This window comes from Lissotriton helveticus, chromosome 11 (genome assembly GCF_964261635.1).
Source record: "Lissotriton helveticus chromosome 11, aLisHel1.1, whole genome shotgun sequence".
In the NCBI taxonomy this organism is placed as follows: domain Eukaryota; kingdom Metazoa; phylum Chordata; class Amphibia; order Caudata; family Salamandridae; genus Lissotriton; species Lissotriton helveticus.
Genome location: NC_136072.1, coordinates 377414217 through 377558395, shown reverse-complemented (window position 1 = coordinate 377558395; position 144179 = coordinate 377414217).

The window sequence follows — 144179 nt, the reverse complement described above, 5'->3', positions numbered from 1 at the left end:
GGCACCATCCAGCGCCCAACGGTTTGCTTAGTTGCAGTTCCCCCCAAAACTCGAGCAACAGAGATCAACAAGACCAGCTTCCCTCAACTTCTAACAGCTCGATCCACAGTCCCAGCGAATCTGAGACCCGTGGAGGCGACGTGAAGCGTGGAGCCGGCCATCTTGGAAAAACTACAAAGTGCTGACCGTACAGCTCCCGAGGCTCCCTTGAAGCTGTGCATTGAGGTTTGAGAAGCCTCAGCCCCGAGCAGTTTTTGCACCAAAGATCTCCCCTCCACACTCATCGAGTGCTGCGTGGGGCCCTTTTGCATTTTCCTGCTTGACGCATTGGTCTGGCCACTTGCCCGTTAGCTAGTGGCCCCAATACCGACGATCCTTTCAATTTACACTGTTGGTCTGGTTGCTCCAGACTGGTCCTCGCTCCTCTGAAAAGGAGCAATCTATCTGACCTTGCTGGTCCGTACAAGAAGCAATCTTCCAATCCTGCGTGGGTTGCACTTGCCAAGGCTTGTTAACTCTGATCCGGAAGCCGACACCGCCGACAGCGAGAACCTTTGTGGGACAGCTCGTGATCTACTCCTGGACATCCTCGATGCCCCAGAGTTCACGTGGCAGTGGAGACAAGCTTCCCATCAAGCACCTGATTGCGCCCGACATTGCCTAGTTCCTTCCTGGTTCCTTCCTGGTCACTGGCTAGTGACCCAGACTCTGTCCCCTCTGCTTTCAGGTACTCTACATCTTCGATCCACCCTTGGATCCAACCGGACTCTTCTCTACTGGCCGCCTGCAGCATCTTCATCTCCAGGCTCCATAGATCTACACGACGAAACCTGACACACTTTGGCACCTATGCACCCGCTTCCTGTGGGTGAGGTAACGATCTAACACCGGTGCTCCTGTAGTGGTTTACACCTCTAGTGTCTATGTTTAAAGTGTGGTAATTCTATTCCAGTCGGAAGACTCTTAAAACTGTAACTCGATAACTTTTACGCACCATTGACTTTGCATTGGTGGATGCGTGTGCTTTTAGCGATGCACCCGATTCCCGCAGGCTACTCCGGTCCTAACTGCTGTTAGTCCAGTGTAGTCCCAGCGATTCCCAAGGCCCCAGGCCTTACCACAGTTCGAAAGGTGATACTTATACCACTTTTTTGATATATGGTTTGAGTGGCCACCGGCCTCATCCATAATTGTGCAACTTTCATATGTTATACTGTGCTTTTGTTTAAACGCTTGTGCTTCTATACTCATAAAGAGTACAGGGGATTATTCTAGTAATAAATACATATATTTTTATAATATATAACTTGAGTGGTGTCCTTTCATTTGATATTACAGGATTGCATATGGTAAAACAGCTGGCTTCACATGCCCTCTTGAGTTAAGCCTTTAGGCTGCTTAGTCCATGCTACCATTAGGATAGCTTGCCTTTTTAAGGTTGACTTACAACCATCACCATAAGGGATTGTTTGGACTGATACAAGGTGCCCCCAGAATTGGAGACATCATACATCAGGCCAACTTCTCACACACACTCATTACAAAGAGCCAATTATACCTTGCCTAGTGCTTCTCTCCTCTCCAATATGGCACTGACGTCACTGTAAGTTAGACAGATTACCCCGATAAACGGTAATCCTCACCTAAGATGGCACCCACGCATGCACACTGAGCAAACAAAGGTGCCCAGTCTATTCTAACTTAATGCATTCTGAAGCGCATGCCCGCGTGTCAGAGACTGCGATTTTCTGAATTAAACTGCCTACACACGGGGCAAAATCAGCAACCAGGACCACAGGAGACGGCAATATGTTACTGTGGGTTTTCTTCTTGACGAAAGTGTGACTACAAATGAGACTCCTCCGGGGCCCCAAATTTCTACCTAGCACTACAGTCTAGTGTAATTTTGCGCATTTTACCTGTTCATAGTTTCTTTGCACGCAACCTAATTTATACCTGTATCACACCCATAGTGGCCGCACTTAGTTATGCCACGAGTGGCCACCACCTTGTTGAATTATCTGTGTCACATTTCACCAAGGGAACACACAGGTTCATACACAATCCCTGTTCTATTACACATCTCGTTGGCATGCCACACGCCATACCATAATCATATGGTGTTAGAGACACACTCCGATTGGACTCGCTGCATGCCACATTGCAGTGTCAGGAATACATCCACTGTGAGCTATACGTGCACCATGTGAAGCTACAGCATCTATTCTCACCTGGCTATGACTATGTATCACTGTTGTGCCTACCTACCTGAGACTTGATGAGTGACACCATTGAAAGAATGCATTTTATGTTGCATTGTTATGTGTCTTGTCTTGTCTTAATTTCTTTACAGGTTTTTCAATTGAGAGTCCGTAAGTATACAGACACCATCAAGCACTACCACACACCTTAGCGCGTGTGTTGGATAATCCCATTCACGTGGCGTAATTTTTTGTCACTCACACTTTATTCACCAGGTCCTGACGAAAACCCATTTACATGCTTTTTCTGTGCTGAAATACGTACACCAATATGCAACAACTAGAAGCAAATCCCTCCATTGGTTGCGCCATTTCTTTTAACTATATCCTCGGCCGTCACTAATAAATATATCAGGCAAGGATTCCCAGAGATATTTTTAACTTACACTACTTCACACAAATAAGCTACACCCGCACAGCTATAATCAGGCTTTGTAGCACAACCGGGGGGCATTTGGCCACCCGGTTGGGACCCCAATGATGAAGCATGACACCAACTAGGTTGATGTGTGATGGGTCTTTTAGGAAAACCTAATGGTCCCCTGACATACCTTGTTAATGTAAGGTGGCATTCATACATTTCATTTACACATTTCCCTCATTTTTAGTGCTTGGTACTTACCCAGTAACCACATGTTGCCAAATTCTCTTGCAGCCATTCGCCGGGCAAGAGGTGACATGCGGATAACAAAGCTGTCATGGGTACTGCCTGGAAACTCTGCATGCACATCAATGAATCTTCCACTTGCATCACAGACAGCCTGCACATTGATGGAATGCTATTGGTGTCTGTTGCAGAAGATGTGTGCAATGCGGCGGGGTGGCTGAATGGCCATATGGGTGCAATCAATTGCACCCAGCACACGTTGGAAGCAAGAAATTAGATAGAAATCTCTAGCTGCGCTTTGTCTCATGTCCAGTGTATGGGGCATTCGTATGTGGTGGTGGGCTCTTGCATTGATGCAGCTCAGTACCTGATGCAAGCACTGCGACTGGCTTGCCTGAGAGATGCCCAAGGTCACTGGAGAGCCTTAGGAACAACCCTGCTGCAAAGAAATGGAGAGCAGAAAGGATCTTGAGATATGCTGGAATGGCATGGGAGCTGCAGGTCACAGAGTCAAGTTCCTGCTCCCACTCACATACCATCTCCAAGATGACTTCTGGAGGGAAACGGTACTTGGACCTGACATCTTGGCTGGACATCCCAAAAAGGTTGATCCTTTGTCTGAAGATCCTCTCTACTCTCCTCCTCAAGTCTTCTTGGCAAGGAGCAGAGCAACAAACACATTCAGCGACATGTTGAAAAGAATGTGCGTGTGTGTCTGCTCTGCTTTCATACATGCTGCAGGGATGGGAGTGGCTGTTGGCTGCATTGTGTCAGCTGATGCATGGTGGGGGATGGTTGGCACTTGGACAGGTGTTTAACATTGAGGAAAAAAATCAACTGGCCAGAATGCAGTTATTCTGGCCTGGACGCAGAGATTACGGCCCAGGAGCAGAAATTCCAGCCCAAGTGCAGGATTTCCGCTCCTGGTATGGAAATTCCGCTCCGGGTGGAGAAATTCCAGCCCAAGTGTGGAAATTCTGGCACAAGTGCGAACGTAAAGTTAGGAGTCTTAAGTGATTTCTGGGAATTCCAAAAATCGTAAGTGCCTTCTGTGAATATCAAAAGTAGTAAGTTTAGGATTTTGTCTCAGATTAGTTCTGTGAATCGGCCCCTTTGTGTTTTTTCCATTCCACCCCTGCTCTCCACTGTTGTGTCACCCCGCCTTCTTTCCCACTTTAAAAGAGTGATCTGATCAACTGGGCAGAAATAACGGTTCACACATACTCATCATAACATAATTTAGTGCACTTTTCTGGTAACTGGATACCACAGAAATTCAAAAAGAAGAAAACCTTCTCCTTCTCCGGTCTTGCCCCTACAATATGGAACGCATTTCTCCCTGAAACCAGATCTAACCCTTCTACCTCCTCATTAAAAAAAAAAGTAAAATAGTTGATCTTGAATTAAATACCTTCAACAATATACCTGAATCCACTCGAGTTGACTTTGATTCTGTGTACACAGCTGTGGAAGTCTATTCTTCTATGCAATTTTGTTACTTTATGCCAACTTTGCTTCTTTTTGTTCCTTTTCTCATTTTCTATACCTAACCGTTTGCTATATGTACAGTATTTACTATATGCATGTCCATTTGTTTAACATGTCTGCGTCTCTGTTCAGCGCTCTAATGCCCAGACAAATCACGTTTGCGATATATATAACTTCTCAAATAAATAAATAAATAAAATGTTGCAATGACGAGCAGCACTGGTTCCATCGAGGTTCGGTACCGGAACATGAAAGGATAGCCCAAAAGTAGGGGTGCACTGCAATCCAGTTGTCATACGACAGACACCAGAGTACTGAGTCTCTAGGATACAGCCAGAAGCTGAGATGGCACATCCATCATGGTAGTGGGTCTAAAGGGCCAACAGATGTGGAGATGATGCAACCCAAGAATAAAACTGTAGACTAGGTTCTCTCATTTGAGTGAGGTTATATCCCTTAGGTTGACAGTTAGGTTTTGCCTTTTTTGTTTGTAGCCTGTGAGCTAAAATGTTTTTACTGATGTGCCCCCAACACAAGAAAAAGAGAAACAAGAAATAGATTCTGCTTCAGTAAACCGGTTTTGACAATTGACTGTTATCCATACTGGGTCAGGCAGCTTCCTCCGGATTACAGGTACCTCACATCAAATATTTTGAAGCAGTCCCTAGTTCATAGGGCTTTTTCTGCAAATGTTTTTAATATCATTTGTTTTTAATTGAATTGAATTGAATTGAATTGAAGTATCATTTGTTCTTACATAACATGGGGCAACAGCAGTGGAAACATCCCTTCTTCATAGAATAGATAAACCTTTCACACAGTGCAAGTTTTCCCCTTCACAGGATACGTATGAATCTGGGAGCAGCATTTCAAGCTTTGCTTCCTCAAAGAACAGCCACAGCATGACAGTAGCAAAGCATGCGTCCCTTTCACACAAAAGGCATTAAGGGCACTCAACCATTCTCTTTAGAAAAGAACCATCAGGACAGAAATGTAGGTGACAGACACATCTCTGGAGAAGGTGCTTAAGCCACTGATAGTAATTTACAGGTGAATGAGTGGCTAAATATGCATGCCACAACACCATGTTCACGTGCTGATGGTCCACACATCCTGCAAGCCACGCTGTTGTCACTCAGAGACTGTGCTGATTCCTGAAGTAGCTGGAACCCTGTAGGTCATTGCTTTTTTGGAGTTCAGCCACAGCCTAAGTAGCTATTATAATGGTGCACAAGTGCAACCTCTTTGGGAAGGTTTTGAATGTGTGTACACCGGATGTAGTGCAATCTAATTCTCAGTCCTGCACCTGTTCAAAATGCTGACTCTAGCATTTTGCGGTTTATCCCACCTTTTGGTAGCCTGTCCAGCTGCCTACCCCATAGCTGGTATTACACACCAAATGTCCTGTTCTTTGCTGTTTTCTGGACCAACATCGGAAAGTCTTGTTAGGAGCAATTGAGAGTCCTACCAAGGTGACCATTCTTAAGTTCTCAACACTCTGTGGGCTATATAAGAGGTGTGGATACCAGTCAGCATTTGTTTTCTGCAAAGCTGGGAATAAGGTGCTTCAGTATAGGAGGAGTCAAGAACGATGCACCTGCAGGGATGTGGTCTTCTTTAGAGAAACTAAGGAGCATATTTACAATGTCTGGCGCATCTCTGCAAATCAACAGGAATGCACCACAACAGAAGCAACACGCTATTCCCCCCTTGCGCCACCACAGATGCGGCGCATTTACAATGCGGCGCACCATGGCGCAAAGATGGGCAGATGCGTGACGCATCTTGTAGCATAAGGGCAGCGCATTGCTGGAGTCGCAAGCGCGACGTAACTCCAGCAATGCACAGGGGGTCCCCCATACTTAACGTGGTGCGTCACTCCTTATGCCTGCTTTTGACGCAGCGTCGTCGTAAAACTGACTCAGTGAAATCTTGTACATTTAACTGCGTCAGTTTTACGGGCCTTTCCTGCAACAGTACGCCCACCCTGCAACAGAATGCCCACATAAAACCTGACGCAGGTTTCATGTGGCGCAGTGCTTTTCAACGTAACGCATCTGCCTAGATGCGTCACGTTGTAAATAAGTCGCAACGTGGCGCATGATTTACGCCGCCGCTGCATCAGAAAAGTAATGCAACGGCGGCGCAAATGTGTTGCAAGGGCCTTGTAAATCTGCCCCTAAATGTGTGCAACTTCATTTAAAGGCTCCAAAGAAATACGTTGCTGGGGCTTATCCTGGAAATAAGTCTTTGGTGTGTGTTTTATTAAAACTAATTCAGTATGCACGTGCGTAGTCAGATTAGGATATCGAGCGGAGGGAGAGGATGATTTCTCCAAGATCAAACACCTTGATTAAGTAGGAAACTTAGTATTGTGTACTCCAAAGGCTCTAACTTTACCACCGTACTACACTGTTGTGAATAGACAGTGAGTGGGTGCCGTCCAGCCTTTGGTGTTTCTAACTGTCTATATCAGCCAAGGAACCGGTGCTGACATCTGTGCCACCTGCTCTTCCGATATGTGCTTTCTGTTCCATGATGCAGCACTCGCAGATCACTCACCCAATCTATTCAATGTATTAATCCCCATGCCTGCTGAAAATCAAATGCCTCATGTTTGGGCCTCACAAGCATAAAAAGAGGGTTTCTGAGACCGCTGTTCAGCTCTTTAGTGAATCTCGGAATTATATGAGTTTTGAAAAGACCTATAAATAAGTTTTTCTATCGAGCATGAGCAAGATAATTACATTTCCACAGATGTTTTACTGATATCCACAATAGGTAAGTATCTTCTTCTTGTAAAATTGCTTAAACAATCCCAGAGAATGAATGACCAATTGGTGACACTTCCTGTGATGTCAATTCCTCTTATGTCACATCATATGTAAATTAGAGGAACCTTGCCTGTTCCTTTCCTGCCCAGGCCCAACACATACTAGAACCATCAGGTATGCTGGTTTGCAGTAGCGTCCGTGTTGATTCCTACTTTTGGGAAACCACTCACATAAAAAGGTGCATTAGGAAGAGAAAAATAAAAACGGATATTTTGAATTAGAGAAGCAATGATTAATTGATTGAAGAGAATTATCAAAACTGGTTGAAATTAATTGTATGCTGTACTTGAATGCCGTTTTGGTTGATCTACATTTTATTCACCCGTTTGTCCATAAGGATTGATCAATTAACATTCAATAAAATGTGTTAATGAAGTATAAAGGAGCAGATTTATTGTGCGCACATGACTAGTTCGCTGATTAGCAGTAACTCATTCCCCTCCCCATTCAAGAAGACGACAAAGCTGGCTCAAATAGGTAAAGATGCCACAAAATGATACCGTTGACCTCGCAGCCCAGGTTGGATGAGCTGAGAGGAGTAGTAGCCAGGATAAGGGAGGGGCGGGACCTTGATCAAAACATGGCTCCGATAAGGCAAAAATCGGGGAGGCTTGGGTCAAGTGAGGCCTGCTTTTGCAGCCCTCATTGACCCCCTACTCTGGTAGTCAGGAACTTGGAGAAACGAAAATAATGCTCTAGCAACACGAACACCCATATTCCAGGCAAAATAATCAGGTTGGGTCAGATAAAGAGATTGGGACACTCCTCTCATTGAATAACCAACCATTTTGAAGTGCTTAATCCCAGTAATGGCGGCGCAGGACAATCTAATTTAGCTCTGGGAACGTATGCATGATCCTCCATCGGTTTTTATCTACCGTTGCCAATTATCTTTCAGGCCGACTCACCTCTATTTATCAGTGTATGTCTCTCTTAAATCTTCTTCCTTCAACCGACCTTTATGTTTCTCCTTTTCTTCCTCTGTACCAGTATTTGATGAGGGTTATTTGCAAAGGCTTGCGTTGTACGGTCTTCATATGTGAAGTCCTGGAGTATTTTTCACATCCAGTAGTTGTAATTACATTTCATTCCTGAGGTGTACCATTGTTAGGTGACACCCCGTGGCAGCCAGGTTGCACTTCATATGGTAGGGTACATCTCCGTCTCTTCTAGTGTGTGTATATCTCTGTGTCCTCTAGACCCTTGGGCACTATGCTCTCCTTAAGTGAGTGGGTTCGAACTAAAGTGTTAACTGTGTTTTTATAATTGTGTTTGACAGACATCATCTGATGCCTCCTGCAGAGAGATAGCAGCAGACAAGCAGCATTGGACAGCAGAGAACGCAAAGGAAAATGACTCATAGGTTTCTGTTTCTGAGGATGCTGGGGATCAAGCCCAGCTCCAGGAATTTTCATCTGGGTGTATTTGGGTGGGCCACGGTGAGCCCAATGTTTGCCACTTCTGGAGGTAGCCTACAAGCCATAGATAACGTCATAACTACTCCCAAACAGGCACCACTATACAAATGGTTGATTCTGTGTGTATACAGAACATGTAAAGGGTAGGGGAGTGGTAAATTGAGACAAGGTTAATTTTATGATTTAGGGATGGATAGGGTTAAAGGAATGTAAGGGTGAATTTAGGGTTTAGGGATGGGTAGTGATAAATTGAACTACGGATAATTTTAGGGTGATGGGGTGGGTAGTGGAGAAGGGATGAATGAGAAATTTAGGATTATGGGGTGAATAATAGTAAAGGGATGTAAGAATTTGGTGTGTTGTAGTCTTAGTTTGTTTCTATCCAATTAATTAGACAAACACTGAATACCAATGATTTGTGAGTTTAAAGTGTTTGACTGGAAACAATGTCCGTGTTAACATGGAGGGAAGTTGTAATCCTACACACAGGTGAAAGCTTCTGGCACGTCCAGAAAGTGAGATTGAAATTAACAACTCTCCAGTCTGCTATCCTCCTGTCCTTTGCACAGAAGTTAAGGGACGCCATATTACTTGGAAGTGTTAAAATAGTGTTTCTACCATCTCAAACAACTGAGTAAAAGGAGCAAGGAAAATAAATAAGAGTAGGTTACCATAACAGAAATCTACAAGAACTGGTGGCAAAGTAGAGACTCAAAAAGTGAAGATGTGCAGAAAAAAATCTTTGAGATCAAACGTGAGGGTCCAAAAGAACTGAGGGAACCCAGAGTAATCACAGCCTACCTTCAAAACGCTCCTATCCCATAAGATTTAGGATGCCATTTAACCATAATTTCAAGATGAGTCCCCTCAACAAGATGCCACCTTTCACTCCAGACAGACTGGAAGCTGGTTGAGGGCAGCATAGCAGGCAGCCATCAGATTCATGGCAGCTCACTCTGTGTTAATCTATCCTTTAGTCTATAAGTGAAACTACACAAAAAACATTGCATTGATGCTGGCTGTGGAGTAGAGCCGACATCAACTCATCACAACAAGCTCCAGGCGTGCAAATGGGTCAGAGAACTGCCTACATCACCTATAGGGTTTTATCCCTTTCACAAGAGTTGGTTGCCTACTGCAGGAGATTAAACCCTACACCCCTAAGCAGGAGATATGCTCCTTCTTCCAGATTTGAGTGACTTCCCCAATATACAATTATATACAAATTGTGACCACTAAAACAGCATTAAATGATCTGTGCATTTCCACCAATCAGAGCCCAAAAAAGCTGAATACAATTAGTCAGTTATACTTATGATGGTGTGTCAAACTTTTCACTGCATATTTTTACAATGATTATCACTGAGAATAGAATGCTCAGGGGGTAATCAGGACTCTGCAGCCTTTTGGTGCAGGGTTGCTCCTAACCCTCTAGGGGACCCATAACCCTTCAGAGGGCCCCATTCATGCCAAGCCCAATGATTATCTGTGAGATATGGGTGGCTCAGGGGCCCCTCATCACATTCTGTAGGGGGGGGGCATCATTTAATGTTACACCACTGGGAATATTCTGGCTCCATCAGGGTCCAAGGGAACCCAACACACCAGCCTGCCGACTCCACCGCGGTCCTCAGAAGGTGCACTGTGTTCTCACGTCACACGACCTCCAATAGTTGAGGAAGAAGTTAAAGTGTTTTGCTATAATGTTAAACTCGAAACAAATGTAGAAAAGCCTCACTTCTAAGAGTCTTCATCTCTGGCGTGAGGTCTAGTGTAAGTAGGAAAGTGTGTCCCCTATTTGAACTGTGAAATACAGCAATAATCAGGGTTCAGTGCCCTCCTCTGGCCTCCACACCCTGGTGCTAATGGACCTGATGCACCCTGGTATCACTTGCCTTCTGCTTACCAGTGTACCTGTCCGATCCTCACCCGAACATCCCTAGCCTCCACCAAAATATCCAATCTCTCTAAAATAGATCATTGCCTTAGCCTATATCCTACAGCTCTATTTTCAAACATTTGGGGGGTGTTACATCCCACACATAGGGTTGCCGCATTGCCGGTTTATACAGGCCTGACGGAAACTTTAATGTCTCAGCCAGCGCAAAAATAACAAAATGATCTAAGGCCAGCATTGTTTTGCCTTTCATACTAAAAATAGTAAATATAAGACAAAAGCAATTTAAATGTGCTCATAGTTACACATATGACCAGACTGATAAATAAAGTAAAAAAATTCAGAAAGGGAATGTTTAAAATAAACAATGTTGCATTAAGTTCTTTCTTTTTTTTTAAAATTTTATTAGGACAAATGACATAAAGAATCATACAAAGGAAAAAAGAAAAAAAACTAACATTCCATCGCCATGCCATAGGTCCTCTTTTTCATACTAATAACCCCACCCACCCCCACCCCCCCCGAATGGATCCCCACAGGGTAAAGAGGACAATTATCGACAATATCAATCAATCATAGATGAAAACATAAATATAAATACAAAATTCAATCAATCAAGCCACCAAGGGCATCATTGTTCTAGATTTAACCAATTAGTAAGAGATCCCCAGATCGGTTCTCCCTCCCTCCGAGCCCTATATCCTCTTCTCTTGATATATCCCATTTATATACACTTAAGAATTTGCTAAACCATACATGTGGGGTCGGGGGGACCGGATCCAACCAAACTGTCGAAAGACATAGCCTCAACACAGCCATTGCAACAAAAAGCAGCTTCCGCTCTGGTTCGGCCATGTTTTGGTCAGCGACTCCCAGCATAATAACCTGAGGTGTCAATGATACAGTATAACCCAGAACTTGTCCCAAACGCTGTTCAATTTTATACAACAGTTGACACAAAGTAGGGCAAGTAGCGAACATATGTATGCTGTCAGCTGCAATTTCCCCACACCGTGAGCAATTAATCCCAACAGTCCCTCGCCATTTATGAATTCGGGAAGGAGTTATATACAAATTGAGCCAAGTCTTGAAACATTGCACCTGGAGGCTTGCAGAGATAGATGCAGATTGACTATACACCAGTGAATCTTCACAAACACCTTGTCCCGCTTGTAGCCCCACCTGCCACCGATCGAAATGCTTGGTTAAATCATCACTTCTCTTAGCATTTAGTAATTTATAGATAGAAGATATGGTCGATTGATTCCCATTAATTAATTCCAGTAATGGGATATGTACCCACGTGGCAGTCCTTTTGCAAAAAAAATCTCTAATTTGTAAAAATTTGAAAAATTGTCTGTTCCCTAACCCAAATTTCTGTTTTATAGATTTGAAGGTCATAAGCCCAGAATCAGAGATAATATCCCCTATTATAATAACCCCTTGAGCTGACCACTCTTTAAAATACGCATCCCGAAACATTTCTGGGAAGAGAGTATTCCTAGCTAAAGGAGAATATATGTGGAATCTTACAATATTAAGCATTTTACAAACCGCCGTCCAGACTTTAAAGGCACCAAGCAGGACCTTAAACCTCACCCTTTAAAAATATGCAAAATCTATGTGTCGAAACAAAAGTCCACGATCCTCACCCTAACATCCCTAGCCTCCACCAAAATATCCAATCTCTCTAAAATAGATCACTGCCTTAGTCTATATCCTACAGCTCTATTTTCAAACATTTGGGGGGTGTTACATCCCATACATATGGTTGCCGCATTGCCGATTTATACAGGCCTGACCGAAACTTTAATGTCTTGGCCAGCGCAAAAATGACAAAATCATCTAAGGCCAGCAATGTTTTGCCTTTCATACTAAAAATAGTAAATATAAGACAAAAGCAATTTAAATGTGTTCACAGTTACACATATGACCAGATTGATAATTAAAGTAAAGAAATTCAGAAAGGGAATGTTTAAAATAAACATTGTTGCATTAAGTTCTAAATATAGATCATGTCATAGCCTTTGCCGTATATGAAAAAAGTGAATAAATGATCAGCATGTTTGTGTGGGAACGGGGTCAGCCCACCCTACACACCCCCACACATCTATGTCCCGCAACATGTTCTTATCTGTGTTGAACTTCACAATCAAACTTTTCCTCCCAGCATGACCAGATATAACAGTAGCTGCAGGGCTCAGGAAAGAGTCAGGGCTTTAGCGAGCTTAATTTCTGTCCACAGAGTCTGGAGATGAAAGGTGAGGCCGACAGAATAGCAGGCAGGGCCGTCTTTGGCATGGGTGAGTTGCTCCCAGGCCTAGGGCGTCAATCTTCAGAGGGGCGAAAATAACTTTTTGCATAAAGGTCCTACAAACAGCAAAGCCACCTACCTTGGCTCCAGTAATTCTGTTTAAAGTGCTTTAAATCATTCTTAACTTGCTGCAAGTAATGTTTTTTAGCAACCTATCAGCCCCCAACCTTGCACTCCTGTCAACCTCTCCCCCCTTCCGCCAAACATCAACATCCCCAACAAACAAATTGGAATCAGTCTGAGGAAGCAAAGTTGTGGGTGATTAAGGTGTGCTGAGAGAGTTGCAAAAATGTGTGTTCTGAGGCAAATCGCTGCCTTTTAGGTAGTAAATTCTGTTCAGCTCACGGAATGTGTGGAATTTGGGGAATTTCATGTTCCGCAGACAACGCGAAATTGCCAAATAGTCTGCGATCCGCAGCTTTGCAGAATTATTTGCTTATTCGCACTTTCAAAATGCGTGGTCACAAGATATTTCTGCCCAAGCACGCACACAGCATTCGAGAACAGGAAAAAAGCATCTCGAACGGGCGGAACAAGCAATTCCGCGTGTTCGCAGAACTTTTGTGTGCTCACAGAGATTTATTACCGTTTCGCGGAGCTTTGCATGGCGCGACTATGCAAATTCCACCCACCCCTACTGCCTTTATGTATTTAGCCAGGGACTGACCCCTGATAAGCGGCTGCTGCCTTATTTTATTAATCCCAAGTAGTGCAGGTGACACATTTCTTTCTGCCTAGGGTGCTATTGGAGCAATGACCTACCCTAGTACGGCGCACGGCGGGATGGAGCCCCCAAACAGCAGTAAAAGTTGCTCTGGAATAGGATAAAAGCAGACCAGCTGGAAATCCAAATTACTGGGCGCGAAGAGAATAAAGGATTTAGTCCTCTTGCCATGCCCCTAATGTACCTGCACTAGTAAGTGGAGACAAAGCCCACTTCTCTAAAAGGAGATTGTGATTGGGTCTCATTAAAGATAGAGACTCTGTCCCAATCATGCATCTCAGGTACCAGTAAACAGGAACTTTAAAAACACCACAACCTTTGGCCGATAATACAGAGAAAGAGGAATTTAACAACTGTGTTTTTCCTTGGCTTTTATGTCTTCACTGAGAGGGCCATGTTTGGTTGGGCCTGGCCCATCGGCCCACCCACTAGAATCGGGCCTGCTGGGAATAGGGCAAAAGAATAGGGTGAAGAGGCAATACCTACAGTATCTGACAGGCTACTTGAAAGGAAGTAGCTTTGTATGATTACACCAGTGCTTACTTATTTAAAGGAGCGGCACATGCTCTATGATTCAGATAAGACAAGAATGTAGATTCACCTTAGACGGGGAGAAGAAAGACACCGGATTGTATCCGTATTACAAAACTAAGAGGGAAACTGGCAGACGGTGCTGTAGAAGCAAGAATGGGAAGCTGTTCAAGTCCCAAGAAGCTCTGAGGAGAAAGGTGTTACTGGGTTGAGAACCTCCCTCAAATAGAAGAAGTTGAAAGCTCTGACAAGCATGAACAAAGTACCATGATGCAGGGAATTAAGTTTCATTGTCTTTTGTTAAGTGCTTCCCTTGCCAGAATGAAGCAGACTATTGATTTTTATCTAATGATGGAGCGTAGGTATTTACTCCTTAATCTTTCAGTAAATTTGTTAAAGATTTTTCCTCATTGGTAGTATGGACCTTTATTGGTTGACTTAAAGTGATGTAAGAGAGAAGACATCATCAATAGACTTCTGACTTGTGAAGCCAATGCAACTCAACAATAAGGACCAGGATTCACCAATTAAGATTGAACAGATTTTATTTTAAAGAATTCTAATGAGTCCAGTATATAAACAGAATAAAAATACATTCAAGAGATACAGCAATACAGCTGGTAAGCTGAAATATCTCAGTAGATTGTCACAATAAAATGAGATGCGAAATTATTACCGACACAAGAATAATGAAACAAATTATTATAAATACGTTAAATAGGTGTTCCAGCAAAAAACTTCCCTTCTCTGTTCCAAACATATATTGACTACAGGAACTTCTAACTAGTGTTTAATTTGTAAGCAAGTAAGTGGGAGGGCCCTCGTCTGGAGGCCACAGCAGCTTGCAATACCCATTGCTTCTGCCAGCGCTGCCAACTACAGTACCTACACAACTACTAACCATCGCACTCCTACAAGTGTGACAATTCAGGCTATTTCAGGCCCCCAAAGCGAAAGGCTTGGATTGCAGGTATTAGTAGTTTTAATGTCTAGTGAATTAAGAACCAACTGTTGATCTGCTCATTTCTAAATTACACAAACAGCGACATCACTGTCATAAGTGTCAGTGTTGACAATCAAGTGCAGGTGCCGAGCACCCAAAACCACTAGCTCAAATTAAACACTGCATATAACACGAGTTTTGATTGAACGAGCCTTGAAGGTGTCAGCAGAGTATATACTTCTGTAGAATTCTTGGGGAAAAGGGAATAAGTGTTTAGCCTAAAACTACACATTTTCAGGGCAATTAAGCAGAGTGGACTGCCCCTCAAAGTCAAGAAAGAATCTGCCTAACTAACTGGGAACACTGATTAAAAAAAGCAAGCGCTTCAAAGACATCCTTATCTCCTCTTACACAACCAGGAACAGACCAACTTGATTACTGAGAGGAGCATCTCCATCCTCCCTTGAGTTTCCCTTCTCATCAAAATGGGACTGCGGACATTAACCTTGAGCGTGTCACAGTCCAGGTACTGATAAACAGAGGGCCTCCTTTGACCATCATTTCTCCGAGTTCACTGCTAGGCTCCTCCCAGCAGGCCTCACTATTGACAGTCTAATACAAACAAAAAGGCTTTCTCTAGCTAACAAGAATCATGATAACGCACCTGCAAGAAGAAAGAAATACCATACTGGCAAGGATAAGCACATATCAATTGAGGCATGTAGTCAGGCTATGTTAACTTATTAGTAAACATGAACTGAGAATACATGATTATACATAAAGATGTTTAATTTTTAAGGATAAATGCAAAACGTAAATAAGATAAAATATGATTACATGGTTTAATTGAACATATGTGCACTTGTATGTTAATCTATAGTCTCTACTATGATTACATTCTATCAATACATCTAAATACATCACACGAGTTAAAGAGATCATGTCACACAGTGAATGTAATGTCGCCTATGAAGATATCATTTCATGATAGTGACATACAAAGGATGGAGCCTAAATTACACTGCTGCACTAATATGGAGCAAACTCTTGCATTAAGTGAGCCAGGTCCCTCCATGTCTCAGACCTGACAATAATTATAACAGGACTTTGTAACAGATCTCTTTCAGGCCCTATATTCATGTCCTTAACTTTACAGACAGAACGCTGATCGATTTCTGAACAATTATTGTAAACATGTTAAGGTAGAGTATGTCATTCCTGTTTATATTTTACATGCTTTACTTAATCCTGCATGCTCTAAGTGTGATTGGATTTTTGGGATGTTTTGTTACAGTATTCTTTTTTTCAGGCAGCATGTTACTCTTGTATTGTGCATGCATACTTTAAAGATAGTTTATAATAGGCACGACTGAGTTGTGGCTGAAGGCAGTGCAAGTTCCTTTCAGTGGCTGTCAGTGGGTCAGAGCCAAAAAGGTGCTTACAACTCATGGTCATTCAATACTTGGCCTCTCGGCAGAGCACACAGAGCAACGGTCACATATGCCAGTTGCAGTTGTGATTCTATGCACACGTATGGGTTGGGTGGCACTCTGTAGAACTTTTAATTCACATGTGTATGCCACGCCCTCAATCATACAGGCCTGCCCCTTTTACAGAGCCCCCATACAATTTTTTTCATCCCACTTACCCAATGAGCAAAATTCAAATGAAACGGTTTCAGAGCACTGACAATGCCCTCCTGTGGACGCCATTTTGACTCCGATACAACAAGTAATAAGGCAGCATGTCTGAGAGAGACAAAGGCATAACACATGCCATCTGGCAGCCTTTGCCAATGTGAAGCAGCACAGGATCAGAGCACTGGTCTGTGCTCCTCCAGAAGCCGTCTCCCGGCGCGCGAGCTCTTTAACACCCTTTGCTGTATGATATAGTCAGGGGTGCTGGGTACAAATAGCTCCTCGCACACACCTCGCAGCCCTAAATGTGCACGCAGTGAATGCTCTCCTTCCTAATTAAACGCCAGAAGGCTCTGCAAAAAATATGTCGAATCCCAGAGGTAGATGCTGAGAGGCAATTAGTGAAGTAAGTTTATTTTCCTGTATTGATATGAAACCATCTCAGCATGGAAGTGTGAGGGGAGGAAATATCATATTTTTCTTTAATCAAGTCCAACTGAAAGCATGGGATGCAATCAAGCAAACTTAGAGGCCAGATGGGCTGGCGATACAGATAGTGAGCAATATCAGCAGCAAATGCTTACTTAGTATACATGCCTTACTGTAGCACACTGGTGTTAGGTGAATAGGTTAGTGGTTTAAAATATGTTTTATTATGATTAGATATGCTTGAATGTTAGCAAGCTAGAATATACATTTAAAAGGTACTAGAGCCATACAGGTGAGAATTATGAAAAAAGACAAGAGATCTTTCATCAGTTGTGAACTTACTTATTGGGTTTATGACCATCATACGAATTTTGTGTTTCTTTTTATAGCGGGCTCAAATCTTATCCATATTATCTTGTGGGAGGAAAAGCCAGGTCTGCACCAACTTTCAGAATTCTAGGGGCTCATTTATGAGCCCTTGCGTCACTTTTGCACCACTGGTGCGTCACTTTTTGTGACGCACCAGCAGTGTAAAAAATGCGCCTTGTTGGGCCATATTTACAAAGTGACGCATCTAGGTAGATGCGTCACTTTGTAAACCCCTGTGCTACATTATACCTGCGCCAGGTATAATGTATGCGGGGGGTGTTCCCACGCTAGAAAGGGTTGTAGAAGTGACGCAGTGAAATCTATCAGATTTCACTGTGCCACTTCTAGGACTCACATGCATCAAAATCTTATGCCTGCCTCACAGCAGGCGTAAGACTGACGCAAGCCCTTTCACAAGGGGCTTGCCCCGTGTGAAAGGACACATTGCTGGAGTTGCATCACTTTTGTGACACACTCCAGCAATGCGTCACTTTTGCGCCAGACAGATAAGTCAGAAATACTGACGTATCTGTAACTCCTTGCGCCATGATGCGACATACAGTAAATATGGCGCATCAATCATGTTGCAAGGAGGGTGCACTGAGAAGTGAAGCATCGCTGCTTTCACGCAGTGATGCGTCACTTCTCATAAATATGGCCCCTAGTGTTTAGCTATGGTTCTGATCTTTGCGTGTTCAGATCTTTAACTCCAGACAATAGGTAATACACTGCTGGATTCCTTCGCCACAAGATTGGAATCTGGCCCTAATGACACACAACAACCATTCTAGAGATGGGAAAAAGAAACCTCAGAGCCTATCTTGTCATACATCCACTAGAAATATATATTTTTGGATTAAACATTTAATAACTGCCAGAGACTCACGTTATTTTGCAAGGCAAGTAAATAGATGCACACACCAATAACGGTTTAATACATGTACAATGTCAGTATCTAATTGGGCACTGCTTGTAATATTCTATGATTCAAAATGACAAAAAAATCACCAGCCGCAATTCGAGATAATAAAATGAACAGGAATGAAGACATTGTATATATCCTCGATTAGACTTAAACCATTGAATTTTCGGTTTTACATAGAACACTAACTGCTAATCTAACAAGACTCTGTTCTACTTATGTTAGTAATATTACTAAACTAAGGCAAGAACTATGAGAGGCACTCACACCTTAGTAATATGCTTTGAAACAGTGGGATGTGGGAAGCCACAAATGGCTTGATTCTTTTATCTGGCTCTAGCTCAGCATTGAGTACTCTTAGGTACTCTGGAACCCCGGGCAAACCAAATCCCATTTTTTGTAGCTTTGACTCACACACTAAAGCTACTGTCCAAGCTGCCTAGGTGCAACTGATGACTAGTTACCCATGGTGCTTACATTTTGATTATTGGGCAAATCTAAATACAAAAGCCTTTAACTCTTGTGTGCCCCCCTCTGCTGTACCTAGGGGAACCTCCACCCATCCCTCTACCTTCTTGCTTTATTCATTGCTATCAGAGGCCTGTCCACCTCCTTCCTGATCTACAAGTAAGAAGAAAACATAAAAGCCCCTCCCCTCTCCATTCTTCCTGATGTTCGTGTTTGGCTACCAAACACCACGTCCTATAATGGAAAGAGGTCTTCATACCGGTCAGTGGGGCTCCGGCTGCAGCATGCAGGAACTAAGGGGAGGAGACTGGCCATACAGACTGGCACTCAGAGCTTATTAGCCTTGTTAGAGGTGGTAGGGAGTAGTGAGGCTAAGAACCTTCAAGCTAGTCCTTGAAAATGGGTTTAGCTGGCAAAACAAATCTTTCAGGGCTGGTCCTTCTTTAGTCCTAATGTTGTTATATTTAAATCTTGTCTTTGTAAAATGGCTGATTTGCCTTAACATTGAGGCAAGGAGCATTCTGACAGAAAGCATGTCTTTTCTTTCAGGGATGGTGATGATGGCCATCATTCTTCGCCTTCCAGAGACACAACCATGTCTGCTGCTGAGGGGCCTGGGATTATGAGCAGTTCAGAGAGTGACTGAGGCGGTGTAGGCCAAAGCCTCTGCATCAGGGAAACCTAATCACAGTCACAAGCAACGCAGCTCTAAGTTCAAGGATGTTCTTCAGTCTTCAGCTGGGAAATACATTACAAAGGAGGAGGGTGCACAAGTCATGGACCATATCAGAGATCCGGCAAAGAGAACAACTGGGGTTTCCGGATGACCTGTTGCACAGTGTGGCAAACCAAGTCATTGGCTCTTCCTCTTCATGCGGAAATAAAAGCCTGCTATGTGATAGAAAGACGTGGAATACTCTAATTTGCCTATATGTTGTCAAAGAAAGTATGTATTGGAGAACAAGGAAGAGATTTTTCCACATTCAAGTAAAATGGTCTTCATTTTGGCAACTTTTTATTGGCCGATTTACGCTAATCCTAAACACTCCCCCTTCTGACTAGGTGGATAAAAAAGGCTGGAGTATACCCTAAGGAAGTACTCCAAGCTGGTACTCACTCTGCTTATTCAGCGCAATATTTGGTCAAGGACTTTTTAAGTCTGACTGAAGCAATCCAAGAAGTACATTATAGACAAGGAACTGTCACATGGTTCCTACTAATTCAGTAAGACTGTGCACTAATATAAAATAAGAGCAAATTAAGGACTATCCTAGTGCACATCTTCTGTCGCCACATTTTTTTAAGTGGGTCATTAACTCCAAAAGCCCTTGCCTTCTGCGATAATCTCAGAGATTCTAAGAAACAAAATGTCTACTTACAGGCTCCTGTGCAGTGTAAAAATAAACTCTTGAGAGTCTACATCCTTAAATAAGTTTTTGTTGCAGTAAATCTGGTTTATTTGCCATATATTGCTATACCAAACAGATCAAACCTGTAGAATCTGACTTACTTTTTTTCAGTGAAGCAGTAAAGTTTAAAGCGTTTACCATTCGCTTGACACCATAACCAGCTCAAACCTAGTGAAGGGAACGTAAGCTGGAAACCATCATGCATACAGTTAAAAAGATTATACATATGTACAAAATTATTCCATAACAATGTACACTCCATCTTAAAAGGCCTAACAAAGATTATCACACATAAAATCCTCTACCCCCAGTGTCTGTCTTATCCCTCCGGTGTTTATTGTGGAAAACTGTGAGATTTAATGTAACAAAATACCTGTCTACAGACTGTAACACTATGATACCAATCCACTTCTAAACACCTATTGACTTTAATTAAGGCCTACTTGCAGCTTTAACAAATGCTTTTTACATTAAATGAGCTTTTCACACTAAATAACTAACCCCTAACTCTATGTAATAATAATCCACTGCCAAAGACCTATCAGCTTTAACAAATGTCCTTTACATTAATACGTTTGTCATAACCTTTAAGTAATAACCAGATTATATCCATGGCATCAGGCATAACTTTCCATCAGGCATACCGTCATAAAATTGTATATGTATTCAAAATTACATTAGGGCAAAGCAAAATATTATACATCCTAGGGGCTCTTTGCAAGAATTATCATACTAGGAATCATTTATTCCAATAGTTTCTCAGAGGGGGTAACCAACAACAAACTCTTGCCTACTATGGTAAGCTGTGAGATGCAACGTAGCAAACTGTCCCTCATGGCAGCCTTTAGTATTGAGTAATAACAATCCACACATAAATCTCTATTGAATTTAATGCTTTTCACAATACATTTTCTTAATAAAGAGGTAAGGCCGACAATGTTGGAACTCCATTTTGCATATGGAGCCAATTCTGATCCAGTACTTCTTCCAGGGTAGAAGCCTGTTTGTTGAGTTGGGCGAACACTGCTCTCTTTATTAGTAGTCTAAGGAAAGGAGCATTTGAGACTGTACTGTAGTTGTTTAGAACAGTTAATTCAAGGTTGTACTCCTTAATTAGTGATCATGTATACAATGCCTTGAATTCTTATGGAAATGTGCTGGTGGTTAGATATGTGTTTATTATGTACATGGCTGGAATGGTGTGTGAAATGAATAACTGTACTTATCTATCTCAGTATCGCTTATATCTCAATATCTCTATCTCAATATCTCAACCTCGCAATCTCTCTAGTGCTATCTCACTATTGCTGTCTCTCCCTCTTTTACAAAAAAAAAATATATATATACACACACATATATACAGATATGATTTTATATTATATTCTATCACAGAGTGGCAGTAGTCACTCTGTAGTTATAGTTAGGGTTACCAGAGATAGGGATTTCTTGGATGTATGACCCTTAATACTGCTCCTGTTTGACCAATCTCCGTGAACTTTTGCAGATTGTTGCGCCCATTACATTGTCAGAGGATTGACAATTTGCAGTGTTTGACCAAGGGTGTTCAAGGAAAAAAGGGGAGGGTATCAAAACACACTTGAAATCCTATGCATTTTACATAGAGTTTTTTATTTCACATAGCAGCCAAATATCAGAACGGAAAGTGATGAAATGTCACAGCAATGTAAATTAGATTATCTAGATGATTCTGTTTTTTATTGCAAGTAATGTTATGAAGTGGCTATGATGTTATAAGGGGCAACAAATTATTATCGTGTAGCACAATCCTACTAAAAGTAGCAAGAAAGCCCAAAAAATAAACTAGACAGTATATGTAAAGTTTCAGATTTGCTACAGGTGCAACTGAAGGACCCAGTTATGGCCGCATGCTAAAGGAAACCAATAAACAAATACATAATGAATAGAAAACATATTAATCAACATACGTTTTCTTTGAATGCTCTCTGGTTCACGAAATAAAACTGTCCCAACACGCCAAACAAAAAACAACTTTTTAACTTTCTTATGTAACCCTGTGCAACAATATAAAAATGTACCTAGCAGTGAGCCACACAAACTACTGTTTGGTAGGCATGATAATCAGCTACTTATCTCCATTTTTATAACAATAACAATGATCACCTTTCATTCACTTTAGCTGTCATATATAGCACAATCTGACCAAAACAAGAAAGGAAATCCAAATAAAAAGCTAGAATCATATGTAAAGTTTCAGAATTACTTTGTGTGAACTAGACTACCCAGGCATACACATGAGTTACTGGCGTAATTCAGTTAGCAAAACATAATGTCTTTAAAAATGGTATACAACTGCTTTAAGGTATAAAGTATATTTTAATAACTTGTAGTTTTTTTAAAAAAATCATTTGATAAAATCATTTGTTCAATACTGAAAATTGATAAGACTTCATTGTAATGTTGCATATGCATACATGATTAAAAATCAAAAGTTAATCAGAAACAATATAAAAAATATGTGGATGGTTTCCTGTCGACGCGTTTCGACACGTGGACTGTGTCTTCATCAGGACTGTACCATCAAGATGCTGTGGGCGACATTGTAAACATATTTTACTATTTGTTATTTTTACACAGTAGCAGTGTATATAAGTTAAATATTCTTTGCCTGAATTATAACGCCAGTAGATGATTCATTGGTTACGATGTACCGCTTATTACTTATTATTTGTGAACAAACAAGACATAACATATAAGTTTCCTATTTACACAGTTTAGTACATACAGAGCACATGTTTTAAAATACAGGCAGGAAAATAAAAGCCTAAAAGAATAAGCCCAAGGGAAAATTTTACATTAAACAAAATCCTGAAAGTTGAGAAATAATATAATAAAACATTCAAGTGACCTATAGCATAGAGTTTTCAGTAAGAATGTTAAAGGTAACAGCTTAACGAAAACCACACACGTATCTAGGCTCAACACTGGTATCTGGGGGTGCATATTAATCATTATTATCAGAGGATATTTCATTTTTTCTAATATTTAAGGTTGCGAGTTATTGGACTTATATCTTTGGTTTCATACTATACTGTTCTAAAGTGTCCCACCTGTCTATGGAGGTTAAGATATTATGGACATACGGGTAGGTAACAGGTTGTAGTTAAGTCTTCATTATACATAGGTTACTGTTGGTTTGAGTAAACACATTGTTTTCATCACTTGAATGTTTTATTATATTATTTGAAAATTCATGTCTGTTTAAAGCCTCGTTATTTGATAAGAATGAATGCAATACACTTTAAGTATCATGTTGTTTGATAAGAATATATATTATATTCAAGCCTCATATTGTCTGATAAGAATGTTTGTGAAATGATAAAAATAGGAAATGTACATATATTGTAAAAGTAGATACTAGACAAGAGAACTAACTGACACCATAAACTACCAGAACCAGGGAAACGAAACCGGATAAAATGTTAAACATTTTAGGTACCAGTTAGGTTTGAACCTCTATATACCCCCTTTTTTTATCCCTTTAGCCTGACAAGGACTTAAACACATGTGTTATATGTTTGCAATATTGAACAAAGAGTACCTGATAACAATGTTCAATCCCTCAACTTTCAGGCTTTTGTGTAATGTAAAATTTTCCCTTGGGCTTATTCTTTTAGGCTTTTATTTTCCCGCCTGTATTTTAAAACATGTGCTCTGTATGTACTAAACTGTGTAAATAGGAAACTTATATGTTATGTCTTGTTCTGGGCACAAATAATATGTAATAAGCGGTACATCGTAACCAATGAATCATCTACTGGCGTTATAATTCAGGCAAAGAATATTTAACTTAAATACACTGCTACTGTGTAAAAATAACAAATAGTAAAATATGTTTATAATGTCGCCCACAGCATCTTGATGGTACAGTCCTGATGAAGACACAGTCCACGTGTCGAAACGCGTCGACAGGAAACCATCCACATATTTTTTATATTGTTTCTGATTAACTTTTGATTTTTAATCATGTATGCATATGCAACATTACAATGAAGTCTTATCAATTTTCAGTATTGAACAAATGATTTTTTTTTTAAAACTACAAGTTATTAAAATATACTTTATACCTTAAAGCAGTTGTATACCATTTTTAAAGACATTATGTTTTGCTAACTGAATTACGCCAGTAACTAATGTGTATGCCTGGGTAGTCTAGTTCACACAAATTATTTACCCTGACCCAGGAGCTTGATCCGCATCAGGGGGTCCTTGTTTCTTCACAAAGTTTCAGAATTACTACATGAACAACTAAAAGACACATTTTTGGTCACATCAATTTGTAAACCAATAAACAAATATATAACAAATTCAACAGATAAACAGAAAGAAATTACCTTAAATGTGATTGCCACTGTGTTGTTATTGTTAGTATTCCCAAAGATAGAAATTCCTGGTATATTAGCTTCCTAACAACTTTCCACCTACTTGAACAAATGACAAACATTTTTTAAGGCCTATAGCACTTTCTACATTTTGAGATGATGCAAGGTTTTGTGGTAAATCGTTAAGGGTGTGCAAAGATAAAAGGCTCAAAACACATTTTTCACTAATGCCTTTTCTATAGACTATTGTGTTTTCTGAATGGACTTACATGAAATTTGGCAGGATTATACATCATGGTGCAAAGAAAATGCTTTTGGGTACTGCAGCTAAGTATGGCAATCATTTTTTTAAAGATATAAGACATTTAAACTTGGTGATATCTGTCACTGCGGTACTGCACAAAATGTGGTGAAACTACAGTGGTACATAGCCATGAATTTATTTAAAAATATATATTTTGTTAAACTTTTCCTACATATTTCCATGTTAATAAAGTTGTAATAGATAGGAACCTAATACTTACCTATATCTAAGGCCCTGCCACTGAACACTACTAAAGTGTCCTAAATATAAACTGGCTGCTTTTTCTAAACCAGCCATTTCCCATTTACATACTGGCTTGTTATCACCATGTACCACAGTATACTACAGAATTATCAAAGTATACCATGGCCCAAAATATAACTAAAGCCTAGCTGTATTATTGGATTGAGGTACCGTTGCATCATGCATGGTATCGCATGGGCAACACAATACTTAAGTCAAATTTAAAAAAGTAATGCAAGGCCGTCATGCACGGCCCTGTGCTGATTGGTAAAGCTGGGGAAATGCAAGGCAGCGCAATCCGCAGTTTTGCATTACTCTGTACACCATAATCTACATTGCAGTTGAGTTTCTCATGCATCCGTATGCCACACCACTGTAGCCATTCCACTTTACACTATTCGACTCTACTCAACTCCACTCTATGCCTCTCCACTGTACGAGAATCCACTTTACGATGTTACACTGTATGCAATGACACTGTATGCCACTACACTTTACACTCTTACACTGTACGCACCTCAACTCTATGCCACTCCAGTCTATGTCACTCCACTGTATGCCACTCCATTGGATGCTATTCCACTATAAGGTATTCCCCTTGATACCATTCTACTATATGCCATTCCACTAAATGCTATTCTACTCTAAGCCACTTCAGTGTCTGGCACTCCAGTCTATGGCACTTCATTCTATGTTATTCGATTGGATGCCACTCCAATGTATGCCACTCTACTGTATGCATTACAGTCTACCCAATGTCAGTGTATGCAACTCCAGTCTACACCACTCCATTATGTGTCACTCCACTGTAGGCTACTACACTATTACACTCTATGCCACACTGCTGCACAACACTTCCCTCCATGCCACTTGACGATATTACACTGTACACAACTCCACTCTATGCAAGTCTACTCTATGCTATTACAGTGTATGCACCTCCATTCTCTGCCTCTTCAGTGAACGCCACTCCACCATGCCACTACACTATGTGCTACTCCAATATATGCTATTCCAATTCATGGCATGCCAATGTATGTGAATCCACTCCATGCTATTCCACTGTATGCTATTCCACTCTATGCCACTCAGTGCTATGCTATTCCAGTGTATACCACTCCATTCTACTGCAGTCCATTGGATACCACTCCACTATATGCTATTTCACTCTACCGAACTCCACCATACACAACTCCAGTCTACAGCACTCCACTCTACGTCGCTACACTCTAAGCCACTCCACTCCACGCCACTTCAGTCTTTGCCCTTCTACTGTATGGTATTCCACTCTACCTCACTCCACTGTACGCTATTAAGCTCAACCCCACCCACAATACACTACTCCAGTCAACACCACTTCACCGTACGCCACTCCACTGCATGCTACTACACTATATGTAATTAGACTCTACACCCCTCTACTGTACACTACTACTCTATACGTTATTACACTCTGCACCACTCCAGTCTAAGCTACTCCACTCTGTGCTATTCCACTTTATACAACTGTGCTGTACAATACTACACTCTACCAAACTCTACTACTCTAGGTCACTCTACTAGACTCTACTCTATATTTGTACACCCCACTGTCCAAATTTGCTTTTGCCTCTGTGCCCGTACACTCTATTGTACATACAACACTCTTCTTCACTATATGACAGTTTTCAACACTGTACGGCACAGCACTCCAGTCTGCTGTATGACACACCACTCCAATGTATACCACTCCACTCTACGCTGTACCCTACTCCACTCCACCCAACTTTATGAGACACCGCTCCAATTTATCACAGTTTTTCCAACTCTACACTATGCCATTTCAATGTATACCACCCCACTCTACGCTAATCCACTGCACCCTACCTCACTCTATGCCACTCCACTGTACACCACTCCACTCTATGCTAGTCCATCTATGCCACTCTACTCTTCTACACTATATATATATATATATATATATATACATATATATATTACCTACTGGCGGTCGCCAGTAGGTATATATAGTTAGGATTTTTTCTCTATGGGATTTTTGAAAATTCTATGTCTAATAACTTTGGCGTTTGTGGACGGAATTGGCTGAAATTTTCAGGAAAATGGAACATTTTGTTTCTGAGCAGCCCCTGAAAATTTGGGGGGGGTTCGTCAAGGGGGGGCCGAGAAAAAAGGGGGGTCCCAAAACGCGTTTTTCCCATGTTAATTTCCATAGGGCGGTTGGACTCACTTTTAGCTCGAACGGCTGAATGGATTTGCACGAAACTTGGCAAAATTGTAGGGACTGGTAGCCCGATGTGCCTTTGCTAGGTCTCAATATATGTGCTCCAGTGGATTTTGAGAAATTAACGTTCAAAAAAAGATATATATCTGTGACAGCGCTCCGGGCAGCGCTCCGCTTCGCGTACTTTCCGCGTTACGGAGCTTTGCGAAGCGAAGCTGATTGGTTCTCCGGCGTCTGTAAACATTCCAAACAGTCCGTAGCGGACGCCATCTTGTCTCGCAGTAGGATCGAGAGACAAGAGGAGGCCAAAACAAAGGGGGAAATGACCATAAGGGGGCATAGTAGATCCTCCCTGACCCCCTAGGTTTGATGTGGAGGCTTTAAAAGGGCCCCACGGGGCAAAAAAAAAAAAATTGTTTTTTTTGCGTGGGGAGCGCCCGGTTCGCGAACCGGGAAGTGTTCTGGGAAGCGTACTAAAAGGAAAAAAGAATGATAGACTTTTCTAATATTGTATGTTAATTGATTGTTTGTTTTGTTGATTATTTTTTAATTTCTTTATTTTTTAAGCAATTATTTATTATTGTGATTGTGTTTCAAAATTTAATAAAATGTCTAACATTTCACTGTCTGAAATGTCGTTATTTTCATTGAACATAGCTTGTAATGTTTGAGTGTGTAAAATGTCCTCATTTTCAAGGAGGACATCTACTGCTTGCACACATTGCAGTAGTTCTTGGTCCCAAGTTTCATCCATAAATTCTATATAATTTGGATCAATTATTTCTTGGTTGCTGTCTTGCAGGACAATTTGAAATGAAACTTTCTGTTCGCCTTCCATTTTGTCTGAAATTTGGATAAAAAAAAATATATTAGTACAGATAGGGCACTGTTGGGATTAATTTTAGATAGGCAGTTTTTATCAGTGAATTTATCTTTGGGCAGTGTATAGTATCAGAGTGGAAGTAGGAATATAAAAAAGTGTATGTGATTTAACGTAAGTAAATTCATAATTATACAAGAGAAACCTAACTCCATCCATAACTATAACAGAGAAGTCTATCTAAATCTATAACTACTACAGAGGGATAGTATATAACTATCAGAAAAAGTTTACCATATTAACTTATAGTGCACAATATACTTCAGTTTTTAAAATAACAACTTACCTTTACAAAGAAGTTGAAGTGATTAGTGAAAATCCTATTGAAATGTACACCAGGAAGTAGTAGTCAAAATGGCTGTGTTTCCTTCTCTTCCTTTATATATATTCAGGTATATAACCAATGAAATGTCAGGTAAAAAAAGTAGAAAATGAAAGTAACATTTTCATTGGTTGTCAATTCCAACACTTCAGATGTGTTTTGTGAAGTAATTTACCTCAGGGTATTTAGAGAGGTCTACAGGCTAAATGGCTAAATGGAATTCCAACCAAATTTGTGAAAATGGTAGGGATTGGTATGTAGTATGAGCTAATCTATATTTGGTGAAAGTGTCTCCAGTTGCTTTTCTGTAAATTACTTTCCCACCTTTTTTGATGGTGCGGTTCCCAGGGAGCGACCCGGTACGCGAACTGGCGAGCGCCCCGGTACGCGAACCTGAAGCGTTACGGGAGTCCACCATTTTGTGTTTTGGTCGAATTAAGATACAAGATGGAGGGCAAATAATGTTCAGAATGGGTAGAAGGGGACACGGTAGACGTATTTTGAGCCACTAGGTTTTCTGAGGATGGCTGAGGAGGCCCATATGCATATATGCCAACATTTCAGAAGAGCAAAGAGGGAGATTTAAAAAAAAAAAAAATCGGGAGAATGGGGCCTTGAATCGGGTTACTGTCATGTGTGGACTTTGGAAGTGTGCTGCTGCAGGATTTGATATTTGAAAAACAAATGCACGTTTTCTTCATACCATTCAGAAGCATGGAGCGCAATGGCAGACAGAGAGAGGGTGATGCAAGTGTTGTGCACCGGCCTGGCAGGTTGCTGGCAGTACATGCTCCCCCCGCCCTACACCCCTGTGTGACAGGCCGGGCTAAACCAGCTTCCTGTGCACAGACACAGCCCCCACCCCAATACTTCACAGGTCTTTAAAGACCATTCCCAATCCCTTGTTAATGACGCTTTGTTTTGCTTTTCACCCCTTCTAGAGCCCCTGCATGGCCACTCTGACTATTGCTGGAAGAATTGGCACTTTACACAATACCAAGCATTGTCAGCTGAAACCCCGAGGAATCGGGTTTTGCTCCCAGGAATCGGGAGGCGGGAGACTAGCCTTGAAATCGGTAGTCTCACGCTTGAATCGGGAGGGTTGGCATGTCTGCATATGTGCGAAAAAAAACATTTTTTTTTAAAATTTCGCGCGGTTAGCTTCCGGTTCGCGTACCGGGTAGCGCCCCGGGGAGAGTACTTTGTTGAAAATTAGTGAAAAAAGTTAGAGTAAAATAATCATTGTGAGTGATCAGATGTAGGGTAGCTCTGAAAAGAGCTTTTGGGTTTATGGTACATTTAGGTACTTATAAGTAGGTACCAATGCATAGTCTTAAATTCAAAATGAAAATTCTGTTGCCCTCATCTGAGAAGTGAACTCCATCTCCTCTGTAGACATCTTGCATGTAGTAACGCAAGTTATTGTTGTACACGGAGCCCATTCCATGGTCTCTCATGTAAGCTGAAACAGATTTGTTTACATGCTTCCTCGACTTCTCAATTTGTGGACAAAATTGGTTCGACCACCTCCATTTCTGTCTTTGGCATATATTTGAATATACCAAGGCAGTTTGAGGAAAAAGTGCCATCAATTGCTCAAAGGTGTCCTTTAAAAGCATTTCCAGACCTACACCAGTCAAAGTGCCCAAGTCATTACCTCCACAGTGCAAAATTAACAGGTCAGGTTTAGGCAAATGCATAAAGGTTTTCACCAATGGTATCAATTGGTGACATTTTAATCCTCTGTGGCCAAACCACTTAATTTCCACATCTTGTAAATTGAGGTTAGGTAAATTTCTGTTCTCAGCATACCTCTGAGCCCAATAGATGTAACTATGTCCAACAATCCAGACAGAAAACATGGTGAGAGAAGGTTCTGCTGCAGTCAGATGAAGTGTGGCAATGAAATGGCAGTTGAAAAAAAAAGAGTTTAAAATGAAAAAAATTGTGGAGTTTCTGTGTTAATGAAGCAGTAACAGTGATTGGTGGATTTTGATTGCTGAAAACAGAAAGTTAGGGTGCATGGATGAGTTCTTTGAAAGATGTATTTTGAATGGTCAATAAAAAATCATTAAATGAAAGATTGCACTGGATATGCAGGTGCACTGAGAGTTCAGAGTTCAATTGAAACATTGTTGTGTGAACTTGCAAACACCAGAGGTCTTCCAGGAGGTGGTTGCTATGCAAAAAAGGCAGAGAGGGCAGAGGGGGGAAGGGTTTTGATTTGAAAAAAGTGAGGGAAGAGTTTTGATTGGGTGACATGAGAGATATGTGTGATGAATTACAGCATTTCTGTGCTTTCTATAGCTGCAGCCTCTGGAGTGCATACCTTTTGTTCTGCTGAAGACAAATTGGTGTATTTCTGAGACTGTTTTGAAACTCATAAAGTATTTGCTAAGGTGAGAAAAGATTTATTTAATTTAGATAGAGAATAGTGTGTTTTAAGGAGAAAATTATGAAGAAAGTTGTGTTTTTAAAATGTTGCTTTGTCTCAAGTGTTTTACAAATAGATTATGTTTCTTTGAGAAATTGTAATTGGAGAAAATGTGAAGTATTAGTACTGACAGGGTGTTTTTGTGCATAGGAGCTGTGCAGTGTTTTTAAATTATGACTTGAAAATCGTTTTTGAGGAAAAGGAATGCTTTTAAAATTTATGACAAGGAAATAATGGTGTCTGCTTCTTTATAAGGCATTTGAGTGTCTCTGATGTTATTTTTCCCATTTTAATTTAAGACCTTTCCCCGTGGTGCAAATTCCTTGTAAATATGCTCGCACCTGTGCTTGGCAAATTTAGATTTTGAGTCATTGAGTTACATAGCCATGTTAAAAGTGACCCAAAAATGCTGCAAAGGCAATCAAAAAACGCTTTCATGTGTCTTAAGGACATTTTCAGTCATTTCACCATGTGCAGTGTTTTCAATTTATGACTTGAAAATCGTTTTTGAGGAAAAGGAATGCTTTTAAAATTTATGACAAGGAAATAATGGTGTCTGCTTCTTTATAAGGCATTTGAGTGTCTCTGATGTTATTTTTCCCATTTTAATTTAAGACCTTTCTCCGTGGGGCAAATTCCTTGAAAATATGCTCGCACCTGTGCTTGGCAAATTTAGATTTTGAGTCTTTGAGTTACATATCCATGTTAAAAGTGACCCAAAAATGCTGCAAAGGCAATCAAAAAACGCTTTTATGTGTCTTAAGGACATTTTCAGTCATTTCCCCATGTGCAGTGTTTTCAAATTATGACTTGAAAATCGTTTTTGAGGAAAAGGAATGCTTTTAAAATTTATGACAAGGAAATAATGGTGTCTGCTTCTTCATAAGGCATTTGAGTGTCTCTGATATTCGACGTGAGGCGGTGGCAGAGTCTCTACTCCGCTTAGCCATTCAAGCTTCTGCGTTTGTGCCCGTGCATTTCTCTACTTGTGGTGGGTAAAAGTGAATTGCCTGTCTTTTAGAAATTACTCGCTTTTAAAAATTACATTTTGTTGATTCACGAACGATGTTTTAAAATAAGCACTGATACCTGTGACACGCATTTTCACCACGCACATATTGACTCTGGGGTGATTTAAACCTTATAGCCCTTTTTCCTGATTATAAGGAGGAGGGAAACGATATTAACTTACTAAAAGGAAGCCTGTGCTCGTCTTTTCTCCTGACCCGCCCCGTTCCGACGCGGTAACCAGTACCGTTGCGCGGAGGGCGGGCCAGGGAGAGCCAGTCACTTCCTGCCGGGACACTCCACGAGCGGTCAGCGCTCTAGTGCACCAATCTGGAGGGCCTATTTAGGCGGAGCCTTGATCAGTGTTAGCTGCGGACGTGAGGCGGTGGCAGAGTCTCTACTCCGCTTAGCCATTCAAGCTTCTGCGTTTGTGCCCGTGCATTTCTCTACTTGTGGTGGGTAAAAGTGAATTGCCTGTCTTTTAGAAATTACTCGCTTTAAAAAATTACATTTTGTTGATTCACGAACGATGTTTTAAAATAAGCACTGATACCTGTGACACGCATTTTCACCACGCACATATTGACTCTGGGGTGATTTAAACCTTATAGCCCTTTTTCCTGATTATAAGGAGGAGGGAAACGATATTAACTTACTAAAAGGAAGCCTGTGCTCGTCTTTTCTCCTGACCCGCCCCGTTCCGACGCGGTAACCAGTACCGTTGCGCGGAGGGCCGGCCAGGGAGAGCCAGTCACTTCCTGCCGGGACACTCCACGAGCGGTCAGCGCTCTAGTGCACCAATCTGGAGGGCCTATTTAGCCATCGCCTCTTGTGAGCGCGCAGCGATCGCGCGCAGCATCGCCGGAGCCACGCCGAAGACCAGCCAAAGAGCTGCCCGTCTGCGCCCGTCTGCGCCCGTCTGCGCCCGTCTGCGCCCGTCCGCGACAGGACGAGGCAGACAGAGGCGCAGAGGTCTCAAAGCGCCCCACTATGATTCCCGACACCGAAAGTACTAACCTCGTCACTTATACACCCCAAACCCTCCGACTGTTACAGCCCAGGGTGAGCTGTGATACACGGCTACAATGTAAACAGCTTGAGGGGAGTTTTTCTTGCCTCCAATGTCGTTTTCAGTCCGACTCGACAAAATACAGTATTCATGGCAAAGCTACTATCACCATAACTCCCCCGGAACTTAAATGTTTTCTTTTAAATGTGCGTTCCATGCCTAAACACCAACTACAGATTTGGGACCTCATTCACACAGAGCAACCTGATCTCTGTTTTTTTACTGAAACCTGGATGAAACCCCACACAACACCTGCTGTTGTGTTGGGTGTTCCCTCAGGGTACAGAATCATGCATGTGGATAGGCCCAATAAAATAGGGGGTGGATTAGCCATTATATGTAAGGACATGTTTAAGGCAACTATTTTAGATAAAATATGTAGTCCAATGATGGAAATCATGATTTTTAAAATCACACTAGGAAGTACATCCTGGAAAGGAGCCCTTTTGTATCGTCCACCTATTTCCAATCCCGAATTTCCCCTGCTCCTTCTGGAAACACTTGCCCCCCACATGAAAGCCAAGGAAGATTTTATCCTCCTCGGGGATTTTAATATACACATGGACATTCCAGAATTGCCTGAAACCATTCACCTAACAACCGACCTATCTCATCTGGGACTTAAAATAATCAACAACGGTGCCACACACATAGGTGGCCACGCCCTTGATCTTATATTTTCCAATAGCACTAAAATACAATGTCTGCCTGCAAAAAAGATCCTCTGGTCAGATCATTTTCTGGTTGAGTTTTATCTGGCTGGACCGATCAAACGACCTCAGAAAACTCTGCTCCCACCAATTCTTCGTCGGGAATGGCATAAAATCTCAGTGACCAATTTGCACAAATACTGGGTGCAACCGACTGTCACAGATGCAGACACTGCTGGGTCTGCATTAGAGAAATTTAACAAGTCCCTAAAAACCGCTATTGATACCCTTGCTCCCCTCAAACTACATAAACAATTCCCCCATACCAAACAGGAGAAATGGTATACAGATGATCTTAGAAAGGGAAAGCAAAAATGCAGGCGCTTAGAAAAAACATGGAGATCTTCTAAAAATGATGAGGCCAAGAAAGCCTTTCATGAGGCTCAGTCAGCATATTATAAAAAAATAAAATCAGCCAGAAAAGTTCACTTCTCCGTACAACTGGAGGAGGCTGGAAACTGTCCGCGTGAACTGTTTAAAATTTTGCATAATTTTATTAAACCTACAGCCACTGAAAGTACTGAAGATGCCTCTCAACCACTCTGTGACGAAATTTCTGAGTTCTTCGAGGAAAAAATTAATCTGATCTATGATAAAATTTTAACCTCTAAAGCTGGGGCTCCCATATCCATTCCCGAAACTAAAACCAGCACTCAGACTACAAACTCCCTGTTTGTCATTCCTCCCGTCACAGATCAAAACCTGGCAACCCTTATTGGCCATATGAAAACAGGCTCCCCCAACGACCTCCTTCCGGCTAAAATGGTGGCCCCTCTAATTTCCATCCTAGGCCCCTCGATCCAGGCAGTTATCAACACCTCCCTGGCCAAAGGCCAAGTCCCCATGGAATGGAAGACTGCGGTAGTAAACCCAATCAGGAAGAAGGCGACCCTACCCTGGACAGATCTAACAAACCTCCGACCTATCTCTCTCCTGCCTTACATCGGCAAGCTAACAGAGAAGCACGTGAACACCCACTTCTCTAACTATATCGAGACAGCGGATGGCCTAGACCCTTCACAATCTGGTTTTAGGCCCAACCATAGCACCGAATCCGCCCTACTGGCTGTCACCAATAACATCAGAATGACGCTTGACAGTGGAGGGTCGATGATTCTGGTGCTATTGGATTTATCCGCTGCCTTCGATACGGTGTCTCACGATTTGCTTCTCTGCCGTCTGAGAGAGATAGGATTGGGAGGCGTGGCCTTGTCCTGGATGGAGAGCTTTCTTTCGGGGCGTTCTCAAGAAGTCAGATTGGGCTCCCACAAATCCACCGCCAGGGAGCTCACCAGGGGTGTGCCACAGGGCTCATGCCTGAGCCCTACATTATTTAATGTATACGTGGCCCCCCTGGCTGACTTAGTGAGATCCTTTGGGTTTATACCGGTGTCCTACGCCGATGACACCCAACTTCTGTTCCCCTTTAAGACCTTCTCTCCTGCTTTACAAAGAACATTTGCAGAAGGAATGAGGGCAGTTTCCAAATGGATGGCCAACAACTGCTTACAGTGCAACGTGACCAAGACAGAGGTTGTACTTTATGGGGAAGCAGTAACATTATGGTCCAGTGAGTGGTGGCCTCGTGAACTAGGACCCGCCCCCATCCCCAAACAGACTATTAGGAATCTGGGAGTGTTATTTGATCAGTCATTGACTTTTAAAGATCATGTCAACCAGGTTGCTGGTACCTGTTTTGGGGTTATCTCTCTGTTGAGAATGGTGTTTCCTTTTCTCCCAGATCATCACAGAAAGACCTTGGTCCAGGCTCTGGTCGTCAGTAGACTGGACTACTGTAATGGCCTTCTTTTGTCATCTAATGAAGGCCAATTTAACAAACTACAGGTGGTCCAGAATACGGCCGCGAGGTTAGTCATGAATGCTCCATCAAGGACTCCCTCCCGGCCACTGCTCATGGAACTGCACTGGCTGCCAGTGCGACTGCGGACCAAATTTAAAATCTTGTGTACAATTCACAAATGCCTGATGGGGATAGGCCCGAAATTTCTTACTACAGCCTTTATACCTTATGTTCCCGGTCGCTCACTACGATCGAGCAATCTCCAGCTCCTTAAGGTTCCTAAAATTAAAAAAACCCGCCAAGGAGGCAGGGCTTTGGCATACACAGGGCCTGTCCTGTGGAACACCCTCCCCCTCTCATTAAAGCTCAGTTCTGACCATCTGTCTTTTCGAAAAACCCTGAAAACCTACCTATTTTCTAGCATTTAATTTTATTCCCCCACTATCCATTAGTACTGTCCGGGCACAGATGCAGGTTTTTCTTCCTAGTTGGCAAAGCGCAGAGATACCCCTTCGGGAGTTTATTCAGGCGCTATAGAAGCATATAAATAAATAAATAAATAAAATTATTTTTCCCATTTTAATTTAAGACCTTTCCCCGTGGTGCAAATTCCTTGTAAATATGCTCGCACCTGTGCTTGGCAAATTTAGATTTTCAGTCTTTGAGTTACATAGCCATGTTAAAAGTGACCCAAAAATGCTGAAGAGAAATAAAATGAAGAAGCAGACACCATTATTTCCTTGTCATAAATTTTAAAAGCATTCCTTTTCCTCACAAACGATTTTAATTTCATTTTAAGTCATTTCCCCATGAATGTAGGTATACAATTGATTTATATGTTGTGTTTAAAAACGTTTTTTGAAATCAATTACATTTCTGGATATGTACTGCTAGAGCTTCATGCACCTTAAACAAACCTCTGGATAGGCTACACCTTATCGTTATCCTGAATTAATCATTTAAAATGCTAGGGACAGATTTATGGTAGGTGTATACCTCTTTTGCGCCACTGTGCGTCACTTTTGTGACGCAGTGGCGGTGCAAAAGATTTGCTATGTGGCGACAAAATTACAAATTGATGCATCTAGGCAGATGTGTCATGCTGTAAAAAACCTGTGCCACATGAAACCGATGCAGCAGTGATGCAAAAGATGCACCATGTTGCAAGACAGGCCTCACTTCATCTCGAACAAGATAAGAAGCTGAGTCTTCTGTAAATGTGAAAATTGTTGTATACACTGCTCAACTTCTGTGTACTCTTTGATATGCTAGACTCCATCTGCACTATGAGGTAGCTAAGGAAAGGAAACACAGGTGATGTAATTGTAAAATGAGGAAAAGAAACTCCATATTTTTCAATTACATCACCTGTGTTTCTTAAGTTTACGAATGACATTGTGCAGATGAAGTTAAGGTCTGTCCACGGACACAAAAGAGGTCTGGCCTTTGTTCAAGAGTGAAGTGCACATGACGTACTTCATTAGTAGGCCTTCACATGTATTATCTCCTCTGTATTCTTCAACAAGCGTAAATTTGATCTACAACCCTGAGTAGGCCTCACTTTAAACAAACCTCTGGATAGGCCACACCTTATCGTCATCCTGAATCAATCATTTAACATGTTAGGGACAGATTTATGATAGCCGCGTGCCTCTTTTGCGCTGCTGGGCGTCACTTTTGTGACGTAGCGGTGGTGTAAAAGATTTGCTATGTGGCGACATATTTAAAAATTGATGCATCTAGGCAGATGTGTCATGCTGTAAAGTCCTGTGCCACATGAAACCTGCGTCAGTTTTCATATAGGTGTTTTGTTGCAAGGTATGCATTAATTTGCAAGAAAGCACTGTAAAACTAACACAGTGAAATTTAGAAGATTTCACTGAGTCAGCTTTATAGCATTGCTGAATCAAATCCTTATGCCTGTTTGAAACAGGCATAAGAAGTGATGCACCATGCAATGTGAGGGTTCCTCCTGTGCATTGCAGTAGACATGTCGCGCTTATGACGTGATTCCTGCAATGTGCTGCTTTTGTGGCACAGATGCGTGACGCATCTGTGCTGTTTTTGCTCAATGGTGCTCCACATTGTAAATTCGGCACACTATGGGTGGCAGAGCAGCGGTGCACATTAACTGGTGCATCCGTGGGGATGCGCCATTTAGCATAAATCTGCCCCTGTACATTTAAGTATGAGCAGGGGACACAGAGTCGGTGAGGCTTATCCAAGGTTAAGAAGAGATGAGTCATGTTCACTGAAAACTTGGACATAGGCTTCACTTCCTCAGCATCGCTGGACATGGCTAAATAATAGCTGCAAAATGTTACTCTTGTTAAACAATTTTACTATTATAATCTCTGAGATTTGTCTCTTACTCTGCAACATCTCATTGTTGTTCTCTTTCTTTAAAGATAACGAGAACATCAACCATGAGTGACAATCAGCAATCAGTTGATTATGATATTATCATTGAACTTGTAATTGAAACGTCAGTGGAAGTAGATCCCTTGGATGATTTAAATTCTGAGGATGATGAAGAAAATGATGAGGATGCCGATTTGTCAGAATTGTATGATATAGGCTGGGAAGCTGACGTGCTTGAGCCTATGGAACTATAAACATATAAAAATTTATAATAAATGAAAAGTAAAAATGTAAACCGTTTCATTTAAAAATAAAGACACCTTCAAAAACAGGTTATGTGTAGTGTCTTCAATAAAATATTAAAATATGCTCATAAAATTAGATCAGATTCACATATAAAACAGCACAGTTAAAATGAATATGAATTCCATGAATTCTGTATTCTAAATTTGCCAAGCACTAAAAAATATTCTATGTAAAAATGTGAAGTAGTGTGTTAAGTTTTTGATGACTGTTATTGATTTACTGTTTGGTAATAGTGGTTAATAACATTTTTTATTATATTTTACCACAGATTCAACTGCATATCATTTCAAGATTTCAGCATGCCAACCAAGAATAGAGTTAGAAAGGCTGCAAAACATCAAAGACAGCAGGTCCATGAAATAATGCAGCAGTCCTCTACGAAAAAAACTTGTCAAGTCACCAAGAAAGCACCGGGTAAGACCACAAAAACATTTATAAGAAATATTTGTAGTAAAAAAAGTATTACTACAGAAAATGTTTCAGTCCAGAAAAAGAGAAGCAATTTAAACGGAAAGGAAAGGTCAATCAAAAATGTTACTGCTAGAGCAAGAGATAACTCTGTGCATGATAGTAGAAGGAAATAACAGTTTAGGGACATTCGTAAACGAATGTTCCGCAACAGGATAATTGGCAATTTGTTAAAAAATATTAAGAAAGGTCAACAGAAAGTGGTTTTTTATAAGAGAAAAAAAAAAGTTGAGAAAGTTATTGATCAGGCATTTGAAATTAAACGTAAGTTATTTATTTTGATAATCAATAGAATTAGGAAGCTAAACAAGGCAATTTATGATTTCAAAAGAAATAGTAGATGGAAGAGAATAGTTAATCGTAGTAATTTGTGTGAAGTTTTTTCCGGAGAATGGATGCATAGTTCAAGTTGTGAGGCATTTTTTAATGAGGAGAGTTATTTCCAGGATAATGATTTGGTGCATGCAGTTGACACCAGTGGTCGAGCTTATGAAGTGAAAGATGGTTGTCCAGTTGAAAAAGAAAAACTTGTGACAACAGAGACAGAAGAGGTGTTAGGTAATGAGGTTTTAGGAAGACGTCCTAAGGGTCCTGTGTACACCTGGAAGTGTAGTAGTATTTGCAGTGTGCGACAGGATTCCATCAATTTGCTTTGTGATTTTGTACGGACATTTAATAAGAAAAGTTTGAAGCAGAAAATGAAGTTGATGCAAGAATTAGATCCTTGCAGAGTGAGAGAAGTGACAGGTTTGCATGGTCATTCACTGGCTTGTCTTTCCAGGAGAGTATGCCAGAGTGTTTTTCATCATTTCAGGATGCTAGCAGTGCATCATAATAAAGTGAGGAAATTAGTTAGAATGTTGTATTATGCTAAGAGTCCAGCAATTATGCTTAAACAATTATGTGCTGCTCTTTTGCATGGTTCAGAAGTAGATGTGAAGAATATTTGTGCAGAAATTGAGTTTTGTTACTTTGGAAGTAAAGAGGAGAATGTTGAAATTGACCAAGAAGAAGAGGGTAATGTGGAAGATAGTGTACAGGTTTCCAGTACAGATAATTTTCAGAGGGAAATTGCGACGTTTCAGGTGAAATCAAGTGAGAGACCTAATTTCACTTGTGTGTGTTGTCGACGCACTTATTATAAGAATCAGACTAAGTTAGTGGATTTATATGCAAAAAGTGAAAGGGAAAATAATAGTGAATGGAAGGATTTCACAACATACTTGATGGTAGAAAATTGTTTTGATTTGGGATCGGATCAACGTGTGTGTACTTATTGCTGTAGCAAATTAAATCAAAACCAGATGCCTGCTAGAGCAGTTCATAATAATCTGGAATTGGTTGAGATTCCTTCTGAATTGAAGGATTTAAATACTTATGAATCTATTTTGATTCAAAGTATCCATCCCTTTCAGGCTATTGTAAGAATGGAGCCAAAGACAGGGAAATTGCCTCCATCAGATTTACAGAGAGGATTAAAGGGAAGAGTTGTTTATTTGCCTCTAGATTTGAAGAAAAACATTAACACAATTGGAGTAGAAAAAGTGGAAGAGGAACCTCTGGTTATCTTAGTTAATGGGGTTCCGACAAAGAATAAGAAAATATGGCAAGATTTAGTGGATGTTAAGAAAGTCAAAAAGGCAACATTGTATTTGAAAAAAAATAATAAGTACTATCAGAATGTATATGTTGCAGAGGAGGAAGTAAGTGAGGAAGAGGATAGCGATTTGTGTGCTGGTCAAATTGAGAAAGTACAACCCTTTACTAGTGAAGAAATATATGAACATTATAGTGTTCATCCTTTGCATTCCAAGGAAGTCATGGGGAATGCTATTGAGTTGTTTCAAATGAAACAAGCCAAAGGGAGTCCCATTAGTGTTTGGGAGGAAAGTTTGGAAGCTCGGTGTTTCCCACAGCTTTTTCCAACAGGTCAGGGAGGAAGATATGATGAGCGACCTCATCAAATTCCTGCTTCTGAATACCGGACTTTACGATTGTATGCAGGAGATGCTAGGTTTCGACAATGTATTCCCTATTTGTTTCATCTCCTGTTTGAAAGCGATCTGTCTGGACTGTCATATGCAGTGAACCACATCTTGAAAAGTGGTATACACATACAAAACATCTCGGCAAGTGACTTTATGGATAAAGTAAATGTCCAAGACAGTATTTTGGATTCTCACCTGATTAATCTCATGGCGTGTCAGCGTGGTACTAATGAGTACTGGTACCGTCGTCATGGTGATTTAAAATGTATGCTGAGGAACTTAGGAACTCCCACATGGTTCCTCACTCTGAGCTGTGCCGAGTATGGCTGGGAAGACTTACTTGAATTTCTACGAGAGGCAAATGGAAACATTGAAAACATCGAATTCAAGACACCCGGAGAACTGTGCTCTTTGGATCCAGTCAATGTATGCAGGTACTTCAATCATAGATTTGAAGCTATGATGTCTTTCATTATGAATAAGAAGAATCCACCTCTTGGAGAGGTGTTGGATTTCTTCTGGAGAAAGGAGTACCAAGCAAGAGGTGCTCCTCATATACATATGCTGCTGTGGATCAAGGATGCACCTAAATTTGGAACGGATCCAGAAGACTCAGTGATGAGTTTCATACAACAGTATTCTACGTGTGCTGTTCCAAACGCAAAGGAGAAGAAAAGCCTAAGAGAAAAAGTTCTACGTTTCCAAAGCCATCGTTGTGGAAAGTACTGTCGTCGTAAATTCCGAAACAAGGACAAGTTCTACACCAAATGTCGTTTCGGCTTTCCACGACCGGTGATTTCTAAAGGAAGAGTAAACAGTTTGATGTCTTCGCTGCGACATAATGTGATGAAGAAATCACCTAAAAACACATACAATTTGAAGAGGAACGAAGAGTCCAAGTACATCAACGACTACAACCCGGTGATTTTGTCCATGTGGAATGCTAACATGGATATACAGTTTGTGGCTGATAACTGTATGGCTGTGGCTCGGTATGTGACATCTTACATCACCAAAAAAGAGAAGACAGAATTGAAGGATATGTGGGAGGATATTTCCCATGAAAAGAGCCTCAGTAAGAAGTTGTACAGTTTCAGTCTGAAGATGTTGTCGCATCGAGAAATCGGAGCTTACGAATGTTCTGACCGGTTGTCTTCAGCAAGTCTCTATGCCAAATCTAGGAGTATCGTTTGGGCGAGTCTTGGTCTTGCTGCAACGCGTAATCGAGTTCTGAAACCTGTGTGGGAAATTGAGTATTTGGCGGAAAAGGAGCCAAACAGTACCGACATTTTGAAGAGCAACATGTTGGATACATATTATCCAAATCGAAGCAGTCACCTCGAGAATGTTTGTCTGTATGAGGTTCTTCAAAATTACATATTCAAGAGGAACATCAAAGAAGATACTGAGAAAGGAGTGTATGCTGTAATTGGAAGTGAGGGATGTCTGGTCAAGCAAAGAAAATGCCACTTGGTAAACCATCGAAAATTGAGTGGCGAATCTCCTGAAAAAAAGGAGTTTTTCTATTTAGCACTTTTGCAACTTTTCAAGCCTTGGCGTGCAGAAGAGGAACTGCTTGGAGATTTCCTCTGTTACGAAGACTCTTTCACTGCCGCCAAGGAGACCATAGAATGTCCTGCTTTTCCCAAATATGTAGAAATGTTGAATGTGGAAATCGAGCAGGAAGCAACGATTGCAGCCGAGATTGCCAGAGACAGTTCTCAGGACAGTCAGAGTTCTGCTTCATTGAGTCAGGATCCACTAGGAGGACCTGTTATCGAAAATGAAGCTGCCACTGCTATGAATGAAGTGGAAAGAGCCATGGCACATGCTCAGGAGGATGCGGTTAACTTAGAAGAGTTGGAAAGACAACTCAACGTTGAGCAGAGGAAAATATATGACGAAGTTACCATGCAAATTGATCATGGATTAAGTCATGAGAAGAAAGAGTGCTCATGTACGTCGTTGAAGCCTGTCCGACTGTACGTGAGTAGAGAAGCGGGAACTGGAAAAAGTTTCCTTATTAAAGCAATTTCATGTTATTTGCAGGAAAGGACTGAGTCATCGCTGTCTTGTGTTGTCACCGCTCCAACTGGACTGGCAGCACATAACATTAAAGGGATTACTTTACATCGTTTACTGATGCTGCCAGTGGAGCATGACAACAAATTACAATATCACAAGCTATCTGGAGATGCTTGTTGTGAAGTTTCAAGAATCTTGAGGAAAATGAAACTTCTTATCATTGACGAAGTAAGCATGGTTTCCAATGTCATGCTTGCCTTTGTGCATTTGAGAATGCAAGAAGTTCTCAAAACAGAGTATGATGTGTTATTTGGTGGCAAACACATCATTGTTTTCGGAGATCTTCTGCAGCTGACACCAGTGAAAGGACAACCTGTGTTCAAAATGCTCACGCATGAAGATACCAGGAAGTGCCTAGGGAGCATTGGCAACGTCAATATATGGTTAAACTTCAATTATGCTGAACTGCATGAAAATATGCGTCAGGCGAAGGATGAAGTTTACAAGAATATTCTACAAGATGTTAGAATTGGAAAAGTGACCGAGCATGGGAAAGAAGCTTTACATGCACGATTACTGTCAAATTTATATCCAGAACAAGATGTTGTGCCTGAGAATATTTTTCAGAAAATTACTGAGAAGAAATCTGGAATATGTTTGATGCCAACTCTTGCAGAATGTGCCATCTTCAACAACAAAATGTTGCATTTAGAAAAGCAAGAGATTGTGAAACTGGAAGCTATTGACAGAGTAGAGCATATGGGATCAACAATTATTTTGTCTGAGAATTTGAAATCAAAATTGGATTCATTAGAGAAGACTATATCTAAAACTGCAGGTTTTGAAAAGAGTCTGAATGTGTGCTTAAACTGCCGTATAATTTTAAGAAGGAATTTACATGTTGAAAGAGGTCTGGTAAATGGATCAATGGGTAATGTTGTTGATTTTGTGAAATACAGAAATAGAGATGGAATTGAATTTTTAAAAATTAAATTTGATGGCATTGAGGAAGTACAGCTAATTGGTCGTTGTTCTGCTAGATTTTTGCTTGTAAAAGACTTATATGTTCGCCGTAAGCAGTTTCCTGTTTGCTTGGCATATGCGGTGACAATCCATAAATCGCAAGGTTTAAGTGTAGACAGTGCATTGGTGAATATTGGCAGTTCTGTGTTCAAGGAGGGTATGGCATATGTGGCATTGTCAAGAGTTAGAACTTTATCGGGATTGTACTTGATTGAGTGTGATGTCACAAACATTTGTGCGGATCTAGATTGTGTTAAGGAATACAATAGGTTGAGAAGAGAGTATGCGCCACATTTGCCTCAATATCCTTTGTTTGAGAAACGTGTGGTAGGCCGGAAACGAAGAAATGTGACCAATACTGGGGAGGTTGTAGCAAAAAGACAAAAAGTCGATGAACCTGAAATTATAAGCAGAAACAAAAAGGATTCTGTTGAAGAAGTTGTTGGTTTTCAATTTGAAAACAGTTCTGGTGTCAACTGCTATGCTAATGTAGTGGTTAATGTTTTGTTTTCTCTAGAAAATGTAAAAGAAGAGATTGTGGTCAATTCTGATCAAAGATTATGCAGTTTGTTAAATTCTGTGTTAGAGAAATGTAGCACTGATAGAACAAAAATAGAAAGTGTGTCTGAAATTCGAAATCTGTTAGACAGATGTTCAGGCCAAACACAATTCTCTCAAAATATTCAGCAAGATTGTCAGGAGTTTTTAATGTATATGCTTGATGTATTGCATGCTGAAGGTGTAGATGTAGATCACCTGTTTGGGCTTTCTTATCAATGGCAGCATGACTGCGAGAACTGTAGGGTATCAAGTACTAGTAGTGTAGACTCAGAAAGATTTATATATTTAACTTTGCCAGACAGTAAATCAGTCTCCTTTAATAAGCTAGTAAAAGCAGCTGATCACAACATGGAATGTAGCCAATGTAAATCTGAAATGATGTCAACATTATTTATACGAACATATGGCCAGTATGTCATTTTAATGTTCCAACGATGTAGGCCTGATGGAACAAAATTGACAACTTTAATTAAAAATTTTGTGGCTTCACAGTTGTCAATATCAGGAAGGACTTTTGTAACTGCAGCAATTATATATCATGACGGTCCTTCAATAACTTCTTCTTTATTTTTCATCACAATTATCAACTTTTGGTTTCATTCTTCTTCTTCTTACATATGTTTGCTTCTGTCACAAGGAGTTTCAAGCCACATCAATGTGGAAGCGGACGGAAGAACGCGAACGCAGGCATTATGTAAACAGGTACGCATAAGCACTAAATGGTGAAAAAGAATGGGGGAGCGAGCATTGCACAATGGAACAGCGGTATGTGGTAACAGGCGCGTAAGGGAAGGAGGAATAAGGTGGGGCGACGAGGGGAGACTGAACGTTGGTATGGATGTTTTTATGGCACTTGGGAATGATGCAATGATGGAAGGGCAGAGGAAGGGATAGAATATACTCATGGATACGTGTAGCATTAGACTATGTTTTTTAGCGGGAAAACGTTAGATCATGTAACAACCGTGCTTGGATAAATGTTTTATTAGCATTTGAGGTGCAATAGAATTTAGTAAAACACAGACTTAATCATGTATTTTTGCATTGTAGATAACCCCTGACGAAGGGCCAAATAAAAAGGCCCGAAATGCATTGGGTATATGAATTTTAATGGATATGAACAAAACTTACATGTGCTACCGTGGCGCAGAAGAAGGCTTGGATTAGCATTTCTGCCTCATTTAGAATATAGCCAAAGTGTAAGCGTTCCTCCTTGTGACAGAAGCAAACATATGTAAGAAGAAGAAGAATGAAACCAAAAGTTGATAATTGTGATGAAAAATAAAGAAGAAGTAATGAATGACTAATTTGGTGGCATATTTTGTGATGCCTGGCTAAGCTGTGCACCCGGCGAGGAGTGGAATCACTCCCTCACACAGTGCGTTTCATTGAAGTTACGTGGCAGGGCTGTCCACGTCAACCGGGATTGCACGCGACAAAGAGAATAATAGGATTAACTTAACAGAATTGGAAACAAAAGAAGGTGTGCACCGGGACCCTCATACAGTGCGGTCCTTCAATAACATCAGGACATTACACAGCTTATTTAAAGTCTAGAAATGGCTGGTCATTCTGCAACGATTCTGTTTTAATTTTCAAAAAAAAATTGCCGTATGACCTTAAAAATTCTTACCTGGTGTTTTTAAAACCAAAATTTTAGGGAAAGAATCTCAGGATGTGCTCTGAGGAATTTCAAGAAGTTCTAATGGCTCCTACACGATTTGGCCTTGAGGATAAGTGTAGTACAGAGACATAACTTCTTACCATAACACTGGACGTCATGGAAAATAACTGCACTTTGAATGAGTTCAGAAAAACTGTTTCTTTTTATAAGCTAATTGAAGCAGCCAATCAAAACATGGAGTAGAGGGAATGTAAGTCTGCAATGCTGTCTACTGTTTTATATTGCTTTGTGATTAAAAGTGATGTAGAGAATTAAATAATTGTAGTAGTCATAGAGATAGTGTAAGTCTGCTTCATAGTAAGCAGTATCAGTGTCATAGGAAATGTAGAACATGAGTGAGCAAGAAGGGGAAGATATTACTAGTCCGGGATTGTGAAAATGATCTTCAACATTTTAATTGTGAAAGTTGCGGAAATACAACATGACGGGATTGGCTTACAAGAATTCCAAGAGTTATAAATGGCTCTGACATGATTTGGCCTTGTGGAAACGTGTGGTAGAGAGCAAGAAGTCATTTATTGTATGTAACATATTTTTCAAAACGATGGAGGTTTTCTTTCAGAAAGTGGCGGGCTGAAAGTAATAACAGCACAACAGAGTGTAAGCTGTTCATAGGACATCCTTCGACGTCATGGAAAGTAAGTTAACTTTAAGGAGTTCTGAATTCTGATTTGTTATGTTGTATGGGTTTTTTAAACACAATCATTTTGATTGTGTTTTTTTTTCCCCGCTGTTATATGATGAATACCTTCAAGTCACTGTTTTTAGTGAAATTTGATACATTCTGAGAACAGCAAAAATAAACCATTTAACATGTATAATTAATTCTGTACTGTTTGTATTTATGATGTACATGTAGAACTGTGTAGGAGGCATGGAGAAGGTGAGGCTTCTGTAAGTGTCAAAGTTGTTGCATACAGTACTCACATTCTACGTAGTCTTTCATATGATAGACTACATTTCCACAATGAGATACCTAAGCAAAGGAAACACAGGTGATATGATTGTGGAATGAGCAAAAAAAATTGCACGTTTTTCAATTATATTACCTGTGTTTCCTAACATTACACATCACATTGTGTAGATGAGGTTTAGGCCTGTTCCTGGAGACAGAGGAGGTCTGACATTTGTTCAAGAGTGCAGTGGACATGACTCACTTCGTTGGTAGGCCTGTACATGTATTATCTCCTCTGTATTCTTCAACAAACTTAAATTTCATCTGCAACCCTGAGTAGGACTTACCTGAAACAAATCAGTGGATAGGTTACACCTTATCGGTATCTTGAAACAATCATTTAAAATGTTAGGGTCAGATTTATGATGGCCGTGCGCCTCTTTTGCTCCGCTGTGGGTCACTTTTGTGTAAAAGATGCACCATGTTGCAAGATAGGTTTCAGTTCATCTCCAGCAAGATACCATCAGTTTAAAATGTATATAATTAGCACTGTGTAGGGGGCATGCAGAAGCTGAAGCTTTTGTAAGTGTCAAAGTTGTTGCATGCAGTGCTGCACTTCTGGGTACTGTTTCATATGCTGGACTATATCTGCACTATGAGATACCTAAGCAAAGGCAACACAGGTGATGTGATTGTGAAATGAGGAAAAGAAACTCCACATTTTTCAATTACATCACCTGTGTTTCATAAGTTTACGAATGACATTGTGCAGATGAAGTTTAGGTCTGTCCACGGACACAGAAGAGGTCTGGCCTTTCTTCAAGAGTGAAGTGGACATGACTTACTTTATTGGTAGGCCTGCACATGTATTATCTCCTTTGTATTCTTCAACAAGCGTAAATTTGATCTGCAACCCTGAGTAGGCCTCACCTTAAACAAACCTCTGGAGAGGCCAGACCTTATCGTCATCCTGAATTAATCATTTAAAATGTTAGGGACAGATTTATGATAGGTGTGTGCCTCTTTTGCGCCGCTGTGCGTCACTTTTGTGATGCAGCGGCGGTGCAAAAGATTTGCTATGTGGCGACATATTTACAACTTGATGCATCTAAGCAGATGTGTCATGCTGTAAAAAACCCGTGCCACATGAAACCGATGCAGCAGTGATGCAAAAGATGCACCATGTTGCAAGATAGGCCTCACTTCATCTGCATCAAGATACTGTTAGTTTAAAATGTATATTTTTAGGACTGTGTAGGGGCATGGCGAAGCAGAGGCTTCTGTAAGTGTCAAAGTTGTTGAAAAACTGTTTGTCCTTCAATCTTTTCCCTTGTCTTTTCTAATTTTTAAAAACATGTTTTAATATTTTTCAAATGTTTGTTCTCTCTTTCACAGATTGAAAGTATAAAAATAACAAGTGACTAACTTAACGACAATTATAAGGTAAATGTTTTGTACTCTTTTCGTTACATTTCTATCACATTCACCTACAATTAGTTCCACAGCTTCATTTCTTTAACCCTCAGTTTCCTGCCTTTGCTACTTCCCTACTTCCCTCATTCCTTTCTCTATTACCTACTTACTCTACTCCTTCCACTCCTTTTCTCAGTCCCTCTCTTCTCATAGTTCCTCACTCTTGTTCACTCACTCCATCTCTATTACTCTTAGTGTCTTTGACTGATCACTCTTTCACTACTTGTTCATTATGCTTTTTCTGTGTAGTTGAAGCACACTAAGGGGCATATTATGAACACAGCCAATAAAATATTGCTGTTTTTATCGGCAGAAAACTGCTGCAAAAGTGGTTTAAGCGGCAGTTTTCTGCCGCAAAAGCGGCTTTAGCGACACATTTCTGCTGATAAAAGCTGCAAAACTTTTATTGCCTATGTTGATAATATGGCCCTATGTTATTTACATTTCTTTGCTGTTTCAATTATTCTTTTTCTGTTACTTCTTCTTTTCTGCTTTCTGTTTTTTCTCTCTGTTATTCCACATGTTTTAATCTTATTTTGAACATTCACTCATATTCTCTAAGAAACTCTTCTTTGTTATTCTTCTACTCTCTTTTTTTTGTTTCACTTCCTTATCTATTTTGTTTTTCACAATTATACCCTCTTCCATCTTTTCTTCGGTAAATAAATCTATTAAACAGTATCTCTGGTTTACTCCCTATAGCTGTCTTTCTTTTAACATTACTCTCTGTTTACTTCCCTTATACTTACTCTTCTTTTTTTTTTTTACATTTTTTTGGGTTCGCTCCCGGTTCGCGTACCGGGGAGCGAACGGGGAAGCGAACCAAAAGAAATAGTGGTTGCCAGAGTGCTAAACATGCTAGCAATTTTTCATAAAGGGAAGGTAGTTCTGAAAAGAACTTTATTCTTTATTTTTTGTTGTTTTATATATTTTTTGTGTTTTTTTGGAGGGGGGGGTGGAAACAAAAATGATTCAGTACAAAGGGCTCAACAGGAGCAACCAAAAAAAAGAAAATTTAGTTTCGGGGACGTTTTGAACATTGATGATGTTCATATGCTGTATTTATTAGAGTAATACTCATCTGTCCACATGAAATTAATTTGCCACAATCTAAACATGTCATTTTAAACTTTCCAAAGTTCTTCTGGATATTTGGGACCATTTCTCTTGCCTCTGATGCTGTCAGTGCCACTTCATTGGTGGATGTACTGGCAGGTCGGGGGTTGTCCACCAAATCTCTCATTTGTGCAGCACTATAATTAAGCGGGTGCCACCTCTCCATGTGTCGATGCATGGTATAATTACCAAAACTATATTTTTTTTCGGTCCCTCTGGAGAGTTGTTAGTGGCAGATCAGGCAGGTAACGTATCTGGCATTTACTTTCTTTTTATGTGGAGTCAAAGAAAAAAATTGCCAAATAAAATTGACTTTAACATGGGACGTCCTTGGCATTTCTTTCAAAAAAACCCTTGTCCCTTGCTCCTGTTGCTCGTCTTCCTCTTCTTCCTCCTCTTGTTGGAAGATGACCTGGCCAGTTGGACCTCTCTTCTTTGGTGGTGGTGGACGTGGTGGGGAGCCACCAGCTGCAGCTACTACAGATGCCATGAGTAAGCACGCAAAAACAGGTCTTTCTCTCATAAAAATGAAAGTCGGAGTGAAGAAAAAAAGTGGGACTTTCATCATTTGGGAAAAAAAAATGTTGTAAACCAATGAAAAGTGATTATTTCACGTCATATGATCAAACGTTCCATCATTAGGAAACTAAAAGTAAAATGAACCAATGAAAAGTTTTATGAACTAGTCACATGACCTGTTATGCTTACGTTACGCGCTCAGACAGTCTAACAAGCACTCCTCAAAAATTTGAACTATCAGAGTGCATGAGTTTCATGCTCGATCGATTGAGCTAGCCGGATCGGGCAACAAAAAGTATAAAATAGTTATGTAAATAGTTATTTAATAAAATGTTTTACCCTGTTACTTTGCTGGTGTGTTGTATATATTTGTAATATTTGCATAGAGTTTATCGTTATTTTGGGCGGGGTGGGTGGCGGAGCCGAGCTGTCTTGCAGCCATCATGGTGTGGAGCTCAGTTCATCTCATTAGTTTCGTATTTCTCATGAGGGGTTGTTCCTAATGTTTCTATTTTAGCGAGGTCAAAAAGAGATCCCATTAGTGGCCTACTGATTTTGCTCGATTCCTTTTGTTTTTTTACACGATTTTTCACTTTCTGCAAAGACTAAACAGAGTATTGCGACTCTGTGCTTGTTTGTAAATAGAGAATGAACCAAAGAGAACCAATTCTAAAACAGTAAATGCTTGGATAACAATCAATCAAATGGAGAGAGAAGCAGGCACGACGGATTACAACGGGGGCAAAGGCCTGCGTTAACTACCCTTCACTATCTGCAAAGAGAGAGTACTCCTAATAGAAATGAGGGGGAGGGGGGGCAGCATTCAAAGCAGATCAGTGTGCATAAACACGAAAATGTTTTTACTTACCACGTACTTGACATTCGACAGCTTATGATATTTGCTATTAAAAAACCATTGAAATTCACTGAAAAAACCATAGGTTAGAGACCATATATAGTTAGGAATTAGCATTTAAAAAACCTTGAAAATTCACTGAAAAAAACCATAGGTTATAGACCATATATAGTTAGGAATTAGCATTTAAAAAACCTTTTTTTACTCACACAAAACCATTGAAATTCCATATATAGTTAGTAGTACTAACTATATATCGCGCACCCGCAATCCACTGCTGATCATGTCACATATTACATCATTCATGACATGGTCAGTGACATCACTGATGACATCACTGATGACATCTCAAATGACATCACTGATGACATCACTGATGACATCTCAAATGACATCACTGATGACATCACTGATGACATCTCAAATGACATCACTGGTGACATCACTGATGACATCTCATTTGACATTACTGATCACATCACTGATGACATCATTCATGTGATGATACGATGAACCTCTTCAGACTCTAATATAACCTTAGATACTCTCAGTGTAAACAGACACTCACAGACTGTCACTCATCCATGGAGTTACTCACACACCTAGTCAGTCTTGCAAAGAATCAATCACACCTCCATTTCCTCAACTATACAGTTATACACACCTTACTTATTCAAACATATACTAACACATATTTACTCTCTTTTACAATCCCTGATACAAGTTCACAATCATCCATACAGCCACTCACACATTCACTGGCTCTTATGCACAGTTATTTATATATGCCAACTCTCACATGTACTGTGTTTTACATATGTACTTACTTTGACATGTAGCACTGAGATATCCATTCACTCACCAATGCACTCATGCACACAGTCAACCACCCATACAGCTGTTTCCACATGCACTTTTGAACCCATACATCTAGTGAATCAACTGCTCACACATCTATGCACAGAGTCACACATCTCCCAGCCAGCCACACACACACTCAGTCTCCCATACAAATACTTGAGCAACCAATCACTAACCCATATACTTACTCATATAGCTACTGATCAACACATGCAGCAGTTTACAGAACAACAAACATAATGATGCACAAATTAAGACAGTTCAGTCACTAACCCATGCACTCAGTGAGACACATTTAACCACTCACTCATACAGTCAGTCATGCACCTACTAAATCCTTCATCCAGACACTTCTACATTCACTCATTGTTCAATATGTAAGACATATTTTAACTTTACAGAAATACACAGTCACTGGATGTTGTCATCAGTGATGTCATCAGTGATGTCATTTGAGATGTCATCAGTGATGTCATCAGTGATGTCACTGACCATGTCATGAATGATGTAATATGTGACATGATCAGCAGTGGATTGCGGGTGCGCGATATATAGTTAGTACTACTAACTATATATGGAATTTCAATGGTTTTGTGTGAGTAAAAAAAGGTTTTTTAAATGCTAATTCCTAACTATATATGGTCTATAACCTATGGTTTTTTCAGTGAATATATATATATATATATATATATATATATATATATATATATATATATATATATATATATTCACTGAAAAATACCATAGGTTTCACACATGTTATAGTTAGCTGGAGATTTCACTCAAACAAAACCATTAAAATTCCCCCGTTATAGTTAGTTAAGCTAACTATAACTCGCGCACCTGCAATGCACTGCTGATGACATCACATACTACATCACTCATGGCATGGTCAGTGACATCACTCATGACATCACTGTTGACATCTCAAATGATATCACTGATTACATCACTGATAACATCATCCAGTGAATGTGTGCCTTTCAGAAAAATAAATAATTTTTATATATGTATTTCTAAAGGTTGATGGAAGAATAAATGGGTAAATAAGTGTCTAAATGTTTTTTTTGGTAAAATTAATTGTATAACTGACTTATTAAGTATATCTTAGTGAATACATGTATTAGCGAGTAATGTTTAAATATGTAAATATCTGTATCAGTGTCTCACTTTGTGTATAAGTGGCTGCATGGGTTAGTGAGTAGCTACATGAGTGTCTGTATGGGTTATTAGTTGTTTTTTTGAGTATCAGAATGAGTGTCTGTATGGTTTGGTGGGGGGCATTACTTACCGCACAGATCCATGAATGACTGACTCACTGTTTGTATGTGTTTTGAAGAAAACATGTGTGCAGGGCAGTATGGGTAGATGATTGTGTGTATGGGTGTGTTAGTGAGTGAATGACTGCTTCAATAGTGTCTTTATGAGTAATTACATATGTTTCAAACTAGTATATCTGAGTATTGATGTATATAAGTAATGATATATGACAGTGACAGATTGGAATAGTTCCTGTATAAAAAAATATGTATTTCTATTACTGATTGTTTAAGAGAGTAAGTTTGTGTATTGTGTGTTTGGTGGGGGTATTACTGACCGCACAGATCCATGAATGACTGACTCACTGTTTGTATGTGTTTTGAAGACAACATGTGTGCAGGGCAGTATGGGTAGATGATTGTGTGTATGGGTGTGTTAGTGAGTGAATGACTGCTTCAATAGTGTCTTTATGAGTAATTACATATGTTTCAAACTAGTATATCTGAGTATTGATGTATATAAGTAATGATATATGACAGTGACAGATTGGAATAGTTCCTGTATAAATAAATATGTATTTCTATTACTGATTGTTTAAGAGAGTAAGTTTGTGTATTGTGTGTTTGGTGGGGGTATTACTTACCGCACAGATCCATGAATGACTGACTCACTGTTTGTATGTGTTTTGAAGACAACATGTGTGCAGGGCAGTATGGGTAGATGATTGTGTGTATGGGTGTGTTAGTGAGTGAATGACTGCTTCAATTGTGTCTTTATGAGTAATTACATATGTTTTAAACTAGTATATGTGAGTATTGATATATATATATAAGTAATGATATATGACAGTGACAGATTGGAAGAGTTCCTGTATAAATAAATATGCATTTCTATTACTGATTATTTAAGAGAGTAAGTTTGTGTACGTTTCTGTAGAAATAAGTGTAGTGGTGTGTGTAGAGATGTATATGCAAGTAAATGGATGTTTGATAGTTTATTTCCATGTGTGAGTATATGTGTGAATAACTCTATGTATAAGTGTAGGAGTTAAACAGGATGTATAGATGCATGAGTACATATGATGAGTGAGTACATGCATGAGTGACTATATAGAACTATTGGTGAATGAGTGGATGTGTATATAGATTTAGAAATTACTGAATAGGTTGTTCTAACTGGTATTGGTATCTTCATTCTTTATAAAATGTTACGGTCTGTTTTTGAATGTGTGTATCAAAGGTTATACTAGGGAGAGAGGAGGTCTGCCACTCTTTCACAAGGATGATGTCATCAGTGTTGTCATCAGTGATGTCATTTGAGATGTCATCAGTGATGTCATGAGTGATGTCACTGACCATGTCATGAGTGATGTAGTATGTGATGTTATCAGCAGTGCATTGCAGGCGCGCCAGTTATAGTTAGCTGAACTAACTATAACGGGGGAATTTCATCGGTTTTGTATGAGTGAAATCACCAGCTAACTATAACATGTGTGAAATCTATGGTTTTTTCAGTGAATTTGCAAGGTTTTTTAAATGCTAATTCCTTACTATAACATGGCTGAAACCTATGGTTTTTTCAGTGAATTTCTAAGGTTTTTTAAATGCTAATTCCTAACTATAACATGGCTGAAACCTATGGTTTTTTCAGTGAATTTCAGAGGTTTTGTAAACGATAATTTTTAAATGTATTAATTGTTATATTTTTTTATACTGATTTACTATATTATTTTAAAATATTTATTTTTGGATATTTAATTTTTTTAATTACATTACATATTTTTTATATAAATTGAAAAATACATGTTTTTAAAAATATTGAAATTGTAATATTTTTTAAATATTTTTTTAATTTATATATATTTTATATAGCAGGCAATGATATCCTATGGAAGGAAATTCATGTTACTGTAACTACAATTAGAATTACTTTTCAGGATCAATAGTGGGCTGACAGATGCAGCACAAAGATCTCTCCTGATAACAGGTGAGTAAATCGGAATTCGTAGTTCGGCAGATTTTTGAGGAATTTTTTACAGTTCCAAAACTCTACACTTCGAAGAATTACCAAGTAAAGCATGTCAATGTTAGGCTATGAAAGGAAAATCAAGTTACTGTAACTACGATTAGAATTACTTTTCAGGATCAGTAGTGGGCTGAAAGATGCAGCACTGAGGTCTCTCCTGATAACAGGTGAGTAAATCAGATTCGTAGTTCGGCTGATTTTTGAGGAATTTTCTTAAGTTCCAAAACTCCACACTTTGAAAAATTTCCATGTGAGGCCAGTCAATGTTAGCCTACGGAAGGAAATTCAAGTTACTGTAACTACGATTAGTATTACTTTTCAGGATCAGTAGTGGGCTGAAAGATGCAGCACTGAGGTCTCTCCTGATAACAGGTGAGTAAATCGGAATTCGTAGTTCGGCTGATTTTTGAGGATTTTTTTTTAAGTTCCAAAACTCCACACTTAGAAGAATTTCCAAGTAAAACATGCCAATGTTAGCCTATGAAAGGAAATTCAAGTTTCTGTAACTACGATTAGAATTACTTTTCAGGATCAATAGTGGGCTGAAAGATGCAGCACTGAGGTCTCTCCTGATAATAGGTGAGTAAATCGGAATTCGTAGTTCGGCTCATTTTTTAAAACATTTTTAAACTTCCAAAACTCCACACTTAAAAGAATTTCCAAGTGAAACCAGTCAATGTTAGCCTATGGACGGAAATACAAGTTACTGAGGTATGGTTCGAATTACTTTTCAGGATCAGTAGTGCACTCAAAGATGCAGTACTGACGTCTCGTGATAACAGGTGAGTAAATCGGAATTCGTAGTTCGGCTGATTTTACAGGAATATTTTGCTCAATAGTGAAGGAAGGGGGCGGGGCCTGAGGTAACATGTGTGCAAACACACCCTGTGGCACGTTTTAGGTTGGGGAATTAATTCCTCTTCAATCCTGAGGTCCCCTGTGAGCCAACTAGTCCACAGGTACCTCCAGTATGCGCCAGGGAGCTGCGTTGCAGACAGGACAGGATGGCCGGGATGGGGTCCCTGGGACCAGAAGTGGCCCGGGAGCGGGGCCACGTGGCCCCCCTCCCAAAATTATTATTTTTTAAATTTAAAAAAGGGCCGGCCCCGGGGATGTGGTCCACGGGGCCTTATGGAGGGCATAGGAGGGGGGCTTTGCAGCCCCCCTCCACAATTTTTTTTTTAAAAAGTTGGCCATGCCCCGGGGGATGGGGTCCCCGGGGACGGAATTGGTCACGGGAGGGGGCCACGTGGCCCCCTTCCCGATTTAAAAGAAAAAAATAAAATTGGGGGCAGGCCCTGTGGGATGTGTCCCCAGGGCAAAAAAAAAGGAAAAAGAAGGGGGGCTACACAGCCCCCCATCTTAAAAGTTTTTTTTTTTAAATGGCATCGGGAGGAGGCAATGCCCCCTCCCTGGACCTCTGTGCAAACGCTCCCCCTGGCACGTTTGCAGAGGGAGAAGTAATTCCCCTCGCATACTGGGGTGCCTGGGGGCCAACACGCCCACCAGGAGCCTCCAGTATGGGCCAGGGGGCTCCCTTGCAGAGACGTGTAAAGAGGCCATGCCCCTTTTTACACCTCTCAGCAATGGAGCCCCCTGGCGCATACTGGACGTTGCTGGTGGGCTAGTTGGCCTCCAGGGACCCCCAGTATGCAAGGGGAATTAGTTCCCCCTCTGAAAAAGCACCAGGGGGCTGCATTGCAGAGAGGTGTAAAAAGGGGCGGGGCCTCATTACACCTCTCTGCAATGCAGCCCCCTGGCGCATACTGGAGGTTTCTGGTGGGCTTGTTGGCCCCCAGGGACCCCCAGTATGCAAGGGGAATTAGTTCCCCCTCTGAAAAAGCGCCAGGGGCTGCGATGCAGAGAGGTGTAAAAAGGGGCGTTGTCTCATTACTCCTCTCTGCAACGCAGCCCCCTGGCGCATACTGGACGTTGCTGGTGGGCTAGTTGGCCTCCAGGGACCCGCAGTATGCAAGGGGAATTAGTTCCCCCTCTGAAAAAGCACCAGGGGGCTGCGTTGCAGAGGGGTGTAAAAAGGGGCGGGCCTCATTACACCTCTATGCAATGCAGCCCCCTGGCGCATACTGGAGGATTCTGGTGGGCTAGTTGGCCCCCAGGGACTCCCAGTATGCAAGGGGAATTAGTTCCCCCTCTGAAAAAGCACAGGCGCATACTGGAGGTTCCTGATGGGCTAGTTGTCCTCCATGGACCCCCAGTATACAAGGGGACTTAATCCCCCAACTTAGAACGCGGTACGGGGCGTGTTTGCACAGTAGTGAAGGGAGGGGGCGGGGCTATAGGTGATATGTGGGCAAACATGTTCTGTGGCGCATTTTAAGATGGGGAATTAATTCTTCTTCAATCCAGAGGTCCCCTAGGGGCCAACTAGTCAAACTGGTACCTCCAGTAAGCACCACGGAGCTGTGTTGCAGAGTGTTGTAAAAAGGGGGCGTTGCCCTCTGAACACAAGTCTGCAACGCAGCTCCCTGGCGCATACTGGAGGTAACTGGTGGGCTAGTTGGCTAACAGGGGACCTCAGGATTGAAGTGGAATTAATTCCCCAACCTAAAACGCGCCACAGGGTGTGTTTGCACACATGTTACCTAAGGCCCAGCCCCCTTTCTTCACTATTGAGCAAAATATTCCTGTAAAATCAGCCGAACTACGAATTCCGATTTACTCACCTGTTATCACAAGAGACGTCAGTACTGTATCTTTGAGCGCACTACTGATCCTGAAAAGTAATTCTAACCATACTTACAGTAACTTGAATTTCCTTCCATAGGCTAACATTGACTGGTTTCACTTGGAAATGTTTCTAAGTGTGGAGTTTTGGAACTTTAAAAAATTCCACAAAAATCAGCTGAACTACGAATTCCGATTTACTCACCTGTTATCAGGAGAGACCTCAGTGCTGCATCTTTCAGCTCACTACTGATCCTGAAAAATAATTCTAATCGTAGTTACAGTCCCCTTGAATTTCCTTTCATAGGCTAACACTGACATGTTTTACTTGGAAATTCTTCTAAGTGTGGAATTTTGTAACTTTAAAAAATTCCTCAAAAATCAGCCGAACTATGAATTCCGATTTACTCAGCTGTTATCAGGAGAGACCTCAGTGCTGCATCTTTCAGCCCACTACTGATCCTGAAAAGTAATTCTAATTGTAGTTACAGTAACTTGAATTTCCTTTCATAGGCTAACATTGACATGTTTTACTTGGAAATTCTTCTAAGTGTGGAATTTTGGAACTTTAAAAAATTCCTCAAAAATCAGCTGAGCTACGAATTACGATTTATTCACCTGTTATCAGGAGAGACCTCAGTGCTGCATCTTTCAGCCCACTACTGATCCTGAAAAGTAATTCTAATCGTAGTTACAGTAACTTGAATTTCCTTTCATAGGCTAACATTGACATGTTTTACTTGGAAATTCTTCTAAGTGTGGAATTTTGGAACTTTAAAAAATTCCTCAAAAATCAGCCGAACTACGAATTCCGATTTACTCACCTGTTATCAGGAGAGACCTCAGTGATGCATCTTCCAGCCCACTACTGATCCTGAAAAGTAATTCTAATCGAAGTTACAGTAACTTGAATTTCCTTTCATAGGCTAACATTGACATGTTTTACTTGGAAATTCTTCTAAGTGTGGAATTTTGGAACTTTAAAAAATTCCTCAAAAATCAGCCGAACTACGAATTCCGATTTACTCAGCTGTTATCAGGAGAGACCTCAGTGCTGCATCTTTCAGCCCACTACTGATCCTGAAAAGTAATTCTAATTGTAGTTACAGTAACTTGAATTTCCTTTCATAGGCTAACATTGACATGTTTTACTTGGAAATTCTTCTAAGTGTGGAATTTTGGAACTTTAAAAAATTCCTCAAAAATCAGCCGAGCTACGAATTACGATTTATTCACCTGTTATCAGGAGAGACCTCAGTGCTGCATCTTTCAGCCCACTACTGATCCTGAAAATTAATTCTAATCGTAGTTACAGTAACTTGAATTTCCTTTCATAGGCTAACATTGACATGTTTTACTTGGAAATTCTTCTAAGTGTGGAATTTTGGAACTTTAAAAAATTCCTCAAAAAATAGGCCGAACTACGAATTCCGATTTACTCACCTGTTATCAGGAGAGACCTCAGTGATGCATCTTCCAGCCCACTACTGATCCTGAAAAGTAATTCTAATCGTAGTTACAGTAACTTGAATTTGCTTTCTTAGACTAACATTTACATGTTTTACTTGGAAATTCTTCTAAGTGTGGAATTTTGTAACTTTAAAAAATTCCTCAAAAATCAGCCGAACTATGAATTCCGATTTACTCAGCTGTTATCAGGAGAGACCTCAGTGCTGCATCTTTCAGCCCACTACTGATCCTGAAAAGTAATTCTAATTGTAGTTACAGTAACTTGAATTTCCTTTCATAGGCTAACATTGACATGTTTTACTTGGAAATTCTTCTAAGTGTGGAATTTTGGAACTTTAAAAAATTCCTCAAAAATCAGCTGAGCTACGAATTACGATTTATTCACCTGTTATCAGGAGAGACCTCAGTGCTGCATCTTTCAGCCCACTACTGATCCTGAAAAGTAATTCTAATCGTAGTTACAGTAACTTGAATTTCCTTTCATAGGCTAACATTGACATGTTTTACTTGGAAATTCTTCTAAGTGTGGAATTTTGGAACTTTAAAAAATTCCTCAAAAATCAGCCGAACTACGAATTCCGATTTACTCACCTGTTATCAGGAGAGACCTCAGTGATGCATCTTCCAGCCCACTACTGATCCTGAAAAGTAATTCTAATCGAAGTTACAGTAACTTGAATTTCCTTTCATAGGCTAACATTGACATGTTTTACTTGGAAATTCTTCTAAGTGTGGAATTTTGGAACTTTAAAAAATTCCTCAAAAATCAGCCGAACTACGAATTCCGATTTACTCAGCTGTTATCAGGAGAGACCTCAGTGCTGCATCTTTCAGCCCACTACTGATCCTGAAAAGTAATTCTAATTGTAGTTACAGTAACTTGAATTTCCTTTCATAGGCTAACATTGACATGTTTTACTTGGAAATTCTTCTAAGTGTGGAATTTTGGAACTTTAAAAAATTCCTCAAAAATCAGCCGAGCTACGAATTACGATTTATTCACCTGTTATCAGGAGAGACCTCAGTGCTGCATCTTTCAGCCCACTACTGATCCTGAAAATTAATTCTAATCGTAGTTACAGTAACTTGAATTTCCTTTCATAGGCTAACATTGACATGTTTTACTTGGAAATTCTTCTAAGTGTGGAATTTTGGAACTTTAAAAAATTCCTCAAAAAATAGGCCGAACTACGAATTCCGATTTACTCACCTGTTATCAGGAGAGACCTCAGTGATGCATCTTCCAGCCCACTACTGATCCTGAAAAGTAATTCTAATCGTAGTTACAGTAACTTGAATTTGCTTTCTTAGACTAACATTGACATGTTTTACTTGGAAATTCTTCTAAGTGTGGAGTTTTGGAACTTTAAAAAATTTCTCAAAAAACTGCCGAACTTCGAATTCCGATTTACTCACCTGTTATCAGGAGAGACTTCAGTGCTGCATCTTTCAGCCCACTATTGATCCTGAAAAGTAATTCTAACCGTAGTTACAGTAACTTAAATTTCCTTTAATAGGATATCATTGCCTCCTATATTAAAAAAATATTTTAAAAAATATATATTACAATTCCAATATTTTCAAAAACATTTATTTTTCAATTTATATAAAAAATATGTAATGTAATTTAAAAAATAAAATATCTAAAAATAAATAATTTAAAATAATGTAGTAAATCAGTATTAAAAAAATAACAATTAATACATTTCAAAATTATCATTTACAAAACCTTTGAAATTCACTGAAAAAAACATAGGTTTCATTCACGTTATAGTTAGGAATTAGCATTTAAAAAACCTTAGAAATTCACTGAAAAAACCATAGGTTTCAGCCACGTTATAGTTAGGAATTAGCATTTAAAAAACCTTGCAAATTCACTGAAAAAAACCATAGGTTTCACACATGTTATAGTTAGCTGGAGATTTCACTCATACAAAACCATTGAAATTACACCGTTACAGTTAGTTCAGCTAACTATAACTCGCGCGCCCGCAATGCACTGCTGATGACATCACATAATACATCACTCTTGACATGGTCAGTGACATCAGTCATGACATCACTGATGACATCTCAAATGACATCACTGATTACATCACTGATGACAAAGTAGCCATAGTGAAAAGGAGGGACCTTCTGGTAGCAAAACCTGTAATCAAAAGAGAAGAACCTACCAGAATGATCACTGATTTTAATATAAGATCAGGTGAGGTGGTGCCCATTTTTAAGAAAAACTTGCACATCTTAAAAACAGATAACATACTTAAGAAACACCTCCCAGAGTGCCCTCCAATCTCTTGACGCTGCCAGTCACTTAGGGACCATCTGGTCCATAGTCATTTCTTATCCCCATCACAGTCCTATAAAATAGCGAACACCAAGGGATTCTTTCCATGTCTACGCTGCGAAGCTTGTAGGAACAGTAAAAGGTATCAAGTTACCTAGGAAGACCAGATGATGTTAAACCCACTAGAGAGATCAAAAAACTTCTGGATTGCAACTCTGAATACACCATATACTGCCTTGAGTGCCCATGCGCAAAACGCTATATAGGCAGTATGATCCACCCCGCAAAGAAACGCATACTAGAACATTTACGCACAATAGCTAATAAGGATAAAACCTACTCTGTGGCTCGCCACTTTGCTAGATTCCATCAGAGGAACAGGGACTTATTAAGGTTTTATTGCATAGATCAGGTGGAACGGAAAGAAAGGGGAGGGGATAGAGTGAAGACCCTTCGGATCTTGGAATCCAAATATATTATCGATCTCCAAACCAGAGCCCCTTGGCGTTTAAACAATGACGAAGAAATGTGGGTACATCTTTAATGTATGAGATCATACACTAAGGAAATGAGAATTAGAATAATCAAGCGATACCACACTCAAACCTCACAGGGGAAGATGACAAAATTAGAATTTAAGTAAATCTCTTTAGAAGGCCACGTCCTATAATAGGACAATGTTTCCCTTGAATGTGAATATTCATTATCACATTGAGACAACTGCCCATACAGGGCTAGACAATCAGGAAGGGAATATCTATATGGATATGTACTGAAAACTATACAAAGGTTAAGAAATATGAAGTTACCATTTCTTGTATTTACAACATAAGACTATGAATTTATAATACAAGTCTTACCAAATGGTCTTTTTAACAACAATATGTTTTTATCGTATGTATTGAAACATTTAGAGGAATCTAAATATATGTTGCAAACTTGGTATGAAATATCCATTGTGATGATAATTGTTCCCTCCACAACCTTTGCACTTTACTTTTTGTTGTATATATGCTTCTTTTATTAGCACATAAGCACTTTATTTTGCAGCCTTTTCTCTTTAGTTGATATTGTATAGCATACATTCAAAGATGGCTGCTGCATTCGTAACACGTGCAATGATCCCTTTTCTATGTTTATGAACGTTTGGAAAGTAGAAATGGCTGCACATTACACACAACAAACCGACACTGACGAAGCCGCAAGGCGAAACGTGTCTGTTGGGGGGGAGGGTGAGGGGTCTTCAATAAAGCATCATTAAAAGGATACTTGTGTGCTCTCCGTCTCTCAGCTGGATATAGCTGTTCGTGTTGGAATATATATATGGTCCGAGTTCCTTCTTCGCCGAAGCACAAGTGTGGTCGGAAGTGGCGGGAATTGGTTGGCGTATATATATATATATATATATATATATATATATATATATATATATATATATATATATATATATATATATATAACCTGCTGGCGATCGCCAGTAGGTATATATAGTTAGGATTGTTTTCCATAGGGAAATCGCAACATTCTATTGGGAATAACTTTGGCGCCGGTTGAGGAATCTTCCTCAAATTTTCCTTAACTTTGCCTCGCGGCGCTCCGGTCCTTCCCTGAAAGTTGGGGGGGGGATTCGTCAAGCGGGGCCGAGATAAAAGGGGGTCCCAAAACGTGTTTTCCCCATGTTAATTTCCATAGGGCGGTTGGATTCACTTTTAGCCCGAACGGCTGAATGGTTTTCCACCAAACTTGGCAAAATTGTAGGGACTGGTAGCCCGATGTGCCTTTGCTATGTCTCAAGATATGTGCTCCAGTGGTTTTTACGAAAATTAACTTTGAAAAAATATATATTGGGCTACATTGGGCTATATATATGTTAGAGCCCAAATGTAGCCCAATGTAGCCCAATGTAGCCCAAAGATGGCCACCAGAGACAAAAAAAAACAAATGTAGCCCAAATATCAGCCAGATGTAGCCCAACTATAGCCCAATGACAGAATGTCCCAGAGTGTTCTAAAGAACAACTAGAGCGCTAACAGTCTTACTTATGACAAAAGTATGGCACACCTCAAGTCATCTTGATTGGAATAAAGTGTTAACACTTAAAACATTTATTTTGCAAAGGAACAAAATAAGGGGGTTCATTTTGCCATAGAAATTATGATTAGTGCTGAAGAAAGAAAAATTAGGGCACATTTTGAGTGACTTCTCAAATCCTCTTATATTTCATTAAAAAAATTCTGATATGCAGTCTCCCAAGATGGCCACCAGAGACAAAAGAGCCTGTGCTTAAAAACTCTGTTAGCAAAGCAGGCATTTGAGATTTAAAAAATAGTTAGGATTGTTTTCCATAGGGAAATCGCAACATTCTATTGGGAATAACTTTGGCGCCGTGTGAGGAATCTTCCTGAAATTATCCTTAACTTTGCCTCGCGGCGCTCCGGTCCTTCCCTGAAAGTTTGGGGGGGATTCGTCAAGCAGGGGCCGAGATAAAAGGGGGTCCCAAAACGTGTTTTCCCCATGTTAATTTCCATAGGGCGGTTGGACTAACTTTTAGCCCGAATGGCTGAATGGTTTTCCACCAAACTTGGCAAAATTGTAGGGACTGGTAGCCCGTTGTGCCTTTGCTATGTCTGAAGATATGTGCTCCAGTGGTTTTTACGAAAATTAACTTTGAGAAAATATATATTGGGCTACATTGGGCTATATATATGTTAGAGCCCAAGTGTAGCCCAATGTAGCCCAATGTAACCCAATGTATCCCAAAGATGGCCACCAGACACACAAAAAAACAAATGTAGCCCAAATATCAGCCAGATGTAGCCCAACTATAGCCCAATGACAGAATGTCCCAGAGTGTTCTAAAGAACAACTAGAGCGCTAACAGTCTTACTTATGACAAAAGTATGGCACACCTCAAGTCATCTTGATTGGAATAAAGTGTTAACACTTAAAACATTTAATTTGCAAAGGAACAAAATGACGGGGTTCATTTTGCCATAGAAATTATGATTAGTGCTGAAGAAAGAAAGATTAGGGCACATTTTGAGTGACTTCTCAAATCCTCTTATATTTCATTAAAAAAATTCTGATATGCAGTCTCCCAAGATGGCCACCAGAGACAAAAGAGCCTGTGCTTAAACACTCTGTTAGCAAAGCAGGCATTTGAGATTTAAAAAACGTTTTAATATATAAAAACGTTATCCGCTAATAGAATTAGCATTTAAAAAACCTTGCGAATTCAATGAAAAAACCATAGGTTTCAGGCCTTATATAGTTAGGAATTAGCATTTAAAAAACCTTGCGAATTCACTGAAAAAACCATAGGTTTCAGGCCTTATATAGTTAGGAATTAGCATTTAAAAAACCTTTGAAATTCACTGAAAAACCATAGGTTTCAGGCCTTATATAGTTAGGAATTAGCATTTAAAAAAACCTTGCAAATTCACTGAAAAAACATAGGTTTCAGGCATTATATAGTTAGGAATTAGCATTTAAAAAATCTTTGAAATTCACTGAAAAAACCATAGGTTTCAGGCCTTATATAGTTAGGAATTAGCATTTAAAAAACCTTGCAAATACACTGAAAAAACCATAGGTTTCAGGCCTTATATAGTTAGGAATTCGCATTTAAAAAACCTTTGAAATTCACTGAAAAAACCATAGGTTTCAGGAGTTATATAGTTAGGAATTAGCTTTTAAAAAACCTTTGAAATTCACTCAAAAAACTATAAGTTTTAGTGGTGTTATAGTTAGCTAGACATTTTACTCATACAAAACCATTGAAATTGCTCCTATATAGTTAGTTGTACTAACTATATTTCGCGCACCCGCAATCCACTGCTGATGATGTCACATATTACATCATTCATGACATGGTCAGTGACATCACTGATGACATCTCAAATGACATCACTGATGACATCACTGATGACATCATCCACGTGACAATCACATACACCTTTTCATACACTATTACAATTTTTCATCACTCTTTGTAAAATACAGAGTATCATATTTAAATCCATTGTCACAGCAATACAAGTATCTAAAAATCCACTCAGTGATTCATAGATGTATACACACATCTAATCACTTACCTATGGATTCACTCATACATGCTGTCAATGAACAATAGAACACTATCAAAAATACTTATACATCTATATCGACATTAAACAACAGCACGCATCCTATTCACATATGAAGTCATCCTACTCACTTATGCAAACAATGGATCATACTTACATATTTACTTAGCAAAACACTTATACAAACACCACTTCTTCTATTCATTTAGATAGTAAGTCATACTTAGTGAATTATAAAATCATTATTACAAGTATACAGTTATCCATACAGTCACTCACACAATCATTGTGTCTTATGTATACTTATTTATATACAACTGACACATACACTGCCTTTTATTTTTCTAGTTTGTTGGACCTGTACCATTGAGAAATATATTTGCTCATCACCACACCCATAAAGATATTCACTCACCCAAACAACTGTTAGAACGTGTAGTTTTAACTTCATATATCTACTGAATCAACTATTCACACATCTTTGGACAGTCACACACCCCCCACCGAACCACACACACTTTCACACTCCCATACAAATACTCAGTTAACTAATCAATAATTAATATAGACTTTCACATAGCTAGTAACCAACTGTAGAATCAGTTTACACAACAACTGACAAAGTGATACAGATATTCACACAGTTTAGTCACTATCCACTATATTTAGTGAGACATTATAAATTAGTCAAGTAAACAGTCAATTACACTGCTACTAAATCCTCCATCCAAATATTTATTTATATATATCCACTTATTCTTCAATGCAAATTGCTATATATATAATGCATATTTAAATAACGAAGCAAACCACATTCACTGGATGATGTCATCAGTGATGTCATTTGAGATGTCATCAGTGATGTCACTGACCATGTCATGAATGATCTAATATGTGACATCATCAGCAGTGGATTGCGGGTGCGCGAAATATAGTTAGTACAACTAACTATATAGGAGCAATTTCAATGGTTTTGTATGAGTAAAATGTCCAGCTAACTATAACACCACTAAAACTTATAGTTTTTTGAGGGAATTTCAAAGGTTTTTTAAAAGCTAATTCCTAACTATATAACTCCTGAAACCTATGGTTTTTTCAGTGAATTTCAAAGGTTTTTTAAATGCTAATTCTTAACTATATAAGGCCTGAAACCTATGGTTTTTTCAGTGAATTTGCAAGGTTTTTTAAATGCTAATTCCTAACTATATAAGGCCTGAAACCTATGGTTTTTTCAGTGAATATATATATATATAACCCAATAAAAGTTGTTACTGAGTAGATAGAGTGAGGTCAGCGTTTCCATACCAAATGTATTTTTTGTGTAACCAATAACTTTGGCACCATCTGACGAATCTCCACGAAGCGTTTCAAAACGTTCTCTTTTTTTGTCTAGCTTGTGCATGGAAAGATTTGGGGTGATCTGTCAAGTGGGACTGAAAAAAGGGGGCCCTAAAACTGAAAATCCACTTGCATTTTCAATAGACTTCTTTAGTCAGGCTACGGCAAAAACTGCTGAACAGAATTCCACCAAATTTGTCAGGAAAATAGCTCTTGGTACTCAGATTGTGCTTTTTGTGATTTGGTGTAAATCCATTTAGTAGTTTTTGGGAAATAAAGATTTCAAAATATTTGGACATCTGGACGGTTGGGTTAATGAGAGGCTTGCATAAGTCTCCCAGGGGCGTCAATTAAAAAATGGAGTATTCTGAATGGCCCAAAGAGCGTTTTTCCCCCCGGGCTAATTCACTTCTGTGGGTGTTAGACTCCTGCGGGAGCAAGCTCTCTGAATGGCCGCCAGTAATTTCAAACAAGCATTTGCAATGTAATAGGTCTCGCTTTACTGAAAGTTTTAGCTATTGGTGTTGCATCATTATTTGCATCTGCTCTATCGCAATATTTCATTAATGCGAGACCTATTGCATTGCAAATGCTTGTTATTTTGTAGCTTGTGCTTGCAATAAAAAAACATAACCACTCCTCAAGCTTGGCAATGTCCGAACTACTGGCTTTGCCAATGCTTGTTCTTTGCTGTTGTTAGAGACTGTGTTTTAGTGCCGGTTCTATTAATAGTGCAGCGCACGAGCCCACAGCACCCCACTTACTGGCTATTTATTTACTTCCAGACTAGGGTAAGAAAGCCCCAGCTACTCTGCTTGTATTAGGGCCACGGTACTCTTGCACTGTGCTCCTTCCCTTCTCCTAGCAGTTACAGAAGAGTACTATCATTGGTGAAGCAGATGCAGGGGCACCAGGGCCCAAATGTTGGGGGTGGCACTGTTTCTTAAACTACACATAGGCAGATCAAACAGCCTGCTCAATCCATGTCCTCACAGACACATTTCATCAAACCTACTTGGTGTGCTAGTTCAGCTGTAACAATAAAATCTATAGAACCCACAGTGCACTAGGTGGCCACAACAAAGCCCCGGAGCAGCATCAGTGAAGGCATGAAGTCAAGTCTCACACTATCAGGCAAGTGTCATGTTTTTCTAGCCATTATTAGGGCACATGGCACTAGGGTGACCACCTCACCCCACATCATCACTAGCACTGTTTCCTCTTCTGGGTGTTTAATTTTCAGATAGGCATCAGCTGTGTTAGCTCAATGGAAGAACACCAAGACTACACGACCTGCCATGCATTAGGTTTTCACATGAAAGCCCAGGATTCCTAAATATATCGAGAAAGTACCACAGTAGCATTGAAATGCCAAAAAAGTATATGAAAGAATCCCACAATAAAGACCATTATGATTAGAAAGCCTTTTTTAATAAAAAAATATACAAATTCAATGAAAAAACAAGTGGTTGAAAATAAGTTTTATTCAAGTGCTAACACTTGACTGGTTTTGGCCACCATGCAGCCTATCTCACAATAAATTGTGCCATTATGTAAAACACATTTAACGTGTATGCATGCAATGTAACAAAAAACATAGAAGACATACTACTAAAAGTGCTTCATCCATAATTTTGAACCTTTTCATTTGGATAGTAATTTACGCCTTCAATTTCAACAAGGTAAAAAATTCTTAACATTTCTACATTTAAAGAATATTTACAAGGCAATGCGAAGTTTGTATGGCCTCTATGCACATCATGTTCTGAAATTAACATATAGGACATTATACATGATGTTTAGTCCAAGTGGGCAACCCTAATTAGGGCAATTCATTAATCATTGCCGCTCCCTTGTATTATGCCATTTTTCATAATTATTACATTGTTTGGTTTACACGAGGGTGCATAACCTTCCAAAACATACATCTATAATTTCATAAATAATGCATAACTCACATTCCGTAAAGGGCCTGTTCCATAAAGTGACTAAGTGCAAAACATAAGTGAAAAATGATTAGATTCCATAGCGCAACCCCTGAATAGCTATATGAAAATGGAAATTACAAATGTGTGTATAGATCTGCTTGAGCATTTAATCTTGTCGGGGTCTTCGTGTTGAGCTCAATGGTGTACTCCGACTATAAACGTCTAGGACTTTCTATCACTCCCGCTTTTATTTTTAGATACAGCATCAATAACAAAGTAGGAGAACATGTCATCATCATTTTTATGACTCTCTTCAAAATGTCGGGCTACAGGATAGTCTTATTCCTAATTTTGATCTCTCTTATGTGCTGATGAAATCTCTTATGCACCTGTAACGTATTGCTTCCCGCATACAGTCGATTTCAGGGACATTTTAGTACTTACACTGCATATTCTCTTTTGCAGTGAAATTGTCCCTTGATTTACTCCTGTCTGTTCTTTAAGAGTGTCTGACATTCCCTTGTATTCACCCCCATACTGGCAAGCTTTGCATTTACTGACTTTTGCAAAAAACATGATTCTAATTTAACCAGGTAGTTTGTCTTATAATATCTGGGCTGCTTTTTTTACCAAATATTACCTCATTGATCTTGCTCTCTAAAATTGAATTCCCGTTTTTTGGGGGGAATTTGTCAACAAATGGGTAATTTTCCACTAAATGCCAATATTTTTGCATAATCTTATGGATTGCCCCTTCTTGACTCCTGTATTTTGTAATTAGTCTAAAAATAGAGCTTATTTTCTTTATTTTCTTATGTCTCCTGTAATAAAGTAGCTGGTCTATTATAACTTGCTTAGCTTTCATCTTCGCAATATCTATGTAATCTTGGGAATAACCTCTTTCCTGAAATCTCTTAGACAACTGGTCTGAAGCTTTTCTAACTCTTCCTGTTCACTACAGTTACTCCTTAGTCTCAAGCTTTCCCGATAGGTGATACTTCTTACCAGATTGTATGGGTGGAAGCTATTTGCATGCAACAAATCAAATAAAATAAAATCAAGGATATTTATTGAGCGCGCATATCACCCAAAGGTCTGATGGCGCTGGTGGAAGACTCTGACTTTCCGGCTAGAGAGATGATCTAACAGTTTTAATGATCGAACAGCCATGTTTTTAGCTCCCTACAGAAACAATTGTGATCAGTTGCAGTGTGTAGGTGAGGGGGCAATTTGTTCCAGAGAGTGGGCACCAAGAAGTATCACGTTTATCCAATATTGATACGCTTGTCTAATAGGCCTTATTCATCAATGCTTTTCATTTTTAATAACAATATCAACTGCATACTCATTGCCATGCAAAACGTCCATCCTCCCCCCAACATGAGTCGATATCATTTTGCGAAGGAAGTGTAATGAGGGTCAGCTTATTGTTGGACCTTTACTCTGGTAATATCAGTATACCTCTCTCTGGCAGGGAGGAGGTGCATACTCGGTATACATCGTCAAGTGTGTGAGTATGGACAAGGCCCTAAGAACGGGGGGTTCAGTGTTGGTGACCCCTCTGGGGTGGGGTTCCTTGTACATGATTCTGGGTCTTTCAAGGAGTCCACCAATATCTCCTAAGACTGTGCTACATTATTGGACCGGATGCCCCTCGTAGCTTCTCTAATTAGCCATTCTCCTTTGTAACCCACCCATTTCTGTAGTTCTCTCCGCCACCTGACTATTCTGGCTCCCTGACTGGATTTTTCCAATATCTCGTTATCTCAAGCTTTGCGAGTATAAAGGCTAAGTCCTGAAGTCCACTGGTGACCTTTGTTTTGGCTGTGTGAGGGAACCAATTCAATTTGAAGTGTCCCATAGTACAGGGACCTCCATGGAAATCATGCACGCAACCACTGTTGTGACCTCCTCCCATTAATGTACTAAAGAAGGGCAATCCCACCTCATGTGCTTAAGCTCCACACCTATGGCCCCACATCTCGGGCCGGCCTCTCCCACCATGTGAAAGTACTTGGTGATTCGGTCTGGTGTCTGGTATGCCCTATGAACGGAAAAGTAGTAAATCAACTTGAATTGTTTGTTTCTGGATACTTTAGGTACTCTTGCCAACATATTGCCCTGACCACTTTCAGGTATAGGGGATTCCCAGATCTGTCTCCCAGCATGTCTTTAGAGTCTCCAGAGGTTGTATTTTGTCTTGCATATCGCTCGGTAGAGAAAGAAGGCAACCTTAACTGCGCCTGTTGACCTAACCATATAGTGACAGGTGTTGTGAGAGGTGGTTCCAACAGGCCGGTTTGGAATGCCCCTGTCACCACTCTATATAGGAGAAAGTGCCCATGGGGGACCATGTTCCCGACTTTTTCCTCACATGCCTCCACCTGCACAGTCAGGTCTTCCCAGTTACCACCACACAGTAGCAGGTCAACATCTCCAGATGTATGGCTGGGGAGTATGGGGTTTGTGTGCATGTTTTTTGCAAGCAATGGGTCCAGCAGTGCTGTATCTCCCTCAATTCTGAGGTGTCTCCATTTGAGTGCCACACAGAGTTTTCAATAGTGTGCCTGTTAACTTAGGGATGCTCGGGACAAACTTCCCCAATGTTTGGACCAGGATTTGTCAACTTGCCAGCCATTGAGTGAACCATTGGAGTTGGGCTGCTAGATAATAGGATTCAAACTCATGTACTGCCAGCCTCCAACCGTAAACAGACGTTGTAGTAGCTTAGCTAATGCCACTCGTCAGGTTCCCAGTGAAGATCTCCCAGTTTGTCTGGTCTGGGCATGTCAGCATGTAGGGAAAGAGTTGGGATTTCGGCCAATTCACTCCCAAGTCAGACCACACTCCAAACTCTTCAAGCATAGCCCTGGCACCCACCAGGTTCACCTCTATGTCCCTTAGGAATAATATGAGGTCATCAGCATATGGTGAAATTTGGTGTCAGTGGTTGCCAATTTGGATGTCCCTAAATCTGCCGCCTTCTTGTGTCAGGAAAACCAGTGGCTCAATTGCCAAGGCAAACAACAGTGGAGAATGTGGGCTCCTCTGTCGGGTCCCTCGGCCCATTTTATAACTCTCTGATATTGGCCACCCTGTTCGGTCTCTGGCCGTAGGATCTAAGTACAGTAGTTTGTCCATGATAACAATCCCTGGCCTAGCTTCATCCTGGACATGGAACCCATAAAGGAACCTACATTCCAGGCCATTGAAGGCTTTTTTAATATTGACTGCAAAGGCTGCCGCCAACCACAGTCATTGGCCTCTTATTCTAATATCGAGGTGAGTGGTCTGATGTTCAGCTCTGTGTTTCTGCCAGGAATGAACCCTGCCTGGTCCGGGTGCACCAACCTGGGAATGAGCTGGAGCAATCTGGAGGCCAGGATTTTACTTAGAATTCTATTGTCGAGGTTTAGCATTGACAGTGGTCTGTAGGACTTACAATCATGCTCTGGCATCCTGGATTTTAGGAGGGGGATCATGAGGGCCTATTGTGTAGTGTCCAGCAATTGGCCCACGTCTCGTGTGGCCTGATAAAAGACTTCTAGTATCGGGGCCAGGTCTGGTGCATATTTCAAATCAAATTCAGCCATTAATCTATCTGATCCCAGGGTTTTTCCGTGTGCCAAGCCCTTGATCGCTGCTCTGATCTCTTGCAATGTGACCAGGCTTCCCAGTGCCTCAGCTTCGCCATGAGTAAGTGCCGTGAATGGTAGCGGTGCCAGGTAAGCATGCAAGTCATCCTCTTCATAATATGCCCTGTCCATATATAATCTAGAGTCATATTATTAGGCAGTGCCTGTTATTATCTCCCGGTCTGTACAGACGACCAGCATCTCCTGGATCCAGCTCTAAAATAGGAAAACCTGAGCGGTCGCATTCTGCATGGAATCTTACAATTTATTACTTATAGGTGAAGCAGTGAAGACATTCTAACAAACTTGCCACTTTTTCTCTAGTACATAAGAGCATCTGATGGACTTCTGGGTGTTCCAGCCTGGACTTCTCTACTTCTCTCAGTGCATGTTCCGATAGCATGACCTCTTGCAACAGTATCTCTCCTATCCCTAATGGCTCCTCTATGCACCGCCCCCTTATCACAGCTTTAAAATATCCAATTCCACCACTGGGGAAGTTGCTGACCCTACGTTGTCCTCAAAGTACTGTCTTAGGCTAGCCCCGATTTCCTCACGGAACTCGGGTCTTCTAATGCCTGCGGCTTCAGCCACCAGGCAGTAATCCTGGTGGGAGGACATCCCAGTTTAGCTGTAATAGTACTGCATTATGGTTGGAAATGGTTCCGGTCAAGTATTTCACATCAGTGACAAGGCTATGTGCGTCTGAGGTGCATAGAAATGTGCCCATCCACACGTGCAGTTTGTGCAAGCTGGAAAAGAAGGAATAATCCATCGACTGTGGGTACAATTTACGCAAGAAATCCACAAGCCCCCACTGCACCGGTCATTCCGTAAAACTCCTCGCCATCCAATTTATAGGGGAATCCCTCAGTGGGGGGGGTGTGACCGGTCAGGCCGAGGGTCTCCTCCTACCACTGCTGATTATACTAGGAAGAGGGCCAGTGTGTTCAATAATCTCTCTAGGAAACCACAATTTTCTGCATTTGGGGTGTAAATGCTAATGAGTGATATGTCTTTGCCCTCAAACCTGCCCGTCACCCCCACATATCTCCCTTCAGGGTCTACTAGGTGTCCTGTGTTTTGCAAAGGTCTCCCAGAGTGGACCCAAATCATAGTGCCCCTCACAAAGTGGAGTGGTGTGGCTCACTGGGTGGAGACGGCAGACCCGGAAGCAGAAGTCGGCCCGGGACCAGGGTTCGATTCCCGACGCGGCAGGGTCGTGGACCAGGGTCAGCGGACTCGATAATTCTCGCCTCGGTGCCTACTCTAACCAGGGGTCCCACTCGGCAACTCTGGGCATTAGCTTGCCTAATCTCCACAACGGCCCCATCACCGCCGGGGATGCCTGGCTCCACCTTGGGAATTCCCAGCAGGGACCATCCCACAGGGAAGGCCAGGACGGGTTCCCCAGCGGTATACAGCGCCAGGACGCCGACTGGCAACAGTGCGCTTTACAAGTATTCACATTACATTACAAACGCTGAATATGTGGCTTAGTAGGCCTGGATTCTCTATCTTTTATGCAGTTCTGCCCCTTTTTTCATTGTAAGGTGCGTCGCTGGCAGTAATGCAATGTGGATCCCCCTCCGATTTAAGTAAGAAAATACCTTGTATCACTTTGCCTTTGTATGCATCCTGCATCCCCCTGACATTCCAGGATAATAATTTATAGGCAGAAGAGGTAGCCAATTTTGAATCAGCCCATTAACCTCACCAAAGCCATTCCTTAGTGATAGCATGGCCCTGTCACAATACTAACCCAATGTCACCTGCTCTGAAACATAATCCCACAAGATTCGACTCATATGTGACCCAAAGAAGCAGTCAATCAAACAACAATCACTCGCAGGAGAACCCACGAGTAACTCAAAACTAGGGATGTGGTAAGATCGTGCAGTCTGCTAGGGTTTCCCCTCTCCAACATTCAGCAAACATGGACTGGGAAAGGCCCGGGAACAAAGCAGACCTCTCTAGTTCCCAAGAATCATTTGACTCAGCATTCATGTAGTCAGTCTTTTACAAGGACAGTAAAAGGCAAAAATGTTAATTTTCTCTTCATCTCTTTGGCCCTGGTGGGAGGGGTCCCCCCCACTGCTGATCAGAGATGCCACTACTTCTACTACTCTCAGCCGCTCTTGTAGCACCTCTGCCTGGTTTAGAAAACCGTAGTTCGTCTGTTAGTTCGCCAACGCAAATTTGTTCTGCCAGGACGGGAACGCCAAGACCTCTGATTTGGGTTCTGCTGTGGTTGCTGCTCTATCCATGTCCATACTTCCTTTGGGGTCTGGAAAATCTGAGTCCCCTCTTGAGTCACCACTCGGAGCCGCGCTGGGAACAACATTGCATAATGCACGTTAATTTGTCGAATCTTGGCCCTGGCCTCCTAGAAAGTGGAGCGGCATTGCTGCACTTCTCGTGAAGTCAGGAAATATGCAGACCACACTATTCTCCACAGAGACATTGTCCTGCATCCTGCCCATTGGAGAAAAAAGTCACGATCCTTATAATACAGCAGTCTGGCCATCACCAGGCACGGCGGAGTCCCCGGCGGTGGGAGGTGGGAGGTGCGCCGGAACCATGTGTGCTCGTTCTAAGGCAAAGAACTGGGACAGTTCCTCCACAGCCTCTCCCTCATGCAGTCATGTCTCTAAGTAGTCCACCATGTTGTTCCCTTCCACTCGCTCGGGGAGACCCACAATGCGGATGTTGTTACAGCATGATCTGTTTTCAGCATCTTCTGTCCGGGCCTCTAGTATTCAAACTTTTACCTCCATTGCAGTCATTTGCCCTGTCACATTGGCCAATACCAAGGGTATCTACTTTATTGTAGTCTCTCCTGTGGTGACACAATCCAGCAAGCGGTGAGGATCTTCTCTCATTATGCTCATGTCTGCAACCAACATGTCCATCTTGGCTCCCAATGCATCTCTGGAGGACATGATAGCAGGCACAAAGTCTTGTAGGCCAGACTGATCCGGTAGGCCCTAGTTCTACTTCTGGTGTTCCAGGGCCTCCTTTAAGGCAGCTCCTCCCGTCTCAGGGTCTCTACATCTTGTAGACTTCTCCATTGTGGTTGTCAGTTGTGCTGGGGGGGGGACTTCCTTCTAGGGTTATGTGATTTTGTCAGGGGCTAGGCTCTCCAGTCCGAGTCACAACCAGGGCACCCCACAGCCAGGTTGTGGACTGCCGCTCCCTTCAGCAGTTCACACCACTCTAGATCAAGCCCACTTGTGTCCCTTCTCCACAAGCAGCTGCGCCAGCGGGCCTCTCAGCCACTCCATGGGCTCGGAGTCATAATGGTCCTCAATAGTCTCTCTCCCTGGACCTCTCTATCCCCAGTGACCTTGCAGCACCCCTCCACAGTCTCGTAATCATTATAGACTAATTCTGGTCCAACCAGATATGCTTATTCTTTTAGGTGTGGACTTTCATGATCTCAACATAGTGTGGTCCAGCGGGCCTGCCATGCCACCAGGCGGTGGTGGTAGGGGTGATCCCCCAGCTTTGCTGACCTCCATCCCACTGACAGTGCCTTGCAACCCTCGGGTGGCTCCTTTCACAGAGTTCTTCTCGTGGAGGATTTCCCTGCTCACCTCCAAGGCCTCGGTACTCAGGCTGCGTCCTCGAGGACCCTCACAGTCAGCCCCCTTACATCTACCAGAGAGGGCCACCTCAGCCACAGCCAGCCCATCTGTAATATTGCAGCCAATATACTGTCTCTTGTTGGGGCCGTCCACTCTTGCAGTGTCCTCTGTTACCTGCATCCCTTCGTGACCTCTCTTACTTGACCACCACCCCTGGGGCCTACGCGATCAATGTGGCAGCAGCAGCAGTATCCAAGCCGTCCAGGAATCAGAGGGCCACAGGGTGGGGCTCCGTCTGGGCAGCATGTCTTCAGGGGATGGAGAGTGATCCCATTATGTGGTCGACCTCGCTCCTGGCTCACCTCCGCGGTTGTCCTCTTTTTAGCCACTGCTTCCACTTCATCTCTCTGCCTCACTCTGCAATTGTGCTCTGGTCACGCTGAGTAATGTGATGCCTCCGCAAGTCTGTAGTGGTTCTCAGCACCCAAGCAAGCGATTTGGTTGCAGCAGGTGCCCCACCACCCAGGCGCCAGGGGCCCTCAGGACAGCTCCTTGTCTGAGCCACCACCGCTCAGCATAGTGAGCTCAGATCTAACCCAAGGCTGCAGATGCCATTTTGTTGGTCCAGGTTTCCAGCTGCGCTGCACCAGGTAGGTCAGTGCTCAAGGTCGCTGGCCGTCTCGTCTAGGTGCCGATCAGGCTGAAATTACAGTCTGTGGGTTTCACAGTACATGTCCTCTCTTTTTGTCATCTCACGGTTCAGATTTGTCGGAAGAATGGAACTGGATGGGGCCTTTTTCCCGCAGGAGCACTGGAGTTTCATGCCTACTCCATCTGCGGCTAGCCACACCCCATCAGCCTATAAGCAAATTAGCATAGCTGGGACGAAGCTGGTACGCAAGCTGTCCTCTAATGTGCCTAAAAATCTCATTATTAAATTGAAAACAATTATTGATTAAGCATGTATGGATCATGCATAGCAACATTTACATGTTCTTTCACAAGTTCAAAGTTCTAGAGCTCTACACGTGCTCTACTGCTCTCAGTCCATTTTCATGTCTTACTATTGTGTATAACGGCACCAAGTCAATGGTCATTAGTGTGTCTTTATTCTCCCAAGGGATGTCAATGAGGAGGGCTCCCTACTTCGAAAAGATGAATGTGCACAACCTGGATGTCTGACTGTAGTTCAAAAGTACCGCACGTCCTCGGCCACCTGTGGTTAATAGCAGAAATCTGCCCTTCTGCTAAAGGCTGCCACAGCACCCAAGTACCGTGTCACACATGTGGACCCCAGATATGCAAGTGAAACTTTTCTTTTAGAACACATATTTTGATCTTGGTCAAATTACTTTGATTCACTTATTTTGCTATTCTTTGGAGTGCCTAAGAAGAAGTTATGAGAGTTTACTGAGCACAGTAGAAATATATTATTGCATTTTCCCCTTTTAATATTTGTTGTGTTCTTTATTCTATATTTTAAAACCCTCAGCAATCACCTCTCCTCTTGCTTTTCACAAGTTAACAATAGTGGCTCTGTTCTCTTTCTTATTATTATTAGTCTTTATTTCGACCAAGTTGATCAGAAAAGACAAGAATATTTACATCATCACATAAAACATATATAAAATCCAATTCTTGTCAAAGACTATACAGTTAAATTATAATACATGATAAAAACACATCAATTTCAATATCTACTAAAAACTGATCAATATTGATCCCCTATATAGGTTTAAAAACAGTACGGCTAATTAAAAGACACAATTAATATAATGATCTACACCATCTTGCCCCGCTACAAATATGCAAATGCAGAGAATTTATAGGTATATATAAAACAGTGTATAACAATACTAGAAAACTAAGCAGAAGACAGGACGTTGTCAAACACTGTCGCAGTCTGCTTGTTTTCGGCCTTTTGTCTTATTTGCCACGCCCATCCCAAAACCTTCGCTATAGCAAAGACAATTGCCTCCTGGGTACAAGCCTTTAGTAATCTTAGTGGGGTATCACTGAACCTAGTACCAAGGTTCTGACAAATTGGTTTAAGCCATTTTCTCTGTTCTCACTTTTGATAACAATTTGATCTCTGCCTTTGCTGTGGCAAAAGCTGCTGATGCATGGCCCAGTTTTCAACTTATGAAGTCAGGGGGCTTGGCATGGTTCTGCTTATGTGTATACCTTCAGTGGGTCTGCTGAGGACCAAAGCATAACAACAAAACTGAGCTGAATACTATTGGTCTAGTACTGATTTACTGCTCCATTACTGGGACTAGGGTAATTACTGGTACAAACTGAACCCTTCATCAAGTATCTGTATACTCCAATCTCACCATTAGGCCTCAACTGGGGTTAGGTATCAGGAATGGTGAATACGTATCTTCTCTTCTCTTGTGCTGCCCAATGATTTTGAGATTCTTTCTACTAAGCTTTAAACTTCTCACATTCATTAGCCACTGTTTAAAACAATCAGAAGGAGCTGAAGCCTACAACACAGAGTTGCTGATCTTCAATCTGGGGAAGCAGGTTAGACTCCTGGCATCGGATCAACATCTTGAGATTCTGGGCAATTCATTTAATCTCCTCACCCCATACAAAAAATTAATCTGACCATGCGTAATGTAATCTGGTGCTCATATAAAGTACTCCATCAGCCTTGGACCTCACTTGTGTTATATAAAATAGCAATAGAAATTACACCAGCCAATCACTTTTGGCAGCATTTTCTTCAGCATTTAGGCATTACATTGACCAGCTAAAATTCACCGGTTGGCAAATATCTTCATTGGCAAAAGATAGATGTAGATAGGACAGCATAGCTCACTTGCATGATCGGATTGTACTGAATTACAGTACTACACTAAATATCACAGACATAACCTAGTAGTTCAACAATACCACTTTGTCCTAGCTCTAAATAACCCCCAGAAAATCATAATTTTAAAAGAAAAGATGTTTGGCAATTTCAAGGCTTGGATTAGCACAGAGCTAACCCCGTTACATTATGTTTAGCATTGCCCCCTAACCTATAACTTTGGCTAGTACATTTCTAACTTTCCAGTACAAAAACTTAAAGGACAACCACCAGCAGAGTTACAAACTAAGGTATGCAAACACTCTGAATCGGAGTTCCAGACCATCGAAATGCATTTTCAATGTAACAGTCACATTTTTGGAGTCAGTAAATATTTATTAATTTATAAAATGGAATTGCAACCCTATACCAATTTGATATTTGGGAGGGGCATGCTGTACCAGACTCTTACAGATAGTGAAGCAGTATGCAATGTATCTATGTTCTAGGACTGTAATCTGGTTGCAAAATATTGAAAATGTGCCAGTTCCTAAGTAAATGTAGTAATGCATTCACCTCTTTGGGAGAAAAAACTAATTGTTGGAGAGTAAGCTGTGGTCCAAGGAACCACAGCCAACTCTTTAACTTTTCAAACAAGAAAATCATTCTTTTAAAACACCACCCCATTTCCTTTAAGGAAAACAGGCAGCATTGTAAAATGTTTACTTTACTGATATGGTGGTGAGCTAACACTAGCAACCACCACTTATAAAATGGCCACTAATCAGAGTGAGTCACAATAATATTTTATTCCTGATAAATCAGAATTTAACGAGTCAATCTATTAGTACATAGCTCAGGTATTCCCCTTTTTTTAAACGTCACAAAAGTACGGGTCGCAAATTGTAACTGGAGTTTTGTGAACAGATATTTGTACATATGGCCCTTAGTGTTTCTTCTTTCCCAGCAATTTATTCACTGGAGACATATTCTGTATGAAGTGTAAGCAGCATCCTGGTGACCAAGCTGAGATTTCTCCGACTAGTTTCTTTATTTTAGGCCATCAAAGTAGGAGTTCACACCACACACGAGTTTCCTTACAAGATGAAGTTATAAATCAGTTCTGGTATTCTTATGCACTTTTAGTTTTCAAGCCATGTTAGTTTCTTAAACGTACAGAAGAATACAAGCAAAATTCTATGGGAAGGATTCAAAGAGCAAAAACAGATTTTTTTTAAAAGGCTGTTGGTAGATTTGTGGCTTTCATAAAAGCTGCATAGCTGTGAATGAGAGGTGTAATACAAAGAGCCCTGAGGATTGTATTCTTCCAACAGAGTTCTTCACACACAATGATTGATCATGGAACTTTACAGAGTAAAAAGGAATCACCCGCCATGCGTAATTTAGGCGGTGCAATTACTTAGAAGAGGAGTGGTGACATAAAACACTTCATCAGCATCTTCTGGAGGCAGCCGTTTCGCTTACTGGGAGTGCAGTGTGCTGGCATGGAAAGCGCGAAGGTAGGACTCCCTGACTTCTCATGCTGGAACAGCGATGTACTGGGTACCGGAAGAAGGTGCATGGTGGCAGAATGACAAGTGGTCTCTGCAGGAGATGGCTCGGAGAAAGAGATCATGAGAGACTGAACTGTGCCTGTGGACAAAAGCAGATACATCACTAATAGCAGGAATAACAAAGGGGGGCAGGGGAGAGGAAAATGGAGGTTGAATGCATCCCAGGAACAGGGGCGGCTCTTCCGCTAAGGCGGAGGTGCGTCGCCCCACTGCTTTTTGAGCAGGAAAAATAAAATGATAATACCATAGTTATTGTAATTTTTATTTTTGCAGGTTCGGCTGAGTGAAGGTCGGGTGGGCTGAAGGCACTGGAGGAGGAGTGGTTTGCACACTCCAAGTGGGCATGATTGTTTGACCGGCCGTCCTGCCCAGCCAAACAGTCATGTGCACTTTGCATGTTCACCACCAGACTGCATTAGACAGCCTGGTGGGGAACATGCCTAGACCTCCAGTCCCCATCTGAGCGCAGATCCACGGCGCTCGGACGAATCACAATGCTGCATTACAGCATTGTGATTTGCTTAGGAGAAGTCAATCACAAAACTGCATTGCAGCGTTGTGATTGGCTATGGGGAGCCTGGGTGCTTCCTGGTTCTGGAGAAGCGGAGGAGAGATGCGGCCGGCGGATGAGGTAAGTGGTAATATTTGTATTATTATTTTGTGCCATCCACCACCCGCTTTTCCTGACAGCTGCTACTGCCCAGGGAGGGTGTGGCTTGCTGGTTTAATTGTTCAATTGTCTTCGAGGTGCATAGTATGAAGCATGGACTTTTCGAGTTTTTATTGAGACCCTAATGTACCAAAGCTCATTCCGTTCACGTTGAGAAAGCTGCCGCTAGGGTAGAAAATCTACTCTAGCTGCAAGTAAAGAAGCAGCGCCCTCTTGCGCTGTGCATTGTGCTGTTCATGCTGATCTACAGCGTGGGACAAACACCTTTTTCTGAAAATCAACACGAACGTCATGACCAATCACACTCTGCTGCTTGCGGAACTCCACGAACTCCACCCAAGCCTATTTATGATTACACTCCGGTGGCACTGCCAAAAATGCTTGCAGTGAGTAACAGCAAATTAGGCTACACTGAATTCAGTTCACTTTTATTTGGTTTAAAGAATTAAAATCACAAAAGTAGTACATGAGAACAAGACGGCAAATAAATATTATATTCATCAAATTTTACATGTTGTGCCTTTTTTCAGATCTTTATAGCAGCAGATAAAAAACACGCAAAAGGCAAATTAAACTAGTGTAAGGAGACGACTGCTGACCTACAGTGTACAATGTTTGCCTGTTTAAGAATGGGTACGAGGATCTTCTGGTGAGGAAGCGCATCAAATTTAGAAAATAAACAAAAATGTGTGATGCATTGCTAAGAAACATTGTCACAAGGGTAAAAAGTGATACTATGTTGCAAGCGTCTGCCCTTTGGGAACAATAAAGGATATTGTACAAGTCCTATCCTAAAGCGAGAATAACAGTCCCACTGTTCATGGACTTCAAAAGGGTAGGGATCAAACTAAAGTGCTGTTTTACATTGTATGAATGACTTGGCAGACTGGATGGTTCAGAAAGCTGTAGGTTTTGAGATTTACATTGATAAGCAAAGTATTTGCCAACAACTTATATTTCTTTGTGATGGTGGTCGAAAATATCAGGTCTACCCGTTTATGAACAAAGTAACAACATAGGATAACCATCTTGTTTTGCAATGGTTCTCCATAGATATCCAATCTTTAATGACCAATCTATTCAAGGATTAATCCAGATGGAGATCCAGAGCAAAAGGGCTAAGAACTGAATTCTCTCAGGTAAGAGTACTATTTGTAAAAGTCCTGGGTTAACATGCCTCCAGAATTCAGCACCATAAAAAGGCGCATGGATACACTTAGAATGACACAATGTCAACATGTGCGTATAAACCTCCTGCACAATTTATTGGCAAAACTAAATTCACATGAAAATGAAGGCGCAAAAGACCTACATTTCTGTGTAAGAAGATAATTCCAGCAGGGTTTATTGTCAGAAACCACACCTAAATACGAAAAAGTATTACTCCTCTCTAGCTAATGGCCTTTGATGAATACATTTCTTAATTTAACATATTTTGGGTCAGGTATCATAAGAAACATCTAGGTGAAATTAGTGCTAAAGCCACTACGACCCACAAAGAAATGTTACTATCAAGTCACATTTCTAAGGCAGGAGCTGAACTGGCCGATGAATGGAAATGTCTTCATAGACTACAGTGAGAATTAGAAATTTGCTGATAAGAGGAACATCCTTGTACTCTGTTAAACAAGATTCAGGATCATTAACGCATAAAAACAATAAAATAGGAGCCAACAAAATACACCATTGATAAGGGTGATCATATCATTAGGATACAAACACATACACTCAGTATTTTTCCGTAGACCACTCAGATGTTGATGTTTTGCATTTTTAGTAGTGAATTTTCCCTGATAAAGGGCCATTACAGGGACTGAAATGCATCGGTGATGAGAATAAACAATGTAAATGCACTGGATGTAAGGATTAACTCAGAGTATTTTTTTATAAACGAAAATTACTCAGGATCAATGACTGGTTGATCATTGATTCAAATGAAGGCAACCAAATGAATATTTAAATTAAAGATCTGATGGTTTAATACATTTGAGAACTGATTGATGAAAGATGAGAACACCCTAGTGGTGCAAATAAAGATAGCTGGAATAGTAACAATCATTTTTAGAAAAACACCATTGTCTCCTGCTCAACCCAAAATCCTTACCATGATGACCCACCATGTATTTTCAACATATGTGGCATTACAAATGGCAGGGCAGGTCACAGCAACATGGAAGTCCAGTAAATTCCTCTCTGTTGGTACATCAGAGAGGTAACATTCCTGCTTATCACAAATATCTATAAAGGCTGGAAAACCTGTTGCAAAGTCAGTGGCTCACTAGATAGCATCTCCAGATCACTTTTAGCCTCAAAGCAACCAGCAATAATAGCTCATTAGCTGTGGTTAGATAGATATGGTTATGATTAATATTAGTGTTGACTGGAAATTTACTAACATCACAATTAAGTAATGTTTCAACCCAAATGAGCAAGAAAACTGCTTTAGCTCTGCCAGATACAGAAATAACAGCTCTGGTGAAAAAAAGATAGATAGCCATCAAAATAGTAGGGATCCTGAACCAAGTCTCTTGTAGCAAACTAACTTGAAACAATTTAAAAGTAGTCTAACCAAAGATGATCTGACAATTTAGTATTTACACTGGCAATGTTCCATGAAAGCATATTTAAATTACTTAGAGCAAACATGGATAATTCAAGTTTGTAGTGGCTAGTGAGGAAAAATCCTCCCCAGAATGCACATCAAATGGTAAAAGACAAAAACATCTGTGGCATAAATTGATTCACAGATACATGACCTATCGTCCATAGACACAGGGCTTTGCAAAGTCAACATGGGTGTAAAAGATGGTAAGGTAGGTCTGTAAAAGAAACCAGCAGGGACAGCTTTAATGACACTTTTTGAATGTTGTTCCAGATCCAATCTTAGCTAGACAATGTACCAGGGAAGGATTTCAAAAGTTAATTACCACACTGTCACCACTGAAGTCTTGATAAAGTCCTCTATCCAAAGAACCTATCTCACAACAACATAATTTTCCAGATGTTGGGACCACATAACCTGTTTATGTAACCAGTGCAAAGTTTTGTTTTGTTAGTTGTTGACATTATTTTTTTACTAGGCATCAGGACAAGGAACATTGGTTAAAACTATGACACATGGAGTGGCTGCAGGGGATAGATTCAGCATGACAAGTTTAGGGTTACTATGCACAGCAGCTGTGTTGAGATTATCAGCCCCAGTAGATGAGGGAATGTTTGAAAGAAGAGTAGTGTTTGGGAATAGTGGGGACAGTTTCACTTTTAACATTAATCACAGCATCATACCTTGTTTCATGGTCTCTATAGAAGTAACTGCGCCTGACTCAGAAGGCTCCTGAGGAGCATCTGCCGATGATGGAATGGAATGGGCTTCATCCAAATGGAGGATTTATGCAAGTTTTTAACCTTTTCTTTAATTGTTTTATGTTTTTTTTATTGAAAGGGTTTAAAAAGGAGCACGACATATAATAATTTTGTAAGAAGGACGAGGAAGCCGCCAGCCGGAAGTGCACTACAACGGGCGAGGACTCCCAAAACAGACCGGAAGCCACCAGCGGTCTAGCTCTGCAAGATGACGTGGGATCATCGAGACAGAGGAAGGACGATAAAACTACAGGAACAACGAAGGAAGGGCGGCATAGTCTGGAGACAGTGAGTTGGAGAGTGGCGGGAGACGAGGAGCCCAGGTATCGAGGAGGAGAAGACCAGCTGCCGGAGGAGCCGAGCGATGGAGACGAGCTACCGGAGGACCCGAGCGTCGCAGGCGAGCTGCTGGAGGAGCCGAGGACCGAAGACCAGCCGCCGGAGGAGCAGAGCATCAGAGGCAAGTTGCTGGGGGAGCGGAGCATGGTGAGAAACCCCACGAGAGCATACAAGGCGCACATACCCGACGGCCCAAGGAAGGGAGAGGACGTCCCGGGTCCAGTCGCCACGGCCCTGTTGACGGGTCGTTGCCCAAGGCAAGTGCCTTTGAGGGATGCATTCTGGTGAGGGTGGTGGGGCGATAAGGGGAAGTAAAAGTCACTGATTTGTTCGGCATCCCTTTCTGCACACCCAGCCCTTTGCCCCATTTTTTTCTTTAATTCCCCCTCCCTACACTATGCCTGGTGATGGTAGCACACAAGTAACCATAGGAAGGACAGTGTAATTAATCCCGGTCCCTTTCTTTTACTCTCTACCCTTCTGTGGAGCCTTACCGGGCACGCAAAGAAGTCCGGAAAGCCGCAAGACGTGCTCAGAGGCCAAGACTAAGAAGTAGATGGCCCACCTTGAAGTCAACCCAAGACCTTCTTCATCTTTTTTTTTTTTTTGTTTTTTTGAAAAGTGAAAGAAATTACCCATAGAGTAATAGACTAAAAATCCTAAAAATAAAAAAAGGAACTGATTAAAAGTCTAAAAACGACCCCATCCTTGTGTTGGACACTCTGACAGCCTACACATTTATATCTGCGAGAAGGTACAAAATTCTTAAAAACATTTCATTTAGTTACATAACAGCAAACATCACATATAATTCACAAATATTGAATAAAAAAGAAACAAAAATTATATTGCACATCTTCCCAATTACATCTTTCATGTTAACTAAGCTCTTTCATCTCAAAACACTCCAAAAGACTACAAAACTTTGCATAACAGTCTGTTCTCAGAGCATATTTCCAATCCAGTTCTTTGACTCTAATTTTAATCGCCACTGCTGGAATGTCGGGATTATTTCCGATCTCCAATTTTGCAGTATAATTGCTTGCAGTCAAAATAAGAATATATATTCTTTTTCTTTGCAGAAGACACATTTTTATATCAGATGAATAGCTCCTGAGCGCAGTCTGGACATCTACAGACTGGGACAATTCTAAAACCTGAAGGCAATATGGTTCAATCTCATTCAATATGCTCTCATTCCTGGGCACCTCCAAATTATATGGGTCCATGACCCCGTCCCCTCCTTCTTGTATCGAAAACAATTAGATGAAATTTCAGAATTTATCCATGCAAAAAAACACCGGAGTTCGATAAAGTAACCACTTGGAGAAAAATTGCACTCTCCTAAAAATTGCCACTGTTATCAGAGTGAAATTAAAATAATTAATTTTAATCCATGTATCAGGCAAACAACAATATCTTCTTTAGTATGCCACTTATTCCGAACTTTCTCATACACCATTAGACTTTTATTTTGCCTCAAAATTGAAACCCATACACTAATAGATCTTCTCATTTTAGGTTCCAGAAATTCCTCTGCTAGTTTCTGACTTGCCACTATTCTATGTGCATCTAAATCCCTTAAAAAACCTCTAATTCAAATGGAGGACCAATGGAGCATATCTTTATGAAACCGAATCCCAGGTTCTATATCTCTCCAGAACTTCCATGATTCTCCATTTAAGAAGTCCGATATTGAGATGAAGCCCTTACATTCCCACTTTGAGGCAACATTCTTTTCTAAAAGTGGTCCTTCGCCCACATAGACTTCCATCAATTTAGTTATACCATCAATTATTGGAATGTCACAGTGTTTAAATGCCTATGCCTTCCAAAGTCTTATATCTAACTTTTTGGGGTGTTTTGGTAAGACATAAAAAATCTATATCATATTCCTGAAAAAATAATTAAAAAAAATAATCATCAAACCCGTAACTGCTTACAGGTAGATTCATCAAGCATTTTTGCGAGTGCAAACGATGCGAATCGCAAAATTCGGCCGTTTGCGCCCGCAAAAATGGCATTTGAGATTCATCAATGGTTCATGAACTCGCAATTTGAAAAATCGCAAATAATTGCGATTTATCAAATTGCGATCGCATTTAAGGAATCTCAATTAGAGATTCCTTAAATTCTATTCATGAACCATTTCAGAATTGCGAATTCGCAATTTTAGGCCGCTATTTACCGCGAAGTCTAACTTCGTGGTAAATAGCGAAAACTTCGAAAAATGCACTTTAGTGTGTTTTTCTAAGTTGTATGTTACACACACACATGTCCTTTGGACATGTGTGTGCGCAACATCAGTCTACATTTTCATTTATGGGGTGCTACAGGGTGTCCTTTGGACACCCCTGGCACCCTTGAAATCGCATCCTTATTTGCGATTAGCAAATTGCTAATCGCAAATAAGGAATACCTCCCATTCATTCCTATGGGCCTTTAGGCCCATAGGAATGAATGGGGAGTTATTCCTTATTTGCGATTAGCAATTTGCTAATCGCAAATAAGGAAGCTGTAGAAATCGCAATTTATTTTGCGATTTCTACATGAATCCCGTTTTGCGAGTCTTTAATAGCGATTCCTTAATAATCGCTATTTAGGACTTGCAAAACGGTACATTGATGAATCTGGCCGCTATGGACTTACGGCCAGATTCATCAATGTACCGTTTTGCGAGTCCTAAATAACTCCCATTCATTCCAATGGGCCTAAAGGCCCATAGGAATGAATGGGGAGGTATTCCTTATTTGCGATTAGCAATTTGCTAATCGCAAATAAGGATGCGATTTCAAGGGTGCCAGGGGTGTCCAAAGGACACCCTGTAGCACCCCTGAAATGAAAATGTAGACTGATGTTGCGCACACACATGTCCAAAGGACATGTGTGTGTGTAACATACAACTTAGAAAAATGCACTAAAGTGCATTTTTCTAAGTTTTCGCTATTTACCACGAAGTCAGACTTCGCGGTAAATAGCGGCCAAAAATGGCGAATTCGCAATTCTGAAATGGTTCATGAATAGCATTTTTGAGATTCCTTAAATGCCATCACAATTTGATAAATCGCAATTATTTGCGATTTTTCAAATTGCGAGTTCATGAACCATTGATGAATCTCAAATGCCATTTTTGCGGGCGCAAACGGCCGAAATTTTGCGATTCGCACCGTTTGCGCTCGCAAAAATGCTTGATGAATCTAGCTGTTAATACATTTAAAAGTGCTATGTGTAAAATTCGCAAAATAATATATATTTGAATTGGGAAGAGCTAATCCCCCTTCTTTTAGAGGCCTATAGGAAGTATCTAGTGTTAAACAAGGTCCTTTATTTGCCCAAGTAAATGCTGTAAACATGCCCTCCATTTCCTTGAAAAACGTAATCTGGAGAACCAAAGGAATAGCAGCAAAACAAGAAATTATACAAAAGTAAAACAGACAACTGTATTAAAGCAATGAAACCCATTATAGAAAAAGGTAATTTATTTAATCTAGAAAATAATGCCTTAATCTTATTAATAAAAGGAATATAATTTAATCGAAATAAGTTAAAATTCTCAGTAAAATAAGCCCCTAAATGTTGCTTGGGTCAATAATGAATTAACAGATAAAATTCATGTAATAAAGTGTCTTGTGTTCAATTAGATATTAACATCTCAGTTTTGACCTGTTGATCTTGTAAGCTCCCAAGGCCTGATATTTTTGAAAAATTGATAAAGCCTTCTTCAGATTTTTCTACATCCGCTGTAAAAACAACACTATATCATTTGTGTATAATTTTCTGGGAGTCATACAGCTTACGGGTGGGTCTATATTTGGTTTTGTATGAATGGCAATAGCTTCTGGCTCTCATCACATCACATTTTTCGGTCACGGTAACAACTGACCGGCCGTTTCATCTCCTGGGTAAGGAGAACCCAAATGATGACAAAGAGGGCGGTACAGTGTGGCTTCTGATGGGAACTATATTTCTCTCCATGTGCTCTTGAGCCTTGATTAGGCCTGCAGTTACCAACTATTTCTCACTGGTGTTATTTTGCGTAGTCTTGGTGTTGTGATCCTATCTGTTTGACTTACTCATATGATTTCAGACCCCCAGGTATTAATTGTTGTGGTACATTGTGTTTGGGGCACATACCTGGTTGGTCGGTAAACCCGCCCTTAGACCCTTCTTAACTGTTTGTTGGATATATGATCTTGTAAGCTCTCAAGGCCTGATATTTTTGAAAAATTGATAAAGCCTTCTTCAGATTTTTCTACATCCGCTGTAAAAACAACACTATATCATTTGTGTATAATTTTCTGGGAGTCATACAGCTTACGGGTGGGTCTATATTTGGTTTTGTATGAATGGCAATAGCTTCTGGCTCTATAAAAAGGGCAACAAGTTTCAGTAACAGGGAATAGTCCTGTCTTGTCCCTCTATTGCCGCACATGAGTATCAACCTTTCCTTCTTCTTTGCAATCTCCAGGAGGCAAATGGCACTTTGATACGAAATTAGGGATAGGGATCCCTCAAGGGGAGACAGTGAAGCTATATGGATATTTTAGATAGGTTAATAATGGGAAATGACAGTACAATATAGAAAATCAATCCGGATTGTGACACGGAATGCTAATGGTGTGAATGCAGGAAACCCATTATATTGAGAAAAATGGAGAACATTTTTTTTTTCAGGTAATGGGCTGGATATCAGTGTTTATCATGCATGAGTGCAGCACATTGAGGTGTTGGGCTATATGTGAGTAAATATTTCCCCCCCCCAGAGTTTTTTTTTCACCAAACAGATAAGGAAGGTAGATGGGGCCTTATTAGTGGATTCCGTAATAATACCAGACTTGCGATAGCTACAATATGTGCCCCAATAACTGATAATCCGACCCCAATTATAGATTTATATCATGCCCTGCTACATATTCCAGGTTTACAGATTTTAGTGGGAGATTTTAATGTTCAACAACATCCAGAGTGGATTGATCCTCAGATAAGCGTAGGCAGAATAAACTACGAATGGCAGCGGATATATTACAGTGTAAACAGGGATTAGGTCTATTAGATTTATGGAGGTAATTAGGGAAAGTTCCCGGATAAACAGGAATATTCATGTTTTTGAGGTAGGAGTAAGCCAGCTGCCAGACCTGATTTATTTGGTGCACAGACTCCAAAATATCGTTTGGACAGAATATCGAGGAAAAAATATCGTTTGGACAAAATATCGACTGGACAGAATATCGACAGCCAAAATATCGTTTTTAAGGTAAGTGCAGTAATATCGACTGTAAATAATATAGAAAGTGAAAATATGTAAGTATATACTATAGATAGTAAAAAAAATTGTTTTTATTTTTACGGTTCATGGTCAGTTTTGGGTTTTTGGGTAAAGGGGTATTTTTAGGGTTCAGGGTCAGTTTTCAGTTTTTGGGCAAAGGGGTATTTTTAGGGTTCAGGGTCAGTTTTCAGTTTTTGGGTAAAGGGGTATTTTTAGGGTTCAGGGTCAGTTTTCAGTTTTTGGGCAAAGGGGTATTTTTAGGGTTCAGGGTCAGTTTTCAGTTTTTGGGCAAAGGGGTATTTTTAGGGTTCAGGGTCAGTTTTCAGTTTTTGGGTAAAGGGGTATTTTTAGGGTTCAGGGTCAGTTTTCAGTTTTTGGGTAAAGGGGTATTTTTAGGGTTCAGGGTCAGTTTTCAGTTTTTGGGTAAAGGGGTATTTTTAGGGTTCAGGGTCAGTTTTCAGTTTTTGGGTATTATTTTATTATATTTTATTACTATATATATATGTTTAATAAATATGAAATAAAAAAATATTTATTTAACTTTCATTAATTATTTAATTATTATAAGTTAATTTAAGTAATTTTAAGTATATTTTAGTAATTAATTATTAATATTAATTTAATTTAACACTGTTTTTAGTAAATACAATATTTTTTACAACTATATTTTTGTAAACGATATTTTTAACTCGATATTTTTGTACTTACCTGTTTGTAGATAGAAACTCGATATTTTGACTGTCGATATTTTCTCAACGATATTTTTGATGGTCGATATTCTCTCCGTCGATATTCTTTCAGTGATCCGATTTATTTCTCTCTACGCAGAACCTACATGTAAAGGCATACTCTCATATTCAAAATGCTTTTTCTGGCCATGTCTTAGTAAAAATGGAGATAACAGGCATTAAGGTAGAGAGGTCAGGTGGAAGATGTTTTTTTAATAAAGTAAACCTCGAAGATGAGGAATGGTGTAATGAGATCCAGAGAGAGAGATAGTTAACTTTTTAAAAACAAATAATAACTCAGCGAGTACTGAGAACATATGGGAGGCTTATAAAGCTAAATTAACAGATATATTACAACCAAAGAGATTGCAAAGCAGAAGGAAAAGTCGGAACTCAGGGGTGAGCTTGAGACAGAATTAGGTCTAGCAAGTGCGGACTTTGCTTTGATTGTTGAGAGGCACAGGTAAAAGAGATCATGAGCTGTTTCAATGGTAATTGAAATTGGATAGATGCACAGCGGATTGGTTACACAGTGATTGGTTTTAGTTTGGTTGAGTTTACTGGTGCACCGAAAGGTGACGTCGAGGGTCCGACGACGTTTTGAACATAAGTTGAGAAGTGAGACTAGAGATGCTCTAGGATCATCCCTTTGCGGGCACACATTTTGTTGTCTTCCCTTAAAAAAGACTTCCACTCCATTAATTGAATTGTTTACGTGTTTTTTTATTTCATTAGCACTTTGACTTGTTAATTTCAAGTATAGTTTCTTAGCGTTTTATATTTTTCAAACATTTTGTCCTTCAGGCAATGTCATTATTATATTTCCAATGCATTTCGGGCATTTAAGTCATGTCCTTCATCAGGGAATCGACACTGCAAAACGTAATAGGGTACCATTATTGTGGAGTGAAACAATTTGTGACATAAATGATATCATTACAACATACCATCTTAAAAAGTAAACTTTACAATATAAACAAAAATGTGCAGAAATGTGAACAGGGTTCTGGTAATATTCTGTTAAGGGGAGTGATGATGGTGTACACACGGGGTGATCAAGGTAACGAGAACGGAGCATCACTTACATGCCTTTCTCTGTTTGCTGCTACGATCTGTGGAGAGTAAACAGTAGACGGAGGGATTCAGTTAAAAAATGGTTGTTAAGGGCTACAGCGTGGCGTTTAGCAGATGCTGGTCTGACATCTAAGGTAAACTAACCTTGAAAAGAAGTTTAAGCGAGCTCGGGGCCCTTCCTCGTCTTCAGTAGCGACGGCACGGAGATAACCGGTCGCGCTATGATATTTTGGATGGTTCCGGTCATGTGATAGGTCACGTGACAATTGACAAAGAAAAAAGACTATGGCGAGTCTAAGATCATCGACGAGAGAATCTATTGGGTGAAAAGGTTTTGCGCATGGAACAGGGTTTGCGGTGTGGAGAAAGTAATGAAAATGTATAGGTAGGCATGATTTCAAGAGCGTACCGAAAATAAAAAAATAGAAGAAACGAGAAAAACGTGTTGTGAACCCGTCGGGGCTCGAACATATATTGTGTTGATGTGCAAGTGGTCTGGTTTAGCAGGTAGAGCCACTAACAAGTGATAGGGACTGCAGTGAAATGTAGAGGTACAATATACATGGTATAATGCGTGTCTGATATGATAATTAACAAACACAGTTTTCACAAGGTACGGTCTATTGAGCAATTAATCACAAGTAGCAGGAAAATTCAATTCTTTCATTCAAACCCATCGGTTTTTGGGTGGAAAGTTTTTGAATCCAGTGGTTCTCTCTTCTGAGAAGATGTTTAGAATTGTCTCTCCCCTCAGTTTTCTGTACAATTTCTAGGATAATAAACTTGATTTGGGAAACATTGTGGTGTTCTTCTACGAAGTGCGATGATAAGGCTGATTTTGTATTCTTCAATCGAATATTGGATTTATGTTCTGTTAGTCGCACCTTGATGCGACGTTCTGTCTTTCCCATGTACATCTTTCCGCATGGGCATCTTATCCCATAGATTAAATTACTGGATTCACAGGTGGCATTTACCTTTAGTTTGATGGGATGACCTTGTGAGGGGTGGCATATGGTGTTTCCTCTGATTATGCTGTTACAATTGCCACAGTTAAGGCAAGGTTTGGTTCCTGAGTATGTTGTGTTGTCTAGAGGTTTATTCTGAAGAATTTCCCCCAAGTTCTTCGCCCTGGTGAAAGCAAATATTGGTGGTTGGCTAAATGACTGTTTGACATCAGGTTCAATGTTCAGAATTGCCCAGTGTTTCAAAATGATTTGTTTATACTTCTTACTGGCTGTGGAATATTTTGATACCACCACAGTGCGTGTTTGGTCTGTTTTCACTTTGGGAGTTAAGAGTTTTAGTCTGTCCATTTTTTCAATTCTCCCTTTAGATTCTTCCACTAAGGTTGATGGGTAGCCTCTGGCAATACATTTATTGGTCATTTCTTTGAGTCTAGTGTTAAGGGTCATTTCATCAGAGGTGATTCTTTTCACTCTTGCCATTTGTGAGAATGGTAAATTCCTGATTAAATATAGGTTCATGGAAACTTGAGTATAGTAACATGTTGTTCCTATCCGTAGGTTTAACATATAGGTCGGTCGTGAATCCATCTGGGGTTATTGATACTTTTACATCCAGAAAGTTAACCGTGGTGTCAGATATATCCCATGTCAATTGAATTCGTTGGTCTATATCATTGAATTTGATCAATTCCATTCGTAATTTCTCTTCTGTGTTTGTTAAGATGATGAAGAGATCATCAATGTATCTGATTATCATTTTGAGGTTGTCTGTCCATTCCTTCTTAGAGAGAATGTGTTGATTTTCATACCACTGCATAAATATGTTAGCATACACGGGTGCTGCTGAATTGCCCATGGCCATGCCAGTGAGCTGTTGGTACCAGGATTCATTGACTTTAAAGTAACTGTGATACAGTATGAAGTGCATCAGCTCCATGAGAAAAGTCTGGAAATCTAGATCGAATTCTGTGTTGAGCAGAGCAGATTCCATTGCTTCTATACCCATGTCGTGGGGTATACTGGTATACAGGCTTCGTACATCGGCTGTACATATGATCACTTTTTCAGTTGGATTCAAAGGTATCTGTTGTAATTTCCGTAAGAATTGTGAGGTATCTTTGACATAAGTTTGCATGGATTGCACTGTAGGTTGCATGTATTTGCCTATAATTTGACCAATTGGTTCGTGTAGGCTCCCTCGTGTAGATACGATTGGCCGCATTGGAGGGTCATAGGTGTTTTTGTGAATCTTCGGAACCATTCGTAGTGTTGGACTTTTCGGGTTCACTGTTATGAGGAAGTTTTTAGTTCTCTCTGTGATAATGCCTTGTTTCTGTGCTCCATCAATGATAGTTTTTAGGATTTTGGAATATTCCAATGTTGGATTATGGTCCAGTTTGCTGTAAGTGTTGATATCAGTGATGTGCTCACTCACTTTGGTGTTGTACATATCGGCATTCATGATCACGATGGCTCCACCTTTGTCCGCTTTGGTGAATATAATTTTGTCATCATTGGCCAGTTTATTCAATGTGTCAAGATCCTTTTGTGTGGTGTTCTTTCTTTTGGGTTTAGTGTGTTTAATCCTGTGAAGATCCTGTTTGACTAAATTTTCGAATAAATCCAATGTCTTATGGCTTACCGGAGCCTGAAAGGTACTTTGGGGTCGTAGTCCTAACAGTTGATCTTTCTCTGATTGTGGATGATCCGGTAGTATGTTGTCAAAAAAATGTCTCAATCTAAGCTTGCGCATCAGCTTGAAAAAGCTTACTTCCAGTTCCAAGTTGTCCGTTGAAGTAGTAGGTACAAAAGATGTTCCCTTTTGTAGTAACTCTAGTTCGTAGGAGTTAAGGTTTTGGTCACTTATATTGATGACTAATTGTTCTGCGGTTGGTTCTTTTTGGTTCTTTTCTCTTTCTCTTTTTCCTTGGTTGCAGCTGACGTACTCCGAGTGGTCGGTGGTTCTCTTTCTTTGTCCTTTTCTTGACCCTCTCCTGGGTCTCCTTTTTGGGCTTGGCCCTGGTCTAAAAAAGGATTAGTTTCAGTTGTTCTGCTGGTGGTAGGTTCTTCGGTTGGTGTTTTGTCTTGAGCTGTTTGAGTGGGTTGGGGTTTGCGTGGTTTATGCCTGGTGTCGCTATCAGTGGAAGATGTATCTGTGTTGGAATTATATGGACGATTTCTACGTTTTCAATGGTAGGCAGGAGTGGAAGTATTAACTTCTCTGACAGAATATTCTGTACGGCTACAAAGGAGAATGCTTGGACTGCTGGGTCTGTTTCAACAATAGATGTACTTAGGTCTGAAATTGCAGGCTTCTTGGATAATTCCTTCCAGGTTCAATGGCGGCAATGACGCTGATGCCAGATTCTTCTATACATTCAATTACAACAAGCATTTACAATGCAACGGTCTCGCCTTTGCAAAAGTTAGAGCTATTGGCATTGTAAATGAAATTTTTTTTTATTTATGTGTTGGTTTTGAAATCAGATAAATAACTGCCATTGTCATTTACAATGCCAATAACTTAATCTCTTGCAAATGTGAGACCTATTGCATTTGCACCCACACACAGAGCCACACACACACACACACACACACATGGATGTGGCGGTGGTGTATGTGGTGGTGTATGTGGTGGTGGATGTGGTGGTGGATGTGGTGTGCGGGCTACTCCACTCCACACACACCCACAGAGCCACACACACACACAGCCACACACACACACACAGCCACACAGCCACACACACACAGCCACACACACACAGCTAGACTGCACATGTGCGCAGTACGCCACGCGAGACCTAAAAATAGGGGAACTACAAGCCCCAGAATGCTTAGTGCTGATTGCTAAAAGGCAAGTACTGGCTGAGCGGCACTCTCATTGCAGAAAGCTAGTTAAGAAAGACATTCAGTAGAAGTGGCTGTAAAAGCCTGCTGTGCTTAAAAGTCCAAAAATAGTAGTACACATCCAACATGTTATTCAAGCAGGATTTTTGTGCTTTCCATCTATTCTAGTCGAATGCGATGGTCTAACAGAAGCGAGGCCAGACATGTCAGCCTTACAGTTTTCACAACTAATGTGAAGTGAAGTGAAGTGCTTGCCCAACTACAGTATGTAGAAGTATGCAAGACACAGTCCTGAGAGCGCTTCTATCACTGTCTAGCTGGACGCATGCAATGCCCAGCAGTGAGGCCACACTCGAGGTTTATAGAAAGAATGCACGGTTCACCACAGTGCTAAACTGCACTCAAGGACCCATGCATTGCTCAGCAGTGTGACCACAACCGTGGTTTATAGAACGAATACACAGTTCACCACGGCGCACAAGGAAGCATGCATTGCTCAGCAGTGTGGACTATAGCAAAGTACAATGTACATGAAAGGCGCAGCAGCGTGTGCACGAGGATACAGTAAGTGAAACGTGGTGCTTGCCTTTAAAACGAAAACCAAAGACATATTGGCACATACCCGGTTCACTAATGCGTGCGTACAAGATTGTGTAGCCTCTGCTAGTTATAGCAGGAATGCTACTTGTGTGCGACTACCCCGATCTTGGATGTCTAGGAAACATGTACCCGCTCAGAGCCCTGTTTCTTTCCTGTGAGTGAGAGCACTCAGATTAGCTGCGGGGGATGCTGACCTCTGTGTGTGGGATGAGCCTGCACCGCTCAGCGGAGCTCGGCGTCGGTTTGGTTGCTAGAAAGCATAAGCCGCTCTGCTGCCAGTTCAGTGACCCCCCGCGCAGGGCTCTACTCAGCCCTCAGACGGCGGCTCTAACAGAGCACTGAAGGCGCTGCACAGCACGCCCTCACAGCAGCAAGCCCCATTTACCACTAAAGCGTGACATTAAGAGACACCACAAGCAAGACTTATCCCTGAAACACTTGGTCTTTGAGAGTGCCCGCCCCAGTGCCCTGTCCATGCTCTGCCATGTGCACATGCAGACCCCAGGTGCAGAGTGCGGCAGTTACCTGGCTGCCGTCGGTGTGGGGGCTCCCACGAAGCTCAGCATGTTAAGGGAGCCCGGGGGCTGCAGCAGGGCTGCTGCGGTGGCTGCGCGCTGACAATGGAGCAGAGCGCTGCGCGGTGCTGCCGCCGCCGCCGTGAGACGGGCATGCTGCCTGGGCTCCGGAGCCTCTGCTCTGCCACTGCCTTTGCCCGGCTAGGGCACGAGCACGGGGGTGGCGCGTGGGCGGCTTAGAGCGCGCGCCTCCTCTCCCCGGCTCTCTCGTAAACGGAGGGCACGTGCGCGGGTCTGCCCCAGCTCATTGTTCTGTGGATCGGCGGATGCTCCGGTGAATCTAGTCACACACGGGAGGGGGCGTACAAGCCGGGCCAGGATGGAAGCAAGAAGCCCACATGATAGACTACGGCCACATTTAGTGATGTACAGCCTCTTAAGTTTGGAAAATAGCTGTTTTGTTAGTGTTGCACGAAATAATTGTACATCTTCTTTCAGCATTTTTGTCAGTTAACCGCCATGCCAGTGCATGGATTTTTGTAGACGTGTGCCATCCATCAAATTCACAGGGTGAATGGATCCAGGGGTCTGGCAGGGTTCAATAGTCAAAGAGCCGAGTCACAAAAACATGACATGTAAAGGAGAGGCTTCAGAGGGGACCGGGACCGAGCTAGCACAGACTGACGAAAAAACAGCCCTGGAAAAAAAAAAAACAAGACGGCACTGCGGAGCTTTGCAAGTAAGCTACTGCCCGGGCGCCATCTTCGAAGGAATAACAAAAACAAACCTTGAAAAAAATAAATAAATAAACAAACGCCCACCGCTGCATGACGGAGAAAAGGGGCGGAGCTTAAAAAAGACAGAAACGCCCACAAATCTGCTCCCACAATGATTGACACATCTCTCTTCCAATGGCTAGCCTCCATTTATGGAGCTAGCCAATGAAAGAGAGAGGCGGGTTAAAGCCACAGTACTGGAAAACAAAACGTTTCGCCTGCGCGACACTGCTGCGCAGTGAACGCCAGGCGAAACCTAAAAAGGGATTGGAGACACAAGAATTTGTAGCTAGCAGGATACTTCATGGGTGCCAGTGCTCACAGGTAACCAATTATTGTTTGTAGTATCCATGAAGATATGTAGGCTTCACGTGGGACACGCAAGGCATTTCTCAGTCTTAACAATGTTTGCATCCATCGCCCGCACGTGCTAAAACATAATCAACACATTAGGAAGGTAGTCATTCTTTGTTATGAATAAGGTTTGGCAGGACACTGAAAGCCTTTCTCTTACCCATTATAAAATTATGGTAAGGCCATCGTCAAATGGAGAACTAAAAGGGATGGCCCAGCCCAACCTCTTCCAGACTCTGATGCATGTAGACAGGCCTGCTCTTGGCCCAGGCGTGTCCCACTAAAAGCTCTATATAATGTTTCCTCTTCCTCCAACAACAACAGATGGAGTGCAAGGCAGCCTCTGAGGTGTACTTCTCCCCTCCCAGGCAAGGAGTAGTCAAACATATGTACATTGAAGGTGAGGAACATGGAAAAAGAACTGGTGTTAGCCAATAAACGCAAATCCAAGAAAATACAGGGAGAGAGGTCAGGTGTGTATTAAGATTGAGAATTGGTTCTGGGGGGAATGAGATAACAAGTGTGGCAGTGGCCAAAGGATCCCTCCTGGCAGTGTAAGAAGCATGAGAAAGTAAGAACAAGGATTGAAGGGACCCAGCATGCATATATATATTTGGACACATAGTAAAGGTCTGGAAATATGACTGTGCTAAGTGAATGCCCTTAAAGAAGCAAATACAAATGAGCTGCAGAGTAAAGGAGTTGTGATGGCAAACTTCAATGAAGTAATAATTCAAACTTGTACTTGCCTGCCTAGAGTATTCTGTCATTCTAGATATGCAAAGTGAAAGGTATACTTATGTGTATTCTTTCTGAGCCCAGAAGATTTGTTGCCATCCAGTGTGGTGTTTTAGAGTTTTAGCACAATTATGTAGTGGGAAATCAAGGTAAGCATGGCCTCTCGTGAGGCCATTCACTACACCACGACTTCTGTTTTCTGTTTTGAGAGCTCATGGGAACATTTGGGGAGTTTGCCAAAAATTAGGCAGTGTTCATGGCATGTATTGTACTGTATTGTAATTGCATTTATATAGCGCTTACTACTCCTGACAAGGCGTCAAAGCTCTTTTTTGGCAAGTAGCACGCTACTCTGGAGCCGAAAAAGGATTAGTGGTGAAATAGTATAGGGAAATATGAAATTCATTTGAGTGGTGGACAGAAAACAACCTTTACAACGCAGTTGTAACACCCCATTACTTTTACAATGCGGTTGTTACACTGCATTACCTTTACAACGCGGTTGTTACAATGACCGCGTTGTTACAATGCGATGCCATTACAACGCAATTCATTAGATCAACTTACTCTGGCTGGCGCTCTAACCTAAGGAATAGTATGATTTACTATTCCAACACCTTCCGTACTGTTTTGCAGGGTGGAGTTGGAATTGTAAATAATACTATTCTTAAGGTTGCAGGGCCTTCTAGTGCAAGTCTAATGACTCCCGTTGTAAAGGTATTGTGTGCTAGCAACGCGGTCGTTGTAACAACCGTGTTGTAATGGAACCTGACGTGAAAACATGCGTTGTTGCATGCTATATTCATGGTGGACAAGTGAGTTAGTTATATATTGGGTGTCTAAAGAGATTCGGGGCGCTCATGTACAATTACACACAATTTTTTTAGCACTTGCAATTTCCTGACATTCACTACGTATTGCTGTGCTTACAGAAATGGAGAGTGTACACCCAATCCCTCCTAATAAATCAATCAAAAGATTGAACACAAATTTTAACAATTTTCCGAAGCACAAGCCAAATGACATATAAATTGACAATACACAAAGATATACAGATTGATCTACAAATATGTATGCTTGTCTTGTGTCTTTATTTCGTTTCACTTGATCAAAATCTTCCACTCCCTTATGCCAACGCGTTTCGTCATCATTGGGTGTGTACCCACGACTTCCTCAGGGCTGGAAGTAATACATACAATCCGTAATTTGTATTTATATATGTTGATAACATCAATTTACAAAACCAGAAAAAGCACCCTCTATGTGCATTAAGGGGAGTACTCATACAAGTGTAACATCATTAAATAGTGCTATGTACATTGAATCAGTTATTTTGTATATACATCATGTTTTTGTGCAAACTCAATTATATTGATTCTGTCAAGAGTCTTTCTAACACACCATGTGAGTAACTGATTTTGTGTATCGATTCATCAGTGCACAATTACTATTAATGAACCTCCCGTGAAAATTAACTATAATGAAATTCATACTGAGAAACAGCACTAGTACCTTATGTATCCTGTGCACTCCAGATTATTGTAGAAAATAAGTCAATAACAACACTCTTTTAGGAATTGAAACCACGGAGGCACGAGATCATATTTATCATCATCATAATAATATTATAACAACCAAAATGCTAAAGATAGTGTCTTACCTGCCCCTCACAATTGCAGGCGGTAAGTTGATATTCCAGGGTAAAAGTCCCTTTCCTATTTAAAATGCTTCTCTCGATTTCCAATGTTTGACCCTACAAGATAATCCATGTATTAGTTATCTAGACAAGTTTTTAATACAGAAATTGCAATTTTCTCATGGATATTTTTTCTTGTCTTTTCATCACATCTTTTTTCTGTTTTAAAAAAATATTTTTTCTCAAAACTTTATTTTTCCACTTTATATATATTTGAGTTGATTTTTCAACATGTTCCATTCAAGTGACGTGATTGCTAATGGGGGGCGCCATTCTGGAGCAATCAATCAGGGGATTTGCAAGTGTGCTACTCACCCGTGATTGTCTCCAGGCGCTGGAGGGGGTAAGCAGCTCCGGTCAGTCGAAGAGCCAGGTTTTGTGCGTCTTCTTGAAGATGTTCAGGGAGGGGGCGCATCTGATTTCAATCGGGTGCTTGTTCCAGGTATTGGCCGGGATGTAGGAGAAGTCTCTTCCACTTGTTCTGGCTCTGCGGATGTGCAGGGTTTCGATGAGGGCGAGGTCGGCAGATCAGAGGTTTCTCTTGGGTGCGTGGAAGGAGAATCTCTTGTTGAGGTATTGGGGTCCAGTGTTGTGGAGGCACTTGTATTACGTGGGTGAGTATCTTGAAAGTAACTCTTCTCAACGGGCAGCCAGTAGAGGTCATACAGGAGTTGGGTGATGTGTTTGTGTCGAGGGATGCCGAGGACAAGTCTGGCTGCGTTGTTCTGTATGGTATGGAGTTTGTCGAGCAGAGACTTGTGGATCCCGGCTTAGAGGGCATTTCCATAGTCTAGCTTGCTGGTTATGAGTGCGTGGATGATGGTTTTCCTTGATTCAGGCGATCCATTTGAAGGTCTTTCGGAGGATGCAGAGGGTGTTGAAGCAGCTGGAGGCGATGGCGTTGATCTGTCAGGTCATGGAGGAGGAGGAGTCGAGTAAGATGCCAAGGGCTGACTGGTCAGTTATTTTGTTTTTTTAAGGGGGGCCAGGGCGTTAACAATGTAAGTTATTCTATAAAATGTCAGGTGTACAGAGGCTGCAAAGGAACCCATCATACTGCAAGTGCTCCGATTGGGACGTCATGGCATCTCTCAGTTCCATGAAAGATTCCCTCTAAGTCCAAATAGTTTCTAAGTATTTTCACTGACAAGCTTTAGTTCACCCACCATTAAGAAGGACAGCCTGGGGAAAATAAAAGGCGTTGCATCAGGCTTTGCTCCCACTTTTTTGTTACTGTTGAGGTCCAGGCATATTTGATAACCACCTGCTAGAGACTCCCTTAGTAAACAAGAAGAGTGATGTGAACTCTATAAGGCATGAGCTGGATGGGACTTGGGAAAAGGAATAGGACAGATATCCATTAGGTCAGAGGAGGTCACACTAAAAGTAATGGCAATTGCCTATCCCAAATGCGCTGTAACAAGCACTTCCAGCTAGAAGGAGAACTACACACACAGACACACACATTTACTGCACTTGGTGATTCCCAAGCAGAGCACTCAGAGAGGATTAACATTAATGCTTAACACACTTTGTAGGTCACTTCAAGCTACAACAGCAACTTTAAATTGGCAGTCTGTTAAACTGGACACCCAAGTAGAAATATTTCAAACTCTTGAAGCCTTTGTATCTTTTCTTTACATGAGATTGTTAATTCTGAGACTAACGATTAATTCCTTTTAAAATGAGTCAAGGATATTCCCCAACAACCTAAGGGAAGGGTGATCAGGTAGAATGATTTTAGAAATCTTTTAGAAATCTTTTAACAGCGACACTATCTTTAAACACACGCAATCCTATCCTTTCCACACTTCCAGACTGTTGGCATTAATGTTGACCTGAGAATAAACAGCTAGAGAGGCTCAATACATTATTACATGGAACATACCAAGGTTACACCAGTCCACCAAGAGCTAAATCGCCTTGCCTTGGATGCACAGAAAAAATAATATACATAAAATGAGTGCCTCTTTCAACTTTTGAATCAATAGGAGTCATAAGGAACAGTCCAGATGCTCATGTGGTCTGGGGAAAGAGAACTATTTTCTCAACCTGGGGCATAAGGATTATTAGGGCCTTACTGTTCCAGTATCCCTCCACCCATATCAAAATCGAGTCCCATAAACAAAAAAACAAAAAAAAAACATGAATTCAGGCCCAATAAACAAAAGTGCTCAAGGGGCTTCAACCCTTTAAATCATACACATTGAGAAGCTCCAAATTAACTGAAGCAGATAAACAGGTAGGAAATTACCTCACTTAATGAAAAGGGTGCACTGCAGACAACTGAAGGCACACAATTGGAGGTAGCAGCCTTCTGTCCTAGGAGCAGATGTATATATCAACAATTAACATTTTTTTGTTTACTGCTGAGAACATTTAACAAAGCATTACACTGCTTCTTTGTTATTGTTATTGAAGATGGTGCTTGTAATTTCATGGACATCTGTTATGTACCCCAATGTACCCCAATATAGGCCTAGGTAGCTACACAACCTTTTACCTACATTAGTCATACCTTGCTATGCATAACGGTTCTACCTCTGACCTTTTACCCAGTTTTGTGCTGAATAAATGTCGATCAGTTTCTTGGAAACTAGCCTCATTTAATATGCATGAGGATTCTTAGAAAAGTCCCTGCACATGACATACATAACAGCATGAACATACTTTGCATAAAAGTCATGGTCATACTTATCCTAGGGTGAAATTAACTACTTTGCATAGTTTCAGGTATTGTTGTAGGCTCATTTGCATGATCATATTCACAACACATCGATTATGTAAGGAACCCAAGGCTATCTTAATGTTGTAAAAGAATCATATCAAGACTAGATAGAGGAGGAGAAGCTTCACGCTGACACTAGCCGCTGAGGTCCCGGACTGCAGAAGCTACAATACGCAGCAATCTGACATCCCTTAGGGGGTGTGCAACTCGAGACCAGGATGGGGTCCTTCATTCTCTCTCATCAGGTAATGGGGTTGACTTTTTCCTAGGGATTCCTGGCTTTACACCCACATACATGCTAGGTAAGCTTAGGAACCTTAGCTAGGGTTTGCATCTTAGGAGTATGCTTGATTACTTCCATGTATCGACATGCCTGCAGATAATTATTGTTTTAACACCATGGTAGAATTCTACCTTTTATTTACTCTGTTGCTGCTTGTAATCTTATATGTCTGATTCTGTCTAATGATTGCCGCAGCAAACATGTGTTATACTAGAATGAAGTTGGTTCAATAAATGCTTATTGAAAACGTTCCCATAGTTTATTCTATGTATCTCTCTGAGACCGAGTGAGTACGAAGTGACTGAGTGAAAAGTACTGCACTGTTTCCACAATCCCTGGAGGATCAAGGGTTGTCATGTTCGAAAGTTGCCAGAAACAATTCACTCCTCAGTAAGGTTATGGGGCTTATGATGGCACTGTGAGCTAGCTGGTCTAAAGACTGACATGTCTGGAATCAGTGTGGCAACCAATCCCTTAGTTTATGTTGTCTAAACACGCAGATCCTATGTATTATTAGGAACTTCACGACATGGCGCTGCCATCGTTGTTTTGGTTCTTATTTAACGGTCAATTCTAAGTAGTTCACTCGTGCTTTCTTAGAGACCCCTACTCACATTTATCCAGAGACTTCTGGAGTGGGAAGGGAAAATCTGCCGCAGCTGAGTAGGTATATCCTATATAGTGGCTGTAGGTTTGTTTAAGCTTGAAGGATTATAGTTCCCCACATTGTGCAAAACCTCATCTCTTTTTCTTAATACTTCCTCCCATAATGTCTCAGACTGGAGACACTAGTGCGGAGGAAGCTGAGCTCAAAGGAAGTCTTAACATTTCAGAAAATTGCAGTCATTCACCTACTATGAAATTATTAGAATATGGAGACCCATCATTATGGGAACCATTAACTTCAAGATTGGGGCACATGAGGCATTCGGAACAGAGGTGTTCTATTCTTTGATTGAAATCCCACCTACAGTTACACACTCACATTTGTTTCATACTTATATTCTAGATGAGACACCTGAAGAATACTCTCCATACGATGACATAGAAGTCCCGTTAACCAACCAAGAACATATTTATTGGTTTGAAGGCACCCTGCTCACACCACAACAAATGTGAGACTTGGTCTGCTCAGCAGAGAAGGTGCGACTTGGCCGGTCCTAGCTGCTTACACACCACACCCAGAGATTGATACATTGCCAGCAGCAGACAATGTACACTTTCCAGAGAGATAGTAAAACTCTACAGAAATCTTACACAGTTCATAATGTGAACATTTACAATTCAACCTTCAAGGGTCACTCAAGATGAGCAACCCCAAGTGACGGCGACAAAAGTCACCCCACAAATGCTGAACACTACTATGGGAAGAACGTTCACTAGACTTGAGCAGATGCTGTTCTGGATAGCACAGGAAAGAGCACAAGAAAAGCACAGAATATTAACAATTTGCTTCCCAATGAGAATAGCTTCCCCGACAGAGGATTGTACCATTTAGGGTACAGTTTTTGCTGTGGTTTAGACCAGAACTCATGATACCCCCTCAATAGCAGTCATACCAGAAGTATTGAAACAAATACAGAATGAGTATGGGGCAAAACCGACCCTGGATTTAGGGATGAAATTGATAGGCAATTTTGCCCAGGTATCAAGAATCATGTTAGCTAACATAAAAGGGGAGGCAGCAGTGGTGGCTATACGCCAACGCCTGAGGGAATGCACTCCTGCACAACAGGAGCAAGAACTACCTAGGATTATTGAAGATACTTATGCTTTGCTAGGTAGAGATAACTTGGGAGATAGACCTGTGAAACCGCAATCAACCAGTAAACCGGAATAGGACAACTCGAAGCCAGCGCCCGATTCTTCTAAAAAGAAATGGGACAGCAAACAATCGAATAATAATAAGCAGAATGCATCAGAATCATGGGGTGGGTCTCCTCAACAGGAGCCCTCTGAAAGAAAATATAATCTTAGGAACTGTGACAATATTAAAAAACCTGACAGGTATCAGGATACTGATAAACGTTCCTCTTGTCCCTTTCAGGGTTCATAAAAAAAGTTGGAGATGAAAGGACGGTCAGAACGCAGATCAGAAGAGCGAGCCAAGCCAAGAGACACACATCACACTTCAGACTACATTGTCAACCAAGAGGATAAAAGTAAAACTCCATTTTGAAAAGTAGCTGCCCTTAAAATAAGAAATGCCCTGGCTACTGAGGACTCTATTACTGAGCAAGGACCGGGCTTTGATGATGCTAGACAGTGCATCAGAAGGAACAATAGCTCACCAGAACCTGATGGAATCTCTGGTGAAAGCAGCGGTGAACAAACATATTATGGTGGAGACACCTGATACTAGGGTAAGTGACCCTCATCAGTTATACAAAATTACTCTCCAAATGGAGGGGGACATACCCAGAAAAGTGAAAGGTCTCTTTTGGGAGAACATGACTTATGGACACGATATCCTTATGGACAAAAAAGATTGGTCGCATGATTCGTCATGGAATGCCCAAAGGGTGACAAAGTAATTTTACCAGCTTTTTCCGACCTGTTTTCAGTGTCACTCAAAAGTACATACGTGCAGGAGTGGGTGTTAGCACTAGCTCCTGCACTTTACCGCAATCATGAAGGGTGGGATGCTGAGTCCCCACAGAGGCAGTACCCAATAAAACATGACGCAAAGACACAAGTCAGGGAGATCTTAGATCAACTTGAATACCAAGGTGTTATTGAAAATTGCCCCTCTTCCATGAACAATCCTTTGTTTCCCGTAATGAAACTCGACAATTCATATTGTCTAGTTTTAGACTACAGACACAAAAGTATTTGCAGTACAAAATGCACAGAGTGCTGCATTAATGAATAAAATTGCGTGGAAGAAATATAAAACAACACTAGATATCTCAAATGGATTTTGCTGCTAAAATATAGAACATGATATCATACATTTGACAGCATTTTCAGTGCTCGGCTCTCACCACCAATTCTGTAGGCTCCTCCAAGGGTATAAGAATAGCCCTGGGTTGTTCTCAGCAAGAGTAACAGAATTATTTCAAAATTGTGACGAGGAGGCATTGTCCAGATGATATTTATCTGATGGACAGTGATCGAATAATGGATCACTTGCACAGGGTGAACAACATAATTTTGGGGTTTGCCACTGTGGGATACAAATGTAACTTTGAAAAATCAAAAATTGCCCACCTCAATGTCCTATTTTTGGGGCATGAGTTAACAAGTGAAGGAAAAAGCCTGGCAGCCAATTGTTTTGAAAAATGTGTGCTGCCCCAACCTACAAAGACTCTGAAAGGTCTACAATCCATTTTAGGATTCCTAAATTTTGGCAGAACATACATTTTGGATTACGCAGAAAAAGTTAAACCTTTCTATGACTTAATCAGACCTGATTTTTCAGTTCAACATTGGACACAAGAACACACAGAAATTCTCTGTTCCATGCAAGCTGACATGATAGCTTCCGAGCACTTACACATACGTGTAAACTCTATAAATGTGGTGATCCGTGTAGTCGTGAGTCAATCAGGGTACACTTACCTCACCTTCAATGAAGACAAAACTGTACCCATTGCGTACAAATCATATTTGTGCACAAACGCTGAAATGTGTTTTGCATCCACAGAAAAAATACTGACTGCAGTACAAACTGATGTAGTGAGAGAAAGAGCACTAGCTCTGAGGAAACGCATAATTGTTGTGACTCCAGTACAACCTTAAAACCTGTTACTAAAGCAAGTGTTCCAAATGCAAAAGCACTGCATCAGCGATGGATACAATGGGCTAATTCTCTCACTGCAACATATGTAGACTACAAATTTGAATCTACATTAAAAACACAAGTATTTCTGCAGTACAAGCAAGAATTCCCTCTCCCGAATGAAATAATGCCTCTAGATCAGTATGAAAACATCATTTACACTGATGGATCTGCCCAGCCTGCCATAGGAAGTACACAGCAATACAGTGCGGCATGTGCAAAATATGAAGGGGTGTATGCTGGTTAGCCAGTTCCATCCTAGCAATACACATATGAAGTCTCTAGGAGATTGCACGACACAGGTGGCAGAACTAAAAGCCCTGATACTGGCACTAAAAAATACGAATCAGAATACCACACACTCACTGTGTGAGATTCGCTTTACTGTGTCCAAACATACAATAAATATCTTCACTATTGGGGAGAGAATGGGTTTAGAGATTCCAAATGTTGCACAATAAAGCACAAGTTGCTTTGGGTACAGGTGTCAGAGCGAAAAAAAGGCTTGCCACAGGCTCATGTAATTCACACATTGAGTCATCAGCATGTTGGCGTGCATGTTGAAGGGAATTCACTGGCTGATGAAGCCGCCAAGGCGACAGTGGAAACTATTGCTGTTGCTGCAATCACTCGTTCTTGTACGAAAATAGATGGACAGATAATGATTGCTGTGTACGCTATGCGCAACAATAGCTCAGCCTTGACAAAAGGTTTTCCACTCAAGTACTCCTACAAGTTAGATGCGCAAAACATTCTGTATGCTCAAATTCCAGGAGTGGGGGATGGATAATAACAAACATGGATCGCAGATAAGGATCATTCTAGCTGCATATGAGGGTCTGGGTTCAGCACACGCCGATATCGCAGCAACTATTTCATTCCTGAAGCAGCGTTATAGGTGGCCAGGTCTTACTAAACAAACCAAGGGTTATGTCCTTAAGTGCAAAATCCATCAGCAGATGTAAGGTTCCCCGGTAGCACGTCCACCACAAACACCATTACTGATATCATACAGGCCCCTCGCATGTGTCTATTTGGACTACTGCAGCCCCTTACAATCTGATGGGGCTTACAGGTAAATGTAAATGTAAATGTAAATGTACAGGAATTTATATAGCGCAAATCACCAAGCGGTTTCTAAGCGCTTGCTTAGGGAACCCGTCCTGGTATTCCCCTGTGAGATAACCCCGGCAGGGTATCCACAAGGTGAAAGCCAGGCATCCCGCCGCGAGGGGCCGTTGTGGAGATTAAGCAAGCTATTGCCCAGAGTCGCAGAGTGTGAACCTGTGAATCGAATAGGCACCAGAGCGAGAATTGTCGAGTCCATGGACATTTTAGGACTCAAGACCCCGCCGAGCCGGGAATTGAACCTTGGTCCCGGGCTGAACTCTGCTTCCTGGTCTGCCTCCTCTAACCAGTGAGCCACACTTCTCCAGCTGAAGGCAGTGGTACATGCTCTGTGGGTTTGGCCTTAGTGCTCGGCTGATGCCCAAACTGTTAAAGAGGATTTGCAAGTCTTCATAGGGACATACGCAATTGGCACATCACGTTCTGACCTTTGCCGTGCGTTAGCTCATTGGCTTACAAATAAGCCATGGGAAGTTTGGGTGTTGCATTGTGGTACTCCTATCCATATCATCCTGAGTGAATCCGATTGTGGAAAGGAAAAACCGGGACTTAAAGCAATCTTTAAGAGCTAGGGTATTAGGCTCAGCTGGCAGTTTGGTCAATCACCGATACGGGGTCCAGAGGGCACTTAACAACAAGCCAAGAAGTTTCCTGGGGGGCTGTACTCCATATGAAGTCCTGTTCAGAATAAGAATGTGGATACCTGACCTCGACTGGCAGCACAGTGGCAGATGAAAAACCAGTTGACATCAATGATTGTTTGGCTATTTTACAGGAACTTAATGAATTCCGGGCAATATAAAGCAACGTCCAAGTAAAACGCACCACCACTGGGGAAGTAAAAGCTGTTCCGGCAAGACATACCTGGGTCCCGAAGATTGGGCACCTGATCAGAAAAAAGATTGTTCACAAAAAATAATCTGGCCATATTACATAGAGCCTGTACCTGTCCTGGATGTTGAAGGAAGCAGAACAGTACTTCTTCCGCCTATTGCCAGAAAGAAAGAAAAGAGATTTGTCTCAATTGATCTGATCAAACCACACTATGTGGCCGATACTCAATAGTAGGCCGCATGGGCTCCTGGGTAACCGCCGATCTCCTCTCTGTACCATACAGTAAGTTCCGACAGAAAGATGAATAACTTTTGAAGATTCTACTCTACGAAGTGAAGAAGTTACCAACAATGGAAAGGAACTTGTACCTGCTGAAATTGAACAGCAACAAACTACAAATGAAACACAGATTTCAATTCAGCCTAATACCGACATCTAAGTGAATATGTCTCAACACAAGTCATATGCCAGTTCCACAAAACCTGCTGAGCTACCAAAGAGAGATCGAACCGCATCTGGCTACTTTATTGATTTTCATACTGAGTTACCGCCACTGCCTGTTTCCTACAAACAACAAATTCATGATTTCTACCTTTGGCTGAAAAAGACTTAGTTTGTTTTTCCCTGGCTTCAGCTCTGGATTGCAATTGGTCTACTTTTCCTAGTCCTTTGGATTGGTATAGTGACTGTCTTTTTCCTGCTCCTGAATGGACATTACCTCTCAGAACGTTCTGCAGTACCACATGTGAACTTGGTCCTGAAACCACATGCATCATCACACCATGAACAGAGAGACCTATTCTTAGTGAACATTACAGCAGTTCCAGTTCCTGAAGGAATAGTTTGGGACAGAGTTTCATATGATGCATATGGTCCAACTGAACTTTTAAAAATTCTACACTTATCTAAAATGTCTCTAAGTGATATCATCACCTCTAGTACACTCTCTGATGATTGGGATTTTGAAACTGTAAATACTATGATATCTGATTTAGAACAATCTGTTGCATTTTCTAACAATGAATTGTATGATGATACATCTAACTTGGACACCATGTTTTGTTATGAATATTATAGTCATTATTTCTGGCACAAAGCAAGTGTGCCACATAATGTTTTCTCTTACCATCAATGGGAACATTGCTCAACACCGCCAAAAGGTAGCTCAACTACAATTGCACAAAAGTTTGCTTATTTTTCTGGGCTTAACACTTCAGATCCAACCTCTTATTATTATAAGGTTGCACCTACACCTGCAAATAAAAATATGCTCACTGACACTAAGCTGATATACTTTGCATCCTTTATTTCCAAACTGTCTTTACAGGGTTTTGCCTTTTGGAGGGACACTGTAGACACAAAATCTATCTGGAGGACTAAAGATTGGCAAGTTCAGATAATCTTCCTGAATGACACAGTGCAACAGACTTGAACATACCTCAGATTCCCTCACTTACACACTTTGAGTTTTGGCAAAATTACACACTACACAGTGAGGATACATTAGATGCCATGATACACAATAGTTCATACAACTATCAGACCCGAATTGGAAGGGATGGTTGGTTTGGCCATTCGACACAAATGGGTGTCAGGCAAGATTCAGGGGTAGCACCAAAGGGTTTAGTATCCATTGGCCTGACCAGCGCTATGTACAAACAGAACACTCAGGAGTGGTGACGTCTTTCAGTGTTGGAAAGTTATGCCTAGAGTGGCTGAGTACCTCAACACTGTTGCAGGTGAAACAACACTTGTCCTTACTCTCAGATGACAAGGATCTTAGGGCTTTTTTGTTAGGTCCCCCTAAGCCACGTCAAAAGCGCTTCATATACGCTATTTACAATGAGCTATGGAAAATTTCCCAGAAGGTGGCTGCTGAGAGATTGCCTGAGACTGACTTTGTTAACCTAGAAAAGGCTTTGGCAGAAGTCAATAATGGCATACCCCAGACTATCATCTAGAATTTATTCACTGGGTAACAATGTGTCATCTGCTATAGATATAATGGAACAGGATTTGTCTATTCTTCAACATAGACAATTGCAATTGCGAACCATTCTATTATTAAGTTGGACTCTGCAATCATTGCATTCTGGCCACGTGACATGGCGCAACATCAACAGCACAAAGAGATGCAAAATATACAACGCTGCACATTGAAAAACTGGACCAATTACCTTTCACCATGGCTGAGTCACCATGGCTATATTACACTGCCAGTCACGACCTTTCAATTCCAATACTGTCTACAGTATCAGCAGGTAGGCAGGTATGAAGCATTGGGAGAGGGCTATATACATGAGTTCTGGGAATTGCCGTACAGATTTAGATGCAGGAATAGGGGCAGTGAAATTTTTCTCATCGGTTCAGAAAGTGAAACTGCTTTAAGTGGGTCTCTAGTTTGCAAGGATATTTTGTTTCACAGAGCCTGTAATGCTTTGGTTGCCAACTTATCATGTCACTTGAAGGGTTCCCCAGCTGCCGTGATTCATCCGGTGTTCATGCTGCTTTCGAATATAAGCTATTTGATGCTGAATGATCAAGTTTGTCGTGGGATGGTACCAGGCATTGCATTCTAGTCACAGTATCTTCCAGGGTTACTTGTTATATGTAAGTATTGTTTCCACCGACCCACACCATTAGGGAGGCAACGCTATGGCCTTTATTGAATGTTTCTAATATGCTGCTTGATTCTCTGAGCAGACTCAAAGCCATGCTTTTGCAGAAGGATTTGGCCTTAACCTCAGCCCAAGAGACTTTTGATATCCAGGTTGCAAGGTCTTCATCTGAGATACAGGCGCTAGTCCACATGAACTTCCCACTCCATTTCGGGGAAATGGTACATTGTATCTTTAACACATCTGATAGGAGGAAAATCATGCACCTATTTAAGAGCATAGGGTCTGGACTATTAAGGACCTTTCAGACAATCTTTAGAGTTATACTGCAATTTTACACTCCATATTGAGAAGCGTTTTTGGTGGGCTTCCGCTGGTCCTACTACCTGTAATGGGTTTCCTGGTTTTAATTTTACTCCTTCGATATGGATGGCCAAGTTCCTCCAGAGATGGATAAGGCACTCCTGGTGCGACGTTGCTGTGAACGCATGGTACTCTATCTGGGCACACCTTGGCTTTAGGAGCTAAGCGAGCATTGATTCCTATCATTCAAACTAGTCTGGGTTGAATGCATCTTGCCTGTTCTCCGCTGGCTATTCTGCGGATTCGAATGCGTGTTGGATATATGTCTGACTCTTCCATTGGTTGCGCCGTGGGACAGGGTTGTACTACTGGACCCCTTAAAGGCTCACGTGTTACAGTGTGCTCAGTGTATTTTCATGTTCATGATGGCATTCTTAGAGCTTCAACAGGATGCTTCACCTCCTGACGGATCGGCTATGCAGCAAGATCACAGGTATTGAGTGTTCCCTCAGCGGTTACTGTGAAAACTGAAGATGTTCCCCTTTGCTCCATTGATCTGATACAAGAGGTGTTACAGGGACTGTTGTCTATGAATGCAAGTGACAGTGATGTTGTGTCTCCCACACAGGGCACATAAATATTTGGCTCTCTGTGTGATGGGAAGAATGTTGGCCTTTTTTTAAAACAACCAAATTGATATGAGAAACTGCGTTTTGTTTTATTTTTCTTTCCTGCTCTCACTGAGCACCATGGCTTTTGATGTGCTCAGACAGTCTAGCAGTATATTGACTATTTAGTGGGCCTATAAAGCTTTTTTATTTTTATAGCATCATTTTTTACATATACCATGTTTTTAGAAGTTTTTACACTGTTTTTTATGACAATGTTCTTATACTTTCTAAGCAGGCAAATTTTAGCATTAGTTGACCATATCATCCTTCGGATGAGGAATGGGTGTTATGTACCCCAATAGAGGCTTAGGTAGCTGCACAACCTTTTACCTGCATTTGTCTTACCTTGCTCTACATAACGGTTCTAGCTCTGACCTTTTACCCAATTATGTGCTGAATAAATGTCGATGAAATTCTTGGAAACTAGCCTCATTTATTATGTATGAGAATTCTTAGACAAGTCCCTGCACATGACGTTCATAACAGCATGAACATACTGTGCGTAAAAGTTATGGTCATCTCCATCGTAGAGCGAAAGAACTACTTTGCATAATCGCATGTATTATTTTAGGCTCATTTGCATAATCATATTTACAACACATCGATTATGTACGGAACCCCAAGGCTATCTTTATGGTATAAAAGAACCATACCAAGACTAGATAGAGGAGGGGAAGCTTCATTCTGACCCTAGAGGCTGAGGTTCTGGCCTGCAGAAGCTACAACACGCAGCGGTCTGACATGCCTTGCGGGGTGTCCAACTCAAGATCGAGATGAGGTCCTTCTTCGCACCCATCAAGGAATAGCGTTGGCTCTTTCCTAGGGGATTCTTGGCTTTGCATCAACATACATGCGAGGTACACTTAGGGACACTTTGGTAGGGTTTGCATCTTAGGAATATGCTTGATTACTGCCATGTATTAATATGCCTGCATATATTTACTGTTTTAGCACCAGGGTAGAATTCTACCATTTATTTACTCTGTCAGTGCTTATACCCTTAAATAACTGTTTCTGTCTAACGATTGTCACAGCAAACATGTTTTATACTAGAATGATGCTGGTTCAATAAATGCTTATTGAAAATGTCCTCATCATTTATTCTGTGTATCTCTCTGAGACCTAGTGAGCACAAAGTGACTGAGAGAAAAGTACTGTACTGTTTTCACGATCCCTGAAAGATCAAGGCTTGTAATGTTTGATAGTTGCCGGAAACTATTCGCTCCTCAGTAAGGTTAGGGGGCTTATGTTGGCACTGTGAGCTAACTGGTCTAAAGGCTGACATATTCTTTGGGGATGCCTGGTATCAGTCTGGAGATCAATCCCTTAGTTTATGTTGACTAAATGTGAAGATCCTATGTATTTTTAGGAACTAATCAACAAATCATAGTATATTATGTATTAAAGAAACATGGACATCGGCAGAGATACGGTATTGGTATGCCATATTCATTCATCCATCCACTGATGCAAATCAAGGGAAAAGGATGGCAGAGCAAAAGAAGATCTAGGAATCTAGGTTTCCAACTTTTTGATATGCACATTTAAGCCTTGGAGAGAAAAGCAGACATAGTATTAAGGGAGTAGTATTAAAAAATTAGTGGAGTTTATGAAGGAAAGTTACCCTTCTAGTGAAAAATGTCTATCCGCATCTTTTGTGGGAAAAAAGTGAATTATCGAAAAAACTGATAGGTAACCTGAATTTCTTTTCAACCGATCTGAAAAATTTGTCCATGCTCCTGACTAGTGATTTTTTTTCTTGCAATCTTTTTATTGTTAAACAATCTTTTTACACAGGTTTTACAGGTTAATCAGCTTACAATGTCAAAGGGTATATACGCATCTTTGCATAACGTTTCTTTTATAACAACTTGCATTGTATGGTCTTAAACATGTACCAGAGTGAAACATAAATGAGACTGATTCCATATCAACGTCAAGTGCAGTGCAATCCCCACCCACGTCTGTCTGTCTTCTGTTCCTTTCCTTCCAGGAACTGTATGTTTTCCTAACCGACCCCAACATTTGGCCCCTTACGTTTAAGTCTCAACTCCTCGTGGTTCTGGACTAATTTGTGATCTATGAGTCTTCCTTAAGTTGCATGTCTGGGCATGTTGGTTGGTGGTTCCTGCGGACAACCTCAGTCACCACACCATTCTCTCCCACCTCCTGAGACATGCTGCCCATGAGGGCTGCCCACTCTGTCAAGTACTCTTCCAGCTTATCATCTCTACTGGTCTTTTTCATATGCACTTCTTCCACCCGGTCCCACTCCATCATATCTTTATTCCATAGGTCTATAGAGGGCAGGTGCTGGCTCATCCACCCGATGGCCACTCTCCGTTTTGCCAATACTAGTGCCAATTGTTGGTATTTCAAATATATCTTACCCTCCCATGGTTTCTTAACTATACCCAATAGGCAGGCCCGCAGGGTGGTCACTTGGATAAAACCGGTCACCTCCCTCCTTCTTTCTACCACCTTCTGCCAGTAGTGAAAAACACTTTGGCATTCCCGTGCCACATGGAGAAGTGATGTGCCATCTTCCCTGCACCTGGGGCATGTTACCCCCTTTTCCCTCATATCTCCTGCTAAGCCTAATTGGTGTTAGGTGCGTCCGGTGCAGGTAGTTAAAGTGTGTCAGTCTAGTGTGTCAGTCTAAAGCACGCATTACAAGACACCTTTAGGACTAATTTGCAAGTCGTGCCCCTGGTCGCATCCTCTGAGGTGGCTCAATAAGTCCTACTCTCATGCCTTTCTAGCAGGGATTTCCCTCATTCCCCTATCCTCTGATAGTTTTTTGTATTGGAAGGTAATCACATGCCTCATATCTCCTGCCGTTAGCAATAGCTGCAAGGTAGCAGTTTCTTTGGGTGCATTTGGGAAATCTGTCCATGTTTCTTGTGCCTTGTATGTTATTTTAGCGTATACGAGAAACTGACCTCGTCCCGCCCCAAATGTCTCATGTGCTTCCTCAAATATCAGGCATGCATCTCCTAGGTATAAGTCAACCAGTGTGACGCAGCCCCTTTCCCTGCATTAGGGCCATCATCATATCTTGGTCAAAGCGGGGAAACTGTAGTTGGGTTCAGAGGTCTAGATCTCTGACGAAGGGTGATTTCTTATATACTCATTATTACTCGCTCCCATATCTCTGCCATTCGACATACAAGATATGGGGTTCCTGCAGGTACCCTTCTCCCAAGCATGAGTAGTTCCATCAAGAAGAGTGTACCATGTGTGCCCTTCAGCAATCGCTGCTCACCGTTGTCCTCTTCCATCATCCATTGTGCCACATATTGCAGCTTGAAGGCATAAAAGTACAGTTTTAGGTCTGGAAGACCCATTCCTCTCTGTCGTGGGTCCTGTTTAAGCTGTGGTAGTGCAACCCTGCTCCTTCTCTCTGCCCACACCAATAGTGTCAAGAGGCTATCCAATTTGTGAAATAGGCCGCAGTGGAGATTGTACAATACAATACATTCTGAACAGTATACAGGCACCTCGGGAGGAACAAACACAAGGAGGGCTAGGAGGAGATCTAAGGACCTGCATGAGCAAACACCCCACTTATAATAACGATCACAAAAAGAACCCATGGCTCCAGGGCAAGAGTCTGAGGTGCAAGTGGACTTTGTCAACCATGTTCTGGAGAGGGATCCCTTTAAAGGATGGTTCCCCTCACACAACATAGGTGTCATGCTTCATCATAGGGATGCCTCTTTGCCTCAACAACATAGTCTAGATGCAGGCTACAACCCCCTCGCTGAGAGGGAGATGCACAGGGGTGTTTTATGTTTGAAAGGCGGGTTATTCTAAAACCCTATGTGAGCGTGGAGTGTTGAGAGTGAAGTGCAGTGCTAGGTTGAAAGTGGTTAAAATTGGCTACAAGGTTAGCTATATGGCAAGCTTCATTCAGCTACCATGTGACAGGATTGAAAACAAATAGCTAGTAATGCAACTGCCGATATTAGAGACAACTGCATTAAAGTAAGATCAACATGTTTCAGCCTTTTGACCTATCAGGATATCATGGCCTTCATCAGGATCAACATTTAGCTACTGCAATAAGTGAATTTAATGCACCTATCAATAGGTGTGAAAAATAACAACAGTGAATTATACTGAACCAGTGGTCCTGTAGTTCAGTAGATTCACCGGTGAAACCTGTGGTAAAACAATAAGACAACATTGTGCACTGTTTAAAATAACAAGGAAAGACATGTGTCGCATGGTTGCACCACAACACAACAGACAGTCACTACAGTCAAGACAATGGACGTAGTGAAACCACTATATCCCCATGATTAAAGGATGCACAACTCACCCGCAGAGGTTAGAACATTCACCGCATTTGTCCTGGGCTATTATCCAAAGGTGCATATGCCAACCCAACCTAATAGAGAAAAGTGGTAGCATTAGAGTAAAGAAAAAAGGTCAAGAAGATGGTTCAAAGTCAGGTGTGCAAGCCCACTAAGGGCAGAGCAATCATAAGCATAGGTTTTGCGAAAGAGCATATGTGCAAAACTGGCCTCCACAGCTAGTGTCCGCTGTGGGAAGTTGGTAGATCAGTCAGCACTGGAAGGTGAGTTACAAAGGGCAGACAAACCATGTGTTATGGAAAGAGCGTGGAAGTGGCTGAACCCTCTCATTAGTGACTCAGGGTAATGGTCCGGTTGGCTGTGGGAGTATTGGTAGACTGAAAAAGCAGGAGCCGCAAGGTCGGTCTGCCAAATGTGCCCAGGGAGGGAAGACAGGAGCCTTCATGTGTGGCATGGCCCGATGTCTCACGCAGAGAAATACTGTAAAGCGAACTGACCAGGTTAAGGAGACCTGACCCAGTGCATCTGAAGTTAAGAAAGCACCGAGGTCAGGCAAGGCTAAACTGCTACTCTGGAAGGAAAAGGTCCGCCGGGCGCGGGACCACTGGGACTCTGCTACATCAGGGGTGCCATGTGATACCATGCCTTGTGATGGACGGAGAACGTCCCCAAGTCGCGAGACCGCCGGGACTCTGGGGGTACCCTATAACGTTGGGGGCCATGTGACGTTAGGCTGGGAGGCACAGTGAAAGTGTTGTGCAGTTGTCTACTCGAGACAGAGAGGTAAAGGAAATCAGTGGGTCCCGGAAATACGCCAGGCAAGTGCCAAGAGGGGTGCCGTGCAACTTACTGTACAAGGACGGGCAGCTGGGCGGCAAATAGGCCCCCGGATCTGCACTGGGACATACAGGTGCCAAAGGAAAAGGCATGGGAAACTAGGGAATACAATAACATAAATAGGATGTGTGAGATACTTACCGCTCAACATGAGCTTGGAAGCCAGAGTCGTTTGCCCGTTTGACAGGGAAGAGGCTGATCTCAGTTGGCGCACTAAATAGTGCTGGGACCGCACCTTCCTGAACGCAACATTGAGGGTGATGGGAAGTGTTGTCCGTGGGGACCGCTTCCTGGTGAGAATGCTGGGACGAGTAGTCTGAGGCACTGCTTCCTAGATAGGCACCCAGGGATGCTGGTGAATGAAGCCAGGGTGCCGTTTGGTAACCTCTGACAGAATTGAATATGTACGAAAGTGGTGGGACGAATAATGGGGGTGGGAGGGATAAAATCACCAGGGATGCTGGAAAATATAATCAGGGTGCCATTCAGTAACCTCTGACAGAATTAAATATGGATGAAAGCAGTGGAACGAATAATGGGGGCGGGAGGAATTCAATCCTTATTGTTAAGGAGCAGCATGGTTTGTGCCAGGAAAAAATAACATACTGGTTAGAATGAATAAAATTAATAAAATAAAGTGAACACAAGGAGATGTGTCACTGGGCTACCATTGCTCAGTCGAACTTGACAACACTCATAGAGGGAGCGTGAGTGTGCCAGCAGTGCTGCTCGTGCTGGGGGGACAGCAGGTGTGTGCCTCAGAGAACAAGAAACTGAAAAACTGAGACATCCAGTTTTGTGATGGGGAGGCTAGTGTACTCCTGGGATTTGTTGAGCGCCAACCAAGGAATTTCATCATTGAGTCCAACATTAGAGGTGTTCAATCTGAACACCCATCGCTGCTCAATCCCCAGAAGTTTCGTAGTGAGAATGGGTGTTGTCGCACTGAGGTTAGGTTTGTCAAGAACTGTCCAGGTGACTGTGTCTACCTGGTGACGCAATACTAGAAAACGCTTAGTGAGCCTCGTAGTTTGTTTAGTGCATCTGATAGTGCTCCTATGTTCCAGTATGTGTGCGCACTTTCCGTGTGGTCATGCCAAATAACTGAGACCACATGGGCAGGTGATCAGATAGATGACTCGCTCGCTGTTGGAGTTAGTATGATGTTTTAACTCCCATGGTCTTGTTTTGCCAATATATGAGAAATAACAACCTAGGCAATTCATATTAACTTGTCTGTACAATGACATGAAGGAAAGGTAACACGTTAACAACTAAGGTTATGCTTTTTATTGACATAGTTATATATAAAATACATGTTGCATTAAAAGATTTGTATCAAAAAACCATTTAGACCAAATCACATCAATATATATAAAAAAACAATATCACAAATTTATAAAGGAAACACAAAAAGTGGCACAACAATGCAATCGATGCGCGTTTCGGTTTTTATTAAACAATATTTATTGTACACTCTATCCAGGCAATACGTGGCAATTCCTGAAGAAGGCGCTGGTTCGCCGAAACGCGCGTCGATGTGTTATCCCCCATCATGTCATTGTACAGACAAGTTAATATGAATTGCCTAGGTTGTTATTTCTCATATATTGTTTTGTCCCTGACCTAGGAATTTAAAGAATTTATACTTCAGGGGGTCCTTGTTACATACACTGCCAATATCCATAGGTCTTGTAACATGGGTCTGGGCACCGTCCGAGCAAGACTGACAGGGAAAATGGCCTTGGACGCTGAGAAGATGCCCGAGGGTACTTGGTCTGTGTGGGGTTGTGGGTGGAGGTCTGGTATGAACCAGCCTATCCCTGAGGTTGCGACCTATTTTGAAGGCGAACAAGGGTTTCTGCAGAGATAATTGTCCTTTGTTTGGGAGGAACACCATTTTAGCAACCGCTATTCTCCCCATAGTAGAGAGTGGCAGTGTGTTCCAGAACTGAATGGAACTAGTCAGCCTCGACAGTAGCGAGTCCACTCCCAGGCATTTCTGGTCCTTGATGCTATGGCCTACTCTGATACCCAGGTATATGAAGGACAAAAACTCCCATCTTGACCCCCCCTGTGGCAGTTGTGTCTCAGGTCTCCCCTCCAACCCTCCTATAGGGAATAGCAATGATTTCTGCTTGTTCACCCGGAACCCCGCTATTCTTCCGAACCACTCCAGGCATTGCAAGAGCTGCAGGGCTGTTACCGCTGGCCTTTGCAGGTAAACTATCACATCATCAGAGTACAGAAATATCAGGTGTGTCCTCTCTCCTACTCTCACCCCATCGTCTCACATTCCTTTCAGAGCAGAGCTTCCAGTGGTTCCATTGCAAGTGCAAACAATAGCGTGAGAATGGGCAGCCCTGTCTCGTACCTCTCACACCTCTCAATCCTCAAACAATATGCCTCCGCTACGTAAACATACTCTAACCACGGTATACAGTACTCTGACCCAGTGGCAAAAATTTGGGCCGAAGCCCATGTGGTGCAAGACCTGTTGTAAATAAGTCCATTTGACTGCATCAAACGCATTTTTTATATTTATCGACATGAGGGCCAGCTTGTCTTGGCTGCCTTTCACTGCATGCAGGTCACTCCACTCCTTAGACCTTAAGAGAGTGCTCAAGTTCTATTTGGAGAAAACGAAGGGCATAAGGAAATCAGATCAATTGTTTTTAAATTATGGTGCCATGAGGACAGGCTTTCCAGCTTCCAAAAGGTCCATTTCAAGATGGGTAGTGTCCTGTATAAAATTGGCCTACCAGTTGGCAAATAAACTCCTTATGTTGTCATCTAAAGCACACTCCACTAGGGGGAAAGCGGCTACAGTAGCTTTCTTGCAAGATGTTCCAATGAAAGAGATCTGCAAGGCAGCAACCTGGAGATCGGTACACACTTTCACAAGGCATTATTGTCTTGAATCTGACTCCAGGGCGGATACTCAAGTAGGGCAAGCCTCCTTGAGGAATCTGGTCAGATGATAAGATATCTGTGTTTTCAAGTTTAGTTATCTGAGCTTGATTATTAATTGCTTTCTTCCTTTGTGTGAGGAATGCGAGCAAGCAAACAAATGCCTGCAACGCGTTTTGGCACTGTGCTACATGCAATTCGCGTATTGCATAGTTACGCAAACTACGCAAGCATAGCGTAGTCCTACGCCCAGGCCTACCGCAGATTCAGAGCAGGTGGAAGAGCCTTCTCCTACCTCGCAGCAAAGACCTGGAAGGAGCTCCCAGTCAACATCAGACGCTCCCCCAATCTGCACACCTTCAGGAAGAGCCTCAAGACCTGGCTCTTCGAATGATCTGGAGCTGCAACCACCCGAGCATCTTGAGACCCTCATGGGTGAGTAGCGCACTTTATAAACCACTGATTGATTGATTGATTGATTGAGGTACTCAGGCCCCTGACATTCCATGAAACTACCTTATGGCGTTGTGTCATAATGATGCAATGATCTGCCTGTTTCTCCGGCCATGTTGTGGGTCCTCCCAGCATTTTGTGCATCTTGTCCATCTGGTTCCCATTATTTCAATCTCAATCAGCCCCTTGTGGTATGCACCGCCCCATTCTGTAAAGTAAGAAACCAGAACTAACAAATAAACTTCACCCCCATTCCTCCCCGGCCAATCATTTGGAAACAATAACTGAAACTTCGATGACCGCCCACCAACATGGGCAACAAGTACCCATGGAGCCCCATGTATCTCCCAATTAACTCCCTCTATTACAAATATCTACTTAGTTCTCCCTCCTTGTGCAGAGGCAAGTTGTCCAGCTGGTACCCCTACCCTCGGGAGGGCAGCCGGGGGCGTTACCGGGTCTTACCTTGGCTACCCTATCCATGTCTTTAGCAACTACTCAGCTGTATTTACCACTGTAGGTACCTTTAGCATGTGTGTCTATGAACGTCTGTCACATGAATTGCAAATGTTCCTCCATCCCAACCCTTGGTTCATGAGCTACCCTTCCCTTGTGTTCCAGACATTACCGCCTTCTTTCACCCATCCCGAAGGTCTCGGCTGAGGTTCAACTTTCTTCTTCCTGCTGTCACTCCCGCTCCTCCACCGTGCATCTCACGCACATTCTCGTTATAACTCCAGAGACCCTGGCCCCACACTCTACAGCGTTCGCTATGTCCTTTAGTCCTCCCATTAAATTCTTCGGCCTTCTTTCTGCCCCTCAGTATCCTATCAAACAGGACAGTCTTATCCTGTCTGGGGGGTCTCCGGGTACTTTCTGCAGAATTTTATATACCTCCACATCTAGTGCCTGGTTCTTATTCCGAGTGGCCGCAAGTTGCTCCTGAGGCTGACCTGCTTTTGCAAGGGCCGCATTTTCCTTGCTCCACCTGCCCCCGCCATCCCAGCATCAAGTGTCCAAGGACGTGGGGGCGAAAGGAGTCCAGCCTGGGCTTCTCACGTCTCCACAGCTCCCTTCTCAGAAGCCACTGCAGTCCTCACCTCGACAGGCCTTGCGCTTTCTGTACCTGCCTCCTCCTGTGCTGGTTCATCTCATCTTTTCCATTCTTCTTGGCTCGTTGTCAACTGTGTCTCCTAGTCACGTTTCTTTGCTGCCAGTCTGCTTGGGCCTCTGGGCTCTCCATCGAGGCTTCCGTCTACAGGCCAGTGCTGGTTTACGCGCCCCTTAGTAGTTTCTCTGCCACCTTGGAAATCCAGGGCATCTGTCTCTTGGGACCCTGGGCTCCCGTAGGAATTCCTTCCCCGATGGTGGTCGCAGCTTCTCTCTGTCTCCCCACAAGGAACCCAGAGGGCCCGGGCCAGGAGAGGCTGATCTTGGTCCGTTGCTCCGCACGGGCACAAGTCTTGGCTCCCACAGTTCCCGTAGTGCAGGTCTCCTACGCAATCGACAATGTTGTCCTATCGTTTGCTTTCCAGACCTGTCACCTCCTCTGTAGGGCCTCCAATCCTTTCCCTTTAGTGGCTTCCTCTGGGGCTACGCCGCCCAGTCGTCCCGCTGTGTTCACCGTCCAGGCGGCCTAGTCGTACTCTGTGCACCTGTCGTCTCACCAGTTCTGCCTTCCTGTTGTAGCCCCCACAGTTTCATTTGTCTGGGGTCAATAATAGATGTCAGGAAGGTACTTAAGTGTTTTTTTCTGGCAGGATGCCTAGTTTGCCTTAAGGATTATGTAGGATTTTTAATTTGGGTGGCAGAGCTCTCTCCCACAGCGTCCAATTGGCCATCTTGCCAGGCCATGACCCCCCCCTGACTAGTGATTTTAATCTTAATTCAACAGATAATTCCTATGGTCATGAAGCTATAGTTTGTGCTGACACTTTGTAGGATATTCCTGCCTTAACAGAGGCTTTCCCACAATGGGGAACCAGGGCTCCAGAAATGCAAGATTATCCCACTGAGTTAGTTAGAGCTCTCAATTTCTGCACTCATCCCACATGTCCCAATTAATTACACCCATTGTTCTAGTTACATGAAAGCAGTCCTGGACTATACCTTTCTGACAGTTCTGTCATTTGGTCAATTTAACCATTTAAAGATCATAAAGGAAATTGAAAGTGACCTTGCAACTCGATTGGTTTTACTTGGTAAATCAGATTTAGACATCAGAAGATCAGAGAACTTTTGCACCCAGTCAGGATCCAACATAGTTAAGTATCTGGAGTCACCAGGGTGGGAGGAGTGGGTGGGCTGGATCACCTCTGAAGATTCTCGAGCACTCCTGCATTGCTTTTTAAAGCTTGAAAGTGACCCATCACTTGCCTGTCGGGATCAGTACATTGGTTAAAAACTGCAGTGTTGGTATGGTCCTATTATAAAGTGTAAACAGCTTAATGGCAAAGGTATGCTAAAAGGAAGATTGGTTTAATGTCAATCTAAATACCCAAATAGGACTACTGAACAAAGAGCTGCGACCGTGGCGAAATGTTATGAAATTTGCAAATCTGGGCACAATAGGACATTCTGTCACTTCGTGAACAGCTTGAACAATGAGTCTAAGGTTAATTCTGGGAACTCAAATCCAGACACAAAACTTGGGAAGAACACCCCAGATGGTCTTTGGGGATGATTCAGTCACTTGGAACTCCCCATTTACAACAACATTTACAGGGTTCTGTTTGAATTCTGAAACTGTAAGAAAAAATATTCACCTTTAAAAGACAGATAGGGCAATTTGGGTCTTCCAAACAAACCAAGTCTGGTTCTGATTTTTGGACTGTCTGGCTTTTGCATGTTATAGCTTGTGCTTATTAATGCCAGATGGTACCTCCATTGTGGCAAAGTTCTGCATTCCATCTGTAGGAAAAGATAGCCTTCAGAGGCTAACAATAGAATGATAACACTGATCGATGCAGAGGCTGAGTACTAAGCCTGCATCCTTCTTAAAGAATTGGAAGAATCGGACTTTCCAGAAATGTAATCCCTATAATTAGAAGTCTTCAGAGGGAACAATAATCCTACATACACAATTTTCTACAGGGTGTGCTAATCTATAAAACCTTAATAATGTAGACCTGCAGTTCAATGGTATGCTTTATTGATTATAACTTGACTGTTGGTGGTGGGGGATGAAGTTTTGTGGTCCAATATGACAATATTTATTTTTTCGCTTCCATCATGTGCATTTCACTATTTGTACTGAAGCACATGGCTGCAGGTTAACTTGCCCCAAAGTGAAATCCCTTTTAACACTTTTGACCAATTGAGGCTTGAAGCAGGTGATCACATTGCACCCTGTAATTCGCTCTCGACACATGTGTTATGGCAAAGGCAATCTCCTAGGTTGCAGTTATCCCACCTAAATTGGTACAATATTGTCTGCATGTAATGCAATAGGCTGCCTCTATTATCATACTAGATAAACTGGCTGAAGGACTGCTTTTGCATTATCTAGAATTCCACCTATAAACTGGTTGTCAACATTAAAACAAGCATTTGCAATAGAATAGGTCTCGCATTAGAAAAACGTTGAGCTATTTACATTGCAAATTCTAATGTTTTTTTGTTTAGAAATACCCCAGTAGTCGCATAAGTAATAGTAAATGAAATTCCGCGAATGAAGGAAAGGGTGCAGTACCACAGGCTGTTACTAGGTGTCCCTGTGGAGTTGTATAGGGGTTTCTATTAAACACATAAGGTACTGCACCCGTAATGGAATTATAAAGAGAAAGATTGCTGGTGAGCATACATTTTCATTTGTTTTTATTGGAAGTGAGATTTTTGTTAGTTTGTGTTTTGAAAATGCATCATTGTTTATTTATTTTTGTTTGTGAAATAAAGCTCAATAAACAATAATGGTGCATTTTCAAAATGCAAGCTAACAAAAATGTAACTTCTAATTATAAAAAACAGAAACTTCTGCTCAGCTTTAATTTAACTGTTCATATTTGCATTAAGGGTGCAGTACTTTATAACTCCACAGGGACACCTAGTAACAGCCTGTGGTACTGCACCCTTTCCTTGAGACCTAATACAGAAATAGAATTATGCAGTGGGGTGAAAAAAAAAATACAACAAACATTAGCATTTGCAATAGCTCAAAGTTTCACTAATGCAAGACCTATTGCACTAGAAATGATTGTTTCATTTTGGTTACCGCACCGTGTGGGAGATCGGTGACAAAAAAAAAAGAAAGTTTTTGAAGCATATTTTTCCATTTTTTAACTGGACGGGTGGGGGCAGAGAGCTAGCCATGCCTGGAGATGGCTGCTCTTTGAGCAAACTTCTTCGGCCGTTTTCAACAATCCTTCAAAAATATTGCGCCCTAAGCCAGTATTTCATAGACTTCTTTAAAGATAAGTGTATCGGAATATCAGTGCCTCCCAAAAAAACGCCCGGAACCGAGCTGGTACAGTGAGGCCTGAGGCGCGCACATGCTATAGTGGGCCTCCTCCCCGTGCCACGACGCAGCCCAGCTAAGGCAGAGAGCAAAAGAAGTAGCCGGAGCCGCTCCTGCTTACAAAAAGCAATACGGACCTGAGCAGAGGCATTCTGACCGCTCCTCCCTGCCCCTTGAAGGAACATCATATTGGTTGAGCTCCGGCCGCAGTGTAATCACACCTGGTTGAGCTCTGGCCGCAGTGTAACTCGGGCGCCTGACTCACATCGAGGCCTACGCCCGCGAAGGTGACCAAGCACCCCCGGCAGTGGCGAAGACCACGAGGAAGATGCCAGTGGGGGAACGCGGAATAAGGTAAACGCACAGTGCAAGGGAGCTCGGGAACGCAACTGCGGGGCAAGGGTACATAAAACAGCTACACTAGGGCAGACGGAGGGAGCCTACACAACACCATAGATCTGGGAAAACCGGTGCCTGCTGTAGCACGAGAGGTAAATCCGGAGGAATACCCCCTTGGGGGCACACACATCAGCATACACTCAAAGTGAAGTGCGCAGCGCCACTAAGCGCTGCCAAACAGTCCTAAGGGCTAAGGAAACCAAATAAAATTAAATAAAGCTACCCAGGGGGAAGGCAACAACCTGCAGGACTGCACGGACCTCCACAATAGGGCTGAGCCTGATCATTGATCCCTGGCCAAAATCACGGGCACCGGCGAGTGCTGCACCAACAGAGATAGGACCAGCAACACCCACAAAATTAACAGCTAGATTCATGAAAGGGCCGTTTTGCGAGTCTTTAATAGCGATTCATAAGGAATCGCTATTAAGGACTTGCAAAACGGGATTCATGTAGGAATTGCTAAATAAATTGCGATTCCTACACATTCCTTATTTGCGATTAGCAAATTGCTAATCGCAAATAAGGAATAACTCCCCATTCATTCCTATGGGCCTAAAGGCCTAAAGGCCCATAGGAATGAATGGGGAGTTATTCCTTATTTGCGATTAGCAATTTGCTAATCGCAAATAAGGATGCGATTTCAAGGGTGCAGGGGTGTCCAAAGGACACCCTGTAGCACCCCTGAAATGTGAATTTACACAGATGTTGTGCACACACATGTCCAAAGGACATGTGTGTGTGTAACATGCAACTTAGAAAAATGCATTTAAATGCATTTTTCTAAGTTTTAGCTATTTACCACGAGGTTTGACTTCGTGGTAAATAGCGGTCCTAAATTGCGATTTCGCAATTTCAAAATGGTTCATGAATTGCATTTAAGGAATCTCAAATAGAGATTCCTTAAATGCAATTCCTCGCAAATGTGCGAATTCTTTATTAGCGAATTTTGCATTTGGGATGATGAATCCCAAATGCAAAAATTGCACTCGCAAAGGGACAGATTCTCAGAATCTGGCCCTTTGCGAGCGCAATTAAGCTTATAGTCCACACAGCTATTGACACTCGTGCAGACAGACTCACACAGGATTAGCAACAAAAGGGGTGAGAGAAATCCCTTATGCGGTGCCCAAACCTGCACCGCAGCCAACCAGGACAATTCACACTGCCAATAGAGCCTACCATGCAGCTCTACGGAGGGCGAAGGGACAATAAAATAGGACAATGCTGTTAGACACGGGTAGCGTGGTGCAGAGCGGGCGGGCCAAAGTACAGAGAAAATGTGTAAAGCATCTGCGCAGCACACACAGGCAATACACCAGGCATACTACAAAAAAAGACTCCACAACAGGTTGCATGAAAAATAACTTGTGTATTTATAAAACACATTAGAATGTAGAATACAGGTGCATATCTTCCGTGCCAGCCGGCACTGGGTAACCATTCACAGGGGACTATTTACAAGGCAGGGCCAATCGGGCTGCTGCCAGAACCATCGCTAAGCACAAAGAATAAATGTAAGTACGTTAGCAATAAGGGTGTAATGGCCAGTAGCTACCGGCACAATCATGCACTGAGCAACATCGCATTTGCATAAATCCCTTTAGCATGAAGCATAAACACATTAGGTCATGAATCACAGCACATTCAGCATAACCACATGAGATCAGGCGTGAATCTAGAATATCTGAGCACCTCATTAGGCAACAAACATATTATGTGTCCTCATTAGACCTAAACATATGCATGTGGCATCTCAATAGGTATAAAAGCATCTCAGGCACAACAATAGGCATAAACGTCATCAGCAGCCTGGGGCATGGCACATTATGTGGAAAACCAACCTGGTAAGCGTTAGGGGAAAAGAAACCATTAGCATTATAAACACATGCATTAGGCATAACACACAAGGCATGTCAATAGGCGCATGAACATGAAGAATAAACCATTGTATGCATAATCTCAGCATCACATTGACTGGGAAACACATTATGCATGACAGTGGGCATAAAACCTCATTAGCATAAGTGCAGTGTCATTAGGCATAAATCACGAGGCATCAAAACCTGACATTAGGCCCAAAAATGGAAACAGGCATGAGTCATGAGCATGGATCATAATCATTAGGTAGAACACCAACAGTATAAACCTTGGGGGGAAAAATAACATCAGGCATCAACCTTAGGTTTTATAACACATTACGCATAGCATTAGCCTGCAGCCACCTTATGCAGTAAAACAGATGAGGAATAAATGCAATATCATTAGTGTAAAGACATGTTAGGCATACATCATGGCATTAGGCATCATCGAATACAATAGGCACCAATCCTGGGGTATAAACACCTTAGGCATGAATCTTTGCAGGTACATTAGGCATCATGAGGGCATTTCTCATTAGCATAAGATCATGGACATCATGGCAGAATTACACTGCGCGTAGAAATGCATTAGGCCTCAAGTCATGTGAAAAATGGAACGAATAGGGACTTCCCTTTCTCCCCACACGCCGGTGATGCGGACCCGAACCTCTCTCTTCAGACACCGACGGACTTCCAAGTGCACATTGCAGGGTGTTCCTGCATGAACTCCTTCGTGTCGAAGAGGGACTGTGCCGCGGCCTGGCCATCCACACGAGGCGGTGAGGACGACAGCGGAAGTCTCGACCCAGAGCCCGAACATTGTGAAGTTGCCGAGTCCGAGGTCTTCAGAACCCCGACAAGCCCCTGATCAAGAGCGCAGCATAACTAGTCCAGTGACCAGATCTTCAAGGTCTTCAAGTTCTCTGCACCTCGGTGAGTGCTGCTGGGGGTGTATCAAGACGGGTTCTGATATTTTTCAGTACACGGTCAAGACGGGTTCTGATTTTCAGAGCACAGTCAAGACGGGTTCTAGGTTTCTAGAAAACGGTATGTTTGTACTCTGATACTCAGGGTATATCAAGTTATCAAGTGTAAGTTCTTTATTGACGAAATGCCTTTGTTTTCTAAATTGTGTAAACTGGGTACCCGGAAGGGGTTACTGGAACAACCTGTACCAGTCCCCCCGAGGGATACTCCTGGTTACTTCATGTATATGAAATATGGAATTGGTGCCATCTTGTATTTGGATCTTTGGGAAGGTTACACTAAAGATTTAGAAATTGCTATCAGATGGCCAAAGAGTGGCACATGGGATTTAAATTGTATCATGGCAGTTGAAAAGAAATGTTGGTAAAAGAAAGCAAGACCCTCGATGTTAGAGAGTGTCGAAATATGGCGAAAGGAAGCACATCGAAGGGAACAGAAAGAGCAAGGGAAAGTGGAGAAAGCCAAGAGAATGTCAGAAGAGAGTAAGATGAGAAAGTTACAGGATCAGAATGATGATATTGATTTTGAACAAAAGAAAAGGGAGGTCCTCCGTGATGGGTATTTATCCCGTCCTCTCGCAAAAGACAGGGTCCGATGGTAGTTAAGACCCTAACATCCCCACAGCACCGCCACGTCCTAAGGTTTCTTCCGTGCCCGAAGACTTCAGTACCACCTATTTAATGGAACCACCTCCTGCTTATACTAATCAAATAGCAGCCAGACAAGTAGTCACCCAGACGGAACCCATCCCTGACACTTCGAGTGGTGTTCTACCTATGTTAGAATGTGAGTATGACCCTACTCCAGGGGAAGGTCCACAAGCAGACGTCTCCTATCGCTTACGGGAAGCTCTAGAAAGCATACGGGAGGTACCAAACATCACAAATTGCCTGAATGAAATTTACTAGGCTCTCCGAACAGGAGAAAATTTAGAAGTCCTACAACAAGCTATTAAAAATATACCTATCGCTCACAAAAGATGCCTCTCGCGATTTATGATTACCTGTTTCATCCGCATGATCTCAAGTGCTGGAAGAAAGGTTCCCGACGACCTACTTCAGCTAGATCAAGCAGTGGTAGCGGGAAGTTATATTAAAATAAAAGAAATAGATCTCTTTATTCCTCACTTTACTAGCAAGGTTTCTGACTCACACCAGAAAAATGCCCCTACCCAGGAGACCGAAAATGAGGGTACAGACGAAGTCAGGGAAGAAGGAACTGCTTTTCAAGGAGCAGTACGTTCCCGTATCCCTCGCTCCCTAGGTAGCGGACAACTCAGGAATAAGGCTAAAAAATTGTCAGCTTCTTCAGATAGATTGTTCCAACAAACACAGGAAGCCCTAGATGATTGGATGGACGACGAGCCTCCACTCACCACACAAGAAAAAGAACTCGCTCGATCAAGCGCCCACTGGGTGTCTCAATACTCTATATACGGCCCTGACATAGTTGCTCAAATGTTTTTATCACTCCCTATGACATCTCAAAGACTAGCCAGCATCTATATGGTTCAACACCTCATTACCTTATACGAAGACACTGGCTACCCGCCCCAAATGTTACATCCTCTCTTACGGGATTGTCTAGAAGGGAGGTGGGTGGCAAGGAGACAAGAATTCCTCAATATTTTCCTGGATCAGCAACAACGCTATGTCCAATGCTTTTCTGATGTTTATGACTCAAATCCCCCTCAGTACGGCCAAGGTCAATTTCCCCTCCGAGAAGTGCACCCCGTCGTAGATTCTGCAGGAAAACTACATTAAACATTTGTCTATACTCCCTTGACAAAATTAGAAATATTAGAGATGAAGAAAATGGTCCCTTCTCATGAAAAATATCCTTCAGGTTTCCATAGGGAGCTCAAGGATATTCTTCAAATGGGCTCCTTTACTTATAAGGATCTCAATATTCTCCTCAAAGTCCTGCTACCTCAAGGAACATATGACAAACTAAAAGGAAAGGATTGGGAGGTTGAAGGGAAAAAGGTAGCATGGGCAGCTTTGGAGACAGAAGAAACTTCTCGTGATCCTGGACAAGGCCTGGGACCTCTAGTTCTGCAACTCCCTCGCCTTCTCCCAAAAATACTCTCCCAGTTGTTGGCCACGAAGAAAGAAGATTGGGATGCTATCTCTGCATGCAAACAAAAACCAGATGAGGATATAGGGGACTATTATACGAGATTAGAGAAATGTTTTCTTATCAATAGCGGTCTCTCCTCAGGTGGAGACGCCTATAGTCGATTGTTTGTCTCAAAATTCATAGAAAATGCTTTACCTATGATCAAAAATGGAGTATTAAAAGTTGAAAGCACTTGGCAAGCTAGTTCCCCTTCACAAGCACTTCAGATGCTCCAGTACCATCAAAACAGAATTAGGGACGAACAAGAACAGGAGAAAAGAAGGACAAAAGATACTAAAATGAAGGTATTGGTAGCGCAGACTAATACAATTCCTCAGACCCATAAGCAACCTCCAGTATTACAGGAAAGGGTTACCTGTAATTATTGCAAAAAGCCAGGTCACTTTGTACGTGACTGTCCAGTCTTACAACACAATATTGCTACTGGAAAGACACAACCTTGCACCTATACCACTCGTCCCTCTGCTCCAACATCAGCTACCCCAGCTGATACTAAGTTAGCCACACAACTCTATCAGTATCCAGTGTCATCCTATCCTGAATTCCCCACGATTTCATGAGACAGCTGGGAGGAACACGATAGTCATCCACTGATCCCGGTCCCGGTTGACCAAAAGGGTCCCTATGTACATGCTAAACTCCTAGGTAAAGAAACAAAATTTCTGATAGACACCGGGGCCAGTAGGACGACAGTGCAACACAACGAAGTTCCCAAGGTACCCCTCTCTGGCTCAAATAGTATTTCCTTGGGTTTTTCAGGTACACCAGTCATCAACAAAGTTTCTGAACCAGTGTCACTTCAGGTTGGCCCTCTTACAACTTCCACCGATTTGGTACTTACTAAGTCCTGTCCCGAAAATCTACTTGGCATCCAGATGTTAAAGGAACTGGGTGCTGTGATATGCTGTTCCCCGGAACGGATCCGACTATTCCTCTGAGATTTCAAAGGTCATTTCACCACACGAGAATTAGATGTCAGATTAAGGGACATTCCTGCTACATTATGGGCTACTGATCCAACTGACGTAGGGTTTATGAATATTACACCACACATAGTCACGTTAAAGGAAGGTGTTGTCCTACCTCGTGTTACCAATACAAGTGACCTCCAGATGCGGAACAAGCCCTTATTCAGATTATCGATGACTTAATTCAAAAAGGAGTAGTTAGAGAGGTACCTACCAACATATGTAATTCGCCAGTTCTGCCAGTCCGAAAGAAAACAGATGAAGGTGCACCACAAGTTTACAGACTTGTGGTTGACTTACGTGAGCTAAATAAATGTGTGGTACCACAATACCCTGTGGTCTCAGACATCAGTACTCTGTTAACAGCTATAGATCCTGATGCCACACATTTTACCGTTATTGACCTGAAAAATGCCTTCTTCAGTATACCCATTCACCCAGACAGTCAGTACCTATTCGGATTCTCCCTACAAGGTCGTAGTTTCTGTTTCATAAGAGCTCCTCAAGGGTATACAGAAAGTCCCAGTATCTACAGTCAGGCACTTAAAAGACAGTTGGACGACATTGTTCTGCCCTCCAATACGACATTGTTACAATATGTCGATGACTTACCGATCACCGCACGTTCCGAACCAGAATGTGAACAGGCCTCACGAATTGTCCTAATGTTCCTTGCACAGCATAGCCACAAAGTGTCACCCTCTAAATTGCAATTGTGTTTACAGCAGGTGGCATACTTAGGACACCTGCTGTCAAAGGAGGGTAGGGCACTCACACCTGAAAGAATCCAACTCATTTTTAACATACCTTTCCCCAAGACACAGAAAGAAGTCCGTGCCTTTATTGGCCTCACCTCCTATTGTAGGCAGTGGATTCCCCAGTTCGCCTATTTGGCCAAACCCCTGATACAATTAACGATCTCCGATTTGTCACGGAACGGGAAGGTACAGCCTTATCAGTGCTCACACAAACACAGGCCAATAAACACCGTCCCTGTGCTTATTTCTCCAGTACTCTCGACCCTGTTGCACAAGGCTTGCCTGCCTGTTTAAAATCCGTTGCAGCTACGGCTCTGGCAATTCGACAAAGTGATTCCATCGTCCTAGGACATCCTCTTGAAGTGCAAGTCCCACATGCAGTAGAACTACTTCTGAATAGGACACAGACACAACACTTGACCATAGCTCGTCTCACAGGTTATGAAGTTACCTTATTCCAACCCCACATTATCATCAAACGATGCAATAGCCTCAACCCAGCTACGCTGCTACTCACTGTTCCAGTAGAAAACCAAACCCATGACTGCCTAGAGATAGTCGAACTAGTCACAAAGCCCCGGTCTGATCTTGCAGATGTGCCTTTAAGTGCACCAGAACACACACTGTTTGTAGATGGTTCCTGTATGCGCCTCCAAACAGGCGAACTTTCAGCAGCCTATGCTGTCACTACAGAAAATACAGTCCTCCTGGCAGCTAGAATACCCGTGCATTCAGCCCAAGCAGCAGAACTCATTGCTCTTACACAAGCATGTGAATGGTCAAAAGGAAAACGAGTCAACATCTACACCGATTCACAATACGCGTTTGGATAGTCCATAACTTCGGAAATTGGTGGAAGGAAAGAGGTTTCCTAACCTCTTATGGAACTAAGATACAGCATGGAGATCTTATTCTTCAGCTACTAGAATCAATACACAGGCCCGCAGAAGTAGCTATACTTAAATGCAAAGCACACACAAAAGACTTGGACTCTGTCACTCGAGGTAATGCTCTGGCGGATGCCACAGCTAAACACGCTGCTCAGACAGGAACACTGAACACTGAAATTTTCATCAAGACTGTTTATCCAGTTATCTATCCTACCAAAGATGTAGTAGACATCCAAAACCAAGCTACAGAGACCGAAAAGAGGAAATGGGAAGAAGAGGGAGGTTCTCACACATATCAGGGTTGGGTAACAAAGGATAGGTCCAAATGGTTTCTCCCTGACATAATGGTTCCTGTAATCATAGAAACTGCCCACGGTCCTGCACATCTAGGAGAAAAAGGGATGTTGGACAGCCTAAATTTGGTATGGCATAACAAGCATCTATGCTCAGCGGCCAAACAAAAAGTACGAACCTGTATGATTTGCTGTCAGTTCAATCCAGGGATGAGTGTCTCAGTTGAACAAGGAGGGTTCCATCCTCCAAATTACCCCTTTGAAGTCCTCCAAATGGACTACATACAAATGGAAAGATGTCGGGGACACAAGTATGTCCTCGTAGTAGTCTGTACCTTAACCCGATGGACTGAAGCATACCCCGTCCCAGACTATGGTGCCCAGATGACAGCTAAACAATTGGTGAGGGAATTTTTCCCTCGATATGGGTTGCCAAGAGTCATATACTCTGACAACGGACAACCATTCTCCTCCAAACTAATGGAGGCTGTTTCCTTACTGTTAGGATACACCTGGAAATTCCACTGTGTTCGACACCCCCAAGCAGCAGGTCTAGTCGAACGACATAATCAGATTCTAAAGACCAAACTAACTAAAATATGTGCTGACAAGCAAATAGACTGGGTTACAGCCCTTCCGGTTGCTCTTTTCTACATGCAAATGGTGGCACATTCCCGGACGGGTCTGTCTCCCTATGAGATTACATTTGGGAGACCTCCGAATATCTGGGGTTTCCCATCCCCTAAAAAGTTACCTGACATTGATTCTAATGTACTGACAGATTACCTAGCTTCCTTGATGTCTGCACTACGTTCTTGTAGTTCACAGGTGGCTGCAGCCTTTCCAGACAAAACAACGCCTGAGGAACACGCCATCCAACCTGGCACCTGGGTGCTGATCCGGAACTTTGACCGCACCAGTCCCCTGGAAAGAAGGTGGACGTCTCCCAAGCTGGTGCTACTCACGACGAGAACTGCAGTCAAAGTGGAAGGATGAAAAGGGTGGCTCCATGCCAGCCACTGTAAGAAATTCTTCGGACCAACTCCTACTGACATTGTTGCTAACCCTGAGAACATAGACACTGAAACGACAAACTTTATTTCACCCCTTCCTGAACTTTCCCCTCAAGAAGAGTACAGATCGCGGCTGCGATCCCATCAGAAACAGACTAGAGACATTGCATCTGACCTCGACCTACCGGTGGCTAATTAAGTCCAAGACGTTGTTTTGGTGAAGAGGTTGCTGGGAAGTGTCCGGTCACGTATGCACAATTGACTCAGACTAGCAGGCAAAACATGGAAAATATATTTAAATGCGTAAAATTATTGCATAACAAAGTTTCTATCTTCCTACTCTTTATGATTTCTATCTTTTGTATCACGGCTTGCCTAGGTTGGTTCCTTTATCTAGCTTTCCCACCATCTTCCCTCACGCCTTTGAACAATACAGCTATGCATTCACATGTAGATCTTCCTCCACATCTCGAAAATAGAAGAAAATAATTTTTTAATAACACAGTTATCTCCACACTCCACCAACACCAAATGGTTATTAACAAAACCAACTGTTGGGTCTGTGGTTTAATGCCACATTCCGTACACGGAGGAATGCCTTTTATCCCTCTCCCTTTTGGCTATGCTGGATCTACCTATGTACTCTCTATGATATTCTCCGCTTCTGTTAGAAACATTCCTGAGATCAAGGCCAAGAACACTAGTACCTGGAACGAGATAAAAACAAAGACAGTACGAGCTGTTGAAAAGATGGTAAATTTCACAGCGACATGGGGACGAGCAGACAATAATGAATATACCAGTTATTCCCTTTTTAACGACACTACCTCCTTTAGAGAAACGTTTTCACTCCAGAAGAGACAGACAGAACAGGGAGGATGAGCAATTCCCCATAAGGGCTTATTCTGCGTAAGAGGAAAGGGCAAGGTTCAGAAAATGGGAGACAGTGAGTGTAACAAGACATACCCCCTACCTGACCTAAATTTCCCAACGATGGCCACTGCCCCAAACACCTATTTTATCTATGGACCCCACGCATGTACTTGGCTACCCCAAGGCTGGTCCGGGAAGTGCTACATTGCATTTCTCCTCCCCCTACCTACACCGCCCCAGCAGATTACCATCTAAGTGACCCTCCGACCGTAATTAATAGACGGCGAAGGGGGGCCATAGATGCTGAAGATACAGCGGACCAAGAGGCTGGAGATTTCTTTAAAGGAATCATCCCTTTCTGCGGGCCTATGATCAACAGCCGCCACATAAGACAACTGACTCGTGTAGTCCCGGGAGCTATAAACGAAACAGCTGGTGCATTAAGTAACATCACCACTGAAATGGCTGCCGACCCACTCATGACGTTTCAGAACCGTATGGTCCTAGACATCATATTGGCCGACCGTGGTGGCGTATGTGAACTGATCGGGTCCAGCTATTGTATATATATTCCAGATAATGCACACTCGGTGTATTCTGCTATTTCCCGCCTTCATGTACTCTCCAGGAAACTAGATGCAGACACTGACGCCTGGTCCCTGACGGGTTGGCTCTGGGGCCTCCTGTCCTCATGGGGATGGAAGGCACTTACAGTTATAGGTCTTGCTCTAGCCTTTCTCTTCACCTGTTGCCTCTGTATTTAGTGTGGCCCAGCACTTTGTAGTTTCTGTATCACTACCTGCATTCCCAGATCCCAAACTAGAAAGATAAAGAAGGAAAAGATTATGTTACAGAAACAAGTGGACAACCTAATGAACATAGAGATAGATTAAGAAAGACAATCTTAAAAGGGTATATTATGGGACAAGGAGGGAATGTGGAAAATTGAATATTTTCGTTATGTATGTCCCATTATACACCCTCTCATTCACGTCCCGAGCTCATCATGACGGTAACTAGAAAACCTGGGCACATTAACGGAAGGTTGCACACAAACACCTCTCTTCCTCAAACTGCAACTGCACATTCTTATGGTCAAGCCGATTCCGAGAAACGAGCCCCGTTGTAACCACACGCTCTTATGGTCAGGCCGATTCCGAGAAATAAGCCCCCGTTTGCCAAGACACGACAACCAATTCTGAGAAACCAGCTCCTGTTTGCTAACACATGACACCAGACATCCTGTCATGACCAGTTCTCTATTTCTTATCCAAGGAACCAGCCTAGGGTTATTTCTCAACTCTCTGCCATGACTTCCTCACGATTATGACACAGTTACGTCGCTACTGCCATGATTTCTGTATGATTGCCACATTTGTAACTGAACTTTGCTAAAGGGAAGCTCCTTCCTCTTTTCTGTGAATATATACTGTATTTTCTTTGATTAAAGTAGAGACTATTCCCGAGCCTCCTTAGGTGACGGACCTCTCCCTTAACTCGAGTTACTGAATAAAGACCCTGAATTCTAACCACCATGGACTCTGCTCTTCATGTTTGACCTTATTGATATTATAGAAATTCCGATCAAGGTAAATCACTAAAATATTTACCACAGTCAGCAGGGCGAACCTCATACATGCACACACGTTGCAAAGATTGTCACCACTCCCTGGAAGTAGCTGTCTCTCAGGTGGGCAGTATACATAAAGTGTTCTCCTCATGCAGGAGTAAAGTTGCAGCGCTAAGTCCAGGAATGCAGATTTGGAGTCCTGTGGGCTGGGAAACAGTTGTAGCACTTCACGAGGTGCTAGACAGCAAGCAGAGCACAGTTAATGCGAATATATAGCACTCTGGCAGCACAGCGCTGCAGGACCCACGCACCTTCTTCTCCTGGGCAGGGGCTGGAGGCGGCACTCATGAGGCGCTAGATGGCTCACAGTCCCAGGGTCCCACCCGAGAGAGTAGCACCTACGCTCCTCACCTCCTTGTCGTGCAGGCCTCAGCCAGACCCGCTAGTGCAAGGGGTTCGCCCTTCTCTGCACGAAGTCCTCAGACCCAATTAATAGAAATTGGCACAGAAATTGGAAAATACAAAACATAATGTTTATTACACCTCATGAGGTGGTGCTACAATTCAAACAGTACCATTCGGCATTGCAAGAAGTAGCACAAAGCGCTACAGACGCATGGTTTATTTATACCCACACAGGGGCTAAAAAGAAGGTGGTACAAAGCACAAGAGCACATTTTATGTCCATATAAGGCAATATTTGAGTAGCACGATCGATCAGTGGGAGGAGCTAACAGTCTTGGGGTCTCGGCTAACACGTTCCAATCTAGGGCTAATCACTAACAGATGTGGACCCTAACGGTCAGCGACAAAACAAGGGAACGCTATTAATAGCCTGTTGCTGGGCAAATTCAAAGGCGATGAGCAGAAAGATAGGACAACGCACAGGGTCGACACGAGGTAGCATGTGGCTGACGAAATGGCTGCCATGAATTCAAGATGGATGTTGCTAAATGTCAAGATAACGACTAAAACTAAGATGTCTTTTGCTAACGCTCAACCTAATCGCTGTTAGATTATAACCGACGACCCTTTTAGCGTTAGCTAAAGACATACGCTCTCTTAGGATAATCTATGTACTCATCTTGTATATCTATGCACATTATACTAGTCACTTCTTTATCCAACAAATGTTGGGCTTTCATGGCATTCCTTTTAGATGGTATACAAGCAGTTATGCACATAGAACATAGCATTGGGCCACAGTGGATGCACATACAACAGGTGAAAATCACTGCAATTGCAATACATAGAACAGTCAGTAATTTCCAACCCCAAGTAGAACCTAGAGCCCAAAACCAACCAGAAAAAGTCCAGGTGCCATTTTTAACATGAATATCCGCAGCGATCTTATGCAGTTTAAGAATTGCTTCATATACTGAAGGCGAATTATCTGGAATAAAAACACAACATCTACTTCTGATAACTTTACATGCTCCTCGTCTATCTGCAAACATGACGTCTAATACCATCCTATTTTGGAGAGTTACAATTCTAGCTATTTGTAACTCTTCAGTAATGTTGCCAAGAGCTACAGCAGTTTCATTAGTGACAGCCTCCACAACTCTAGTCAATCGTCGTATTTTCCTACTATTTAATGCAGCACCCACAAAAGGAAACAGGCCTAAATTAAAATCAGCATATTGCTGCAGACTAGTGTCTGTTTGGTCCACATCATCAATTCTTATTGTCCTTTTATAGCGGTTCATAGAAATGTTTCTAAACAATTTAAAATCTCGGTGATACGAAGCAGGTGCTAGGAAAACACGAGGCAATAGGAAAGAATCATAACATATACCTGACCACCCTACTGGTAGTCTATGATACCCGTGACTCCCACATACTAGATATGTGTTATGTGAAGCCAAGAACGTACTGTCATTTATTCTATCTATATTTAATACAATAACACAATCACTAGTTCCAACTGGAATTCGTCCAGTACTTTGCACACACAGGTCTGCTTTTGTCCGTGTAACAGTAATTACAGATTCATTGCTTGTGGTAGAGGCTCTCATATGGGTGAAAACATATGGCGTAGAAGCATTGTCCGGTCGGTATTCTTCCCATTCCCATATAGTTCCATTTGCTTGGGGATACCCATGTTTATCTTGGTAACACTCTTTATTCAGACGAAAGAGAAGTCCACCTACTGCAGGTTTCCTGTTCGCAAAGAAAAGAGTGTACCAGGCTCGACAAGTACCATTATGCGAAAAAGGAAGTGGAATAAATGGTGTTCCACCTTTCTTTTGCTGTGCTGGAAGCATACCACATATCCAGCAATTTGTGGCATTGGTTGAATTGTGAGTGTGGTGGAGCATCTGAACAAACGTATTATTTAAATAGGATTCTCGATGCTTGTACTCATTTTACGGAAGAGTGAAATGCTGATGCTCCTCTGGGACTGGAGTAGAAGGAACCACAAAAAACTCACGAGCAGGAATCATCATTTCAACAGACCAGGTGATCACTGCTATAATTGTCAAAACAACAAAAACACCTAACACTCCTAAAATCTTTTTCTTAGTGGTTATCATAGTAACAAAGTCAGTTCTCTTCAAACTAAAAAATAGAAAAAACAAAAATAGTCAATGAGCTCTTCACTCGTGGGTAGACGTTGTTTTCTTCACCACAGATCAAGACAGATGTCACTACACTACGCAGGGCTGATCCCCCTCCCTTGTCATATTGGCATTCCGTTTCGACTACCCAGGGTGGATGCTCAACCTGTCTCTCAAGAGAAAAAAAACTGTAGATCGCTTCCTCGATCTCAAATTGTATCACGTTGCTCCAGGGGTCGTCTTGTCCGGGAAGAACTCCACAGATCCGTCAGGTGATACAACAGGGTCTTTCTCCGTCGTCAAGATCTCTCGATGGTCGATCAGCACATCAGGTTCCACCAAGGTCGACAATACCTTCCGACAATGAGTGCTATGCACCCAGTTCTTCTTGTTGGTGACTCGAACTGCTGTTCTCGCGGCGAGGTGCACTTGCTCTGGTCCCCGCCATCTCGGCTCCAGGCTGCTTGACCTCTCAAAGGATTTCACCATCACGAAGTCACCAGGACGGAGTTTATGGCCCTCACCTTCTGAATTATCAGGGAGCGCTTCTAGAACCTGTTGATGAATAGAAACCAAGCTGTCAGTTAATTGTGCCAAATAGTCATTCATCAAGACACAAGGTACATCATACACAGAACTCGGTTTCGGAACTCCCCAAATATTCATCGGCTGTCCAAATACCACCTCGTACGGGGTAAGACCTGTTCTAGAATGTGGTACCGATCTAATGGACAGCAATGCCAATGGCAACGCATCTGGCCAAGTCAAATTCGTGGAAGCTTGAAATTTCGCAATTTTCAGCTTCAGAGTAGCATTATACATTTCCACCAATCCTGCCGATTGTGGATGGAACACAGCATGGAACTTCTGCTTGATTCCTAATCCCTTCAAGACATACTTGATAACTTACCCAACAAAATGAGGTCTGTTATCATTCCACAAAAGTCTGCAAACACCGAACTTCGGGAAGAACTCCTTATAATAGTATAATAATATAATAGTAATAGCAGTATTGTCTTTTGTGGGGTATGCCTCAATCCATTTACTGAAGGCACAAACCACCACCAAAACATACTTCAAGTTATTACAACGCTCAAGCTGAACGTAGTCCATTTGCAGGACTTCAAAAGGTGCAGTCGGTGGAGCAAAACCTCCAGATGGAACTCGCGTTCCTTTTCCAGGATTGTATTGTAAACAAATCAAACAAGACTGTACTACTCTCTTAGCTGTGCTAGCAATTTCTGGATGCTCCCAAACTTGCGTAAGCATTCTCGTTATTGCAGAAGCTCCAACATGTGCTAGCCCATGTGCCATCTGAACCATAGGTTGTACGAAAGCTATAGGCAGCTTCCATCTATCCATCTGCTTATTTCTCCAACAACCTTCATCATCTAACTCTCCTTCTTTAGAACACTGTTCACGTTCTTTGTCAGAGGCTGTCCTCTGTATCTCTCACACTTCCTGCCTAGCATCATGCCATCTCTCAGCTTGTGACTTCACTACGTACATAGGCGGAGTATTTCTCTGCATCGCAGTTTCACGTGCTACATAGTCTGCAAAGGCATTTCCTTGTCTAATCTTGTCTGTCACTTTCTTGTGTGCACTGCACTTCACTATGGCTATTTTCTTGGGACACGTCAATGCAGTCAAGAGATTATGCACTAATTCTCCATGCATTATCTGTATTCCGTGAGATGTAAGAAAGCCTCTTTCCTTCCAGAGTAGGCCAAAATCATGCGCTACTCCAAAAGCATAGCGACTATCTGTGTAAATGTTCACACACAAACCGGCACTGAGTTCACATGCTCGTGTCAAAGCTATCAATTCAGCTGCCTGGGCCGATTTCTGTGGTATGCGAGCTGTCTCCACTATTGTCTCAAACGTGGTATTCGCATATGCGGCTGAGGTCGTACCATCTGGTAATTTCAAACAAGACCCATCAATCCACAATTCACCATCCACATATGGAAGGGGCGTATCCTGCAAATCAATGCGACCCTTTGTCTGTTCCTCAGTCAAAAATATACAATCATGCCTTTCTTGTGACTGAAGCTGAGTCGCCGGATATGGCAACAAAGTAGCTGGGTTCAAAGTTGCACATCTCTTCAATGTAATGTGAGGAGCCAGCAATATCAGTTTGTATCCTGTAAGACGAGCGCTAGTTAAGTGCTGCGTTTTTGTCTGATTCAAAAGGGCATCAACAGCATGAGGTACTAACACTAACAACTTGTGTGACAAAACTATTCCCTCACTCTGTCGTATTGACACAGCTGTTGCTGCAACTGAGCGAAAGCACCCAGGTAATGCTCTAGCAACAGGATCAAGAACTGCTGAAAAATATGCACAAGGACGTTGCTTATCGCCATGTAACTGAACTAAAACTGACAATGCACATCCATCTTTCTCGTGTACGTAAAGTGTGAAAAGCTTCGTGTAATCTGGTGTGCCTAACACTGGTGCTGAACAAAGGGCTTGTCGTAACTGTCGAAAAGCACTTTCACATTCATCTGTCCATGGAAGGGGTACTGGAGTGTCTTTAGTCAGAAGTGCTAACAAAGGCTTAACAATGTGTGAAAATCCCAAAATCCACTGTCTACAAAAGAAAGTAAGAACCAAAAATGCACGTACTCCTTTCTGTGTGGTAGGAACTGGTGTGTCTAAAATTGCTTGTATGCGATCTGATGTCAATGCACGCCCCTCCTTAGACAAAAGGTGACCTAAGTAGGTTACCTTTGGTCTACAATATTGTAGCTTCTTTCTAGAGACTTTATGATGATGTGAAGCAAGGAAAGACAGCAAAGACAGAGTACATTTTTCACACTGTTCTGGGGTGTCGGCTGCCAGCAAGATGTCATCGACATATTGTATGAGAGCCACACCTTCGGGCAATGCAAAAGAATCAAGTTCTCTTTTAAATGCTTGGCTGTAAATACTCGGACTCTCAGTATAGCCTTGAGGAACTCTACAAAATCGAAACGATTGATTATTCAAAATTAAACCTAACAAATATCGGCTGTCAGGATGAATAGGGATCGAAAAGAAAGCGTTCTTCAAGTCTATCACAGAAAATGTAGTGGCAGTCGGAGGAACCAAAGTAAGAAGTGTTGTGATGTCGGAAACCACAGGATACTGCGGCACGACAATCTTATTCACCTCCCTCAAATCAATAATTGGACCTGTAAACTCGTGTATCAGTGTCTATTTTCAGAATCGGAAGAATCGGACTGTTGCAAACATTAAATGGGACTTCTTCAACAACCCCAACTTGGATCAAATCATGTACAATTCGTATGAGTGCTTCTTCTCCCTCCTGTGAGATCCTGTATTGCGGCAAATGAGGTAACACAGCTCCCTCCTTGACACTAATCTGAACCGGTGGAATAACCATCTGACCCACATCAGTGTCTGAGGTAGCCCACAAAGATTCAGGAAGTGAGGCTAGTGCAATATCTTCCTTAACAAGACAAATTCTTTCAGGCTCGGAATGGTTATCATTTAAAATGACACGCACCCCTTCAGGAGAACATCGTATCGTGGCTCTAAAATACTTCAGCATGTCAAGACCCACAATATTGTCTGGTGTGTTTGGGGAAAGCAAAAACGGGCATGGAGCACTAAATTTATCAACATAAAATGGTAGTGGTTGTGACAATGGGCTAAGGGAAGGTGTTCCATCGAAACCTATCGAAGTAATAGTCGTGCCAGACAGGGGAGCCCTCGGAACCAGTTGTTTAGATAGAGCGCTACGAGTAACTCCTGTATCAACCAGAAACCGATCAGTAGAACCCAAAACATGTGCTGTAACATAGGGACCCGTCTGATCTACTGGAACTTCAACTGATTCCTTACCCCATCCTAGGCAATCCTATGCATGAGCAGAATCGTAAAGATCAGGCTGAACATAATCAGACATTTGACATTAATTTCGTCGATCGAAAGTGTTTTGGCTGTTCTGTGGGCGTACATTTGCATCAAATCAGGCACGATCATTTACGTTTCCCCGAGGTCCCGAAAACCCTGAGCGATTTCTCATTTGGCCCCGCCCCTGTGAATTCTGCTGGGCGCGCAATAATGGGCAATCAAGCATCCAATGGCCAAACTGCTTACTATACGCACATTGATTAATGGACAAATTCGTACGAGTGTAAGAGGTATTGAAAGATCCTCGTCCGCCTCTATCGTAATTCCTATCATGGCCTCTAT